Source organism: Gossypium arboreum, chromosome 3 (genome assembly GCF_025698485.1).
Source record: "Gossypium arboreum isolate Shixiya-1 chromosome 3, ASM2569848v2, whole genome shotgun sequence".
NCBI lineage: Eukaryota > Viridiplantae > Streptophyta > Magnoliopsida > Malvales > Malvaceae > Gossypium > Gossypium arboreum.
Window position 1 is genome coordinate 115,838,914 of NC_069072.1, and position 144,179 is coordinate 115,983,092.

Here is a 144,179-nt window from a genome sequence, read left to right on the forward strand (position 1 = left end):
ATCCACAACCGAGTTGTTGTAACCAGGCTCTGATACCACTAAATTTAACACCCGAAACTCGGCCTGGATGTTATGACAGGATCTGATGCGCCACATTGGTGCGTTCAAAACACTTAGTTTGGAAAAGCTGAGTTGGTGTTGTAAAAGATACTTTTAAAAGAAGGTTAAAGTGAATGGAAGCTGTGCACCAGGTAGGAAACCAGGAAAAAGAGGAGGTGAGTCCGTCGGACTGCTTAAGTACCAAGCTCTCTTCGGATCCAATCCTAGACATGCACACCGCCATTGCCACACTCTAACACCTCGTATAATTTTGAGAAAAACCGTTTGATTATGACCATCTTAAGAAAATGATTAAGGTTGCAAAACGTTTGCTTAAAGATATTTATTTTTCTTGGGAAAACATTTACTTTATGAAACTTTGCGCGTCATCGTGATCTTTTAAAACAAGTAGTTTTTATAAAATGAACCCTAGTGCTAGCCAGTTTAATAATCCCCAAAATAAAAGTAATTAAAAAGAGCGACCTTATTACAACCTTAAGCATAATAAAAATAAAATAATCCAAGTTGAAGGCTAAACTTATTTAAAATCGTCAATCAATCTTCATGGCCACTCTGAATCCTTGACTCCAAGTCCACCAATTCTAGGGCTCACCGCAAGGATGGAAGAGGAAGGGGTGAGTTTGGGAAAACTCAGGTATACAGAAACCCATCCAAAGCCCAATTCAGCTCGAGCCCATTGGGCCTAAGCCCTATTCAGATATAAGATTACAGAGGTCAAGCCCTTTTCGAATCTGATAGCAAGGCCTTAGCCCTTTTTACATAACAGTGTGGCCCATAGGCCCGATTCGAAGAGCATGAGTAACAACAAGAATAATGAATGCAAGCCCATCCGGGGAGACTACTCAACCCACCAACCGCTACACCGCCTGCACCAACCCTACACACCATGTGGGAATATCTCAACCCACCCAAATTTCTACACACCACAGGTTGCAAAGAACGCACTCAAATTTCAGTCGATTGAGGCAAAGCCTCCAAGACGTGGATGAACCACTTTCAGACTTCCTCCATTAATACCCCAATCCCATGCAACAGATATTAATAAATGCATATCATGCAAAATACGAGAGTAATCAATCAAGCGATTCACCAATTTAAAACCCTAGGGGTATATCGGTAATTTTGCTCTTTAGGGGTAATTACGTGATCTATGCTACTACACAAGCTAATTCAGTAATTTTATTGGTTTTATGCAATTTGACTCCACCATCTACCTAACAGAGCTAATTTGCCCATCTCTTACCCATGTTGGTCCGTAAGCCCATTGGGCCCGCTTTTGGCCCATCGAGCCCGTTTTACGAAATACGCTAAAACATCACGCTGAACGTGCTTACCACCTTGCGGTGCCAGATCTAACAATTACTCTATGACTTGAGAGTATTCACATACTTACATGACCATGAAATGCCGGAATTTGGCATTTAAACTTTCTTAAATTGAACTAAGAAAGGGTGTTCGGACACACTGCTTTCATGACGATCGCTATCGAGATCCCTTACGATGTCCTACAATTATTCATCACCATTTTAGCATACAAGTTATGCTTAACAAACTCAAAATCCACCCTACCTTATTCTACCAAAGAACCCTTATTGACCATAAGTTGCTTACCTTCACAGGGTCCAATAATACGATTCAAGCTTATCCAAGTCGATACTCCAAGCCTCGCTGCTCCTCCAAAGTTGTCTATATCACACAGTCCAAGTCAGTCACTTGCCCACAAGGGCAAAATAGTCATTTAACACCCTAGGGGCAAAATGGTAATTTTACCCCACAAGGGTATTTCAGTAATTTTACCCTACAGGGGTATTTTAGTAATTTTTCAAACCATGGGTATTTTGGTAATTTTACAAACTAGGGGTATTTTGGTAATTTTACAAATTGAGGGTATTTCTGTAATTTTGTAAATCGAGGGTAAAATAGTAATTACAGAAATCAAGAGAAAAATAGTAATTCTATAAATCGACGGTAAAACGATAATTTTGTAAATCGAGGGTAAAACAGTAATTCTGTAAATCAAGGGTAAAACGGTAATTTTATAAATCGAGGGTAAAACAGTAATTCTGTAAATCGAGGGTAAAACGGTAATTTTATAAATCGAGGGTATTTCAGTATTTTTACAAACTAAGGGTATTTCGGTAATTTTAGTAAACTAAAGTATTATAAACATGGATAACAATACTAATGGCTCTAAAGCCCATTCTCGGCCCAAATGGGCCCCACGCTCGTGTGGCCCTTTTAGCCCAAACCTAGCCACAGATATGCGATTCACCTAGCCTAATCCAATATTTACTACACAATCAAACAACTTATCCAATTGGGCCCATAGGCCCATTGGGCCCATATGGCCCCTTCATATCCATCGCACCAAGTAGCAATCCAACAACAAGAGTAGTGATAAATACACACCTGATAGGAGACTGGAGTTAATCCGCGCTCCAAGCACTTCTAGCCGATGCCCAACCCAAACGAGCTCGCCATAACGCGAAAGGGATCGACCAAGAAAAGTACCTTTGCTCTCCTCATAGTTCTCTCTATTTAAAGCCGACAGATCCACTCCTATGTTAGCTTACCGATGTGGGATCCTCCATCATCGAGTTTAAATTCAACACCAACTCTTGCCATCCCAACATAGCAAAATAATCAACCTTTGCATGCCAAGGATTCAACCAAAGTCCTCCTATATGCCAACTCACGCCATCACCACTAGGCCACCAACTCATTTGTGTCATAAATCCAACACATTAAACTTTAAAGCGCACCTACTTGCTTCTAGATTTATTGAAAAGAAAAACCAAAATATATTGCAAGAGCCAAGACTTGAACCTTGGACCCCTTGCTTCCTCTATGGCGTCACTTCCTTGTCCCTAAGTGGCGTCACCTTGCCACTACACCACACTCCTTTTTGTGTCACAATTTCTCCAACAATATTCTTAAGGCCTACCTACTACACCCGTGGTTTGATCTACCTTAAATTTTTACTAGAGTCCGTGTTTGAACCCAAGACTTCTCCAACACTTCTCAAGACACTTAACCACTAAAATAAGCCTTCATTAACAAAATTTACATGCACAACAAAATATTAAAAGCTGCCTTCAACCGCTCCCATGCTCAAGGCCCAAAACTTCTAGGCCCAAATTCAGGGTGTTACAGTGGTCCTTTAGATCAAGGTATGTCAATGATATTTTTGGAAGTTTACACAACCTTTGGGTGATGAGTCTAAATTCTATCTATCCCATGGTTGGATTTGGGGTTGTCGGAGAGTTAGGCATAACTAAGAAGCTTAAAAAAATCTTAGTTGATACCTTGATGCTATTAACATGTTAGTTATATGTATGTGTTAAATTGCTTGTTATGTTAGCATGAAAGTTGAAGTTGTTAAGTCATTTTGTTGGAGGTGCCGAATTTAAGACTAAGAAAAGAATGAGTATTCGGCTAACATAGTTGAAAGGGGATGTTGCCGATTTTTAGATTTAGATTGTGGGAGTGGCTATAATGGGCATTAAGATGTTGAACTTAAGAAATGTAGTCACATGTGGATTTATGTGATATTACAAATGGAGGTGAAGCTATGCTAGATTGGGAAAAAGTCGATCAAGTGTGCATGAAAAGAATTTAGGCGTTTAGATGATGTTATAGATGACATTGTACATGTATATATATATATATATATATTCGGCCATTAAAGTGAACATGTAGGTGATGTTGAATCAAATTTTTGGTGCACATTCGGTTATGTGTATAATCAACTAAATGGGTAATTAGTAAGAGTGGTTGCCGAATATATATAAACATACATATGCATGTGTAATTGAATTGTAAATGTTTAGCAAGATGATTAAACTAGTTGATTTATTGATCAAGCTCAAGGAGTTAAAGGAGGAGAATCAAGCAAGGGAAAGACGAAGGTCATCGAGTAGCCGACTTGGAACTATTTTACCCAACACAAGGTAAGTCATTAAGCATATATTTGGTATTGATTTAAATGATCATAATATATATGCAATTGTGTTTAATGAGTTGATGTGTAAATGGAAATGTATGTGTATGGAATGATGACATCGTTGAATGTATAAAGGTAGTAAAATGCGTAAAGTGTTTGGTCTCGGCACTAAGTGTGCGGGTATAAATGGACACGGTGACAAGATTGGCACTAGTGTGCGGGTTTAAAATTTGTACAAAGACTAAGCGTGCGAATTTGATTATATAGCACTAAGTGTGCGAAAGCAGATTATATAGCACTAAGTGTGCGGACTCACTATATGCTTTTGCATCACTATTGGCACCGAGTGTGCGACATTATCGAGTTGATCACGGACAGCGGATCGGGTAAGTACCTTGAGCTCATGGCGAATAGGCACTATGTTCATGCTCGGGTTGGGCTTGGTAAGCTTTAAAACTATGTGATGATGGAAATTGTATGATTGTGGTGAAAATGAGTTGAAGTATAAAATGCCTTAAATATCCTATTGATTAGTATATGAAATGTGAATGTATGAGATTGAACCGAAGGTCTAAGGAACTATGGTATAGTTCGGTATGGATGAAACTCATAGCCTCGTTTCATTGATTCACTTTGTGATGAATTTTGCTTATGGATAATTATGAAGTGCTTATGACTTACTGAGTTATAAACTCACTCGGTGTTTTCTTGTCACCCATTTTAGGTCTCTTGGACTCGTCTCCTTTTGTGTGCTCGGAACCGTCAACGAAGTCATCACACTGGCGAGCAATCTTTGGTATTGTCTTCTTAGTCGATCTAGGAGAACATTTGGCATGTATAGGCTATTTTGTTTTGTTGAATTTTGGGTTGTAAACTTTAAGCCATGTGAAAATGGCCTATGTGGTCGGTTGAGTGGGATGCTAAAACCTATAGCCACGAGTCTTAGAAACCTTAATTTTGATAAGGTGGCCATAATTTGTGTCATGTATGATGGATGATTAGTAAGGCCAAGGAAAGATTCATGAAATTGGCATAGTCTACTGCAGTAACTGTTGCAGACAGCAGCAGTGATGTGAGATCAAAAAATCACTAAAAATATTAGAAGTGGAATTAAATGCTAAAAAAATTACATAATCGAAGCTTGACGGGTCTATTTTCATATGGACGAAACGAAACGACCATATGATCTGTATTTTAAGAGATATTCAAGATTTCGTGAGACAGGGCCAGAACGGTTTCTGGATCCTATCTTTCGATTTTGAAAATTTACCATAAATTATCCAGAAACAATTAGAAGTCATTCCTTATATTTATAGATTCCCCTTTGAGTATAGTTTCATTATAAACAAACTTCATGAGCATTGAAGCTCTGTACGATAAGATATTCAGGTCGTAATGCGCAAAGGTCAGTGTAGTCTAACCCTGAAACAGGGGTGACTTTAACTAATAAAATGTACGAATTGGCCTGACAAACAATTCTAGAAATAATTCCACGGATGGATATATGAGTCTAAATTTGGGGAAAATTTACAGAACTGGTTTTAGAGTTCTGGAACACAAGATATGATTTTTAAGGTGACAGTGACGCAGTTTGCCAGCTTGTCTGGAAATGTTAAAAATAGTCTGTGTGACACATGAGAGTTGGTCTGAGAACCCCTCGTGTCCGACTCCGGCGATGGTATCGGGAACGGGGTGTTACAGATTCCAATGCTCGGCTTTAACCCCTTTAACAACTCCGATTTTATGTAACATCGAATGCTCTAAACTATCACATTACCTCACTGTCTTGAAACACATCACAATTCATACAACAGTACATTACTGAAAGTCAGGAAGTCTTTACTCAATGTAGACTAGTCTAGTTCAGACGCTTCGGTTACCAATATTCTCATCTATCCAAAGTTTGTCAACATGTAATAAAATTTTCAGCTTTCACAAGTCGAAAACCTTATCATTCGTAGTGACTTTAACTAATATCAAACTCTTTCTAATAAATATACACTTCTCGTTCAGACTATTTACTCTTTTATTCATACAAAATGAAATTCTATTATCAGACTTGGGAAAAATAATCCTGAAATAATTGTCACATGAAATCTTTCAAATAGATAATTCACCATACCGACTGAAACTCGCGCTTTTATCACTTATGCCTTTACTGATGTCAAATCCTTACACAGAACTTAGAAAAAAACCCCAATACTAAAATCACCACATTACCAAGATCAAATAAGAAGTATAGTCATATTTGACATGATTATCACGAGCTGAAGAATGCACTTCGAACACGAGTCATAATTGACAAATTATGGAACAAAGATAACAAGGAAATCGAATAAAGAAATCCAAGATAGAGAAATCCAGAATAAAGAAATCCAGAATAAAGAAACCCAAGATACAATACTATGCCGGAGAATCAAAAACCAAACTCATAGAGAAAATACAGAATACCCCGATAATTCATCAAAGAAAGAAAGTCCAGAAGAAAACATCATTTAATCCCACTGAAATCAAATATAACAAGATCAATATATCTTCCCATACATATATATCGATGAAGCATCAAGTAGAAGAAACAGAATCATAATATCATATGTATTCTCTCATCAATTCTTATCGAATTTAAATGAAATAGAATACCCGATGAAATAGAGCAATATAAATTATAAACCAGATCGGACTACCAATGCTTTCATCCAACACCGAGATTAAAAGACATTCCCATATAACAAGAATTTCTTCAAGATCAATAGCCATAGAAATATTTCTAAGAACGGGTAAACACATAGAACATCTCAAAAGAGATCGCTAAATTTGTCCAAATCATAATCGTCACACTCGAGATAGTTCACATTTCAAATATCATTTCCCCAACTAGTTCTGCGTTGCAAATTTCAATTAAACCATTCACTAAAGAATGCCGCTTCAAATAAATTTCAATTTACACTTTTCTCGACCTTGCACCGAGTAATTCGATTTACCAAAGAGAATTCCTTCTCTAATCGGGACAAGGCATAATTCCAATAATCTTTATATCAATCCGATACTTTCTTCGGCTCGACTTTACTTATCACTCATTTTAATCTTTGATCATACTTATAATTATTCTATCACTGAACTCTTTGGGTTGTCAACCGGAAACTTATTCAATACAAATCTCATGAAATTCCATTATAAGTACCACTTTGGTAAGGGGGAGGGGTTGTAGGACCTCTGACTCGACTTTCTTATACATACACATATGACACAACTCCCATCATCATAGCAACATCATCAAAATCATGCCATTCATTCATGTTGGCTTACACCAATTTTCCATTTGTCCCATTTAGACAATATACTTATGCATACATTCTATGTTTCCTAGATAGCTTTACCTATCCATTCATTTAATTAATTTAATTCATGCTCATGACATCATATAAGGCCAAACAAACATAGATATTTGCATCACAATCACAACTTTCATTTCGTGCATCATCGTGTACATATCATTACAATCATATAATTCAGTCCAACAATTTAACATATATAAGTTCATTTCATTATAATCCTTTATCTCATAAAAATTATATATCATTAACATTCATCAACATTCGACGTCCAAATCAAGACAATGACATTTTCATTCATATCATAATATTATGACTTTTATTCACACCTCTACTACTTTCTATTTATTCCTTTCATCTTATCAAGTAAGCCATATACACTACATCATATGAGCATTAAGCAAGTATGGATATTTATCACATATGTATCATAAACTTTTATTCATACTTTTCTAAACCAAGACTTATCATAATCATAATTTTACTCAAATACCTTCACATAACATTGAACATGGTCGGCGCAGCTCGGTTGGAGAGTACCCTGTCAAAATAAGACGCCATCTGTGTACTCATACAGCGTTGAAGACATCCCATCATCACGCATCGGTGGCATGTATAGCTAAACTTTTACACATGCTAGGTTAGCCCGATAACTGACTAAACCTGCTCTGATACTACTAAATGTAATGCCCCGTACCCAAGACTGTCACCAGAGTCGAACACGAGGTGTTAATAGACTTAATTCATTACTTAAACAGCTCAAACAATTTATTTTTAAAATTTTCAGTCAAGCTAACAATCTGCGTCATAGTCGGTTAAAAATTCATATCTCGAGTTACGAAACTTGAAATCCAATTCTGTAAATTTTCCCTGAAACTAGACTCATGTATCTATTTACTAATTGTTTTATAGAATTTTTGGTCAAGCAAATTAGTATAGTTAATTAGTTAATGTCTCCCCTATTTCAGAGTTTGACTGCTCTGACCACTGTGTATTATGAATCAGATATCTATCTGTACAGAGTTTCAATGACTATACCGTTTCTTTCTAATAAAACTAGACTAAATAAGGAATCTGTACATATAAATCATGACTTCTACTTAGCTTTGAAAATTTTATGGTGAATTTCCAAAGTCAGAACAGGGGATCCAGAAATTGTACTAGTCCTGTTTCACAAAAATTTAAACATCTCATAAAATATAACTCATATACCTGTTTTGTTCCATCCATATGAAAATAGGCTCTTAATTCTTCAATTCCATATATTATTCATCATCTAATTGTATCTCTACTATTTTTAGTGATTTTTTCAAACTCACGTCACTGCTGCTGTCTGAATCTATTTTATGGAAAATTTTACCTATTTCATGGTTTCCATGGATTAGCTAGCAATTTAGCATACATAACACCAAATATGATCATGATTAGCCATTCCAATGGCTAATCATTACCAAGCATTTCCATACCACTCAATAACCATATCATAAGACCATATACACAAAATGATTATAATGCTATACATGCCATACTCAAAATATACAAGCCATTATGCCAAGATGGTATACGGATAGTGTGAGCGTGCCTCTGACCGTTTCCGATTTCCGAGCTGGCTTGTCAACACTACAAGGAATGAAAAGGAGGGAGTAAGCATAAATGCTTAGTAAGTTCACATGCAAATAGCAAGTAACATAACCATATAAGCAAACATAAAACATCATTTGCATAATTATCACCAAGACATTCATATCACATTTTCATTTATCATCTTACCATATTGTTGTTATATCGAGTTTTCAACCCAAGGGTTAAGTACATACCTGTTCAAAGTATCCATTTAACAAAACTTACCAATACGTCCCTTTAATCTTGAATATTCCTCCATTTGAGTAGAACTTTACCCGTTGAACACATCGGAATATAATTCGGATACATGGAAAGTTTGCACATAAGTGCCACATATGTAGCCAAGTTACCATGTAACCCGCCCATAAGTGAACTCAGACTCAACTCAACGAGCTCGGGCGTTCGCATCCATAAGTGAACTCGGACTCAACTCAACGAGCTTGAATGCCTAGTCACATCTCTCGAACTCGGACTCAACTCAACGATTTCGGACATTCGCATCCATAAGTGAACTCGGACTCAACTCAACGAGTTCAGATGCTCAACCATCCTAGTGACATGTCACTTGTATCCTAATCTATTCCTAAGGTTCAAACGGGCTTTTTCCCTCGATCTCACATTTGTCGTCTTCCATGGAATATCGGAACCGATACTCGGTAGCAATTCATATTTATCAAGTAGTAAACATAATTTGCATAATACTCAACATTAACCACAAAGCATAATATTTCACGATAAAAAAATCATCATATCATATAATTAACATCAATAACCTAAAAATAACAATTATGCTACATTATTTACACATGAACTTACCTCATATGCGAAGATGGCTACTTTTACCATTTCGTCCACAACTTGGTATTTTCCCCATTTTAGCCCGAATTTTAGTTTTCCTTGCTCTATAATTTAAAATATAGTCTAATTAGGACTCACATTATTAAAATTGACCCAAAATCATATTTTGGAAAAATTACAATTTTGCCCTTAAACTTTTGCATATTTACACTTTTGCCCCAAAGCTCGTAAATTAAACTTCAGCCTATTTTCTTATGTTTTATGACATGCCGATCATTTTTCCCTTCTATGGCAACATCAAATTCTCACTCTAACATGTACTTATGACTATTAGGTATTTTTACCAACTAAGCCCTTTTGCTAGTTTTCGCTTAAAACCGAGTAGCACAAGTTGTCTAACATAATTTAAAACCTCATATTCTATCATAAAACATAAAAATACACAAATTTCACCTATGGATATTTTTCCAAATATAAACCCTAGGTTAAATTATTTCTAGCATAAGCTTAATCGAGCTACCGGGACTCTAAAAACGTAAAGAACTTGAAAAACGGGGCTAGAATGGACTTACAATCGAGCTTGGAAGCTTGAAAAACCCTAGCCATGGTATCGCCTTGCTATATTCGGCCATGGGGTTGAAGATGAACAAAATTGGCTTTTAATTTTGTATTTTAATTCATTTTACCCCTAAATAACCAAAATGCCCTTACTACTAAAGTTTCCAAAAATTCCATCCATGTCCAATTTTTGTCCATAGACTTAGAAATTGGAAAATTTTTTATTTAAGACCTCCTAATTAATATTTCAAAACAATTTCATACTAGAAACTTCTAGAATACAAGTTTTAATTCGATTTAGTCCCTAATTTCAATTTAAGCACTTTATGCATAAAATTTCTTTACGAAATTTTCACACAACCATGCAATCATATAATAGACCTCAAAATAATCATAAAATAATTATTTCTATCTCGGATTTTGTGGTCACAAAACCACTATTCCGACTAGGCCCAAAATCAGGATATTACAATTCTCCCCCCCTTTAGGGATTTTCGTCCCCAAAAATCTTACCAGAAAAGTGGTCTTCACTTTTAAACTCATATTCGGTGCCAAAGAACTTTCACTTAGACTATACCTCCAATACATCTCTTTAATTTCTCATATGATCTGAAAGCTTACAGTCTCAACTCTCAACTGTTCTTAAATTTTCAACCCTTCTCAGTTTCCCATGATATCATGACATAAAACTCGGATCTTAACTTGATTAATGGAGACTGGAATTCTAAGAAATCCAACAATCAAAGAGACATAAAATTCCATGAATCTGATGAGTAGGAATTCATTCAACACAAATATGATTTATAGATCTCGCAAAACATTTAACAATAGGATACATCACATTTTCCTCTTTCAGCTATGGAATTAATTCTGATATGGCCTCAAGAATAATCTTTCTCATTTCCATCCCAATGTCAACACTGACAAGGATAATTTTGATAGATTCCAATGCTCGGCTTTAACCCCTTTAACAACTCCGATTTTATGTAACATCGAATGCTATAAACTATCACATTACCTCACTGTCTTGAAACACATCACAATTCATACAACAGTACATTACTGAAAGTACGGAATTCTTTACTCAATGTAGACTAATCTTGTTCAGACGCTTCGGTTACCAATATTCTCATCTATCCAAACTTTGTCAACATGTAATAAACTTTTCAGCTTTCACAAGACGAAAACCTTATCATTCGTAATGACTTTAACTAATATCAAACTCTTTCTAATAAATATACACTTCTCGTTCAGACTATTTACTCTTTTATTCGTACAAAATGAAATTCTATTCTCAGACTTGGGAAAAATAATCCTGAAATAATTGTCACAAGAAATCTTTCAAATAGATAATTCACCATACCGACTGAAACTCGCGCTTTTATCACTTATGCCTTTACTGATGTCAAATCCTTACACAGAAATTAGAAAAAACTCCAATACTAAAATCACCACATTACCAAGATCAAATTAGAAGTATAGTCATATTTGACATGATTATCATGAGCTGAAGAATGCACTTCGAACACGAGTCATAATTGACAAATCATGGAACAAAGATAACAAGGAAACCGAATAAAGAAATCCAAGATAGAGAAATCCAGAATAAAGAAACCCAAGATACGATACTATGCCGGAGAATCAAAAACCAAACTCATAGAGAAAATACAGAATACCCCGATAATTCTTCAAAGAAAGAAAGTCCAGAAGAAAACATCATTTAATCCCACTGAAATCAAATATAACAAGATCAATATATCTTCCCATACATATATATCAGATGAAGCATCAAGTAGAAGAAACAGAATCATAATATCATATGTATTCTCTCATCAATTCTTATCAGACGACATGAAATAGGATACCCGATGAAATAGAGCAATATAAATTATAAACCGGTCGGACTACCAATGCTTTCATCCAACACCGTGATTAAAAGACATTCCCATATAACAAGAATTTCTTCAAAGATCAATAGCCATAGAAATATTTCGAGAACGGGTAAACACATAGAACATCTCAAAAGAGATCTAAATCTGTCCAAATATAATCGACACACTCGAGATAGTTCACATTTCAAATATTATTTCCCCAACTAGTTCTGCGTCACAAATTTCATATTAAACCATTCACTAAAGAATGCCGCTGAATAAATTTCAATTTACACTTTTCTCGACCTTGCACCGAGTAATTCGATTTACCAAAGAGAATTCCTTCTCTAATCTGGACAAGGCATAATTCTAATAATCTTTTATCAATCCGATACTTTCATCGGCTCGACTTTACTTATCAGCTCATTTTCAATCTCTGATCATACTTATAATTATTCTATCACTGAACTCTTTAGGTTGTCAACCGGAAACTTATTTAATACAAATCTCATGAAATTTCATTATAAGTACCACTTTGGTAAGGGGGAGGGGTTGTAGGGCCTTTGACTCGACTTTCTTATACATACACATATGACACAACTCCCATCATCATAGCAACATCATCAAAATCATGTCGTTTATTCATGTTGGCTTACACCAATTTTCCTATTGTCCCATTTAGACAATATACTTATGCATACATTCTATGTTTTCTAGATAGCTTTACCTATCCATTCATTTAATTAATTTAATTCATGCTCATGACATCATATAAGGCCAAACAAACATAGATATTTGCATCACAATCACAACTTTCATTTCGTGCATCATCGTGTACATATTATTACAATCATATAATTCAGTCCAACAATTTAACATAGATAAGTTCATTTCATTATAATCCTTTATCTCATAAAAATTATATATCATTAACATTCATCAACATTCGACGTCCAAATCAGGACAATGACATTTTCATTCATATCATAATATTATGACTTTTATTCATACCTCTACTACTTTCTATTTATTCCGTTCATCTTATCAAGTAAGCCATATACACTACATCATATGAGCATTAAGCAAGTATGGATATTTATCACATATGTATCATAAACTTTTATTCGTACTTTTCTAAACCGAGACTTATCATAATCATAATTTTACTCAAATACCTTCACATAACATTGAACATGGTCGGCGCAGCTCGGTTGGAGAGTACCCTATCTAAATAAGACGGTACTGTACTCATACGGGTCGGAAGACATCAAACTATCACAGATCAGTGGCATGTATAGCTAAACTTTTACACTTGCTAGGTTAGTCCGAGAACTGAGTAAACTTGCTCTGATACCACTAAATGTAACGCCCCATACCCGAGACCGTCGCCGGAGTCGAACACGAGGTGTTAATAGACTTAATTCATTAGTTAAACAGCTCAAACAATTTATTTTTAAAATTTTCAGTCAAGCTAACAATCTGCGTCATAGTGGGTTAAAAATTCATATATCGAGTTACAAAACTCAAAATCCAATTCCGTAAATTTTACCTGACACTAGACTCATATATCTATTTACTAATTTTTTTATAGAATTTTTGGTCAAGCAAATTAGTACAGTTTATTAGTTAAATTCTCAACTGTTTCAGGGTTTGACTACTCTGACCTCTGTGTATTTCGAATCAGATATCTCCCTGTACAGAGTTTCAATGACTATGCCGTTTCTTTCTAATAACACTAGACTAAATAAGGAATCTGTACATATAAGTCATGACTTCTAAGTATCTTTTAAATATTTATGGTGAATTTCCAAAGTCAGAATAGGGGATCTAGAAATCGCACTGGCCCTGTTTCACAAAAATTTAAACATCTCATAAAATATAACTCATATACCTGTTTTGTTCCATCCATATGAAAATAGACTCATAATTCTTCAATTCCATATATTATTAATCATCTAATTGTATCTCTACTATTTTTAGTGATTTTTTCAAACTCACGTCACTGCTGCTGTCTGAATCTATTTTATGGTATATTTTACCTATTTCATGGTTTCCATGGATTAGCTAACAATTTAGCATACATAACACCAAATATGATAATGATTAGCCATTCCAATGGCTAATCATTACCAAGCATTTCCATACCACTCAATAACCATATCATAAGACCATATACACAAAATGATTATAATGCTATACATGCCATACTCAAAATATACAAGCCATTATGCCAAGATGGTATACGGATAGTGTGAGCGTGCCTCCGACCTTTTCTGATTTCCGAGCTGGCTTGTCAACACTACAAGGAAAGAAAAGGAGGGAGTAAGCATAAATGCTTAGTAAGTTCATATGCAAATAGCAAGTAACATAACCATATAAGCAAACATGAAACATCATTTGCATAATCATCACCAAGACATTCATATCACATTTTCATTGATCATCTTACCATATTGTTGTTATATCCATTTTTCAACCCGAGGGTTAAGTACATACCTGTTCAAAGTATCCATTTAACAACACTTACCAATACATCCCTTTCATCTAGAGTATTCCTCCATTTGAGTAGAACTTTACCCGTTGAACACATCGGAACAGAATTCGGATACATGGAAAGTTTGCACATAAGTGCCACATATGTAGCCAAGTTACCATGTAACCCGCCCATAAGTGAACTCAGACTCAACTCAACGAGCTTGGGCGTTCGCATCCATAAGTGAACTCAGATTCAACTCAACGAGCTCGGATGCCTAGTTACATCTCTCGAACTCGGACTCAACACAACGAGTTCGGACATTCGCATCCATAAGTGAACTCGAACTCAACTCAACGAGTTCGGATGCTCAACCATCCTAGTGACATGTCACTTGTATCCTAATCTATTCCTAAGGTTCAAACGTGTTTTTTCCCTCGATCTCACATTTGTTGTCTTCCATGGAATATCGGAACCGATACTCGGTAGCAATTCATATTTATCAAGTAGTAAACATAATTTGCATATTACTCAACATTAACCACAAAGCATAATATTTCACGATAAAAAAATCAGCATATCATATAATTAACATCAATAACTTAAAAATATCAATTATGCTACATTATTTACACATGAACTTACCTCGTATGCGAAAATGGCTACTTTTACCATTTCGTCCACAACTTGGTATTTTCCCCATTTTAGCCTGAATTTTAGTTTTCCTTGCTTTATCATTTAAAATATAGTCAAATTAGGACTCACATTATTCAAATTAACCCAAAATCATATTTTGCAAAAATTATAATTTTGCCCTTAAACTTTTGCATATTTACACTTTTGCCCGAAAGCTCGTAAATTAAACTTCAGCCTACTTTTTATGTTTTATGACACGCTGATCAGTTTTCCCTTCTATGGCAACATCAAATTCTCACTCTAACATGTACTTATGACTATTAGGTATTTTTACCGATTAAGCCCTTTTGCTAGTTTTCGCTTAAAACCGAGTAGCACAAGTTGTCTAACATAATTTAAAACCTTATATTCTATCATAAAACATAAAAATACACAAATTTCACCTATGGGTATTTTTCCAAATATAAACCCTAGGTTAAATTATTGCTAGCATAAGCTTAATCGAGCTAGGGACTCCAAAACGTAAAGAACTTGAAAAGCGGGCTAGAATGGACTTACAATCGAGCTTGGAAGCTTGAAAACCCTAGCCATGGTTTCTCCTTGCTATATTCGGCCATGGGCTTGAAGATGAGCAAAATTGGCTTTTAATTTTGTATTTTAATTCATTTTACCCCTAAATGACCAAAATGCCCTTACTACTAAACTTTCCAAAAATTCCATCCATGTCCAATTTTTGTCCATAGACTTAGAAATTGGTAAAATTTCTATTTAAGACCTCCTAATTAATATTTCAAAACAATTTCATACTAGAAACTTCTAGAATGCAAGTTTTACAAATTATTCGATTTAGTCCCTAATTTCAATTTAAACACTTTATGCATAAAATTTCTTCACGAAATTTTCACACAATCATGCAATCATATCATAGACCTCAAAATAATCATAAAATAATTATTTCTATCTCGGATTTTGTGGTCACGAAACCACTATTCCGACTAGGCCCAAAATCAGGATATTACAACTCTCCTCCCCTTTAGGGATTTTCGTCCCCGAAAAGCTTACCAGAAAATTGGTCTTCACTTTTAATCTCATATTCAGTGCCAAAGAACTTTCACTTAGACTGTACCTCCAATACATCTCTTTAATTTCTCATTTGATCTGAAAGCTTACAGTCTCAACTCTCAACTGATCTTAAATTTTCAACCCTTCTCAGTTTCCCATGATATCATGACATAAAACTCAGATCTTAACTTGATTAATGGAGACCGGAATTCTAAGAAATCCAACAATCAAAGAGACCTAAAATTCCATGAATCTGATGAGTAGGAATTCATTCAATACAGATATGATTTATAGATCTCGCCAAACATTTAACAATAGGATACATCACATTTTCCTCTTTCAGCTATGGAATTAATTCTGATATGGCCTCAAGAATAATCTTTCTCATTTCCATCCCAATGTCAACACTGACAAGGATAATTTTGATAGATTCCAATGCTCGGCTTTAACCCCTTTAACAACTCCGATTTTATGTAACATCGAATGCTCTAAACTATCACATTACCTCACTGTCTTGAAACACATCACAATTCATACAACAGTACATTACTGAAAGTCAGGAAGTCTTTACTCAATGTAGACTAGTCTAGTTCAGACGCTTCGATTACTAATATTCTCATCTATCCAAACTTTGTCAACATGTAATAAACTTTTCAGCTTCCACAAGATGAAAACCTTATCATTCGTAGTGACTTTAAATAATATCAAACTCTTTCTAATAAATATACACTTCTCGTTCAGACTATTTACTCTTTTATTCATACAAAATGAAATTCTATTATCAGACTTGGGAAAAATAATCCTGAAATAATTGTCACATGAAATCTTTCAAATAGATAATTCACCATACCGACTAAAACTCGCGCTTTTATCACTTATGCCTTTACTGATGTCAAATCCTTCCACAGAAATTAGAAAAAACCCCAATACTAAAATCACCACATTACCATGATCAAATTAGAAGTATAGTCATATTTGACATGATTATCACGAGCTGAAGAACGCACTTCGAACACAAGTCATAATTGACAAATTATGGAACAAAGAAAACAAGGAAACCGAATAAAGAAATCCAAGATAGAGAAATTCGGAATAAAGAAATCCAGAATAAAGAAACCCAAGATATGATACTATGTCGGAGAATCGAAAACCAAACTCAAAGAGAAAATACAAAATACCCCGATAATTCTTCAAAGAAAGAAAGTCCAGAAGAAAACATCATTTAATCCCACTGAAATCAAATATAACAAGATCAATATATATTCCCATACATATATATCAGATGAAGCATCAAGTAGAAGAAACATAATCATAATATCATATGTATTCTCTCATCAATTCTTATCAGACGAAATGAAATAAAATACTCGATGAAATAGAGCAATAAAAATTATAAACCAGTCAGACTACCAATGCTTTCATCCAACACCAGGATTAAAAGACATTCCCATATAACAAGAATTTCTTCAGAAGAACAATAGCCATAGAAGTTTTTTCGAGAACGGTAAACACATAGAACATCTCAAAAGAGATCGCTAAATCATCCGGTCATAATGTCACACTCAAATAGTTCACATTTCAAATATCATTTCCCCAACTAGTTCTGTCGTCACAAATTTCATATTAAACCATTCACTAAAGAATGCCAGTTCTGAATAAATTTCAATTTACACTTTTCTCGACCTTGTACCTAAGTAATTCGATTTACCAAACAGAATTCCTTCTCTAACTGGGACAATGCATAATTCCAATAATCTTTATATCAATCTGATACTTTACTGGCTCTGACTTTACTTATCAGCTATTTTCAATCTCTGATCATACGTATAATTATTCTATCCCTGAACTCTTTGGGTTCTCAACCGGAAACTTATTCAATACAAATCTCATGAAATTCCATTACAAGTACCACTTTGGTAAGGGGGAGGGGTTGTAAGACCTCTGACTCGATTTTCTTATACATACACATATGACACAACTCCCATCATCATAGCAACATCATCAAAATTATGTCGTTTATTCATGTTGGCTTACACCAATTTTCCTATTGTCCCATTTAGACAATATACTTATGCATACATTCTATGTTTTCTAGATAGCTTTACTTATCCATTCATTTAATTAATTTAATTCATGCTCATGACATCATATAAGGCCATACAAACATAGATATTTGCATCACAATCACAACTTTCATTTCGTGCATCATCGTGTACATATCATTACAATCATATAATTCAGTCCAACCATTTAACATAGATAAGTTCATTTCATTATAATCCTTTATCTCATAAAAATTATATATCATTAACATTCATCAACATTCGACGTCCAAATCAAGACAATGACATTTTCATTCATATCATAATATTATGACTTTTATTCATACCTCGACTACTTTCTATTTATTCCATTCATCTTATCAAGTAAGCCATATACACTACATCATATGAGTATTAAGCAAGTATGGATATTTATCACATATGTATCATAAACTTTTATTCATACTTTTCTAAACCGAGACTTATCATAATCATAATTTTACTCAAATACCTTCACATAACATTGAACATGGTCGGTGCAGCTCGGTTGGAGAGTACCCTGTCTAAATAAGACGGTAGTGTACTCATACGCGTCGGAAGACATCACACTGTCACAGATCAGTGGCATGTATAGCTAAACTTTTACACATGCTAGGTTAGTCCGAGAACTAACTAAACCTACTCTGATACCACTAAATGTAACTCCCCGTACCCAAGACCGTCGCCGGAGTCGAACACGAGGTGTTAATAGACTTAATTCATTACTTAAACAGCTCAAACAATTTATTTTTAAAATTTTTAGTCAAGCTAACAATCTGCGTCATAGTCGCTTAAAAATTCATATCTCGAGTTACGAAACTCGAAATCCAATTCCGTAAATTTTCCCTGAGACTAGAATCATATATCTATTTACTAATTGTTTTATAGAATTTCTAGTCAAGCAAATTAGTACAGTTTATTAGTTAACGTCTCCCCTGTTTTAGAGTTTGACTGCTCTGACCTCTGTGTATTACGAATCAGATATCTCCCTGTACAGAGTTTCAATGACTATACCGTTTCTTTCTAATAAAACTAGACTAAATAAGGAATCTGTACATATAAATCATGACTTCTAATTAGCTTTGAAAAATTTATGGTGAATTTCCAAAGTCAGACCAGGGGATCCAGAAATCGCACTGGCCCTATTTCATAAAAATTTAAACATCTCATAAAATATAACTCATATACCTGTTTTGTTCCATCCATATGAAAATAGACTCATAATTCTTCAATTCCATATATTATTCATCATCTAATTGTATCTCTACTATTTTTAGTGATTTTTTCAAACTCACGTCACTGCTGTTGTCTGAATCTATTTTATGGTAAATTTTACCTATTTCATGGTTTCCATGGATTAACTAGCAATTTAGCATACATAACACCAAATATGATAATGATTAGCCATTCCAATGGCTAATCATTACCAAGCATTTCCATACCACTCAATAACCATATCATAAGACCATATACACAAAATGATTATAATGCTATACATGCCATACTCAAAATATACAAGCCATTATGCCAAGATGGTATACGGATAGTGTGAGCGTGCCTCCGACCGTTTTCGATTTCTGAGCTATGTGACAGCCCTAAATTGACCCTAGTCGGAAAGTGGTTTCGGGACTGCTAAACTGAGTCACCGAAGTATTTGAATGTGATATTTATTGTCTAGAATATGTGAATACGAATGTGTGAAAGTTTTAAGCTTCGATTTAGTCGATTGCATGTGAATTTAGTTAATAGGACTTATGTGAGAAAATTTAGAAAGGTGTTAGGCAAATGTAAGTGGCCTATTAATGCATGTTATAAAGGTGATGGGTTTGCATGTCAAATTACCCAAAATTTGACTAGTGGCCGGCCATGCTATGGGTAAAAAGGTATTATAAACCTTTTATGTTAGTGTTTTATGTTAGGAAAAATAAAATAAGGAGCATGGGCAATAAAATAATAATGGTTAGTAGGATGATGAAAAAAAAAAAAGGGTTCTCATTTGTTTCTTCTTGACCGAAAAATCAAAGGAAAGGGGGGGAGAAAAGGTTGAAGAGGTTCGGCCATACTTGTATCTAGGTAAGCTATGTTTGATGTTGTTCCATGAGATTCATGCATGTTTTTAGTTGTTAGCTTGAGTTCTACCTAGCCCATGGTTCAAATCTTTGCATTGTGATGGAGATGATATTCGGCCATGGGTGTTGTCTTCTTGGTTGGTGTTTGATGTTGTGGTGATGAGGCATGAAGATGAGTTAAGTTTCGGCTAAGGTGGATTTGTGTTGATGTCATTTGCATGCTAAATGTGAAGCTTTGTAATGATACATGTGATGGTGGATTGATGACTCTTGGATTTTCTTTTTAGCATTTTTGAGTTAGACATTAAGTTCTTTGTTTAAACCATGACCAAAATTGAAATGGTATGGTGTCTTGATGCATTCGGCCATGGTAGGAAGTAGAAGAGAAAAATGGTTGTTGCTCATGTTATTTGGATGAGAAATGGTAGTAAGGTGAAGTGCAAATGTTAGTATTTGATTACTAGTGTATATATGTGTATTAGCTGAGTTTTGAACTTGAAACAAAATGATATGTAGTCAATACAAGTAACCATATCTGTAGGAAGTATTAAGCATATAATTGGCCTCAACATAGACATGCATATTCGGCCACATGAGATAGATTGGTGTTGCATGTATTCGGTTATAGGCAAGCATAATGATGAATCTATCTTGACTTAGATAATCGGCTCAAGGAGAATTTGTTAAAGTGCTTAGTTAATTGATATTAGGTTAATGATGTGTGTATTCGGTCATAAAGGTGCACATGAGGAAATGTTAGATTAATTGTATTAAATTGCTCAATGTGATTATAAAATGCTATGACCATTTTGTATTTGAGCTAAAGGTGGCCATATGACCTATCAAACTCCTTGTCATATTCGGCCATAAGTTAGCATAATGAGACTTTAATAAGTTAAATTTGTTTGAATTAGCTCAAGAGCTTAGAGGACCAAAGTCGGATAAGGGAAAGGAAAAAGTGATCGAATAGCCGCCGAAATCGTTCGACAACATCCGAGGTAAGTTTTTGAGTAATGGAGCTTAGATTATGATTCGATTAGATCATGTTTTAAGTAAATCAAAATCATGCTCTTTGTATGTAGCTATTGAGCCGAAAATGATAATGCTTTATAAGTGACTTGTGTTTGAATTCTAGTTATGAAAATGAAATATAGATGTGTCATGATTTATTTATATGTGCATGGATATTCGGATGATAACCGGGCTAAGTCCCAAGGCATTTGTGCTAGTGACTAATTCGGGCTAAGCCCAAGGCATTTGTGCGAAGTTACTATATCCGGGCTAAGTACCGAAGGCAATTGTGCGAGTTACTATATCCGGGCTAAGTCCCGAAGGCATTTGTGCGAGTTACTATAACCGGGCTAAGTCCCAAAGGCATTTCAGCAAGTAGCTATATCCGGCTAAATTCCGAAGGTACTTGGTTTGGGAATGAGCGATCTTGCTGTAATAATTTCAATTAATACGCTCGTAAAATCCCAACGATGAGGTACGTTTTGTATATGCATTGGAGTAGTTGATTCCTTTTAAATATTATTCGCTCAGTCGATTAATGAGCTTCCAACCTTCGGTTAAGTTGATCCCTTATGTATGAATATAAGGGTTGGAAATGTGAAGTAGGACTGATTTTTGAGAATATGTGTATATGAAATTATCCGTTTAGTTATATGAATGCTATACTTCAGTTGTGCCTAATTTCATTGCTCAAAACTTACTAAGCATTAAATGCTTACTCCGTTCTTTGAATCTTTGTTTTATAGATTTTGGTTCGTCAGCTATCGGACTCGGGAGTGTCAAAGTCGAAGTCGCCCACACTATCAAAGCCCTTTTGGTACCCTTTTAGTTGAACTCTACTAATGGCATGTATAGGACTGCCCTTTTGTTATTAGTCAAGTACTTCGGTGTTGTATATATTTGGATAGCCATGCGAAAATGGCTTATATATATTTGAGCATAGTGATATAATCATTTTGTATGTATATGGTTATTGAGAGGTGTGGATATGCTTGGCAATGATTGGCCATTCGAATGGTTAATCATGATCATATTTTGTGCTATATATGCTAAAGGGCTAGTTGAATCATGGAAACTATGAAATAGGTAAAGTCTACCTTAAAGGCGAATCTTGACAGCAGATGACATAAATTTGAAAAATCACTAAAAGTAGTAGGAATGGAATTAAATAGTGAAAAAATTATGTAATCTAACCTTGATGAATCTACTTTCATATGGAAGAAACAAAATGATCATATGAGTCGTATTTTAAGAGATATTTAAGTTTTTGTGAAACAGGGCCAGAGCAATTTCTGGATCCCCTGATCTGAGTTTGGAAATTCACTATAAATTAAACAGAGATAATTAGAAGTCATTCCATATATTTATAGATTCTTTTTTGAGTCTAGTTTAGTTAGAAACAAACGGCATAAGTATTGAAGCCTTGTACAGGAAGATATCTAAGTCGTATTGCATGAAGGTCAGAGTAGTCGAACCCTGTAATAGGGGAGAATTTAACTAATAAACTGTACTAATTGACCTGATCAAAAATGCTAGAAAAAATATTGTAGATGGAAATATGAGTATAGTTTCAGGAAAAATTTACGGAACTGGTTTTTGAGTTTTGGAACTCGAGATATGATTTTTAAGGTGACAGTGGCGCAGTTAGCCAGCTTGTCTGAAAATTTTAAATGAACTGTGTTTTACAATGAAATAAGTCCGTAAATACCTCGTGTTCGACTCCGGCAATGGTCTCGGGTACGGGGTGTTACAAGCTGGCTTGTCAACACTACAAGGAATGAAAAGGAGGGAGTAAGCATAAAACATCATTTGCATAATCATCACCATGACATTCATATCACATTTTCATTTATCATCTTACCATATTGTTGTTATATCGAGTTTTCAACCCGAGGGTTAAGTACATACCTGTTCAAAGTATCCATTTCACAACACTTACCAATACGTCCCTTTCATCTTGAATATTCCTCCATTTGAGTAGAACTTTACCCGTTGAACACATCGGAATATAATTCGGATACATGAAAAGTTTGCACATAAGTGCCACATATGTAGCCAAGTTACCATGTAACCCGTCCATAAGTGAACTCGGACTCAACTCAACGAGCTCGGGCGTTTGCATCCATAAGTGAACTCGGACTCAACTCAACGAGCTCGGATGCCTAGTTACATCTCTTGAACTCGGACTCAACTCAACGAGTTCGGACATTCGCATCCATAAGTGAACTCGGACTCAACTCAACGAGTTCGGATGCTCAACCATCCTAGTGACATGTCGCTTGTATCCTAATCTATTCCTAAGGTTCAAACGGGCTTTTTCCCTCGATCTCACATTTGTCGTCTTCCATGGAATATCAGAACCGATACTCAGTAGCAATTCATATTTATCAAGTAGTAAACATAATTTGCATATTACTCAACATTAACCACAAAGCATAATATTTCACGATAAAAAAATCAGCATATGATATAATTAACATCAGCAACTTAAGAATAACAATTATGCTACATTATTTACACATGAACTTACCTTGTATGCGAAAATGGCTACTTTTACCATTTCGTCCACAACTTGGTATTTTCCCCATTTTAGCCCAAATTTTAGTTTTCCTTGCTCTATCATTTAAAATATAGTCTAATTAGGACTCACATTATTCAAATTGACCCAAAATCATATTTTGGAAAAATTACAATTTTGCCCCTAAACTTTTGCATATTTACACTTTTGCCCCAAAGCTCATAAATTAAACTTCAGCCTACTTTCTTATGTTTTATGACACGCTGATCATTTTTCCCTTCTATGGTAACATCAAATTCTCACTCTAACAGGTACTTATGACTATTAGGTATTTTTACCGATTAAGCCCTTTTGCTAGTTTTCGCTTAAAACCGAGTAGCACAAGTTGTCTAACATAATTTAAAACCTCATATTCTATCATAAAACATAAAAATACACAAATTTCACCTATGGGTATTTTTCCAAATATAACCCTAGGTTAAATTATTGCTAGCATAAGCTTAATCGAGCTACCGGGACTCCAAAAATGTAAAGAACTTGAAAAACGGGGCTAGAATGGACTTACAATCGAGCTTGGAAGCTTGAAAAACCCTATCCATGGTTTCTCCTTGCTATATTCGGCTATGGGGTTGAAGATGAGCAAAATTGGCTTTTAATTTTGTATTTTAATTCATTTTACCCCTAAATAACCAAAATGCCCTTACTACTAAACTTTCCAAAAATTCCATCCATGTCCAATTTTTGTCCATAGACTTAGAAATTGGTAAAATTTCTATTTAAGACCTCCTAATTAATATTTCAAAACAATTTCATACTAGAAACTTCTAGAATGCAAGTTTTACAAATTATTTGATTTAGTCCCTAATTTCAATTTAAGCACTTTATGTATAAAATTTCTTCAAGAAAGTTTCACACAATCATGCAATCATATCATAGACCTCAAAATAATCATAAAATAATTATTTCTATCTCAAATTTTGTGGTCACAAAACCACTATTCCGACTAGGCCCAAAATCAGGATATTACAAGAAAAGTATCAGATTGGCATAAGGATTATTGGAGTTATGCATTGTTCCAGTTAGAGAAGAAATTTATTTTGATAAATCGAATTACTCAGGTACAAGGTCAAGAAAAGTTCAAATAAAAATTTATTCAGAACTAGTCTTCTTTAGAGAAAAGTAATATGAAATTTGTGATGGCAGAAGTAGTTGGGGAAATGATATCTGAAATGTGTAATATCTGAGTGTGACAGTAATGGTTGGACAGATTTTAGCAGTTTCTTCTAAGATGTTCTATGTGTTTATCCGTTCCCAGAAATATTTCTGTGGTTATTGATCTTTTGAAGAAATTCTTGTTATATGGGGATGTTTTCTAATCCTGATGTTAAATGAAAGCATTGGTAGCCTGACTGGTTTATAATTTATATTGCTCTATTCCTTCGGGCATTCTATTATATTCTGCCTGATAAAAAAAAATTGATGAGAGAATATGTATGATACTATGATTCTGTTTCTTCTACTTGATGCTCCATTTGATATGTATATATATGGGAAGATACATTGTTCTTGTTGCATTTGATTCCAGTGAGACTAAATGATGTTTTCTACTGGATTTCTTTTCTTTGAGGAATTATCGGGATCTTCTATATTTTCCTATGAGTTTGGTTTTCAATTTTCCGGCATAGTATCGTATCTTGGGTTTCTTTATTCTGGATTTCTTAATTCTGGGTTTTTCTATCTTGGTTTCTTTATTCGGTTTTCTTGTTATCTTTATTCTGTAATTTGTCAACTATGACTCATGTTCAGAGTGCATTCTTCAGCTCGTGATAATCATGTCAAGTATGGCTATACTTCTGATTTGATTTGGGTGATGTGGTGATTTCAGTATTGGGATTTTTCTAATTTTCGTGTAAGGTTTGACAACAATAAAGGTATAAGTGATAAAAGTGTGAGTTTCAATCGGTATGGTGGATTACTTCTCTCAAGTAAGTCAATTATAGTTAATGTCTTCAATTGAGATATTTTGGTACTTGAGCTAATGCAATTGAAACGGTTTTGATTAACATAATGAATGAATAGTAAAGGATGGCATGATGAATTGTTTTGTAACTAGAAGAAAGGATTATTTTCGAGGTTATATCAGAATTATTTCCGTAGCGGAAAGAGGAAAATGTGATAGTGAGTAGCAAACTAAAAGAGTACAGTGAGGATCGACTTCTGATAATGAATTTCAGAATATATGAGAAATTAAAGAGATATATTGGAGGCACCGCCTGAGTGAAAGTTCTTCAACACTGTATATGAAATTGAGGAATCTAAGTGAAGACCCCTTTTCTGGTAAGATTTTCGGGGACGAAAATCCCTAAGGGGGGAGAATTATAATATCCCGAATTAGGGCCTAATCGCAATAATGGTTTCGTGACCACAAATCTGAGATATAAATAATTATTTTATGATTATTTTGAGGTCTAAGATATGATTGCATGATTGTGTGTAAATTTCGTGAAGAAATTCTATGCATAAAGTGCTTAATTTGAAGTTAGGGACCGAATTATGGCCTAATCAGAATAGTGGTTTTGTGACCACAAATACGAGATAGAAATAATTATTTTATGATTATTTTGAGGTCTATGATATGATTGCATGATTGTGTGAAAATTTCGTGAAGAAATTCTATGCATAAAGTGCTTAATTTGAAGTTAGGGACTAAATTGAATAAGTTGCAAAACTTGCATTCTAGAAGTTTCTAGTATGAAATTGCTTTGAAATATTAATTAGGAGATCTTAAATAGAAATTTTACCAATTTCAAAGTTTATGGACAAATATTGGACATGAATGGAATTTTTGGAAAGTTTAGTAGTAAGGGCATTTTGGTCATTTAGGGGTAAAATGAATTAAAATACAAAATTAAAAGCCAATTTTGCTCATCTTCTTCACCATGGACGTGTATACCAAGGGAGACTCCATGGCTAGGGTTTCCAATCTTCCAAGCTCGATTGTAAGTCCGTTCTAGCCTCGTTTTTAATGATTTTTACGTTTTTGGAGTCCCGGTAACTTGATTTAGCTTATGCTAACAATAATTCAACCTAGGGTTCATATTTGGAAAAATACCCATAGGTAAAATTTGTGTATTTTGGTGTTTTATGATAGAATATGAGGTTTTAAATTATGTTAGACAACTTGTGCTACTCGGTTTTAAGTGAAAACGAGCAAAAGGGTTTAATCGGTAAAAATACCTAATAGTCATAAGTACATGTTAGAGTGAGAATTTGATGTTGCCATAGAAGGGAAAAATGATCAGAATGTCATAAAACATAAGAAAATAGGATGAAGTTTAATTTCTGAACCTTGGGGCAAAAGTGCAAATATGCAAAAGTTTAGGGGTCAAAATGAAAATTTTTAAAAATATGATTTTTGGACCCGTATGAATAGTGTGACTAATTATTAGGCTAAATGTGATATTATAGATGAAGGAAATCGAGATTCGGGCTTAAATTGGGAAAATACAAGGTTATGGACTAAAATGGTAAATTGTTGTTTCTGGATCGAGGTAAGTTCGTATGATAATAATAATGCAATGTTATGTTTGAATTATATTTCTTACTATTATTGCATATATTTTATGATTTAATATATTGGAAAAGTTGATGGAATGGTGTTTATGATGTGGAAATATGACATGAAAGAATGTTACATGAAATGCAAGAAAATGAAGATACATGACAAGTGATATATGAAATATGTGATATATGTTATGTAAATTCTTAAAAGCTGATTTGATATTTGAGTTGTGTCTTATTATACTATGAATGGACAATTGGTACTATGGATAGTGAGATCAACACTTCGAGTATATTCGTACATAAATAATCTATCGATTCTTTTTATGTTATTATATTTTGATATCATATGAATTGTGGCTGCCTATCAAATGGTTATTTGATGTAAATTATGATTTTAAATTGATTACAGACAATTTAGTAAAATGCTGAAAAGTGAGGAATTTTCCGGTTGAGCCTTCGGAATAAAAATGATATGAATGATCTATTGTGAGGTCGCATGTGTAGTACTAAGTGCAGGCTACTATGCGTACCCAATAACTTCGATCACGTGTCTAGTACTAAGTGCAGCCTACTACGTGTATTAGATGGTGAGGTCACGTGTGTAGTACTAAGTGCAGGCTACTCGTGTACCGCATGTTGGTCGCATGTGTAGTACTAAGTGCAGGCTACTATGCGTGCAGATAGCTTCGGCTACAAGTGTGGAAATGGGAAAATGTGCGAGCAATTGTGTATCATTATTATTCGATGAGTTCAACGGAAATCGATTAAATGAAAATACATGTGAAAGTGATTATGTGATGAACAAGTGCCAATATATGTTTATTTGAATTTATGAGCAATATGCTCAATATTTGAGCGAACCTCGGTAAAATGGAATGGATTAAGTGGATTGTGTAAAAGTGAACTTTAATAGTAAAATAGTATTAGACAGCAGCAGTGCATGACTTTGAAAATTCACCAAAAATTGCGTAAGTTGAACTAAATTTAAAAAACAATTATGGAAATAAAGCTTAATGAGTCTATTTTCACATGAAAGAAACAGGGGAAGCAAAAGAATTCTATATTGTGTGATATTTGAATTCTTATGAAACAGGGTCTGAATGAATTCGAGATCCCCTGTTTTGACTTTAAAAATTCACCATAAATTGTACAAAAATTATTCAGAGTCATACCTTACATGCACGGATTCCTTATTGAATATAATTTTAAGGGAAACAAACAGCATGGTCGTTAGAATTTTGTACAGGGAGAAATTTGGTTCGTAGTACACAGGGGTCAGAGTAGTCATACCCTGAAATAGGGGAGACTTTAACTAATAAACTGTACTACATGGCCCGACCAAAAATTCTAGAAAAAAATTAGTAAGTATAAATATGAGTCTAGTTTCATAAAAAATTTACGAAATTTGATTTTGAGTTTTGTAACTTGAGATATGATTTTTCTAACACCGGGACTCCAGAAAACAGCCTGTCCTGAATATGTGTAATTGTACAATTATAGTGTTTTATCTTGAAAAGCATGGTAGTAATTGCTTATTATTTTCATATGAACTTACTAAGCGTAAAGCTTACCCATCCTTTCCATTTCTTTAGTATTGGCAGGTCGGCTCAGGGTTAGAGATCGTCGAAGGCAAAATCACACTAACAAACTATCATTTTTGGGAAAATTAATTCAAATATTAGAAATATCAAGTGAGTGGCATGTATAGGAAGTTGGTTTGTGATATGTATTTTCATTATGATTTTGACCATACGTATCAGTCTGCATTGAGTTATCGTATAAAATCATGAGATGTGGTCCTTATCAATTATGGTTTATAAGTTTAATTAATCGTGCCATGTCCTATGTTTTGATGTGATGATATAGTTAGCTTTGTTTGTTATGCATGTGTTCAAAAAGTTTTAAATTAAATGAAATTTTATGGCCCGATTTTCGTCTATGTGTATTGTTAAGTCTGGTAATGCCTCGTACTCTGTTCCATCCTTGGATATGGGTAAGGGGTGTTACACTATTTATGTATGATATTTAGTATGCGAATGGGGTGTACTATGGTTTGTTTTTGTGCTCATTAAATGGATCATAGTGATATGATAAAATGCGCATTAAATATATATATTAGCATGTATTCGAAATATGTGTTTGGATGTCTTAAGGTATGCACATGGAATTTGTCATGTATTAAGCTATGTTATAATTTGATTATTTGAATGCTATAAAGGAGATATACATATGATTCGTATAATTAAGTTTATTTTACCTTAAACATGAATAGTAACAAATGTCTCTCTCTTAAGCTGTGTATTGGTTCGTTAATGACTCATAACCCTAATCCGATAATGGAGACGGGTTAGGGGTGTTACATTTAATTGGTATCAAAGCTACGATTTAGTTGATTTTAGGACTAATATAGCATGTGTGAGTCTAGCTATACATGCCATATTATATACTACGATAGTGTGATGACTTCTGACATTTGAAAATGTGTTTTCGTATAGTAAATGGATCCCAATAGAGCCATAGCTGATGATGTCGAGAGTATAGCGCTTGCTCCCACGCAAGGGACAGCACCGATTCTCGACTGACTTCAAGTAACCAAGAGAGAGAGAGGCTAAACAAGCCTTTTACCAAATGATGAATGACTGGTTTGCTCAATATAGTCGGACAAATTTGGTTGCAAAACAACCTCCACCCCCAATTAATCCTCATCCGATACCTGTTATACCTCAAGTGATTGATCCGTTGAGATTACATAAGCCCCCTGTTGATAAAATCAGAAAACACGGGGTTGAAGAATACAAAGCTACTGATGATGATGATGCTGAGCGAGCTGAATTCTGGGTTGATAATACTATCCGTGTGTTTGATGAGTTATCTTGTACCCCGGATGAGCATTTAAAATGAGCCATATCTTTGCTACGAGACACTGCATATCACTGGTGGAATACACTAGTATCGATTGTTCTGAAAGAATGGGTGACCTGGGAGTTCTTTCAGACTGAGTTTTGTAAGAAATACATCAGCCAGAGATTTATCGACCAGAAGCAGAAGGAATTTCCAGAGTTAAAACCATGTTGCATGACTGTGACAGAATATGAACGAAAATTCGTGAGACTCAGTCGATATGCCCGAGAGTGTGTTTCGACCGAAGCTATAATGTGTAAAAGATTCGAAGATGGGTTGAATGAAGACATTAAACTACAAGTTGGCATACTTGAAATAAAAGAGTTTGTAGTACTGGTTGAGTGAGCATGCAAAACCGAAGAGCTCGAGAAAGAGAAAAAAAAAGCTGACACTGAAGCTAGAGATTCACGTAAAAAATCGTCGGGTAAAACATTTAAGTCGGCATTAAAGAAATTTTGAGATGATTTTAGCCATTCAAAGGCTACTGCGAGTTATTCTAGACGGGATCGAGATAGACCACTTGTGAGCTAGAGAGCTACCTCAGTAGCTAATGCTGGTAACATCCGATCGAACCAACCTGAGTGCAAACATTGTAGTAAATGACATCTCGGTAGTTGTAGATTGCATGATCGAGCCTGTTATAAATGTGGACCGATGGATCATTTCGTTCATGAATGCCATGAGTTAGCTGAACATGTAGCAGTCCAGTTTTGACCCTAGTTGGAATAGTGGTTTCGGGACCACATATCTAAGTTAGAAAAATATTTTAATATTATTTTCTATGCCTATTATAAGTGAATCTACATGTGTGAAAGTCTCGTGTGAAGATTTAACTGTTTGTGTGTTTAATTGGCAAAAAGGACCTAATCTTGAAAAAGATAAAAGTTGTGTGCCAGATATTAAAAGGGCTTAATTGACTTGGATTTATAATTGTGAGGTCCTTATGTAGCTATTTGAACGAAGTTATGATTAAATGACAATAGTAGACATTGGTGGATGGCATATTAATGTTTTGATGCAAGGGTAATTTGGGAAAATGTATATTTAAGTAATTAAAATAAAATAAAACATGAAACAAAATCATTATCATCCTTGTTCTTGTTTAAAATAAAAAGAAAATAAAAGAAAAAGAATCCTTAAGGGTTCAGCTAGGTTAAAGCTCTATTGAGATATAATTTTTTATCGATTTTTGATAATTTCAACATTTTTGTGATCGTTGCTTAGTGTACTATAAAGCCCATGTCTCAATTTTTGATTTTGTTGATGATTTTGAGTTATGCCATTGATGAAACTATGAGCTTTGTGATGTTAATTGATGAATTATGAAAGGTCTGTTTTGGGTTGACATATGTTGTCTTTGAATTTTTGAAGAAATTGAGTAAATTAGGCTAATTTGTAAAAATGTTATTTTAAGGGACTAAAATGTGAAATAAATGAAATGTGAGGGCTTATATGAACACTATGAATATTCGTCTAGGCATGTGTGCAAAGAAATTTTGTGTATTTTGTGATTTTGTGAAATAAGGACTAAAGTGTCGAAATGTGAAAAAGTGAGGGCTATTTTGCAAAATGCCCTAATTGTGTGTATATGGATTGTTTTGAATGATTTGGTGAACAAAAGGGTTAATTTTGAATACATTTAGATCAAGAAAAGAGGAATCGAATTTAGACCGAGGGAAGTCGAAGACTGTAGAATAAACGTTCAAGTCGACAACTTCGAGTATGAGGTAAGTTCGTACGTAGAACATGGTATTATAAGTACATATTTCTATTTTGATTATACATATATGTTTAAATAATTGAGCTGAATGTATATGATGATGAATCGAAAGCTTTAGCACTAAGTGTGTGATTTAAATAAATTTTGGCACTAAGTGTGCGATTTAAACAAGCTTCGGCTACTTGAGGCACTAAGTGTGCGATACTGACTTAGTCTTTGTTATTTGAGATGGCACTATGTGTGCGAAAATATTCTAGCTTCGGCTAACCTTATAGCACTATGTGTGCGGATGTTTAAAATACGAATAAGCTATGGAAAGTCTTATAACCTTCAACAAGAGGTAAGTAGGAAAGTGAATAAGTACGGGAAGATCCAGGTATGTATGATACCTAAGTGGTAGATGATATTATACATGAGAATTTCATTGAGTTGATATGATCTTATGGATTGATGATTTGAGTACGATCTTACTAAGCTTTTGAAAGCTTACTGTGTATGTGTGTTTGAATTGTTTTGTAGATATCGAAGCTACTGCAAGCTCGGGGATCATCTAGGATCATCAGTAAACTATCGAACTTCATTTTGGTATATTTTGAATATATATATATTTAAAGTATGGCATGTATAGGCTAGTAGTTGTGGAAGTATGTTTTGTGATGTATATATATTTAGCCATGTGAATTTGATAATTTGTGCTTGAACTCATAGTTGATAATGGTTTATGATATGTGATGTTAGTTTGAAATTGTAGTATGCTTAGTTGGATAAAGAAAATGGTAAGAGTGGTGAGTTTTTGGAATGATATTTTATGATGATTTGGTATAATCTTACATTATGTTCATTATAAATAGGTAATGTTTATAAGTATGTAAATGGTTGATAATATTATGGTATGAATGATATGTTTTTTAGCATGAAAAATTGGTTGATTTGATTGTACATATATGCTTGTTTCCATGCTTGTAGGTTGACCCAAAAAGGGGTGGCAATTTGGCTTAAACTAAGCCTGCATTGTACCACACGGCCATAACACACGGGCATGTCTGTTGGCCTTGGGCAAAAGACAGTATATAAGCTCTGTTTTGGCACGGTTGGGTTTCAAGGGTGTGTCTGGTGCTCGTGTGAAACACACGGCCTGGTTACATGAGCATGTGACCTCAACATAATGGAAAAATTTTCTAAGTATTGAAATTTGTGATTGTGTTCTGTTTAGTCCCAACCTCTTACTGATGTATGTTTATGGTCTCATTGACCTAAGAAAGGGACTTAATGTTTATGTTTGATCATAATATGATGGTGCTTGACTTTTGATTGTAAAGCGATTACGAAATGTTTCGATGTGTCCAGTAATGCCTCATAAACCTAATATGTTGTTGGATATGGGTTAGGGGTGTTACATTTAGTTGGTATCAGAGCTATGGTTTAGTCGGTTCTAGGACTACTATAGCATATGTAACTCTAGCTATACATGCCATATATCTGAAACTGCGATAGTGTGATGAATCCTGACATTGAAATGTGCTTTTGTATAGCAATGGATCCCAATAGAGCTGTAGTTGATGATGTTGAAAGCGATCCACCTACTCCCACGCAAGGTGTGGTGCAAGCTAATTCTCGACTGACTATGAGTAGCTGTGATGGTGAGGCTAAGCAAGCCTTCTATCAAATGATGAGTGATTGGTTCACCTAATACATTAGAACCAATCCGGCTGTACAGCAACCTCCACCCTCGGTTGATCCTCTTCAAACTTTTGCTATGCCCCGAGTAAATCTAGTACAGTTGAGTAGACCACCAGTTGACAAGACTAGAAAATATGGAGCTGAAGAATTCTAAGCTACAACAAGTGATGTAGAAAAAGCTGAGTTCTGGTTAGAGAACACAATAAGAGTGTTTGATGAGTTATCTTTGAGTCCAGAAGAATGTATAAAATATGACGTTTCACTGTTGAGAGACACGTCATATCATTGGTGGAAAACTTTGACATCTGTGGTTCCGAGTGAAAAAGTTACCTGAGATTTCTTCTAAGCTAAATTCCGGAAGAAATATATCAGTTAGAGATTTATTGATTAGAAACGCAAAGAGTTTCTCGATCTTAAACAAGGCCGTATGTCTGTTACATAATACGAGTGGGAATTTGTAAGGTTGAGTCAGTATGCCTGTGAATGTGTATCTTCGGAAGCAATAATGTGTAGGAGATTTGAAGAAGGTTTGATCGAAGATATTCGTTTGTTAATTGGGATTCTGGAAATCAAAGAATTCATGGTGTTTGTTGAACGAGCGTGTAAAGTGGAAGATCTTGGGAATGAGAAAAGAAAGGCTGATTTTAAAGCTAGAGAGGTACGAAAGAGATCGTCAAGTAAATCATTTCAAAATGGATCCAAGAAGTTTAAAGATGATAGCAGTCGTTCAAAGGCTAGTGTGGGATATTCAAACATAGATCGTGTTAGATCACAATCTAACTACAAATCTTCAGCTAGGTCTGTTGCTAGTGTTGACAATGCAAAGAATGAAAGGCCTGAATGTGATCAATGTGGAAGATGACATTTTGGTGAATGCTGGGGAAAAAGTAATAACTGAGCTTGTTATAGTTGTGGTTCGAGAAACCATTTTATTAAGGATTGCCCGGATTTAGCTAAAAAAGATAATGTTCAGAATTTGAGGCAGAGTGGTAATGTTTCTCGTGGTAGACCTCCCAGAAATTCGGGAAATGTAAGTGGTAGTCAGAGAGAAACGAAAGACACAGTTGTAAGATCTGAAGCTTGTGCACCTGCTAGAGCGTATGCTATTCGAGCTTGAGAGGAAGCTTCATCGCCAGATGTGATTACGGGTACATTTACTCTCTCTGATACGTTTGTGATTGCTTTGATAGATCCTGGATCAACACATTTATATATATGCATGAACTTAGTGAACAGTAAGACTTTTTCTGTAGAGTCTACTGAATTTGTGATTAGAGTTTCAAACCTCTAGGCAGATGTGTTCTAGTTGATAAAGTCTGCAACAATTGTCCATTAATGTTTTGAGACAATTGTTTTCCAACTGATCTTATGTTATTACCTTTTGATGAGTTTGATATAATTCTGGGTATGGATTGGTTAACCTGGCATGATGCTGTGGTGAATTGTAAACGGAAAACTATTGATTTGAGATGCAAGAATGATGAAATGGTCAAAATTGAATCTAGTGACTTGAATGGGTTGCCTGCTGTGATATATTCGATGAAAGCATTGAGTATTGTTAGAAAGGGGTGTGAAGCTTATTTTGCATATGTGATAGATTCAAATGTATCAGAAAAGAAAGTTGAATCTGTACCTATTGTTTGTGAGTTTCCTGATGTATTTCCTGAAGATCTTCTAGGATACCTCCCGTTAGAGAAGTAGAATTTGGCATTGAATTGATACTTGGTACTACTCCAAATTCGATAGCTCTATACAGAATGGCTCTGACCGAACTAAAAGAATTAAAGTCTTAGTTACAAGAGTTAACTGATCGAGGATTTGCTAGACCGAGTTTCTCATCTTGGGGTGCTCCTGTTCTATTCGTGAAAAAGAAAGATGGTACGATGAGAATGCGTATAGATTATCGACAGTTGAATAAGGTGACCATAAAAAATAAGTATCCCCTGCCCCGAATTGATGATTTGTTTGATTAGTTAAAAGGTGCTACTGTGTTTTCAAAGACAGATTTGAGATCATGTTACTATCAGTTGTGAGTAAAGGACTCTGACATTCCGAAAACTGCTTTCAAAACGAGGTACGGTCACTATGAATTTTTAGTTATGCCCTTCGAATTGACTAATGCACCTGCTATCTTTATGGATTTGATGAATAGGATATTCAGACCATTTTTAGATCAATTCGTTGTGATATTCATTGATGATATATTGATTTATTCATGTGATGAATCTGAGTATGCCAAGCATTTGATAATAGTGCTACAGACTCTGCGATATAAACAGTTGTATGCAAAGTTCAGTAAATGTGAGTTTTGGTTGAGAGAAGTTGGCTTCTTGGGTCATATTGTATCAGCATCAGTTATTCGAGTTGATCCGAGCAAAATTTTAGCTATTTTGGATTGGAAACCTCAGAAAAATATTTTTAAAGTCTGTAGTTTTCTAGAACTTGTTGGATACTATAGAAGGTTCGTAAAAGGTTTTTCGATGATTGCGACTCCGTTCACAAAATTGCTCCAGAAAGATGTAAAGTTTGAGTGGTCTGAAAAATGTCAAAACAACTTTGATCAGTTGAAAGCCTTATTGACTGAAGATTTGGTGTTGGTACAACCTGAATCAAGTAAAGAATTTGTGATTTATAGTGATGCTTCATTGATTGATTTGGGATGTGTTATAATGCAAGAAGGAAAAGTTGTTGCTTATTCTTCGAGACAGTTAAAACTGCCCGAAAAGAACTATCCGATTCATGATCTCAAGTTAGCTGCTATTGTGTTTGCTTTGAAGATTTGGCGTCACTATCTGTTTGGTGAGAAATGTCATGTGTTTTCTGATCATTAGAGTCTGAAGTATTTAACGACACAAAAAGACTTAAATCTGTGACAGAGAAGATGGTTAGAACTGTTAAAAGACTATGAACTTGTGATTGATTATCACCTGGGAAAGGCAAATGTTGTTACTGATGCTTTGAGTTGAAAATTGTTGTCTGCGTTGTGTGCGAGGAAAGCTCACTTAGTTTTGTCTGATGATGGTTCAGTTTTAGCTAAATTAAAAGCAAGACCCTTGTTCTCACAGCAGATTATCGAAGCTCAGAAGGTTGATAATGAGATTTTGGCTAAACAAACTTAGTGTGATGTAGAGACTGATTCAGAATTCAGAGTTGATAAAGATAATTGTTTAAGATTCTGAGATCGAATTTGTGTTCTGAGAAATCCATAGTTAATTCAAATGATTCTGAGTGAAGCCCACAGTAGTCGGTTATCTGTGTATCCGGGCAGTATGAAAATGTATAATGACTTGAAAAAATATTATTGGTGATCTAGAATGAAAAGAGATATCTCTGATTTTGTTTCTAAATGTTTAATCTGTCAGCAAGTTAAAGTTGAACATCAGGTGCCATCTGGGTTACTACAACTGATTATGATTCTGGAGTGGTAATAGGATCGAGTGACTACGGACTTTGTGTCGGGTTTGCCCTTGTCACCAAGAAAGAAAGACACAATTTGGGTTGTAGTTGATCGTTTGAGGAAATCAGCTCATTTTATTCTGATTCGATCTGATTATACGCTTGATAAATTAGCTGAGTTATACATTTCTGAAATAGTGAGATTGCATGGTGTTCTATTGTCTATAGTGTCAGACAGAGATCCGAGATTCAGGTCACGATTTTGGAAGAAGTTACAAGATACTTTAGGTACTAAATTGCATTTTAGCATTGCTTATCATCCGCAAACAGATGGTCAATCTAAACGGATTATTCAAATACTTGAGGATATGTTTAGATGTTGCATTCTTGATTTTGAAGGCACATGGGAACAATACTTACCTTTGATTGAATTTGCTTATAATAACAGTTTTCAGTCGAGCATCAAAATGGCACTATACGAAGCTTTATATGGTCGTAAATGCTGTACATCTTTGTATTGGACAGAACTCGACGAAAATAAAATTTATGGGGTTGATTTGATAAAAGAACCGAACAGAAAGTGAAAGTGATCCGAGATAGTTTGAAAGCAGCTTTTGATCGTCAGAAATCATATGCAGATTTGAAAAGAAAAGACGTTGAGTTTGAGATCGGTTACAAAGTGTTTCTGAAAGTGTCTCCGTGGAAGAAAATGATTCGGTTTGGTAGAAAAAGCAAGTTGAGTCTGAGGTTCATCGGGCCATATGAAATCATCGAGCGAGTTGGGCCGGTTGCTTCTAGATTGAGGCTACCATCTGAGTTAGAAAAGATACATAATGTGTTTCATGTCTCGATGCTTCGACGGTATAGATCTGATCCTTCGCATGTAATTCCTTCGTCTGAGATTGAAATTCAATCTGATATGACTTACGAAGAAAAGCTAATTTGAATCTTAGCTCGAGAGGTTAAAGAGTTACGTAATAAGAAGATTCTGTTAGTTAAAGTGATGTGGCATCGGCACGGTATTGAAGAGGCCACGTGGGAGCCTGAAGATGTTATGAGACAACAGTATCCAGATCTGTTTAATGGTAAGATTTTCGGGGAAGAAAATCCGTAAGGGGGGAGAATTGTAACAGTCTGGTTTTGACCCTAGTCAGAATTGTGGTTTCGGGACCACATATCTGAGTTAGAAAAATATTTTAATATTATTTTCTGTGCCTATTATAAGTGAATTTACATGTGTGAAAGTCTCGTGTGAAGATTTAACTGTTTGTGTGTTTAATTGGCAAAAAAGACCTAATCTCGAAAAAGGTCAAAGCTGTGCGCTAGATGTTAAAAGCGCTTAATTAACTTGGCTTTATAATTGTGAGGTCCTTAGGTAGTTATTTGACCAAAGTTATTATTAAATGACAATAGTGAACATTAGTGGATGGCATATTAATGTTTTGATGCAAGGGTAATTTGGGAAAATGTATATTTAAGTAATTAAAATAAAATAAAACCTTAAAAAAGCCATTATCATCCTTGTTCTTACCGAATATACAAAGAAATTAAAAGAAAAAGAAGCCTTAAGGGTTCGGCTAGGTTAAAGCTCTATTGAGGTATAACTTTTGATCGGTTTTTTTATAATTTATACATTTTTGTGATCGTTGCTTAGGGTACTATAAAGCTTATGTCTCAATTTTTGATTTTTTTGATGATTTTTAGTTATGCCATTGATTAAACTATGAGCTTTGTGATGTTAGTTGATGAATTATGAAAGGTATGTTTTGGGTTGACATATGTTGTCTTTGAATTTTTCATGAAATTGAGTAAATTGGGCTAATTTGTAAAAATGTTATTTTAAGGGACTAAAATGTGAAATAAATGAAATGTGAGGGCTTATATGAACACTATGATTATTCGGCCAGGCATGTGTGCAAAGAAATTTTGTGTATTTTGTGATTTTGTGAAATAAGGACTAAAGTGTCGAAATGTGAAAAAGTGAGGGCTATTTTGCAAAATTCCCTAATTGTGTGTATATGGATTGTTTTGAATGATTTGGTAAATAAAAGGGTTAATTTTGAATACATTTAGATCAAGAAAAGAGGAATTCAGATTTAGACCGAGGGAAGTCGAAGATTGTAGAATAAACGTTCAAGTCGACAACTTGAGTACGAGGTAAGTTAAATCGTAGAACATGGTATTATAAGTACATATTTCTTTTTGATTATACATAGATGTTTAAATAATTGAGCTGAATGTATATGATGATGAATCGAAAGCTTTTGCACTAAGTGTGCGATTTAAATTAATTTCGGCACTAAGTGTGCGATTTAAACCAGCTTTGGCTACTTGAGGCACTAAGTGTGCGATACCGACTTAGTCTCGCTTATTTGAGATGGCACTAAGTGTGTGAAAATATTCTAGCTTCGGCTAACCTTATAGCACTATGTGTGCAAATGTTTAAAATACGAATAAGCTATGGAAAGTCTTATAACCTTCAACAAGAGGTAAGTAGGAAAGTGAATATGTACGGGAAGATCCAGGTATGTATGATACCTAAGTGGTAGATGATATTATGCATGTGAATTTCATTGAGTTAATATGATCTTATGGATTGACATTGTGCAAATACTCATATGTTTCATATAATGTTGATGATTTGAGTACGAGCTTACTAAGCTTTTGAAAGCTTACTGTGTGAGTGCGCTTGAATTGTTTTGTAGATATCGAAGCTACTGCAAGCTCGGGGATTATCTAGGATCATCAGTACACTATCGAACTTTATTTTGGTATATTTTGAATATATATATTTTTGAAGTATGGCATGTATAGTAGTTGTGGAAGTATGTTTTGTGATGTATATATATTTAGCCATGTGAATTGGCTAACTTGTGTTTGAACTCATAGTTGATAATGGTTTATGATATGTGATGTTAATTTGAAATTGTAGTATACTTAGTTGGATAAAGAAAATGGTAAGTGAGGTGAGTTTTTGGAATGATATTATATGATGATTTGATATAACCTTACATTATGTTCATTATAAATAGGTAATGTTTATAAGTATGTAAATGGTTGATAATATTATGGTATGAATGATATGTGTTTTAGCTTGAAAAATTGGTTGATTAGATTGTACATATATGCTTGTTTCCATGCTTGTAGGTTGACCCAAAAAGGGGTGGCAATTTGGCTTAAACCAAGCCTGCATTGTACCACATGGCCATTGCACACGGGCGTGTCTATTGGCCTTTGGGAAAAGACAGTATATAAGCTCTGTTTTGGCACGATTGGGTTTCAAGGGTGTGTCTGGTGCCTGTGTGAAACACACGGCCTGGTTACACGTGCGTGTGACCTCAATAGAATGGAAAAATTTTCTAAGTATTGAAATTTGTGAATGTGTTCAGTGTAGTCCCAACCTCTTACTAATGTATGTTTATGGTCTCACTGACCTAAGAAAGGGACTTAATGTTTATTTTTGATCATAATATGACGGCGTTTGAATTTTGATTGTAAAGCGACTACGAAATGTTCTGATGTGTCCAGAATGCCTCAAAACCCTAATCTGGTGTTGGATATGGGTTAGGGGTGTTACAGAACAAAACACAGTACAGAATGCAAGACCGAGTAACATGTTAGCTCGAGGAAGATCGCCCAGAAATACGGGTAATGTGAGTAGTAGTCAAAGAGGAACTAAAGATATAGCAATTCGATCTAGGCTCGCGTACCTGCCACAGCTTATGCCATTCGCGCAGGCGAGGAGGCTTCATCCCCGGATGTTATTACTGGTACATTCATTCTCTATGATACTACTGTAATTACATTGATTTATCCTGGTTCGACTCATTCTTATGTGTGTGAGACCTTAGTATTCAGTAAGACTTTGCTTGTTGAGTCTACTGAGTTTGTGATTAGAGTCTCGAATCCCTTGGGTCAGTGTGTTCTAGTTGACAAAGTGTGTAAGAATTGTCCTTTGATGATTCGAGATTCGTGTTTTCCGGCCGATCTGATGTTGTTTCCATTTGACGAGTTCAATATAATTTTGGCTATGGACTGGTTCACTTTGCACGATGCTGTCATAAATTGCAAAAGAAAGACTATTGATTTACGGTGCCAAAATGATGAGATTATTCGGATTGAATCTAATTATCTGAATGGTTTACCAGTAGTGATATCTTAAATTTTATCTCAGAAGTATTTGAGAAAAGGTTGTGAAGCTTACTTTGCATATGTGCTTGGTAGTAAAGTGACCAAAAGAAAGATTGAATCAGTACCAGTTGTGTGCGAGCATCCAGATGTGTTTCCTAAAGAATTGTCGAGTTTGCCACCTATTCGAGAAGTGGATTTTGGTATTGAGTTAGTGCCAGAGACGACTCTGATATCGATAGCTTCGTACATAATGGCACTTACTGAATTAAAATAATTGAAAGCTCAGTTACAAGAGTTGACAGATAGAGGTTTCCCGCGACCGAGTTCCTCTCTCTAGGGTGCACCAGTTTTATTTGTGAAAAGGAAAGGCAGAACTATAGACAGCTAAATAAGTTGACTATAAAGAATAAATATCCGTTGCCATGGATTGATGACCTATTCGATCAGTTGAAAGGGGCTACAGTGTTTTCAAAGATAGATTTGAGATCAGGCTACTATCAGTTGTGAGTTAAAGAGTCCGATGTACCAAAGACTGCTTTTCGAACGAGGTACAGACACTATGAGTTTTTGGTTATGCCTTTTGGACTCACCAATGCACCTATTGTTTTTATGGATTTGATTAATCAGATCTTCAGACAGTATCTGAACCGATTTGTGGTTGTATTCATAGATGACATTTTGATCTATTCCCATGATGAAACCGAGCATGCCGAACATCTAAGACTTGTGTTATAGACTTTGTGAGATAAACAGTTGTATGCAAAGTTCAACAAATGTGAGTTCTGGTTATGTGAAGTCAGTTTTCTGGGACATGTTGTATCAGCATTGGGTATTCGTATTGATCCGAGTAAGATTTTGGCTTTACTTGATTGGCAACCTCCGAGAAAAGTTTCTAGAGTCTGAAGTTTTCTAGGACTTACTGGTTACTATAGACAATTCGTGAAAGGTTTCTCTATGATTGCAACCCCAATGACAAAGCTATTATAGAAAGATGTTAAGTTCGAGTGGTCAGAAAAGTGCCAGAAAAGTTTTGATCAGTTGAAAGCCCTTTTGACTGAAGCTCCAGTGCTAGTTCAGCCAGAATCGGGTAAAGAATTTGTTATCTATAGTGATGCATCTTTAAATGGTTTGGGTTGTGTTTTGATGCAGGAAGGCAAAGTCATAGCTTATGCCTCGAGACAGTTAAAGCCGCATGAAAAGAACTACCCGACAAACGACCTAGAATTGGCAGCTATTGTATTTGCATTGAAAATATGGCGTCGCTATCTGTTCAGTGAAAAATGTCACGTTTATTCTGATCAAAAAAGCCTAAAATATTTGATGACTCAGAAAGATCTGAATTTGAGACAGCGTCGATGGTTAGAGCTGTTAAAAGATTACGAGCTTGTAATTGATTACCATCCAGGAAAGGCTAATGTTGTTGCTAATGCTCTAAGCTGAAAATCACTATTTGCTCTGCGTGCAATGAATGCTCATATGGCTTTGTCTGATGATGGTTCGATTATCGAGGAGTTAAAAGTAAGACCATTATATATTCAACAGATTTTTTATGCTCAGAAAGTTGATAATAAATTGTTAGCAAAGCGGAATCAATGTGATTTGAATGTTGATTCAGAGTTTTGAGTTGATGATGAAGGTTGTCTGAGGTTCAGAAACTGAATATGTGTTCTAAGAAATCCAAAGTTGATTTAGATGATTTTGAATGAAGCTCATAGCAGTCGATTATCTGTTCACCCAGGTAGTACGAAAATGTATAATGATCTGAAACAGCTTTAATGGTGGCATGATATAAAACGAGATATTTCTGACTTTGTTTCGAAATGTTTAGTCTGTCAGCAAGTAAAAGTCGAGCATCAGGTGCCTTCTGGATTGCTTCAGCCGATCATGATACCTGAGTGGAAATGGGACAGAGTTACGATGGATTTTGTATCTAGTTTTCCGTTGACACCGAGCAAGAAAGATGTAATTTGGGTCATTTTGGATAGATTAACTAAATCGGCTCATTTTGTTGCAGTTCGCACAGATTACTCACTTGATAAGCTAGCTGAATTGTATGTTTCCCAGATTGTGAGATTGCAAAGAGTACCTATTTCTATTGTTTTGGATAGAGATCCGAGGTTTACATCGCAATTTTAGAACAAACTGCAAGATGCATTAGGCACAAGATTACATCTCAGCACAGCTTTCCATCAGCAAACAGATGGTCAATCCGAACAAATCATTCAGATACTTGAGGATATGTTAAGATGTTGCATTCTTGAGTTTGAAGGTACGTAGGAATGATACTTACCACTGATTGAATTTACGTACAATAATAGCTTTCAATTGTGTATCAAAATGGCACCTTACGAGGCTTTGTACGGTCGTAAATGTCGTACACCATTGTATTGGACCAAGCTTAGTGAAAATAAGTTACACGGGATCGATTTGATTAGAGAGATTGAACAGAAAGTGAAAGTAATTCGTGAAAGTCTGAAAATAGCGTCAGATAGTCAAAAATCATATGCTGACTTTAAACGAAAAGATATAGAGTTTCAGGCCGGGGACAAAGTGTTTTTAAAAGTCTCACCATGGAAGAAAATTCTCAGATTTGGTCGTAAAGGCAAATTGAGTCCGAGATTTATTAAACCATATGAGATTATAGAGCGTATCGGGCTGATTGCTTATAGACTGTTATTGCCACCTGAGTTAGAAAAGATTCATAATGTATTCCATATTTTGATGCTTCGTAGATATCGATCTGATCCCTCACATGTGATTAATCCGACAGAGATTGAGATTAAGTCTGATATGACATATGAGGAAGAACCGAATCGTATTCTAGCTTGTGAAGTTAAAGAATTGTGAAATAAGAAAATTTCGTTAATGAAAGTACTGTGGCATAGACACGGAGTTGAAGAGCCAACGTGGGAGCCAAAGGGTGCAATGAAAGAACATTATCCAAGCCTATTCACCGGTAAGATTTTCAAGGACGAAAATCCCTAAGGGGGAGAGTTGTAACAGCCCAATTTAGACCCTATTCGAAATGGTGGTTTCGAGACCACGAGTCAGAGTCAAAAAATATTTTAAAAATATTTTTTTATTATGTGTGAATTTATATCTGTGAAATTTTCGTGTTCTAATTTTGTCGTTTGAGTGTCGATTTAATAAAAAGGGCTTAATCGCGTAAAATGAAAACTTGATGGCTAAATGTGAAAGGGTCGAATTGTTGTTGTCTTTCTAAATTAGGGTATTTAAATTGCAATTAGAGCATAATTATAAGTGATGGAGGATTCTGTACAACCATTATAAAGATTTCATATTAATTTATAAAGGTTAAAAATGTAAAATGATTATTAAGTTAATATAATATAAAACATAAAATTAAAACCATGTGCTCATATTCTTTTTGCATGATCGAATATAAAAGAAAAGAAAAAATAAATAAGGTTTCCATAGGTTCAGCCATTGTTGGAGCTTGAATAAGGTATGTAACTAGCTCGATGTTGATAATTTTTACGTTTTTGATATCGTTACAGTGTAATTTACAAAGCCCGTGCTTGAATTTCTGATTTTGCTGAATATTTTGAGTTATGCCATTGGTGAATAATTGAGCTTTGTTATGTTAGTTGATGACTTATAAAAGATATGTTTTTGATTAATATGTTTTGTATTGGATTTTTTTATGACTTTGAATAATTAGGACTAAATTGCAAAAATAATAAATTGAAGGACTAAAATGCGAAACAAATGAAATGTATGGACTTGTATGAACATAAGGAACATTTGGCCTAAGCATAGTGTATTCAAATTTTGGATGTTTTGTGTTTTGTGCAATTTGGACTAATTTGTAAAAAGTGTTAAATGTCAGAAGGTAAAATGGTAATTTGCCCATTTATGTGTTTTTGGACTAAATTGAATGAAATTATGTTTGAATGAGTTTAATTTGAATATGTTTAGATTAAGAACCAAAGAAATCGAATTTGGATCGGGGGAAAACCAAAGTTTTTGATTAGTCGTCCCCTTCCGATTACTATTGTCCGAGATAAGTTTATAAACAAATAGATGTTATTTATTTGATTAAATACGAACTATATATGCTGAAATGAATAATGTGATATTATATAAGTGGAATTTGAATATGTATAAGCTTGAAATCTATGTATATGAGTTCGATTCGATCGAGTTACGACATTCGAAAGCCCCGAACGAACCTTAAAAATAGCTAGGATACATATGTCATGACATAGGGTTTCCAATATGTATTGTCGTGTAAGACCACATCTGGGACGTTCGCATCGATATGTGATTACGTGTAAGACCATGTCTGGGACATTGATATCGTATTTGATTCGTGTAAGACCCTGTTTGGGACAGTGGCATCTATATGTGATTGCATGTAAGACCACGTTTGGGATGTTGGCATTGTACTATATGCGTGATTATCCGAGTATCCTATTCAGTTCCAAATGGTTCAACGGGCAATAATAAGTTAAGACCGAATGACAAATCAAGTTAAAAGGTTCAGATATGTATTCATACTAAGTTATGAAATTATGATAAGTTAGATGTTTGAATTGATGATATAAATGTTACTTGTTAATGTGAACTACATGTATGCTTATACTAAACAATAAAGCTTACTTCATATTATTTTTCTATGTTTTATAGTGTATCAAGGCTAGCTCGAATCTGGGAGTCGTCGGGAACATCATCGCACTATCAAACATCTAAGTTGGTACTTTTGGAATTATACATTTATGGTATATGGCATGTATAGGCTAGATGTGGTATTTTGGTTGTGATTATTTCCATGAGATTTGGCTTGTAAATGATGTTAATATTGATGTGTGTTTGGCTATTAGAAATGGCTTGTAATTGTATATGTTTTGGTTTGTATAAATATAGCCATGAGTGATGGCTTATTTTGGTTTGTTTTGGCATGGTTGTAACCATATTATTTTGATATTGTTTTGGCATGTATTTGGCTAAGTAAATGGTAGTAATTTGAGAATTGGAATAGATGAAATTATAATGGTAAGAATTGTGCATTTGGTTGATGATTTTGGTTATCTAATTGTATAATGAAATGGTACCATTTTGCCTTCTGTAGGTACATTGATGTTGCGGTGGCAAATTGGCCTTGCGAATGGCCTATTTTTGTCCACATGGGTAGAGACACAGGTGTGTGTCTCAGTCGTGTTCGACACACGGTCATGTTACACGGCAGTATGTCCCATGGTGTTGAAATTGAATTGAAGTCAGTACTCTCCACACGGTCTCACACATGGGCGTGTGACTGGCCGTGTGGTGCGAGTCAGTATACCCCTTAATTGGTACATGGCCTAGCACACCGGAGTGTGACTTGGCCGTGTTGCATAAGTCAGTATACCTTACAGGTTTGGCATGGCCTAGCACACGGGCGTGTGTGGCCACTTCGAAGGGCACACGGGCTATACACACGAGCGTGTGGTTGGCTATGTGATCCAAGTCAGTATGTATGTCCTGTTTCCACATGGCCAAAGACACGGGCGTGTCTAGAGTCGTGTGAGACACACGGCCTGTTCACACGGGCATGTGAACCCTGTATGGTTGAAATTTTTCTAAGTTTCCAAACATTTTTGTATGTTATCGATTTAGTCCCAAACCACTTCTAAAGCATGTTTAAGGCCTCGTAGGCTCTTATAAGGGACAATGGGATTGTGTTGAATGATTTATGAGAATGAATGCTTTATGTTTGATAAATGTATGCTATATTTTGTGAATTGATCAGTAATACCTTATAACCCTACTCCGACGACGGATACGAGTTAGGGGTGTTACATAATGGACCTTTTCGACATGGTATATTGTGGTTGGAATGCCACTTCATACTCATCCTCCATTCCTGGGTAATCTTGTGCATCCCTTTCATCTTCGGAGTCCTCTCTCTCATCATCTTCTTCTCTACTATGATGGGTCGGTGCTGAGCCAAACATGTCAGGTGGATAATTTGGACCTCTCAACCCATTCAATCTTGAAAATTCCTGAAGTACTGACCCCATTTCTTGCATCCATTGGATCATCCCATTGAACTTCTCCTTAGTACTTCCACTCCCTCCTCCCTCCTCCCTTCGCCTTTGACTGTTCCTTCTCTTTCCATCTCTAGTTCCATTCGGTTATTTGTTTTCTTTAGAGCTCAATATATTGAATATATAACGAATCATTAATGAAACTATTTGTGGGCTTCGTGAATTGCTCATTTTCATTCATCCAAACTCCCATCTTTCAACACAATGCTATTACTAGGTGAGGAAAGGAGATTCTAGCTTTTTGTCCACTCACGCGATGTTCCATCTCATGGACGATCCTCCTTCCTACACATATCTATTTCCGCTGCAAAATATTGTACAAATGAATAGATCAAAAAATATTAACATTAGAAAGATTCAATGTAGGTGCAATTCTAGTACCTATGAATAGCATCCACATTTTTTCTACTGGGAACATTATAGCCTGATTAAAATTTATTTGTAACCCTGTGTCTGGCCTATAATTCAAGGTACCCCTACCCTAACTTAAATATTTTATAACACTACCCATATCTATATTTCCAAATTTATCTAAGTTTTCACTTGAATTAACATTAGGTAAGCTAGATATACATGAACATACTACTTTTGGATTCATCCTTTTCATGAACATAGATATACTTTTATTGAACATTTCCATTTCAATCCTTTCCATAGATTTATGTTATAGTTCGTTTGAACACTTACTATTCCTTTCCTTTTCATGCCCGTTGAACCAATCAGAATAGCATCAAATACATGGGAAAGCTCACGCGAAGTGTGCTAAACATATAACCGTAACCTTTCCTTTTCCTTTACATCGCTGCTCACCTGAGCTATGAAATGGGCCTACTCACACAAGCTGTGGGTCAGAATGTAGGCTATACGATGCTCCTCACACAAGCTGTAGAGTATTTGCAACAAATGCAGGACCTCGGCCATCAGTAGGACACTCAAGATTAGCGCTCGAAACATGGAAACCCTAATGACATGTTGTAACACCCCTAACCCGTATCAGTTGTCAAAATAGGGTTATAAAACATTATCATAAAAATTGTAAGTTAAAAGATTCAATTCCAAACATTTCATAAATCATAGAATAATTTATCCAAACACATGCATATAGTCCCTTATTCAAGCCGTCGAGACTTTAAAAACACTTTAGAAATAATTCAGGACTAAGTCGAGAACATTTAGAACTTTATATAAAAAATAGAAAATTTCACACTGTTGAGGTCACACGGCCGTGTGACTTACACGATTGAGACACACACCCATGTCTCAGGCCATGTAACATTCAAAATAGGGACACAAGGTTATGTCTCAGTCCGTGTTTGTGCCTATGCAACTCTTTGACTTGGGTCACGCGGCCAAGCCACATGCTCGTGTGCCAGGTCGTGTCCTAGGCCATGTAACTACCTAACTTGCAACCCTTTGAAACCTACAGGGACACACAGCCATGTCGCATGGCCATGTGTCACACACGACTGAGACATACGCTCGTGTCTTTGGCTGTATGGACAAGAAATATGCCAATATCAAGCCATGTCCTTCGCCCTAATCAAGCACACACCTACAAGTCATTTGCACATACAATCAAGCCCTAAAACATGCATAATAAGGTCAATTTAATAGTTCATTTATCCATACAGCCAAAATGCCTAAAAGGAACCTCAATCACAACAACCAAGCATACTTAAACATATACATAATTTAGCCATTCATCACTCATACATTTCTAGCCTATTTCTATACCAAACTTACCACAATGACCACATGCCAATTCACATTCAAACTTACCAAATCAATCATTCAAAACATACATTCACTTGACCATTTCAACACCAACCATAAAGGCATCAAAATGCCAAACGTTCATCAACCATAATACTACATTTACAAGCCAAACATGACAATTGTCTTATCAAACACAATTTATGTAACAACCTAGTTTTAGCTAAATAGAAATAGTGGTTTCGAAACCACAAATCTGAGGTCAAAAAATTATTTTAATATTATTTTTTGTGTTTACAACGTGCTATTTGATATGTGTTAAAATTTCGTGAATTAATTTTATCATTTAATTAGTCAATTTGTGAAAAAAGACTAAATCATGTAAAATGCAAAATTTTCATGCTATTAGTTAAAGGCGTCAGTTGGCCCTGGCTTTTAAATATGATGGCCTTAAATGGTGATTATTCCATTATATTAGTAAGTGGACAATTTTGGGCATATATTAAGTGATTTTAAACGGTTATTAATAAGTTTAATTATTGCATTTTGTAAATAAAGTTAAAATAAGTAAAAATAAAGCACAAATTTCATCCATTATCATCTATATGCACCGAAATTATAGGAACAAGAAGGACAAATAGTGTTCTTCATTCGGCTATGGATAATTCAAGCCATTAGGTATGTTTTGAGCTCAATTTTTAATGATTTTTACGTTTTTGAAATCGTTGCTTTGTAATCTAGCTAGTCCATACCTTAGATTTTGAAATTGTTCAATATTTTGAGAGTTTCCATTGTTGAATCTATGTGTTCTCTAAAGTTTAATGTTGAAATATGAAAGTTTGATGATAGTTTTACATGTTTTGTAAAGTGATTTTTTACAAAAGTGTCAAATAGGGATTAAATTGTGAAATATGTAAATTAAAGGGTTGAAATGTGAAATAAATGAAAGTTTTAGGCTGCTAGGGACCTATATGTAATTCGTCCAAGCTTGGGTAATAAAATTATGTGAATTTTGTATAATTGTGAAATAAGGACTAAATTTTTAAAACCGTGAAAGTTTAGGGGCTAAAGTGCAAATATGCCTAAATGCATGTTTTGGACTAAATTGAAAAAATATGCCATTGAATAAGTTAATTTTGAATTCATATAGATCAAGAAAGAAAGAATTCGAATTTAGATCGGGAGAAAAGTAAGATTATCGAGTAGTCAACCCGATACGTCAATTCCGAACATGAGGTGAGTTCGTATAATTGAACTTAAATGTGTATCTATTTGTTTGATGGATGAAATTGAGATAGTAATTATTCTATTGGATAACTGTTGAGATAGTAAATGAAATATACGAATTGAATAAGGCAAGTTGCCGAATAAGACCATGGCTGGGCTATGGCAAATCGAATAAAAATACCATAACGGGTTATGGCATGTGAACGAAAGACCAAGGCAGGGCCTTGGCAATGTACGTGTAAGACCATAGTTGGACTATTGCATCGAAAAATCGATGAATTTGTATCGTAAGCACTTATGAAATGGAGTGGTTTGATAAGAGTATTGATGAGATACAGGTATTTACAGAAAACTATTCAAGTATCGAGATAAATGAGGTTGAGAACTCATGAATGAGGATATGAATAAATTTTATGTTAGTTCATGAATTGATGCTTTAGATGTTGATGATATTATCTATTTTGGATTGCTATATGAATGTTGTGATTATTTCATGTTCACATACGAACTTACTAAGCTTTATAGCTTACTCTATTTAATTTTCGATGTTTTATAGTTCTACAAAGCTAGCTTGGATCCGAGAATCGTTAGAGACTTCATCACACTGTCGATAATCTATTTTGGTACTTTTGAAGTTATGTATATATGGTATATGGCATGTATAGGCTTGAATCATTTTGGTATATTTGATGGATATGTATTTTGGCCATTTGAGTTGGTATAAGATGTTGAACTTGATGATGCCTATGAATGTGCCAATAGTTCTACTTTTAATGTTTGGTAATAGACCTATAATGAGTGAATGGGATTGAAATGGTTACGTATATTTGAATTCGTTTAGTTTGATGAATTATATTTATGAATTATGCTTAGTAAATCAGGATAAATTGATTGGTATTTGAATAGGTAAATAGTATGGATTTCAGTTGAAATGGATATGGTATGATTATGTATTGGTTGATGACTTTTGGCTGCATAATTGTGTCTTAGAATGATACCATATGAGCTTGTTTAAGTATGTGCAAAAAGGGTGGCAAATTGGCTTTGGAAATGGCCTATTTTTGTCCACATGGGCAGAGACACGGTGTGTGTCTCAATTGATTGCGACACATAGTTATGCTACACGGCCATGTGTCCCCTAGTTTTGAAATTGAATTGAAGTCAGTATGCTCCACACGGTCCCATATACGGGTGTGTGACTGGCCATGTGGTATAAGTCAGTATACCCCCTAAATGAAACACAGCCTAGCATACAGGCGTGTGTGGCCATTTTGTAGGGCACACGGGCTAGACACATGGGCGTGTAATTGGCCGTGTGACCCAAGTCAGTATACTCTTTAGTTTTCAAACTGCCTGGCACATGGGCGTGTCCTCGGCCGTGTAATGTAAGTCAGTATGTATGCCCTGTTTTCACACGGCCTAAGACACGGGCATGTCTACTAGCTGTGTGAGGCACATGGCCTGTTCACACGGGCATGTGACCCTTGTATGATTGAAAATTTTCTAAGTTTTTAAAATTTTTGTATATTATCGGTTTAGTCCTGAACGACTTCTAAAGCATGATTAAGGCCCTGTAGGCCCTTATAAGGAGAATGTGATTATTTTGAATGATATATGAGAATGAATGCTTGAGGTTAATAAATGTAAGCTAAATGTTGTATATTGATTTGTAATGCCTTGTAACCCTACTCTGGCAATGGATACGGGTTAGGGGTGTTACAATTCACCTATACATGCCACTATAACCATGACCAAAACATCAAAATCTACCGATATAGTCGTTGGATAGTGTGTTAGGTCTTCGACGACCTTCCAAACCGATCGAGCTTCCGATAATCTATAAAACATAGAAAAGAACAACAACGTAAACACCCCTAACCCGTATCTGATGCCGAAATAGGGTTACGAGGCATTGCTAGATAATACACTTTATTCGCGTACATTTATACATTTATAAACAAAATCCATACAAATCATGCATAATGTTCCTTTTTGTAACAGTTCAGTTTAGACCCTAGTCGAAATAGTGGTTTTGGGACCACATATTTGAGTCAGAAAAATATTTAAATATTATTTTCTGTGTTTATGATATGTGAATGAGCATGTGTGAAAGTCTTGTATGAAAATTTGAATGTTTGTGTGCTTAATTTAGAAAAAGGACCTACTCACGTAAAAATGTAAAAGTTTCCTGCTATATGTTAAAAGTGCCTAATTGATTTGGCTTTATTTATGAGAGGTCCTTATGTGGTAATTATGCCATTTACATGGTTAATGGACATATATGGCCTTATTACAAATGATTTTCATATGTATTAATAAAGGGAAAATTTGATATTTGATTAATAATATAATTTAAATAAAACAAAGCATAAAATAAACTTATTTTCTCATGTTCATCAACCGAAAATCACACACAAAAGAAAAGAAAAGGATAGCTAGGGATTGGCCATTGAATTTCTTGATTAAGGTATGGATCTTGTTCGATTTTTTATTATTTCTACTTTTTTGTAATCGTTGCTTCATATATTATCGAACCCATGCCTCAATTTTTATTTTGTTGATAATTTTGAAATATGCCATGGATGAATTCATGAGCTTTGTGATGTTATATGTTGAAATATGAAAACTTGATGTTGAGTTTACATGTTCTGTCTTGGGATTTTTGATGAATTTGAGTAATTTAGCTAAATTGTAAAAATTTTAGTTTGAGGGACTAAAATGTGAAATAAATGAAATGTATGGACTTGTATGAGACTATGAAAATTCGGCTAAGCTTGTGTACAAGCAAATTTTGTGTATTTTGTGATTTTGTGAATTAGGGACTAAAGTGTCAAAATGTAAAAATATGAGGGCTAGTTTGCAAAATACGCTAATTATGTGTATTTGGATTGTTTTGAATGAATATGTGATTGAATAAGTTAAATTTAAATTGATTTAGATTGAGAACTAAAGAATACAAAATTAGATCGGGGAAAGTCAAAAGTTGTCGAGTAACCGATTCCATTTATCTGAATCTCTACAAGGTAAGTCGATATACAAATAAACGTGTTTGATTTGAATTATTATTGTTCATATGATATTTAATTGTGATGAAAGAATATTCTAACTATATATATATGCCATCCGAGAAAGTATCGGCAAAGTTCTGAAGTCTGAAAAGCCCCGTATTAACCTTAGGAATAGATAGGATACATATGTCATGACATAGGATTCCGATAAGTGTTATCGTGTAAGACCACATCTGGGACATTGGCATCGACTTCTGTTTTATGTGTAAGATGATGTCTGGGACATCAGCATCGTATCTGATTTCGTGTAAGACCCTATCTGAGACAGTGGCATCGATGTTTGATTACATGTAAGACCACGTCTGGGACGTTGGCATTGTATATGCTTTTTGAGCTTTCTGCATATCCTTATGTTTCTGAATGCTTCAAACGGGCATTTCGAGAAATGAATGAATTTGTGAAATGCATATTCAATTTAGGTACGTTTGAATTGTACATTATGTTGAGAATGAAAGGTAAGTACATGTATCTTTGAGAACATATGAATTATAAGTGAAATGATAAACCGTAATTTATACATATTTTTACCCCATGTTAAATGTATTTTATGGATGATTTCCCATTATAATTGGTGAATTCGATGCTCCTAATGCTTTAATTTTATGTTTTATACTTAGGAGAGAATATGAGAGCGAAAAGAACGAGAAACGAGCCAAAAACGGAGAAAATGGGCCAAAGTACGAAATCAACACGGCCTGGACTTCCTCACACGGGCAGCCCACATGGCCGTGTCAAGTTGGCAGAATCAAAGCACGACTCACATGGGTAGAACACACCCTCGTGCCATTCTAACAAGCTTGAACACGGCCTGAAATAATCGCACATGGGAGTGTCACATAGGCGTGTCCCTGTCGAGCCCAAGTTGAGTCCAATTCGGAAAAGGCCACTTTTGAGGGATCTTAGGCATCCTAAAGCCTATAAATACACCCTAGAGGAGGAAAGAAAATGGGGCACAGAATAGGGAGTAAGGAATTACTCCAAGGAAGCCGATTGATCTATCTCAGAAGCCGGATTCACCATCAAGACTGAAGATCTCTCCTCAATTTCCCTTCAGGAGTTTTGGGTTTTCTTTATGTTTTGTATTCGTTATTCTTCTGAAATGTTTTCCTTTTTAGTTATGAACTAAATCCCCTAAATACCTAAAGGGAATGAGACCTAAGACGAATCTTCTTATTATTTTCTGAATTATATGATAAATATTTAACTTGTTCTTAATTATGTGTTCTTAATTCTTATTTTGATATCCCAGGATACTGATTCAAGATAAGCTCTTATTCAGAGGAGGAATAGACCCTGTCTAAGAGTACATTTGTCATAATTAAGCGAAGTTGTTTGCGCGCCTGGACATAGGGTGACAATATTTTGCCGGATTAGGGTGAAACCTAATAAGGGGATCCAATAGATTGAGCTAATCCAACCCTAGGGTGTTAATTAGAGAAAAGTCTCAATTATTCAATCTAGGGATTAGATGTTATTAGTCTTGAATAGGGATAATAACATAACTTAGAGATCTCTACGGAACAAGTTAAATGAATAAATCATCCGATTCAGAGCCAGAATAATAGGTACAGTCTAGGTGGATTTTTCCTTAGGTATTGTCTTAATTCAATTTATTTTCCCAAAAGCAATTCCCCAATTCCATTCTCTGTGAATTCTTAGTTTAGATAATTAGTTAGTTAAAACAAAAACCTCTTTATTCTTAAGCTAGATAATAAAAAGACAGTCATTACTAATACTTTTAGTTCCCTTGGGTTCGACAATCCAGTCTTGCTAAAACTATACTACTGTTCGATAGGTACACTTGCCTACATTGCGATAATAGTTAGTTTCAAGAATGATTAATTATAAATATTTAAAACCTATCATGAAATCACGTGATCAAGTTTTTGGTGCTGTTGCTAGGGAACTAAGATATTAGGAACACTCAATTTTTATTACTTTAGCCATTTATTTTTCTTGCAATTTAATGTTATTTTATTACTTATATTTTCCTTCTCTTGGCAGGTTTTTATAGTTTATGACTAGAAGAAACCCGTTAGGACCAATACTTTTTGACAAAGTAATCGATTGAACAGTTCGCAGAAACCAAAGAGAAATAAGGCGAAGCTTAAGATACACAGTGAACGAGCAAGAGAATGATACTCAAACCCCAACCGCAGAGATGGCTGAAAGCCAAGACAATCAGCTACCTCCTGCAATTACGGTTAATCAAAATCCTGCTCCACACACTATGTATGATTATGCTAAACCTTCTTTAACAGAAACTAAATTGAGCATAGTTAGACTTGCTGTAGCTCCAAATACTTTTGAACTAAAACCTAACACTATTCAAATGATACAGCAAATTGTTCAGTTTGATGGTTTCCAGGATGAGGATCCCAACGCTTATTTAGCAAACTTCTTAGAACTATGCGATACATTTAAAATTAATGGTGTTTCTGATGATGCCATTCGTCTTCGGTTATTCCATTTCTCATTAAGGAACAAAGCTAAACAATGGTTGAACTCGTTACCATGAGGGTCAATAACTACTTGGGAATAAATGACCGAAAAATTTTTACTAATATAATTTTTGCCGGACAAAACGGTCAAATTATGTAATGATATCTCTTCGTTTGTGCAGATGGACTTAGAAACTCTTTACGATGCATGGGAGAGATACAAGGACTTACTGAAAAGGTGCCCTCACCATGGGTTACCGCTTTGGCTTCAGGTTCAAACATTCCATAATGGCCTGAATCCTTCGACTCGGCAAATGGTTGACGTAGCTGCTGGCGGAACCATCAATAATAAAACACCTGAAGATGCTTATGAGTTTATAGAGGAGATGTCACTGAATAACTATCAGTGGCAAGTCATGAGGACAAAGCCAACAAAAACAGCCGGTGTTTATAACATCGATTCGGTCACCATGGTCTCTAATCAGGTAGAACTCTTGAATAAGAAAATTGATGGTTTTCTTAGTTCTTCATAGGTTCACCCAGTAATGGAGTGCGAAGTAAGTGGAGGTGGAGCAAGCCATTCGAAATACCAACCTTATGGCCACAACATGGATAACGAGCAATTAAATTACATGGGTAATAATCCTCGACCTCAAAACAATCCAAATAGTAACACTTATAATGCAGGTTGGAGGAACCACCCAAATTTCTCATGGGGAGGCCAAGGAAATCAGCGACCACCTCCGGGCTACCAACAGCCACCCTATCAACAAGAAAAGAAACTGAACCTTGAAGAGATGCTCACAAAGTTTATCTCGGTATCAGAAACCCATTTTCAGAACACCGACACAGCACTTAAAAATCAACAAGCGTCGTTCCAAGGGCTCGAAACTTAGATAGGCCAGCTATCCAAACTGATTTCAGAAAGACCACTAGGAAGTTTACCTAGTAACGCCAAATCCAAAGAGCATATGAAAGGAGTTATACTAAGGAGTGGGAAAATGTTAGCTGAATCTGAAAAGAAGCTAACACAAGAAGCCGTGGTAAGCGGAAGGGGGGAAGAAAAACCCAAAAATAGTGACAAACTAGTGTCGAAGGAATATAAACCTCCAGTTCCATACCCAGTAAAAATGAAAAAAGACCGCATTGATGCACAATTCAGTAAGTTTCTTAAACTTTTTAAGTAATTACATATCAACTTACCTTTTATTGAAGCCATCTCATAGATGTCCACATACGCAAAATTTTTGAAGGAGCTTCTAACAAATAAAAGGAAATTTGAGGACTTATCTATAGTAGAACTCAACGAGGAGTGCTCAACTATACTCTAAAACAAGCTGCCAACCAAACTGAAAGATCTAGGAAGTTTTACTATCCCTTGCTTAATTGGTAGTCTGAATGTTGAGAAAGCACTAGCTAATTTAGGCACTAGCATTAATTTGATGCCATATAAAATGTTCAAATAACTTGGTCTTGGGGAACCTAAACCTACTAGGATGAGTATTCAATTAGCTGATAGATCTGTTAAATATCCTAGGGGCATTATAGAAGACATACTTGTGAAAGTAGATAAATTCATATTTCCCGTTGACTTTGTTGTGCTTGACATGGATGAAGATGTGGAAGTGCCCTTAATTTTAGGGCACCCATTTTTAGCAACTGCTAGGGCTGTAATCGATGTGGTTGACGGTAAATTGGTGCTTAGAGTAGGTCACGAGGAGATTATCTTTAAAATTTATGATGTTATGAAGTTTTCTAGGGAATAGGATGACTCTTGTTATTTTATTGACTCTATTGATCATACTACTCAAGACTTTTTTCAGGAAATTGTACAAAAGGACATGACGAAAGTGTATCTAGCTCAAGAAGAAAAGACAGATGATGAACCTAATGAGCATTCTTCAAGACGAGTAAAATACGAGGGCATTAAGATAAACAATGAACTTAAGCAAAAAACCCTCTATTGAAAAGCCTTCTAAACTGGAACTTAAACAATTATCAAACCACTTGGAATACGCATTCCTTGGAAATAATTCTACATTGCCAGTTATCATTGCTTCTAACTTGCAACCCAAGGAGAAAGAGGAACTAATCCAAGTATTAAAAGAACATAAAAAGGCCATAGCTTGGAAAATTTCTGACATTAAAGGAATCAACCCTTCTTTTTGTACCCACAAAATTTTGATGGAAGATGAATACAACCCGTGTGTGCAAGCTCAAAGACGACTGGACCCCAACATGAAGGAAGTTGTAAAAGCCGAGGTAATTAAACTTCTAGATGTTGGAATTATATATCCTATTTCTGACAGTTCTTGGGTAAGTCCAGTGCAGGTTGTCCCTAAGAAAGGAGACATGACGGTTGTGACCAACGAGAAGAATGAATTAATCCCAATAAGGATAGTCACGAGATGGGGAGTTTCAATTGACTACATGAAACTGAATGATGCCACAAGCAAAGATCACTTCCCCTTGCCATTCATTGACCAAATGTTGGAAACATTATCTGGGCACATGTACTACTACTTTCTAGACGAACTCTCTGGTTACTTCCAAATCCCAATAGCTCCTGAAGATCAAGAAAAGACCACATTCACATGCCCATATGGTACGTCCGCTTATCGTAAAATGCCTTTTGGATTATGTAATGGTCGTGTCACTTTTCAACGTTGTATGATGGCCATCTTCGATGAACTCGTGGAAGATATCATGGAAGTATTTATGGATGATTTCTCGGTATTCGGTAACTCTTTCCATCTCTGCCTTAAAAATTTAAAGCAATTTTTAATAAGATGTGAGGAAACGAACCTTGTGCTTAACTGGGAGAAATGTCACTTCATGGTTCAAGAAGGTATTGTATTAGCGCATAAAATTTGTAGTAAAGGGATTGAAGTGGAAAAATCTAAAATAGAAACAATCAAAAAATTACCCCCTCCTAGCTCGGTTAAGGCTATTAGAAGTTTTTTAGGACATGTTGGTTTTTTTAGAAGATTTATTAAAGATTTTTCTAAAATAGCTAAGCCTTTGCCTAATTTGCTAGAAAAAGATATACCTTTTAATTTCAATTAGGAGTGCTTAGAAGCATTTAATACTTTAAAGGATAAATTAATTAATGCTCCAATTATAATTGTACCTGATTGGAATTTACCATTTGAATTAATGTGTGATGCGAGTGACTTTGCAGTAGGTGCAGTACTGGGATAGCGGAGAGACAGGCATTTTCAACCTATCTATTATGCTAGCAAAACTCTGACAGCCGCACAAGAGAATTATACTACTATGGAAAAAGAGTTGCTAGATGTGGTTCTTGCATTTGATAAATTTCGATCATATCTCATATTGTCTAAAGTTGTTGTGTACACTGACCATTCCGCCCTTTGCTACCTTTTAACTAAAACTGATGCAAATCCTTGACTCATCCGATGGATTCTCCTACTGCAGGAATTCGACTTGGAAATTCAGGATAGGAAAGGAGCTAAAAATCTCGCGGCTGATCACCTATCCAAGCTTGAGAACTCCAATACCAAGGAAATAGATGAAGTTGAAATAAATGATTCGTTTCCTGAAGAATAATTTTTTGCTATATCTGACTCTGAGGTACCTTGGTTTGCGAATATCGCGAACTTTTTAGCCGCTAACATTATCCCAAAAGGGTTAACACACCAGCAAAAGAATCGATTCTTTAATGATGTGAAAAAATACTTTTGGGACGACCCCTTTCTTTTTCGTAAATGTGCAGATCAAGTCATTAGAAGATGCGTTACAAGATCCAAAACATCCAAAATTCTAGAACATTGCCACCTAGGGCCAACTGGAGGACACTATAGTGGAACTAAGACCGCCCATAAAATACTTGAATCAGGTTTTTACTGGCCCTCATTATTTAAAGACGCTAACTGGTACGTTACTTGATGTGACAAATGCCAACGGATAGGTATCCAAACGTGATGAAATGCCTCAAAACTATATGCTTTCATGTGAAATATTTGACATTTAGGGTATCGATTTCATGGGCCCATTCCCTAGTTCATATGGAAATAAATGCATCTTAGTAGCAGTTGATTATATGTCCAAATGGGTGGAAGCCCAAGCTCTACCTACTAATGATGCTAGAGTGGTAGTACATTTCCTTAAGAGACTCTTTTCGAGATTCGAAACACCTAGAGCAATTATCAGTGACAGGGGTACTCATTTTTGTAATACCCAATTTGAAAAAACTTTAAAAAAAATACAGAGTTCATCATAGAACAGCCACCCCATACCATCCTCAAACTAATGGACAAGTTGAAGTGGCAAACTGAGAAATCAAACGGATCCTTGAAAAAACAGTAGACTCAAACAGAAAAGATTGGGCAATGAAAGTAGATGATGTTTTATGGGCTTACAGAACTACTTTTAAGACCCCCATAGGAACATCACCTTACAGACTTGTTTATGGAAAAAGTTGTCATTTGCCATTCGAACTAGAGCATAAAGCCTTTTGGGCTATTAAATTTCTAAACCTTGATCTCGAACTTGTAGGAAAATATGGGTTGATGCAGCTGAACGAGCTTGATGAGTGGCGAGCCAATGCATACAAAAAATCACGCTTATATAAGGAAGCAACAAAGCGGCGCCATGACACTCATCTAAAGCAACGAAAACAATTTGAAGTCAGAGATCTTGTCCTCCTATACAACTCAAGAATCAAATTGTTTCCCGGGAAACTTAAATCGTGATGGTCAGAACCTTTTGTAATTCAATCTGTTCTTCCATATGGCACAATAGAGGTAAGTCACCTATCACACGGTACTTTCAAAATAAATGGACATCGTCTCAAACTTTATAACGGGGAGAATTTTAAAGACGATAAAGAGGAGCTACGACTCCACAAACTACCCTGAATAAATCAACAAGGTAACAGTCGAGCTTAGACTATAAACAAGCACCTCTCGGGAGGCAACCCGAGTACTAACGGTTTTAAATTATTTAAATTTCAATTTTCAAACATCTAGGTCACTAACAGAGTCTTTGAAGCACAGGTTCCCGACTCCACACGACCGATCACACGGCCGTGCTTATAGTCGTGTGACCACCATGGACGGAAACACGACCGTGCGAGACGGCCGTGCGTGAATAGGGCAAAAGTTATCTTTCCCAACACAGGATGAGATATATTAACATAGGAGTGCGATCGGGCTGTGGGAAAATCTGCCAAATTAACACGGGCGTGCGACACGCTCGTGTTTAGAACCCGTGGATGACATGATCAAAATAACACGAGCGTGCGCAGAGGTACACAACCGTGGGAGAAGTGAACCGCACCAGACACGACTGTGCGACATGATCATGTAGCCACACGGCCTAGACACACGGGCGCGCCAGAAGGCCAAGTGACGACATCTCAGTTTGCGATGAACACGGACGGGACACGATCCATACGGGCATGTGCACCGGTCGTGCCACTTGAAAAATTCGATTATTTATCTTATTTTTCTTTTATTAAGTTTTTAAGATTCATTTGTTTTTTTTAAAACACGCCTTATCTTTATCACTACTATCAGATTATTCCCTTAACTCTCCTTTTATCATTCATAATCATGCTTGCCCTCCAGCTTTATTTCCAATACTCCATCTCGCCAATTCAAGAATATCATCCATTCTTAATTCAGGAAGTTTCACTTCTCTCCCTATCTTATTTTTATATTCTAATATCTATCTTTGTACATTGAGGGCAATGTACATCTTAAGTGTGGGGGTTATTTATTTCATTATCAAAAAAATCCCTAAATAACTACCTTGTGCTCTTGAAAACTTTTCATATCATATGTAGGATAAATTTTGATTGATTTATGATCTTTATTGATATATCTTGAATTAAAACATAGGCATTTATGCATTGATTGTTTAAACTATAAGACATTAGAGAATCAAGCATGATAAGTTGATTTTTAAGAATTTAAAATTTAAGGTTGTTTCCCCAAGTCTAAGTATTACTTTGAATTGGAATTCACGAGTTTAAACATCAAAAAGCCATAATTTTTGTGAGATTTTTGAGCCTTTTGAGCATCTATTAATTCTTTCATTCTCACTTTTATTATTGCTTTGAGTGCGTCAGCATTGAATTGTTATTCTAGAACTTGCTTGATTATGCATGTCGAGACCACACCATTTGATTTGATATGTCAAAATGATTAAGGCACTTAGGATTAACCCTCTCATGCCATGAAAAGCCTACCTCCATGATTAACCCTTAGTAAACCCCCTTGAGCCTAACAAGCCATTTCTTGTATTACCCTTAATATTAACCCTTAACCCATTATTGTTGAAATCCCCTAAATTAATCCCAATTTTTGTCGAGATTTGAGTTGAATAAATTGCTTAGCTATGTCTTGTTTGTAATAAGTTAGTCTATGTTATTTAACTTGTTCGAAAAAAAAAAAGAAAAAAAAAACTATGTATAAACATTAGTAATTCCATATTCTGAAAAGAAGCTTTGTTGTACGCAAATGATATTAACTATTTTTCTAGTTAGGAAATTTTTCAATTCGATCTCGATTCTAACCATTTCTTTCAGCTGGTGACCACACCCCCTAACCAAGCCTCGTTACAACCTTCTAAAGACCTTTTGATTGATGTTTCATCTCAATTTATAGTGGTGGAGATTTGATTTTCATGCAAGCCTATGGTAATGACTTTTCATTATTAACTATTGAAGTGCTTCATTTATTGTCCTTAAACACCTTGAGTAATTTGGGTGAATCTGTAGTGAGGATGTGAAACTCTGTGATATTTTGAATCAAAGGTAATTTCTTAGATGAGGGGAGACACCTATGTTTGTATGATTAAATACTCAACTTAGAATGTTTGAAACTTTTATGTTCTTTTAGTTGAATTCTCAATGTATGATTACCTATGGATTATTTTGAGATATTATCGATAGAAATTATAAATTGAGAAGAATTTATTCTGATTATGAGTTGAGAATTTTGCTTGACGACAAGCAAATGCTTAAGTGTGGGGGTAATTGATAAACCGTAATTTACACATATTTTTACCCCATGTTAAACTCATTTTATGGATGATTTCCTGTTAGAATTGGTGAATTTGATTCTCCTAATGCTTTAATTTCATGTTTTATACTTAGGAGAGCATAGGAGAGCAAAAGGAACGAGAAACAGGCCAAAAATGGGAAAAATGGGCCAACATACGAAATCAACACGGCCTGGACTTCCTCACACGGGCAGCCCACACGGCCGTGTCAATTTTGTAGAATCGAAGCATGACTCACATGGGTAGAACACACGCCCGTGCCATTCTAACAGGCTCGAACACAACCTGGAATAATCGCACACGGGCGTGTCCCTATCGAGCCCAGGTTGAGTCCAATTTGGAAAAGGCCACTTTTGAGGGCTCTTAGGCATCCTAAAGCCTATAAATACACCCTAGAGGAGGAAAGAAAAGGGGGCACAGAATAGGGAGTAAGGAATTACTCCAATGAAGCCGATTGATCCATATCAGAAGCCGGATTCACCATCAAGATTGAAGATCTCTCCTCAATTTCCCTTTAGGAGTTTTGGGTTTTCTTTATGTTTTGTATTCGTTATTCTTCTGAGATGTTTTCCTTTTTAGTTATGAACAAAATCCCCTAAATACCTAAAGGGAATGAGACCTAAGACGAATCTTCTTATTATTTTTCTGAATTGTATTATAAATATATAACTTCTTCTTAATCATGTGTTCTTAATTCTTGTTTTGATATCCCAGGATACTGATTCAAGATAAGCTCCTATTCAGAGGAGGAATAGACCCTGTCTAAGAGTACATTTGTCATAATTAAGCGGAGTTGTTTGCGCGCTTGGACATAGGGTGACAAGATTTTGCCTGATTAGGGTGAAACCTAATAAGGGGATCCAATAGATCGAGTTAATGCAACCCTAGGGTGTTAATTAGAGAAAAGTCTCAATTATTCAATTAGGGATTAGACGTTATTAGTCTTGAATAGGGATAATAACATAACTTAGGGATATCTACGAAACAAGTTAAATGAATAAATCGTCTGATTCGGAGCCAGAATAACAAGTACAGTCTAGGTGATTTTTCCTTAAGTATTGTTTTAATTCAATCAATTTTCCCAAAAGCAATTCCCCAATTCCATTCTCTGTGAATTCTTAGTTTAGATAATTAGTTAGTTAAAACAAAAACCTCTTTATTCTTAAGCTAGATAATAAAAAGAAAGTCATTACTAATACTTTTAGTTCCCTTGGGTTCGACAATCTGGTCTTGCTAAAACTATACTACTGCTCGATAGGTACACTTGCCTACATCACGATAATAGTTAGTTTCAAGAACAATTAATTATAAATATTTAAAACCTATCACGAAATCACACAATCATGAAACATGTGATATATGTTAGTATCTTGGTCATAAAGTACATGTATTCTTGATGTTTATATGCTTATGTTGATAAGTTTATTTGTATATGGCTTACTAAGCTTTTGAAAGCTTACTTTGTGTATGTTTGCACTATTTTATAGATATCGAAGGTACTGTGAGCTCGGGGATCGTCGAGGATCGTGATCACACTATCGAATCTTATTTTGGTACCTTTGGAAAATGTATATATTAAAGTATGGCATGTATAGGCTAAAAGTTGTGGGATTATGTTTTGTGATGTATATATTTAGCCATATGATATGGCTAGTTTGTGTTTGAACTTATAGTTTGACAATGGTATATGATATGTGATGATAATGTACAATTGTGGTATGTTTTGGTTGGCCACAAGAAATGGTAATTGTTAAGAAGTTTGTCAAGTTTGAGTATAAGATTGAATAATGTATTGATCATATGTTTAAGCATGATGTTAGTTTAAGTTTTGGTATGAATTGAGTGATGAATTAAGAATAGAAATGATTGTTAATGTTATAGCATGAATTATGTATGGGTTGGTATGGATTTTGGCTGAAATGGTTGTGCAAATATGCTTGTTTCTTTGCTTGTAGGTTGACCCAAGTTGGGGTGGCAAATTGGTTGTTCAAATGGACTATTTTTTGTCCATACGGGAAGAGACACGGGCTTGTGCCTTAGTCGTATGCGACACACGGTCATGTTACATGGCCATGTGTCCCCTAGAGTACCCTACAAATTTAAGCTAGTATACCATCCAATTTTGACACGGCCTAGACACATGGGCGTGTGGTCGGCCGTGTGGCCAAGTCAGTAGCCTCCCTAATTTTCACACGGCCTGGTACACTGGTGTATCTTGTGGCCATGTGGACAAGTCAGTATGTACGCCCTGTTTCACCACAGTTTAGACACACGGCCGTGTCTAATGTCGTGTGAGGCACACAGCCTGTTCACACGGGCGTGTGACTTTTTAAAAGTTGAAAAATTTTCTAAGCTCTAAAACATTCATATGTTATCGATTTGATCCTGAATGTATGGTTTAGACTTTGTATGCTCGGTTTAAGTTCATATTGAATGTAAATGATTTGTATTTATTGAAATGAGATGATATTTGATATTTGATTTTTCTGATCTGTGATACGAGTCCGGTAATGCCTCTTAACTAATTCTGGCGGTGGTTCTGGGTTAGGGGTGTTACACTTATAAGGCTTAACGAGACCTTAAATCATGCTTAGAAGTGGTTTGGGTCTAAACCGATAACATTTGCAAAATTTAGAAAACTTAGAAAATTTTATTTGATTTCAAGGTCACACGCCCATGTGAACAGGCTATGTGCCTCATATGGCCACCAGACAAGCCCGTGGCGTAGGCCGTGTGAAAATAGTGCATACATGTTGACTTGTACCACACGGCTAGAGACATGCCCGTGTGCCATGGCCATGGGAAAACTAGAGAGGTTACTGACTTGGGTCACACGGCCGGCTACATGCCCATGTGCCAGCCCGTATGTATCACACAGCCAGTAGACACGCCTGTGTGTCTAGGCCATGCCAAAACTGTAGGGTATACTGCCTTAATTTGAAAGGGTACCCCAGGGGACACACAGCCATGAAAAATGACCATGTGTCGCACATGGCTGAGACACAAGCCTGTGTTGCTGCCCGTGTGGACAAAAATAGGTCATCTGTAAAGTCAATTTGTCACCTTTCCACAAGCATAGATCAACCAAAAATAACACCATTTCAATACATCTTTAGGAAACCAAAAACATGCCAAATCAATCACATATAAAGCTAACTATCATCAACCAATTCAGCTACTAAATTCCATATACAAATGTAACACCCCGAACCCGAGACCATCGCCGATGTTTCGAGAATGCCAACGAACATCCTTATATCATCATCCAGCCCATCCTCGAAGCGTTTACACATAATAGCTTCAGACGAAATGCATTCTCGCGCGTACCGGCTAAGCCTCACAAATTTTCGTTCGTAGTCGGTAACTGACATAGAACCTTGCTTAAGATCAAGAAATTCCCTTCGCTTTTGGTCGATGAATCTCTGATTGATATACTTTTTTCGGAACTCGGTTTGAAAGAATTCCCAAGTCACTTGCTCTCTAGGCACCACAGAAGTCAGAGTACTCCACCAATAGTAGGCGGAATCGCGTAGCAAGGAGATGGTACACTTTAGGCACTCATCGGGTGTACAAGATAGCTCATCGAGCACCCGGATAGTGTTGTCCAACCAAAATTCAGCTCGCTCGGCATCATCATCATCCGTAGCTTTGAATTCAGTGGCCCCATGTTTTCGAATCCTATCGACTGGGGGCTTACTTGACCTTATTTGGTCAGTTACCGGAGGTATTGAAGGTCTTGAGGGTTGCATTTGTCGGGAATGGAGGTTGTGGAACAGCCGTGTTAGTTCGAATGTATTGGTTAAACCATTCATTCATCACACTATAAAAGGCTTGCCTAGCCTCATCATTCGGATTGCTGGCCATAGGTTGAGAGTCCGCCGGCGCTGTCCCTTGCGCGGGAGCAGGCGCCACACTCTCCACATCATCAGCTATCGCTCGGTTGGGATCGGGATCCATTACTATAAACAACACAAAGTCAAATTGTCAGAAATCACCACACTATCGATTCATCATTTAATGGCATGTATAGCTAGACCCCAAACACATCACGGTAGTCCTAGAATCGACTAAATCATGGCTCTGATACCAATAAAATTGTAACACCCCGAACCCGAGACCATCGCCGGTGTCGGACACGAGAGGTTAACAAGCCAAATCCAAATATTTCGCCCACCAATTGACATTTCCAGTCAGGCTGGAAAACTGCGTCACTGTCGCCTTAAAAATCATATCTCGAGTTTCAAAACTCGGAAACTGGTTTCGTAAATTTTCCCTGAATTTAGACTCATATATCCATCCATGGATTTATTTCTAGAATTTTTGGTCAGGCCAATTGGTACAGTTTATTAGTTAAAGTCACCCATGTTACAGGGATCGACTGCTCTGACCTCTGCTCGTTAAAACCTGAATATCTCTCTGTACAGGGCTTTAATACTGGTTCCGTTTGTTTCTAATGAAACTAGACTCAAAATGGAATCTGTAAATATAAGGAATGACTCCTAATTCTTTCTGAATAATTTATAGTAAATTTTTAAAGTTGCGACAGGGGACCCAGAAACCGTTCTGCCCCTGTCTCACGAAAGCTTTAATATCTCTTAACATGTGACTCCTATGACCGTTTCGTTTCTTCCATATGAAAGTAGACTCATCAAGGTTCATTTACATAGCTTATTCACTATTCAATACCATTCCTACAAATTTTGGTGATTTTTCATATTCACGTCACTGCAGCTGGCAGCATCTGTTTTTAAGGTAGGTCTTACCTATTTTGTAGTCTCCATGAACCAACTAGTCTTGCCATACATAGGTTCACATATGATCATTTTAACCATACCAATGGCTGATCATGTGACCAACACTCCCATTTCCAATCCATAATCACATCATGACACCATATATATATATACAAACCGTAAATAGTCTAAGTTCGTACTTCACTTTTACTAGCCATTTTCGCATGGCCGTACACATATACATCACAACACAATTGAACCGACAAGGGGTAGTCCTATACATGCCATTTCAAAGTTCAACCAAAAATTATACCAAAATGGAGGCTTTGATAGTGTAGATGACTTCGACTTTAATGATCCCGAATCCGATTGCTATCGAGCAAAATCTATAAAACAGAGAGCCAAAGCAACGGGGTAAGCATTTTTATGCTTAGTAAGTCTCAAGGAATAAAATCAGCTTTAATTAAAGCAATACATTCACATGGCCAAATGCATCATTTCATTAATACCCATTCACATAATCATTCTTACTTCACACTTCATCATTATATACTTTCACAAGGTATCAACCAATTCAATAGCTGAAATTCGTTAGTCGATCGAGCGAATGTTGCTCAAACATGTCGACTTTCCAATGCACGTATAAACATACCTTATTCTTTGGGCTTTTCGAGCGTACCGATTGAATTCATTACAGCAACCAACACTCACCTCCAGCCCAAGCTTCTTCGGAATACGACCGGATATAACCACGTGCACGAATGCCTTCGGGTCTTAGCCCGGATAGAACGACTCACACGAATGCCTTCGGGTCTTAGCCCGGATGTAGCCACTAGCACAATTGCCTTCGGGTCTTAACCCGGATATAATTTCCAGCATAAATGTCTTGGGACTTAGCCGGATATCATTCAATTGCTCATGCACACATACATCAATAATCATTAGACATTCATGTTTCATTTTCGTTACTAAGGCTCAAACACAAAGGTAATCACTAGCATAATCGCCTTCGGGACTTAGCCCGGGTATCATTCAAATACTCATACACCATAAATCGATAATCATTACACATCCATATTTCATTTCACATAATTCAAGTAGGGTCACTTCTTGAGGACTTACCTCGGATGTTGTCGAACGGCTTTTACGGCTATTCGATCACTTTTTCCTTCCCCTTGTCCAATTGTGGCCCTCTAAGCTCTTGAGCTAATTCAAACAAATTTAATTTATTAATACCTCATTATGCTAGCTTATGGCCGAATATGACAAGGAGTTTAAATAGTCATATGGCCACCTTTTAGCTTGAATACACAATGGTCATGCACATTTTATACTACATCAAGCAATTCAATACAATTCATTCAAGCATCAAGGAAAAGCTAAGGCCATCAATCGGCTACCTAAGGCCGAACATACATGTCCAATTTGAGGCCAATTATACACTTAACACCACACAAAAACAGCATGCATTTTACTAGTTAATGCTTTGCATATTGTAGCTCAAAACTTATAATATAGCATCAAGCACTCATATGTGTACTAGGCCGAATGTACTTGCAATTTCACAAACATTTTTCAACATCTTCTTCTTTAAACAAACATATTCATCACTTACTTCATAACCAAAACATCATGTGCAAACATATATATACATATATGTGCATGGCCGAATTTCAAGGTGTCCATAGCCATCCAAAACACAAATTTTAACTACCATGCAAGAAGCATGAACCATGCTCATAAATGCATCATGGCCGAATACATCACAATCATGCCCCTTTCAACTTCAATCATGGTTAAACAAAAAAGAAAACTCAAAGTCTTACTCAAGATGGCTACAAAGAAATTTCAAGAGTAGACAATCCATCTTTGCATGCATCATCATCAAGCTTCACACTTAGCATGCAATGGCTTTATCACCATATTCACTTGGGCCGAATTTCATTCCCATGACATAACAAAGATTTGAACCATGGCTAACATGAACATCAAGTTGGCAACTAAAACATGCATGAATCTCATGACACAACCTCATACATACCTTAATCTTGGTGCAAGTTTAGCCAAATCTCCTTCTAGATCTCTTCTAAACAAATAAAATGAAGCAAAATCTCTTCTTCCCCTTAGTTTTGGCTCAAAGAAAGGATGAACAAATTTTTTCTTTCTTCCTTTACAACTCACGGCAATGGGGGAGATACCACACTCACACACACATTTTTTTTTCATTCTTTTCTTACCCATGCTTATTTGTTTATTATTTCTCCCTAATGCCCAACAAAACATGTTTCATGACATGTTTAGCCCATATTTCTTGGTCATGGCCAGCCACCACCTATAAAAAAGGGAATTTGACATGCAAGTCCATTGTTTTGCATGCATGCTTTAATTAGTCATCACACATTTCCCTATCGTACTTTCAAAGTTCACTACTAAGTCCTTTCTAGTGAAATTCACCTTTATAACACTAAATCAATCATCAAAAAATGTCATACATGAGCATACACATATTATAGGCATCAAAATAAATTTTAAATTATTTTTATGCCTCGGTTTTGTGGTCCCGAAACCACATTCCGACTAGGGTCAATTTTGGGCTGTCACAACAAATATATCAAATCCATATACCAAAGTTCATCACAACTTGCATAAATTTCAAATCCAATAACTCATCATCTTATTATCTATTTTATGTCACAAAACAACATTTAGCTATATTAACAAGTAGAAAAAACATGTCCAAAACAAGCCAATATCTAAGGCATAATATACATATCATATATCACTTTTTACGCACATCACTTAGGCCAACTTAAATGACCAAATACATACCAACATTTCAACCAAAAGGAAGCCAACACTCATGGATAAAATCATAAATCAAAACATACCAAAATGACACTATCCTATACATGCCATATACCATATATACAAAGCTTCAAAAGTACCAACAAAATGATCGATAGTGTGATGATGTTTCCCGACGATCCCCGAGTCCTAGTTATCTTTGATTATCTATAAAACATGGAAAGAACACACAAAGTAAGCTTTAAAAGCTTAATAAGCCATATACAAATAAAGCTATCATATGAATCATAACATTTCCATCAATAGGCCAAGTACGAGTAAACACATATAGATACATAAACCTTTCTCAATAAGTGCATATGCATTTTCTCATGTAAACTCATCAATTACTTCACTTACCAATAATCTCATGAATCTCGTACGTACCTGAGTCATTTAACTCATTAAAAAATTCTTTCTTGACTTGTCTTTTCCCGTTGAACCACTCGAAATCATTAAGGATACTCGAAAATCACATAAGCTCATACAATGCTATATCCCATATATGGTCTTTCTAACACCTCTTACCCACGTCTGTTGCCCAAATAGGGTACGAGGCATTACCGGACTCAAAAGCATGCATGCAAAAATTTCCAGGTCATAAAATTTCATTCAAATTTAAAACTTTTCAATTTGTATCTTAAAGTCCCTTATATGGGCCTGTGAGGCCCAAAACATACATTGGAGGTGGTTAGGGACTAAACCGAGAACTTTTGAAACTTTTGAGACACTAAGAAAATTTTCATATTTTGGAGAGTCACACGTCCGTATGGGTAGGCCGTGTGGTCACACATGCCCGTGTGACTTAGGACACGCACGTGTCCTCCACCCGTGTAACTCTCTGTTTATGACGTCATCACCTATTTAGGGTCACACGGCCTTGTCACACGCCCGTGTGCTAAGCCTTGTGGCCATCGGTGTGGATGATAGTTAGGTTATCTACCAAACTTTTTTCCATCCAAAAACACTTGCACACCCATACTAAGTTTTTGAACACACAACATGGCATTTTTAGGCATACCAATAACCACACCATGGCATTGACACACTATTTATAAATCACATTCAACATGCACAACCACACACACTTAACTAATTATAACATGTAACTTACTAAACCATTCATATTTAGTATTTTCCACACATAATTATCACACATTCACTCATCCAACCCGAAGAAACACGCACATCCATGTAATGCTTCATCATAGGCTTATAACATATCAAATATTAGCCATACTAAATGGCCTTATACAACAATGACCTTCAATTGGCATAGGCCAATATTCTAGGCCAACTCATAATATCATGTACACAATAACCAAATTCTTATACATGTCATACACTTAAAATTCTAGAAAATCATTGATACCTATCAATAGCTTGTTAGTGTGATAGAATCTCTGACGACCTCCAACTCGAGTTAGCATCTGTAACACTATAGGAAAAAGGAAAGGAAGAGAGAGTAAGAATATAGCTTAGTAAGTAGGTATGTAAATAATAAACAATTTCTTAACATTCTTTTAACAATCCTCATAATGTGTTCTCAAGATAATGCAATCATAATTGCACAAAGTTCCACTATTCACTCATGTTCATATCAAGCTATCTACGCGAGTTATAGTCACTAAATTATTTATATCTTCAGCTACGAAACTCCAAATTAAGTTCTGCTAATTTTCCCTAAAACTAGACTTACATATCTCCTTACCATAAAATTTCCAGAATTTTTGGTTTAGCCAATAAGTACAGTTTATTCTTTAAATTCGTCCTTGTTATGCTGTCCGATAGTTTCGACCCTGTTTCATTAAAAATTAATTATCTCCCCGTATGAGACTCGGATGATGTTCTCGTTTGATTCTCTTGAAAATAAATTCATTCAGAATTTAAAAATATAAATTATAACATGTAATTATTTTTATACTATTTTTAATGATTTTCCAAATTCAGAACAGGGGATTCTGAATCCATTCTGACCCTATCCCACAAAAATTCAAACATCTCATAATATGAAATTCTTTTTCTTACGTTGTTTCTTCTATGTGAAACTAAACTCAATAAGATTTAATTTCATATATTATTCAACCTCTAATTCAAGTTCCACAATTTTTGGTAATTTTTCAAATTTATACAATTGCTCTTGTCTGGAACTATTTTACCGCTAACTTTACTCTTTCATGATTTCTTTGTATCAACATCCATTTAATCATACATAACACAAAAGCATATTTTTAACTAGTCATTCCAATAGTTAGTCATTATTAAATATTTACATGTCATTCATTGGCCAATTTAACCTATACATCAACAAAAAAACTTAAACTTATCATGTCTCAATTTAATTTGGCCTAAAAGCCTCACACATGATCATCGATCTAATTTACCACCTATTTATACATCATAAGTATAGACTTATAATCACAAGGTCATCACAAGATCATTTTCATAGGTAGGACTTACTCATTTACATTCTTACCAAATGTCCCATATACATCGAATTCATTACTCATGAATTTTGCGTACATACTTGTACCCTTTCAACATGATCATACCTTGTCATTTCTTTGACAAAATCTTTGGATTTACCCGTTGAACCTCTTGGGATACCAAGGATACTTGAGAAAACTCGTACATGATGTATCGTACCAATGCCATGTCCCAGACATGGTCTTACACAAAAATCTCATATTGATGGCAATAGCCCAGCTATGGTCTTACACGATGCCTCATGCCGATGCCATGTCCCAGACATGGTCTTACACTGGCTCACATAACGATGCCGATACCATGTCCCAGACATGGTCTTACACTGGCTCACATAACAATGTCGATGCCATGTCCCAGACATAGTCTTACACTGGCTCACATAATAATGTCGATGCGATGTCCTAGACATGGTCTTACACTGACTCACGTAACAATGTCGATGGCATGTCCCAGACAAGGTCTTACACTGGCTCACATAACAATGCAGATGCCATATCCCAGATATGGTCTTACACAGTTACACATATTGCCATGGTCCAACCATGGTCTTTACTGTCAATTCATAACATGTCGTAATTCGATCATGCTCAACCCTGCATTTCTCTTAATTTGATCTTTCAATACGATTTCGTATTATTATACTATTCATGATCCAACAATAACATACGAAATAATATATGATATCGATTAAGCATTTAAACATATCAAATTTAATGCTTATTAACATACGAACTTACCTCGGTATGAAATGACGAAATAAGTCAATTACTCGATTATCTTACTTTTCCCCTGAACTAATTTCGAATTTCATATTCCTTGATCTATAACAACACATTTAATCTATTTATTCATCATGCTAATCAAATTAGTCCAATTTCACATTTTTGGTAAAATTACATTTTACTCCTATTCTTTATCATATTTACACTTTTGCCCCTAGGCTCGTAAAATGAAATGTGTGCAATTTCTTTACTACCCATGCATAGCCGAACCTTTTTTAGGCTTAGGGCAGCCCACATTTTCCATTATTTCACACATTTACCACCTATTTTACAACTTTTACAAAATGACCCATTTTAGGTGTTTTCATGAAAATCATTTAACAAAAGTTGTTTACTTAACAACCAATATTCAATTTCTTCCATAAAAATGCAGCAAAACTCTATCATTTCAACCATTTTGCAAAATAGTCCCCTCATTAGCTAGATTAATCTACAAGGGTTCCAAAAATTAATAAATCATCAAAAATGACCATCAAAATCACTTACTTGTGAGGGTTAGAAGTTGCTGAAATTTTCAAGCTTCCATGGCCATTTCCTTAGGTAAGAATCGGTGGAGAAGAAAGAGAAGTAAAAAGATTATAGCTTTTCTTTTTATTTTACTATTATTCTACCTATTAAGTCACCTAAAGCCACCAACTCTGACTATTTTAATTTTTTGTCTCCATGTATATCCACCACTCATTATTAGTGGTCTATTTACTCAATAAGGATCTACACATCTAATTTCTTTAGCTACATAACACTTTTGACTAGTACAACATAATTTTCACTCATTATGCGATTTAATCCCTTTTTCGAAATTAAGCATGCAACTCTTAAAATTAATTCAGCAAACTTTTCAAATATCTATAAAATCATGCTATAGCACATAAAATAATATCAAAAATAATTTCTCTAAACTCATATTTGTGGTTTCGAAACCACCATCCCGACTAGGCCCAAAATCGGGATGTTACAGTCTTACATGTTATCACATATCGATGCCACTGTCCCAGACAGGGTCTTACACAAATCAATATACAATGCCAATGTCCCAGACATGGTCTTATACGTAATCACAATAAAATGCCAATGTCCCAGACATGGTCTTACATGTAATCACAACTCGATAACCTAATGTCATGACATTCGTATCCTATGATATTCGTAAGGTTCGTACGGAACTTTCAAATGCCGTAACTTCGCCGATTCTTACTCGTATTTTCTTGTTCAACATTCATAGTAATTCAATCATAATAAAATATGTATAATTCATTGTAAAGAAATTTATCTGCATATGAACTTACTTCGTAGTCGGAAATAACGGACGGGGTCAACTATTTGATAACTTTCGTTTTCCCCCGATCTAAATTCGATTTCTTTCGTTCTTAATCTATATACATTCAAAATTAACTCTTTTATTCATCAACACATTCAATTTCATCCATAAACACATATTTGAGAATTTTTGCACTTTTTCCCTTAAAGTTACACATTTATTCAATTTAGTCCTTATTTCATAAATACACAAATTTCACAAAATTTGACAAAACCCATGCTTGGCTGAATTCTCTATAGGTCCCTAGCAGCCCATATTTTTCATTTATTACACAATTTAACCTCTCAATTTACATTTTTCTCAAATTAATCCCTAATTGACATTTTTGTCAAAAATCACTTTACAAAACATGTATATCAAACTCCAAGCTTCCATAATTCATCATCGAACATCATAAAACTCATGGATTCATCAATGGAATTTTTCAAAATCACTAACAAACTCAAAAGTTAAGGTACGGGCTAGCTAGTACTCAAAGCAACAATCACAAAAACGTAAAAAATTATCAAAAACGAAATAAAAATGGACTTCAATTGTGCATCAACTTGGTCGAACCATAGCAAGCTTATTAATGGCTTCTTCCTTCTTTAACAATCAGCTAGGTATGAAGTTTGAGAGAAAATGGCTTTTATTTTATTTTAATTTTCATTAATACATAGTTTACCATTTTACCCTTAATGAAACCATTATAAAATCACTTAATATATGCCCATTTGTGTCAAATTCCACTATCAATGGTCTAATATCAACATAAGGACCTTTCATTTAATAAACCATAGCAATTAGACACCTTTATCAAATAGAATGAAACTTTTGCATTTTACGCGATTTAGTCCTTTTCTCAAATTAACCACTTAAACAATAAAATTAGCACACGAAACTTTCACACATATCTAATTTCATGCCATAAACACGAAAAATAATATTAAAATAATTTTACGAACTCAGATTTGTGTTCCCAAAACCATTGTTCCAATTTAAGCTAAAACCAGGCTGTTACAACTCTCCCCCTTAGGGATTTTCATCCCCAAAAATCTTACCAGTGAATAGGTTAAGGTATTGATTTCTCATAGCATCCTCGGGTTCCCACAAAGCTTCTTCGACCCCGTGTCAATGCGACAAGACTTTCACTAATGCTATTCTTTTATTTCTCAACTCTTTGATCTCACGAGCTAAAATTCGAATCGATTCTTCACTATACTATAAATCTGATTGAATCTCAACTTCAGTCGGGGAAATAACATGCGAAGGATCATATCTGTACCTTTGTAGCATCAATACATGAAATACATTATGAATCTTTTCTAGCTCAGACGGCAATGCTAGCCAATAAGCCACTGATCTGACTAGCTCGATAATCTCGTATGGCCCGATGAATCGCAGACTCCATTTGCCTTTACGACCAAATCAAAGTATTTTCTTCCACGAAGATACTTTTAAAAACACTTTATCTCCGATCTGAAACCCAATATCATTTCTTTTTAAATCTGCATATGATTTTTGACGATCTGAAGCTACTTTCAGACTATCACGAATTACTTTTACTTTCTCTTTAGTCTCTCTGATCAAATCAACCTTGTGAATCTTATTCTCGCTTTGCTCAGCCCAGTATAAAGGCGTTCAACATTTCTGACTGTATAAAGCTTCGTATGGTGCCATCTTTATTCTCGATTGGAAGCTATTTTTATACGTGAATTCAATCAACGACAAATATTTTTCCCACGTACCTTCGAACTTAAGAATGCAACATCTCAACATATCTTGGAGTATCTGTATAACCCGTTCGGTTTAACCATCCATCTACGGATGAAATGCAGTATTGAAATGTAGTTTTTCCCAGTGCATCTTGCAGTTTCCTCCAGAACCTCGATGTGAATCTTGGATCTCTATCCGAAATAATAGAAACAGGTACTCCGTGTAATCTCACAATGTTGGAGATATAGAACTCAGTTAACTTTTCAAGCGAGTAGTCTGTTCTTATCGAAATGAAATACACTGACTTTGTCAACCTGTCAACAACAACCCAGATTGCATCTTTCTTACTCGGAGATAGGGGTAAACCCGAAACAAAATCCATAGTCACTCTATTCCATTTCCACTCAGGAATCATAATTGGCTGTAACAAACCAGACAACACTTGATGCTCAGCTTAACTTGCTGACAAATCAAACATTTAGAAACAAACTCTGAAATGTCACGTTTCATACCATGCCACCAGTAAAGCTATTTCAAATCGTTATACATTTTTGTGCTTCTCAGATGAACAGATAGACGACTACTATGTGCTTCATTCAAAATCATTTGAATTAAATCTAAATTTCTAGGAACACGTATTTGAGCTCTAAATCTTAAACAATCATCAACATCAACTTGAAATTTTGAATCAGGGAAAAAATTACATTGAGCTCGTTTTGCTAACATTTTCATTATCAACTTTCTGAGCTTCACAAATCTGCTATAAAAACAACGATCTCTCTTTCAACTCAACTACAATTAAGCCATCACCAAATAGAGCCAACTAAGTATTCATTGCACGTAGAGTAAATAAAGATTTTTGGCTTAAAGCATCAGGAACAACATTTGCTTTTCCCGGATGATAATCAATTACTAACTCGTAATCTTTTAGCAATTCTAGCCATCTCTGTTGTCGCAAATTCAAATCTTTCTGGGTCCTCAAATATTTCAAACTCTTGTGATCTGAATAAACATGGCATTTCTCACCAAATAGATAATGGCGCCAAATTTTCAATGCAAACACAATGGCTGCTAACTCTTAATTGTGCATCAGGTAATTCTTTTCATCAATTTTAATTGTCTCGAGGCATAAGGTATGACCTGACTTCCTGCATCAAAATGCAGCCCAGACCATTCAATGATGCATCACTATAGATCACAAATTCTTTACCCGATTCTGGCTGTACTAACACTGGAGCTTCAGTCAAAAGAACTTTCAGCTGATTAAAACTTTTCTAACATTTTTTTGGACCATTCGAACTTTACGACTTTCTGAAGCAATCTCGTCAACAGAGTCGCAAGCATCGAAAACCTTTACAAACTGTCGGTAATAGCCAGCTAGTCCCAGAAAACTACGGATTTTAGATACATTTCTCAGAGGCTTCCAATTCATTATTGCAGAAATCTTTTTCGGATCGACCTGGATACCTAATGTTGACACAATATGCCCCAGAAAGCCAACCTCACGTAACCAAAATTCACATTTACTAAACTTTTCATATAACTACTTATCACGTAGAGTCTGCAAAACAATACTCAAATGCTCGGCATGCTTAGGTTCATCTTGTGAATATATCAATATGTCGTCAATAAATACAACAACAAATCAATCTAAGTACGGTCTCAAAATTTGGTTCATTAAGTCCATAAATACAGCAGGTGCATTCGTTAGTCCAAAAGGCATAATCGAAAATTCATAGTGACCATACCTCGTTCTAAATGCAGTCTTTGGCACCTCAGAATCTATAACTCTTAATTGGTAATAGTCCGATCTCAAATCTATCTTTGAAAACACTGTAGCCTCTTTTAATTGATCAAACAAATCGTCAATTCACGGTAGAAGATATTTTTTCTTGATCATCACTTTATTAAGCTGTCGATAGTCTATACACAATCTCATCGTCCCATCTTTCTTTTTCACAAACAACACAGGAGCACCCCAGGGCAAGAAACTCAATCGTGCAAATCCTTTATCAGTTAATTCTTTCAACTGAGTTTTTAATTCTTTTAACTCTGTCGGGGCCATTTTGTACAGAGCTATCGATATCGGCGTTGTTCCTGACACTAGCTCAATGCCAAATTCAACTTCTTGGATCAGTGGTAAACCGGGTAACTCTTCAGGAAACACATCTAGATTCTCTCACACAACTGGCACTGATTCAATCTTTTTTTCAGTCACTTTCATATCAAGGACATAAGCAAAATAAGCTTCGCAACCCTTTCTCACATATTTCTGGGCTAACATCAATGAAATCACTGCTGGCAAGCCATTAGATCATCTGACTCAATTCGAATAATCTCATTATTCTGACATCTCAAATCTATCATCTTTCTTTTTCAATTCACAACAGCATCATGCAACATTAGCCAATCCATACCAAGGATTATATCAAACTCGTCAAATGGCAACAACATCAAATCGGCCAGAAAGCAATTATCCCGAATCATCAATGGACAGTTCTTGCATACTTTATCAACCAAAACACACTTGCCTAAGGGGTTTGATACTCTAATTACAAGGTTAGTAGACTCTACAGGAAAAGTCTTACTGGATACTAAATTCACACATATATACGAATGAGTTGATCCTGGATCTATCAATGCAAAAACTTTATTATCATAGAGAGTAAAAGTACCGGTAATGACATCTGGAGATGACACTTCTTCGCGAGCACGAATATCATATGCTCGTGCAGGTGCTCTTGCTTCTAACCTCACGTGGAGTCTTTAGTCACTTTTTAGCTACCACTCATATTTTCCGTGTTTCTGGGTGGTCTACCTCTAGCTGAAGTATTACTCGGCCTCATGTTTTGTACTGTATCTTGCTCAGCCAACTCAGGACAATTACGAATGAAATGATCCAAGATCCACATTTATAATAGGCCCGATCATTCAATCTATAGCCATCGAAATGCCTTTACCATAATGTTTACATTCAGGTCGATTAGGTCTCGCACTCACAACACTAGCTATTGAAGTAGCTTAAGCTTTGAAGCTTGATTGTTGTCTTACTCAATCTCTGTTTGAATGTCCCACAGATGCAGTAGAACGATTAAACGAGTCTCGAAATTTCTTCGATCTAGACTGATAAGACTTACTAGTTTATCTTTTTCTCGAATCTCTTACTTCAAAATCAACTTTTCTCTTTTCTTTGCTGATATCTTCAGCTTTACAAGCCCTTTCAACTAAAACAACAAATTCTTTGATTTTTAGAATCTTGACTAGAAGTTTTATATCCTCATCCAATCTATTTATGAAACGTTTGCACATGATTTCTTCAATGGAAACATATTCCCGAGCATACTTGCTTAACCTTACAAATTGTCTTTTGTACTCAGTAACAATCATTCGGCCCTGTTTCAGTTTTAACAACTCTTTATGTTTCTGATCAAGAAACCTCTAACTTATATATTTCCTTTGGAATTTAGATTGAAAGAACCTCCAGGTGACCCGTTCCCTCAAAACTACAGATATCGACGTTTTCCACCAATGATATGCATTATCTCTTAACAAAGATACAACACATTTGATATATTCATCTGGAGTACAGGATAATTCATCAAATACTCTAAGCGTGTTCTCGAGCCAGAACTTAGCTCGCTCATCATCATCATCATACTCTTTAGCCTCGTGTTTTCAAATTATATCAACAGGTGGCTTACTCAATCGGATTGGATCTATCACTTGTGGCACAACTGGGACTTGTTGAGGAACAAGTAGGGGTAGAGCTTGTTGAGCATCCGGATTCGTTCAAATGAATTCTGTGAACCACTTATTCATTATTTGAAAGAAGGCTTGTTTTGCCTCTCCCTCATGACTACTAGTCATGGGTCTAGAGTCAGATTGTGCTGCCCTTTGAGCAGTGGCAGGCGTGTTACTCTCTACATCGTCAGCTATGGCTATTTCAAGATCCATTTGCTATATAAAAACAAATTCTAATTGTCAGGAATCATCACACTATCGTATTTTATATATATGGCATGGATAGCTAGACTTTCACTAGCTACGTTACTTTTAGAATCAACTAAAACATAGCTCTGATACCAATAAATATAACACCCCTAACTCTTATCTGATGCTAAAATAGGGTGATGAGGCATTACAGGATAATTCACGTACATTTATACATTCATAAACAAAATCCATACAAATCATGCATAATGTCCCTTATAAGGCTCTACGAGACCTTAAATCATGCTTAGAAGTGGTTCGAGACTAGACCGATAACATTTGCAAAATTTGGGAAACTTAGAAAATTTTCTTTGATTTCAAGGTCACACGCCTGTGTGAACAGGCCGTATGCCTCACACAGTCGCCAGACACACCCGTGACGCAGGCCGTGTGGAAACAGGCATACATACTGACTTGTACCACACGGCCGGAGACACACTCGTGTGCCATGGCTGTGGACAAACTAAAGAGGTTACTGACTTGGGTCACATGGCCAGCCACACTCCCATGTGTCGTGTGTCTAACAAGGCCGGCCACATACCCATGTTTTTAGGCTGTGTCAAAACTGTAGGGTATACTGCCTTAATTCAAAAGGCTACCCCAGGGGACACACGGCCATGTAACATGACCGTGTGTCGCACACGGCTAAGACACATGCCCGTGTTGCTGCCCGCATGGACAAAAATAGGCAATTTTTAAAGCCAATTTGCCACTCTTTCCACAAGCACACATCAACCAAAATACCTACCATTTCAATACATCTTTAGGCAACCAAAAACATGCCAAATCAATCACATATCAAGTTAACTACCATCAACCAATTCAGCTACTAAATTCCATATACAAATATATCAAATCCGTATAACTAAATTCATCACGACTTGCATAAATTTCAAATGCAATAACTCATCTCTTATTTTCTATTTTATGTCATAAAACACCATTTAGCTATATTAACAACTAGAACAAACATATCTAAAACATGACAATATCTAGGGCATAATAGACATCTCATATATCACTTTTTAGGCACATCACTTAGGCCAATTTAAATGACCAAATACATACCAACAATTCAACCAAAAGTAAGCCAATTCTCATGGCTAAAATCATAACTCAAAACATACCAAAATGGCACTATCCTATACATGCCATACACCATATATACAAAGCTTCAGAAGTACCAACAAAATGATTGATAATGTGATGATGTTTCCCGACGATCCCCGAGTCTGAGTTATCTTTGATTATCTATAAAACATGGAAAGAACACACAAAGTAAGCTTTAAAAGCTAAGTAAGCCATATACAAATAAAGCTATCATATGAATCACAACATTTCTATCAATAGGCCAAATACAAGTAAATACATATAGATACATAAACCTTTCTCAATAAGTACATATGCATTTTCTCATGTAAACTCATCAATTACTTCACTTACCAATACTCTTATGAATATTATATGTACCTGAGTCATTTAACTCATTAACAAATTTTTTCTCGACTTGTCTTTACTAATTGAACCACTTGGAATCACTAAGGATACTCGGAAATCACATAAGCTCGTACAATGCCATATCTCAGATATGGTCTTATATGTTATCACATACCGATGCCACTGTCCCAAATAGGGGTTTACATGAATCAATATATGATGCAAATGTCCCAGATAGGGTCTTACACGTAATCACAATACAATGCCAATGTCCCAGACATGGTCTTACATGTAATCACAACTCGATATCCTAATGTCATGACATTCATATGCTAAGCTATTCCTAAGGTTAGTACGGAACTTTCAGATGTAGTAACTTTGTCGATTCTTACTCATATTTGCTCGTTCAACATTCATAGTAATTCAATCATAATAAAACATATATAATTCATTGTAAAACATTTATTTGCATATGAACTTACTTCGTAGTCGAAAATAACGTACGGGGTTGACTATTCGATAACTTTCGTTTTCCCCCGATCTAAATCTGATTTCTTTGGTTCTTGATCTATATACATTCAAAATTAATCTTTTATTCATTATCACATTCAATTTCATCCATAAATTCACTTTTTCCCCTAAAGTTACACATTTATTCAATTTAGTCCCTATTTCATAAATACACAAATTTCACAAAATTTGACAAAACCCATGCTTGACCGAATTCTCTATAGGTCCCTAACAGCCTATATTTTTCATTTATTTCATAATTTAACCCCTCAATTTACATTTTTCTCAGATTAATCCCTAATTGATCTTTTTGTCAAAAATTGCTTTACAAAACATGTATATCAAACACAAAGCTTGCATAATTCATCATTGGACATCATAAAACCCATGGATTCATCAATTGAATTTTTTAAAATCACTAAAAAACTCAAAAATTAAGGTACGGCCTAGCTAGTACTCAAAACAACGATCACAAAAACATAAAATCATCAAAAACGGAACAAAAATGGACCTTTAATTTTGCATCAACTTGACCGAACCCTAGCAAGCTTATTAATGGCTTATTCCTTCTTTAACAATTGGTAGGTGATGAAATTTGAGAGAAAATGGCTTTTATTTTATTTTAATTATCATTAATACATAATTTACCATTTTACCCTTAATGAAACCATTATAAAATCACTTAATATATGTCCATTTGTGTAAAATTCCACTATCAATGGTCTAATATCAACATAACGACCTTTCATTTAATAAACCATAGGAATTAGACACCTTTATCAAATAGAATACAATTTTTGTATTTTACGCGATTTAGTCCTTTTCTCAAATTAACCACTTAAATAGTAAAATTAGCATATGAAACTTTCACACATATCTTATTTCATGTCATAAACACCAAAAATAATATTAAAATAAATTTAAAACTTCGATTTTGTGGTCCCAAAACCACTGTTCTGATTTAAGCTAAAATCGGGCTGTTACACCATTTCTATGCATAATCTTAAACATAAACATGAATCAATCCAACATAGGTTGGCACAAGCCTAAGCATCATCAATAACAAAATTTAGTGATTAAACACTTAACTTAGCAATTTCATTACATGGTAAGGTATAGAACATGAGCATAACATTACTTAAATCATACTTTTCATAATCATAAGTGTTCATACTTTGATCATCAACAATTTCATACCTTTACATGAGTTCTTAATTTAGCTTTTGGTACACTTACCATTCTCTCCCTTTTCAACCCATTGAACCACTTAGAATAATATCAGATACGCGAGAAGCTTACACAAAGTGTGCTATACACATGGTCGAAACTATTTCTTTCCTTTCCTTTACATAGATGCTCACTTGAGCCATAAATGGGTTTGCTCACACAAGCTGACGGTTGAAATGTAGCTACACGATGCCGTTCACACAAGCTAATGAGTATCCACAACAAATGCAGGAATTCAGCCATCGGTAGGACATTCAGGACCAGCACCTGAATCAGGATAACCCTAATGACATGACATTTGTATCCTATATATTCTTAAGGTTCAAACGGGGCTCTATAGTCGTTGAAACATCGTTGGATTTCTATCGTGACATGATATGATGAATAACATAATAGCATTTAAATCAAATATATTAAAATGCTATTTAAACATACGAAATTACCTCAATCACAAAAGCGACGAAATAGGATCGACTAATCTGATACTTTATCTTTCCTTGGATCTAGATCCGTACAAGGCTTAACTCGACCTAAATAAGCAAATTTGATCCATTCAATATTTATTCTATTCAATTTAGTCCAAAATACATACTTTTTCAAATTTACACTTTAACCCCTAATATTATAACTTCATTACAATTTAGTCTTTAAGCCTGTAAATTGAAATTCATGCAATTTCATCCACATACTAAGCTAGCCGAATTCACTATAAACCCATAACAACTCATAAAAATTATTATTTCACAATTTCACTGTGAATTTTACACATTTTACAAATAAATCCCTAATTGACATATTCAACAAAAATCACTTTATTATTTGTCGAAACCATTTTTAAAACCGAGTTTTGGAAAATAGGAATTGACTTTAAGAAAAACGAAAACAGGAGTCGCCACCAATCTTTTTAGGTGTGATTGGATCACGTTATAAAATGTTTTGTTTTAAAACATTAATTTTGGTCTACGATAGTCGAGAAAATAGATTCGGGAGTCGGTTACGTACGAGAAAGGGTTAGCACCCTCGTAACGCCCAAAAATTGGTACCTAATTGATTATCAAGTGTCTTTAATGTTGAAAATTTGAAAGTTTTAATATGCAAACCTCTTTTAATTAGAATGTCACAATTTTGAAAATTAAGGCTCACTTATTTCAAACGAGTCAAAACATCACATCCTGTAAGTTAGGACGCAACATTTTAAAACCTTCGAAACAAAGCTCGTCTTTCGAAAATTTCTATCTCGAAACAACAAAGCGCCATATCCAGTAAGTTAGGACACTATGTTTTGAAATCTCGAAATAATTGTTTAAGTTTTGACAACTCAATATCACTTAGAAGGTTGCTTGACTATTCGAATTCAACGAGAAAAGTCGCAACCCAGTAAGTTAGGGCACTACCTTTCTCGAAGTTTCCAAACATCAAGCATTGCCTTTTAATTTTTTTAAAAAAAACCTTGGAATATTATTTTTAAATGACGTTTTAGGATGACATATTAATGCATCATGAAGCATAGATGTACAAAATATTCTAACATTTCCATACAAACATAAATAATATCATTTTGACAAAACTAAATAACATGAACATACGTTTAATGAAAAAATCATACTAGGGTAAATATAAGATAATAAACAAATAAAAACATGAGTAAACTAAAAGAAAAACATAATACATGCAAAAATTATACAACAATATATATCATAAAATAGCACATAAAAGAAATAATTAAACATAGCATATAAAAAAAATAAAACTATGCACAAATAAGATAAATGACATACACAAAAAAATGAATAAATAGAACATTTACAAATTATAAAAATATAATGCAATAGTTCAAAATACATGAAATGATAATATAATATATATATGCATAGAAAATATATATTTGAAAATAAACTATATAAAAGGTTAAATATTATAATATATAAAATACATAATCAAATGTATAAAAGATAGGAATAAATATACATATTTGAAAAATGAAGAAATTAAAATAAAAAAGGTTGAAAAACTAAGATAGACGAAGAATAAAATAAGAACAAACCACAGAGAGTAAGAACGCAAGAGGGAGAGAAATTTGAGTGAATGCTTTCAAGAATTCTTATTACTTCCCAAAACTCAAGTGATTTACAATGAAGGGAGAGGCCTCTATTTATAGTTGAGCCTCCCCAAATCCAACGGTACAGATCAATTACATCAACGGTTAAGATTAAAGGATATCTACAAATTAAATCTCCAAGATTACAAGATCATATCTTCAAGATTGCATACCATATCTAAGATTGCATATCATATCTAAGATTGTATCATATCTAAAATTGCATATCATATCTAAAATTGCATATCATATCTAAGATTGCATATCCTTAAAGATTATATTTCCGTATGACTCAAGCTTATAGATGGGCCTTAAATCTTTTCAAGTATTGGGCCATTCCGATTGGGCCAAATTATATGTTTGTAATTTGTACAGGACTTGGACATTGTTTTATTTTTATTTTTTGGGGGTTTATTATTTGAAATATTGAAATGGGCCGGGCAAAAATGGGCTATTACAGCTGCCCCTCTTTGCTTATTGTCGTGTAACGAGAATAGAGCAAAGACAATAAAAGGACCCATTTTTCCCGGTCTCATCAGCTTTAGACTTCATGGTCCTCAATCCGCCCCTTGCAAACTCAGGATTGTCATGTTGATATCTTCGATCTGCTCTCCGTTGAACACAGAGACGCCAAATCTGCTTCTTCGATTTGTTTTTTGGCAATACAGAGATGCCAAATCATCTTAGATCTGCTTCAGCGTAAACACGTGAAAGCCAAATCTGCTATGTCTTCGATTTGCTTCTTGTAAACACAAGGATGCCAAATCATCTTGGATCTGCTTCAATAAAATCATCTGAAGGTTAGATCTGCTATGTATCTGCTCTCCATCGAAATGGAGATGCCAGATCTGTTATCTTCGATTTGTTCCCTATAAACACAGGGATGCCAAATCTGCTATCTTCAACTTGTTCCCTATAAACACAGGGATGCCATGTTGAAATCTTCGATCTGCTTTCCTATAAGCATAGGAATGTCAGATCTACTGTAACACCCTGAACTCATGGCCGTTACCGGAAATCGAACACGAGGTGTTACCGGCTTACTTCATTTATTTCCCCCTATTTTTTTTGTTCCAGGCAAGCTGGCTATTGTATCGTGTCGCTTTAAAAATCATATTTTGAGTTCTGAAACTCGAAATCCAATTCCGTAACTTTTCCCCGATACTAGACTCTATATCTATATGGGGGAATTTTTGTAGAATTTTTTTGTTGGGACAATTAGTAAAGTTTATTTGTTAAAGTCTCCCCTGTTTCAAGGTTCGACTACACTGACCTCTGTACCTTACGATTTAAATAACTCCCTGTACAGGGCTTCAATGCCTATGCCGTTTGTCTCTAATGAAACTAGACTCGATAATGAATTTTTACATATAAGGCACGACCTCTAATTATCTCGATAAAATTTATGGTGAATTTTCTAAATCAAACCAGGGGATCCAGAAATCGCTCTAGCCCTGTTTCACTAGAATTTAATTAACTCCTAACATACAGCTCATATGGTCGTTTCATTTCTTCCATATGAAAATAGACTCATCAAGCTTCGATTTCATAATTTATTCATTATTTAATTCCATTTCTACTATTTTTAGTGATTTTTCAATCTCACATCACTACTGCTGTCAACATCAGTTACTAAAACAAACTATGCCTATTTCATGATTTTTCCTTGATCTAACTAATAATTCATCATACATGTCACAATTTATGACCATGACTAGCCATGCCAAAGGCTAATCATCACCGAGCATCTCCCCACTACACTATTACCAAATCATGAATTTAACACGAAAATAATCAGCCATGACATATGGCATAATAATCAGTAGGCCTCAACCAATACTCAACCAAAACCGAATTACCAAGACTTGTGTCCAAACATCATAGAACCAATTCCAACCGAACATTTATGCCATTTTCGCATGGCTAAAAGTTTACATACCAAATTTTCAACAAAACATAATAGCCTATACATGCGAAATGTTCTCCTAGACCAACTAAGAAGAAAATACCAAAAGTTGCTAGCCGGTGTGATGACTTCGATGACGGTCCCGAATACGCAAAAAGTCGAGTCCAAGAAACCTAAAATAGGTGACAAGCAAACACCGAATGAGTATATAACTCAAGAAGTCATAAGCATTACACTACCATCCATTAATAAAATTTTCACAAGAGGAAACAACGAAATGAGGCTAAGTACTCCATCCATACCGAACTATGCCATAGTTTCTTAGACCTTACGATTCAATCTCATTCCAAGTCCTACATTGACATTTTATACGCTATTCAATAGAATAATTGAGGCATTTCCATACATCATTTTATTTTCGTTACAATCATATAACTAAGCAAACTTTCACCTATTCCACGATGAACCTTATGTACGTGACTTCAATTATAATCATCACATAGGTTCAAAACTTACCACGCTCAACTCCAAATGTAAACATAGCACCTATTAGCCATGAACTCAAGGTACTTACCCTTTCCGCTGTCCAAAATCGACTCGGTAAGGTCGCACCCTTAATATAAATAATTGATAGAAAATATATATATAGTGGGTTCGCACACATAGTGCTTAATAATCAACCACGCACACTTAGTGCCATGTACTTTAAACTCGCACACTTAGTGCCATGCATTTCAAGCCCGCACACTTAGTGCCATTCTCACAACCGTGAACACTTATTGCCCGCACACTTAGTGCCGAAAACCAGCCACTCTATACTTTTCACTTCCTTTTTACATTCGACAATTTCATCTCTACATACATATACATTTGTATACATTTCATCTCATTAACCACAATTGCATAGGTATTACGATCATTTAAATCAATACCAACTATATGCTTAATGACTTACCTTGTGTTGGGTAAAATAATTCCAAGTCGGCTACTCGATGACCTTCGATTTCCCCTTGTTGGATGCCTCTCCTTTAGGATCTTGAGCTTAAACAAATAAATTAACTCATTCAACCGCTTTGCTACATATATTGGTATTCACATTTTAATAATTTTATGACATACGGAACGGCATGGTAAAATTTTTATCTTGCTACCTTATGTTCTTAGCTATTCGGCTAATAACCTTATGCAATTACCATACTTTCAATAATCCAATCACACATGCATATGTATACTTGGACATTCGGAAATCACCTTTGCTAGTTTTTCCCATTCTTTTTGTCGGTTATATATACATAGTCCTAAGGTAATATCACGAATGGGCTTACATATATATGTATATATAGCCGAATATGCAAAGCTTAAACTCAACATCACATAAGCTCCTAAGTGATGGCGAATATGTATATCTATATATATATATATATATATATATATATATATATATCAACTATACTATTACTTTTAATTCATCTAATCACAAAATTTCATCTCATGAACACTTGACCCATTTCTCACAAAATGAAACAACAACTAAAATGAACATCCCATTTTTACCCCATATGGCCGATTGCTTCATTTGTTACCCAACTAACAATTCAACAATTTCAACCTCATTACAACCTCTACCTATCCAATATAACATGAACACAATCCTCCACCCCTAAATTAGATTCGCAATCACTTAACCCATTTTAACCTCAACTTTCAAGTTAAAAGCAATTAACCACTCACCATATCCTACATTACTATCCATTTTAATGACATTAACACATCTACTAAGAGTTTCAAGCTTCTTGGCCGAATTTCAACCTCAAAATCCTAAGTCTAATCTATTGGATGAGTAGAATTTGAACTAACCATCTCAAACATGCATAGATTTTCAAGAATCATTCAATACATACCTCATTCTAGCCATCTTCCAAGCCAAAATCAAATAACCAAATCTCCCTTCCTTCTCCTCACTCACGGCAATAGCCAAAGAAAAAAAAGATGAACACTCCCTCTTCCCTCCTTATTTTATACATCTTTTCCTTTTTAATTCCTTTCTTTAATTTATTTTAATTTACTTACCAATATTAAATAATAAACAACATAAACTTGGAGGAATGGAACCATGCTTGGCCGGCCACTTAACATGAATTGGGCACTTTGACATGCAAACCCAAACTTTCCTATTTTAATACTATTTGGTCCTTACTTATTTACCTATCATAATTTTCTAAGTCTCTCAACTAGATCCTTTCAAGCAAAATTCACATTCCTAAGATAAAATTAAAACATCAAATTTTATACAAGTACTATCACACATATAAGATATGAAATTAAAATTTTAACTAAATTTTATGACTCGTTTTGTGGTCCCGAAACCACATTCTGACTAGGGTCAAATTAGGGCTGTCACAACTCTCCCCCACATAAGGAATTTTCGTCCCCGAAAATCTTACCGGTGAAAAATTTAGGATATCGATCCTTCATAGAGTCCTCAAGTTCCCAAGTGGCTTCTTCGATTCCGTGTTTATGCCACAACACCTTCATTAATGGGATTTTCTTATTTCGCAACTCTTTTACTTCACGCATCAAAATGCGAACTGGCTCTTCTTCATAACTCAAGTTAGGTTGAATCTCGATCTTAGATGGAGTGATTACGTGCGACGATTTCGGACCTATATCGTCAAGCATCGAGACATGGAAAACGTTGAATCTTTTCAAGCTCGGGGTAAAATTAACCGGTATCGATGGCCCAACTCGTTCGGATACTTCATATGGACCGATGAACCTCGGACTCAATTTTCCCTTACGGCCAAATCTAAGCACCTTCTTCCGGGTGAAATTTTGAGAAATACCTTGTCCCCAACCCGATATTCAATGTCTTTTCTCTTTAAATCCGCATCGACTTTTGACGATCCGGCGACTTTCAAACTTTCACGAATTACTCGAACTTTCGCTCGGCATCCTTAATCAAATCAACCGAAGATTTTACTTTCACTAAGTTCGGTCAAAATAATGGGGTACGGCATTTACGACCGTATAAAGCCTCGTAAGGTGCCATCTTAATGCTTGATTGAAAACTATTGTTATAAGCGAATTCAATCAAAGGCAAATATCTTTCCATGAACCACAAAACTCTAAGACGCAACATCTCAACATATCCTCGAGTATCCGAATTATTCGCTCAGATTGGCCATCGATCTGGGATGAAATGCGGTGCTAAAATGCATCTTAGTACCCAACGCTTCTTGTAACTTCTTCCAAAATCACGATGTAAATCTTGGGTCTCTATCCGACACGATAGAAATAGGTACCCCATGCAATCGAACAATTTGGGAGATGTATAATTCTGCCAATTTATCGAGCGAAAAATCCGTATGGACAGGGATAAAATGAGTAGACTTGGTCAATCTATCAACAATAACCCAGACCGAGTCTTTCTTACTCTGAGTCAAAGGTAACCCAGATACAAAGTCCATTGTCACTCGATCCCATTTCCATTCAGGTATCATGATTGGCTGAAGTAATCCCGACGGCACTTGATGTTCCGCTTTTACTTGTTGACATATCAAACACCTTGAAACAAATTCAGAAATGTCTCGTTTCATACCCGGCCACCAAAATTGACGTTTGGATCGTTGTACATTTTAGTACTACCGGTGGATGACATTCGACTCTGTGAGCCTCATTCAAAATTATCGAAATAAGTTCAATTTCTTGGAACACATAATCGACTCTTGAACGTCAAGCAATCATTGTTGTCAATCCGAAACTCGATTCCTCATTCGAGGCACATTCATTTCGTTTAGCGACTAATTCACGTCGACTTTCGGGATTCAAGTATTTGATAAATCAATAATGGTTTGGCCTTTAATTCAACTACTAGCACCTCATCGGGCGAAACGGATAGGTGAGCGTCCATCGCTCTCAAAGTAAACAGTACTTTACGACTCAAAGCATCGGCCACCATGTTAGCCTTCCCCGGGTAATAATCAATGACAAGTTCATAATCTTTCAACAACTCAAGCCAACGTCTTTGTCGCAGATTTAGATCTCTTTGAGTCATCAAATATTTAAGACTCTTGTGGTCCGAATAAATATGACACCTCTCTCCAAACAAGTAATGTCGCCATATTTTCAAGGCGAACACTATGGCTGCTAATTCAAGGTCATGGGTCGGATAGTTTCTCTCATGTGGCTTTAATTGTCTCGACGCGTAAGCCACTACTCGACCTTCTTGCATCAACACACAACCTAGCCCAAGCAAGGATGCATCATCAGAAATAACAAACTCCTTGGGACTCACTGTATACTAGCACTGGGGCCTCGGTTAAACAGGTTTTTAGTCGATCGAAACTTTCCTGACAGTGTTCTGACCATTCGAACTCAACATCTTTTTGAAGTAGTTTTGTCAACGGTGCAGCTATCATCGAAAAGCCCTTTACAAAACGTCGGTAGTATCCGGCAAGTCCCAAAAAGCTCCTAACTTCAGTAATATTCCTTGGAGGTTTCCAATCGAGTATGGCCGAAATTTTGTTATGATCCACCCTGACACCCGATACGGACACCACGTGCCCCAAAAAGCTAACCTCTCTCAACCAAAATTCACATTTACTGAATTTTGCGTATAACTGCTTGTCTCGTAAAATTTGTAATACTAATCTCAAATGCTCGGCATGTTCAGCTTCACCTTATGAATAAACTAAAATATCATCAATAAACACAACCACAAACCGATCCAAGTATGGTCTGAATACTCGATTCATTAAATCCATAAATACCGCAGGGGCATTAGTGAGCCCAAATGGCACCACTAAGAATTCGTAGTGACCGTACCTCGTTCTAAAAGCGGTTTTGGGTATGTCCAGTCTCGGACCCTCAACGATAATAACCGGATCTCAAATCTATCTTTGAAAACACCGAGGCTCCTTCAATTGATCAAACAAATCATCAATACGTGGCAACGGATATTTATTCTTTATTATCACTTTATTCAACGGCGATAGTCGATGCACAATCTCATGGTTCCATCCTTCTTTTCACAAACGATCTTGAGTGCGCCCATGGTGAAAAACTCGGTTGAGCGAAACCTCTATCCGTCAATTCTTGCAATTGAACTTTCAATTCCTTTAATTCCGTTAATGCCATACGATACGGGGCTATTGAGATTGGCGTGGTACCAGGTACAATTTCGATGCCGAATTCCACCTCTCGAACCGGTGGCAACCCCGGTAACTCTTCGGGAAAAACATCTGAATACTCACAGACCACTGGTACTGATTCAAGTTTCCTTTCCGTCTCTTTGCTATCAAATACATACGCAAGGTATGTTTCACACCCCTTTTTCACATATCTCTGAGCGGTCATTGAAGATATTATCGCTGGCACCCGCTTTAAATCAGTAGACTCAACTTGGACTACTTCATTATTTGTACTCCTCAAATCAATGGTTTTCCTTTTACAGTTCACCACTGCATCATGTACGGTCAACCAATCCATACCGAATAACATCAAATTTGTCAAGCGGTAAAAGCATCAAATCGGTAGGAAAAGCAGATTCTCGGATTATTAGAGGCATCTCTTACACACTTTATCAACAAGTACGTATTGACCCAAAGGGTTTGACACTCGAATTACGAACTCGAGAGACTCGACGGATAGAGTCTTCTTGGATGCTAAGGTTTCACATACGTATCAATGAGTAGAGCGGGGTCAATCAATGCAATCACACTAGTATCAAAGAGAGTAAAAGTACCGGTGATAACATCGGGGAAGGATGCCTCCTCTCGTGTGCGAATGGCATATGCTCTATCGAGAGTACGGGTCTCGGTTCGAACAGTAGTATCGAGGCCCCTCTCGACTACCACCCTACCTCCTGAAATTCTCGGTGGTCTACCTCTAGTGTCATTCCACTAGGTCTTGCACCTTGCATCCTATTCTTTTCATCAAGCTCGTGCAATCTCTAATGAAGTGGTCCTTGAACCGCATCAAGAACAAGCCTGTTAGTAGACTTACCCCAACATTCACCTATGTGTCGCCTTCCACATTGGGGGCATTCGGGTTTCTCTTGGCGATTATTGCCCACACTAGCTACCAAGTAGCTCGGAGTCCGTCGATGGTCGTGCTCTAATGGAAGTTCCCGCATCATCCTCGATTTATTAGTGTCCTCCACGAACTTCTTTACAGTAGAGAACGGAGCTTTACCCATCGATCTTTTACGATAGTCTCTAGCTTCAAATTCAGCCTTCTTCTTCTCCTTTCCAAGTTCTTCCGCCTTGCGAGCTCGTTCAACTAGTGTTACGAATTCTTTTATCTCCAAAATACCCACTAGTAGCTTTAAATCTTCATTCAATCCTTCTTCAAATCTCTTGCACATAGCAACCTCATCACCACACTCCTGGGCATACTGATCGAGTCATACGAACTCATGTTCAGTATTCAGATCTGTCATACTGGCCTTGCTTGAGCTCCAAGAATTCCTTACGCTTTTGATCGATGAACCGTTGACTAATATATTTCTTTCGAAATTCCGCTTGGAAGAAATCCCAAGTAACTCGTTCGTTTGGGACTATGGAAATCAAGGTCCTCCACCAATAGTAGGCTGAGTCTCGCAACAAAGATATAGCACACTTTAGACATTCATCGGGTGTGCATGACAGTTCATCGAACACCCGAATGGTGTTGTCAAGCGAACTTCGGCCCTTTCGGCATCATCGGTAACTATGGCCTTGAACTCCTCGGCTCGCTTCCTAATCAAGTCCACGGTGGTTTACTCACCTCACGGGATCGATGAATCGATGGCATTACGGGCTCTTGGGGTGGATTATTCAAATTGGGAATGGTTGGACAGCCGGAATGGTTCGGGCATATTACGCGACCCACTCACTTATCATAGTGAAGAAGGCTTGTTTTGCCCCCTCATCCTAATTATTTGCAGATGACTGAGGTTCAACAGGCGGTGTCCCTTGCGCAGGAGCAGCCGCTACACTTTCAACGTCATCCGCTAAGGGTCTCTCTACCCCGGGTTCCATTTGCTAATCAAAACAAAAATTTTAACCGTCAGAAGTCATCACATTATTAAGCATTAACATTAAGGCATGTATAGCTAGACTCATACACACTATGGTAGGCCTAGAACCGACCAAACCATAGCTCTGATACCAATAAAAATGTAACACCCTGAACTCATGGCCGTTACCGGAAATCGAACACGAGGTGTTACCGGCTTACTTCATTTATTTCCCCCTATTTTTTTGTTCTAGGCAAGCTGGCTACTGTATCGTGGTCGCTTTAAAAATTATATTTTGAGTTCTGAAACTCGAAATCCAATTCTATAAATTTTCCCCGAAACTAGACTCTATATCAATATGGGGGAATTTTTTTAGAATTTTTTTGTTGGGCCAATTAGTACAGTTTATTTGTTAAAGTCTCCCCTATTTCAAGGTTTGACTACACTGACCTCTGTACATTACGATTTAAATATCTCCTTGTACAGGGCTTCAATGCCTATCCCGTTTGTCTCTAATGAAACTAGACTCGATAATAAATTTTTACATATAAGTCACGACCTCTAATTATCTTGATAAAATTTACGGTGAATTTTCTAAATCAAAACAGGGGATCCAGAAATTGCTCTAGCCCTATTTCACAACAATTTAATCAACTCCTAACATACAGCTCATATGGTCGTTTCGTTTCTTCCATATGAAAATAGACTCATCAAGCTTCGATTTCATAATTTATTCATTATTTAATTCCATTTCTACTATTTTTAGTGATTTTTCAATCTCACATCACTACTGCTGTCAACATCAGTTACTAAAACAAACTATGCCTATTTCATGATTTTTCCTTGATCTAACTAATAATTCATCATACATGTCACAATTTATGACCATGACTAGCCATGCCAAAGGCTAATAATCACCGAGCATCTTCCCACTACACTATTACCAAATCATGAATTTAACACCGAAAATAATCAGCCATGACATATGGCATAATAATCGAGTAGGCCTCAACCAATACTCAACCAAAACCGAATTACCAAGACTTGTGTCCAAACATCATAGAACCAATTCCAACCGAACATTTATGCCATTTTCGCATGGCTAAAAGTTTACATACCAAATTTTCAACAAAACATAATAGCCTATACATGCCGAAATGTTCTCCTAGACCAACTAAGAAGAAAATACCAAAAGTTGCTAGCCGGTGTGATGACTTCGATGACGGTCCCGAATACGCAAAAAGTCGAGTCCAAGAAACCTAAAATAGGTGACAAGCAAACACCGAATGAGTATATAACTCATGAAGTCATAAGCATTACACTACCATCCATTAATAAAATTTTCACAAGAGGAAACAACGAAATGAGGCTAAGTACTCCATCCATACCGAACTATGCCATAGTTTCTTAGACCTTACGATTCAATCTCATTCCAAGTCCTACATTGACATTTTATACGCTATTCAATAGAATAATTGAGGCATTTCCATACATCATTTTATTTTCATTACAATCATATAACTAAGCGAACTTTCACCTATTCCACGATGAACCTTATGTACGTGACTTCAATTATAATCATCACATAGGTTCAAAACTTACCACGCTCAACTCCAAATATAAACATAGCACCTATTAGCCATGAACTCAAGGTACTTACCCTTTCCGCTGTCCTAAATCGACTCGGTAAGGTCGCACCCTTAATATAAATAATTGATAGAAAATATATATATAGTGGGTTCACACATAGTGCTTAATAATCAACCACGCACACTTAGTGCCATGTACTTTAAACTCGCACACTTAGTGCCATGCATTTCAAGCCCGCACACTTAGTGCCAATCTCACAACCGTGAACACTTATTGCCCGCACACTTAGTGCCGAAAACCAGCCACTCTATACGCTTCACTTCCTTTTTACATTCGACAATTTCATCTCTACATACATATACATTTGTATACATTTCATCTCATTAACCATAATTGCATAGGTATTACGATCATTTAAATCAATACCAACTATATGCTTAATGACTTACCTTGTGTTGGGTAAAATAATTCCAAGTCGGCTACTCGATGACCTTCGATTTCCCCTTGTTGGACGCCTCTCCTTTAGGATCTTGAGCTTAAACAAATAAATTAACTCATTCAACCGCTTTGCTACATATATTGGTATTCACATTTTAATGATTTTATGACATACGGAACGGCATGGTAAAATTTTTATCTTGCTACCTTATGTTCTTAGCTATTCGGCTAATAACCTTATGCAATTACCATACTTTCAATAATCCAATCACACATGCATATGTATACTTAGACATTCGGCAATCACCTTTGCTAGTTTTTCCCATTTTTTTGTCGGTTATATATACATAGTCCTAAGGTAATATCACGAATGGGCTTACATATATATGTATATATAGCCGAATATGCAAAGCTTAAACTCAACATCACATAAGCTCCTAAGTGATGGCCGAATATGTATATCTATATATATATATATATATATCAACTATACTATTACTTTTAATTCATCTAATCACAAAATTTCATCTCATGAACACTTGACCCATTTCTCACAAAAATGAAACAACAACTAAAATGAACATCCCATTTTTACCCCATATGGCCGATTGCTTCATTTGTTACCCAACTAACAATTCAACAATTTCAACCTCATTACAACCTCTACCTATCCAATATAACATGAACACAATCCTCCACCCTAAATTAGATTCGCAATCACTTAACCCATTTTAACCTCAACTTTCGGGTTAAAAGCAATTAACCACTCACCATATCCTACATTACTATCCATTTTAATGACATTAACACATCTACTAAGAGTTTCAAGCTTCTTGGCCGAATTTCAACCTCAAAATCCTAAGTCTAATCTATTGGATGAGTAGAATTTGAACTAACCATCTCAAACATGCATAGATTTTCAAGAATCATTCAATACATACCTTACTCTAGCCATCTTCCAAGCCAAAATCAAATAACCAAATCTCCCTTCCTTCTCCTCACTCACGGCAATAGCCAAAGAAAAGAAAGATGAACACTCCCTCTTCCCTCCTTATTTTATTCATCTTTTCCTTTTTAATTCCTTTCTTTAATTTATTTTAATTTACTTACCAATATTAAATAATAAACAACATAAACTTGGAGGAATGGAACCATGCTTGGCCGGCCACTTAACATGAATTGGGCACTTTGACATGCAAACCCAAACTTTCCTATTCTAATACTATTTGGTCCTTACTTATTTACCTATCATAATTTTCTAAGTCTCTCAACTAGATCCTTTCAAGCAAAATTCACATTCCTAAGATAAAATTAAAACATCAAATTTTTATACAAGTACTATCACACATATAAGATATGAAATTAAAATTTTAACTAAATTTTATGACTCGTTTTGTGGTCCCGAAACCACATTCCGACTAGGGTCAAATTAGGGCTGTCACATCTACTATCTTCGATTTGTTCCCTATAAACACAGGGATGCCAAATCTGCTATCTTCAACTTGTTCCCTATAAACACAGGGATGCATGCTGAAATCTTCGATCTGCTTCACTGTAATCAGAGGAATGTCAGATCTGCTATCTTCGATTTGTTCCCTATAAACACAGGGATGCCAAATATGCTATCTTCAACTTGTTCCCTATAAACAAAGGGATGCCATGTTGAAATCTTTGATCTGCTTCGCTGTAATCACAGGTGTGTTAGATCTACTATCTTCGATTTATTCCCTATAAACACAGGGATGCCAAATCTGCTATCTTCAACTTGCTCCCTATAAACACAGGGATGCCATGCTGAAATCTTCGATCTGCTTCGCTATAAGCACAGGAATGTAGATCTGCAGGAGTGTCATATCTGCTATCTTCAATCTGTTCCCTATAAGCATGGGGATGCCAATTCTGCTATCTTCAACTTGTTCCCTATAACCATAGGGATGCCATGCTGAAATCTTCGATCTGCATTGTTGTAAGCACATGAGTGTCAGATCAGCTATCTTCAACTTGTTCCCTATAAACACAGGGATGCCATGCTGAAATCTTCGATCTACTTCGCTGTAAGCACAGGAGTGTTAGATCTGCTATCTTCGATCTGTTCCTTATAAACACAGGGATGCCAAATCTGCTATCTTCAACTTGTTCCCTATAAACACAGGGATGCCATGCTGAAATCTTCGATCTGCTTCGCTGTAAGCACAGGAGTGCCAGATCTGCTATCTTCAACCTGTTCCCTATAAACACAGGGATGCCAAATCTGCTATCTTCAACTTGTTTCCAATAAACACAGGGATGCCATGCTAAAATCTTCGATCTGCTTTGCTGTAAGCACAGGAGTGTCAGATCTGCTATCTTCGATCTGTTCCCTATAAACACAGGGATGCCAAATCTGCTATCTTCAACTTGTTCCCAATAAACACAGGGAAGCCATGCTGAAATCTTCGATCTGCTTCGCTGTAAGCACAAGAGTGTCAGATCTGCTATCTTCGATCTGTTCCCTATAAACACAGGGATGCCAAATATGCTATCTTCAACTTGTTCCCTATAAACACAGGGATGCCATGCTGAAATCTTCGATCTGCTTCGCTGTAAGCACAGGAGTGTCAGATCTGCTATCTTCGATCTGTTCCCTATAAACGCAAGGATGCCAAATCTTGTTTCTTTGATCTATATTGTCCCATAAAATACATAACCTGTAGAATGCGTATGAGTTCATGTCTAATAACTAGGATGCTATGATCAAAGTGAGTCAAATTCTCCTAATTAGACATGTTTAATGCAAAATGTTATGAAAATGATTCCTATTTCGGACGTCATCACTCATTCCTTTACCACAGTTTAACCTTACTTCTCTCGAAGTCTCATTCCAACTTAATTTATGGGTTTGTACCATTCTTCAAATGCTATGACCCACTAAAAATGTCTGTAAGATGATCCTCTCCTAGGATCAAATCCTTTGATTTGTTCAATCATCATTTAGACTGAAGAAGAAATTTCAGTTTCCTCGAGTACATCCGACCCTCACATATGGGAATTCCTTAAACAATTGTCTTGTTTCAGTTTCTTGTATTATCTTGAAATTTCCAGAGTAATATGTAAAACTTCATTTGTATAGATATTTAGTTCATCAATCATTATTTCTATGCAACACTCTTTATGAATAATGGAGGACGAATAAATAGATCCAGAAGATAATGAATTTGTCAAAAATACAATGGAAATTAATCTGATAGCTTATCTTTGAGAATAAAGAGAATCTAAAGATAGCAAACAGGACAAAAGTTTAGATGCCCTAGATACCGCCGCTTGAGCGTCTATACACCAACTCCATGAAGACCTTTTTTAGTTTAACCTGTGTTTAGAAGACCCAAAGTACTTTCTTGATGCCCCGATATGTAACATACTTCTCTTCTCGTCGAATCCGGTATAACAAGGTCACTGCACACCTTTCAAAATTTGAGCTGCCCTTTCGGGTTTTCAACTCAAAACCCCTTTGGTCTCAAGGTGCCCTTTGCAGGTTTTCACCTTGGCCTCTCCATTTTTTATTTTTTTCTTTTTATTTTCTTTTTTCTTTTTTTTTTGAAATAGAAGCCCCAAAGTGCCCTTTGCGGTTTTCACCTTGGCTTCCCTTCTCCTTCAGACAAAGTACTCCTTGATTGAGTCCGAATTCACTGGATAAGATAAATTCTTCCTATCCATTTCTTGTCAAAATCAGTGCACCTCTAGAGAAAGCCCTCTTCGCAACATATGGCCCTTCCTAATTCAGCATCCTTTTGCATGGGAAGGATCTCTTTCAGCACAAGGTTTCCTTTATGAAATTCTTTTGGACGAACCTTCTTTGTCATAAGTCTGTGTCATCCATTCTTGGTACATTTGCTTAGGATGAATACTTTCAAGTTAAGTTTACTAGAGGTATTCAATCAAAGCTTTGAGGAAAAATCTTGATTCATAAACCCATGAGAAAGGGATTGCCCCAGCAGCAGTCCTGGCTGTTGTTTGTCAAACCCTACAAAAAAATGGTTCAATGCTTCTCAGCAGACAAGAAGGAAGTTGCTGACTTTATCCTTCAACCTGGATAGCTGAGGTACAGAGATTACTCCCGGAGCATACATCCCTCCATGACTCGATGATGTTTTTGAAGCATCCCTAATCTTCATAAGTTGCCCCCAACTGTGAAGCTGCCAAATGAGCGTAGCAACTAGGAGCCACAACAAATATGGCTATAGTGATACATATAGGATAGAGAATGAACAAACTCTTGCAGATCACCAGCCGAAAACCCAGCCTAGTCTAAGAGAACATGATGGTGGGTCTGCCTCGTGATTCTAATGATTGTTCTTTGGATGGCATACTTTGTTGTCAATGACAGTACCATGTAACACATTGCCAGGAGATCCCTGCTGAAAAAACTTGGTATGATGGTTTTTCGTACAACAATAACCACAATCTTTAGGGTTCCACTTCTCGTCAAGGAACTTGCAAGCCTCAACAACTTGATCAAAACTTGATTGAATTGAAACTCGCTAACCCTATCCCTAAAAATAATGATTTGATCAGGTTTCCTCTTCCCTGAACTTGTATAGAAGTCTAAGAGAGCTTCCTTCATGATACCGTCATCCACTTTGTCAAAAACTGGTTTTGATGAAAGAATCTATCATTTTAAGCTTTAGAGACTTTGTACGGCCTGATGCCCTATAGCTGGAAATCAATGGCCATCGCCTGGAGCTAACCATTGACAGCATATCAGACTGCTCAAGAAAGCCAAACAATGCACCCATTCCAAGGATGATGGTTGGAACCTTTGAAACAACTGGAATTGAAGGTGTTTGCCCCAGCGTAAGCATAGAGAGTAGGTGGTAGTTTCTTATGCCAATTTTTACCAGTCTCGGTCATCTTTTGTAATTTGTTTTTTCTTCTTTTTCTTTTCTTTTGGCAAACTTTGTTGTACTGTGGTATGGCGCATTATCTTTGAAAAGACTGCAAACTTTTGGCATTAAGCAGTTATATAATCTTTTTTTTTTTGAAATGGATGACTTTTGACTTTGTAATATTGGCATATGAAGCTATCTTCCTCTCTTAATGGAGTAGTTGACATCTACAAAGATGAGTCATTGTCAGCTTGAAACTTTTGACGAGCTCAGGCCCATAACATACATGCCCCATAAGTCTTGACTTCTTTAAATTTGGCATTCATTGTACAATTGATGCGATCCCTTTCCATGGTGGACTAACAATGCCCCAAAACCTCATGTTTATCCTGGCAATTGCAAATCCTCCTGCATGCGTCTTTGGACCACATTTTTGAATTCCCAAAATAGTCTCAACAAGGTCTTGTTTTATCTCTTCAGCTAATTCCAATTTCACAATCTTTCCTTCCTCTAAGGCTATATTTCCTACCACCACTTCATGAGGTAAAAACCATTTTCAACAAATTCAGAAACAAGTCACAATTTCTGTCACCTTCAAAGTACTGAGATTCCTCTAAACACATATCGCACTCAAAAGGAACTTTGAATCTGTAGTATCGTTGCCCGTGTCGTTGATATCTAGGGATCTATAATAGGCACACAAAAGAATATACAAGGAATAAATGAATTCAAGAATGACTATTTACATAAAATGAAAATTTATAAAGAATGTCAAAGGTCAAAAGAATCAGAATGAAAGAATATTTACTCAGATAAATAATAAAAGTATGTTTTATTGAAAATAAAAATGTCTGAACATGAGCCCACTTCTCAAAAGAAATCTCATTACTCCTAGGCTTTAGAGCAACAAGAGTGTTCTGAATATTACTCCGTAAAATTCCTAAAGATTATAGAAAGTTCTTCTACAGTCCAATTGTTTAAAGAACTTCCCGGTTCATAAGGGCGAATGCCCTCAAGGTTTCTTTGTTCAGTCCCTTCCTCATGTATGACATTGATGGGATGATTTTCATTTCCAAACACCACTTTCTCCGGGTAAGCTATCCCTCCTGACACAAAAGTCGGGGATATGTAAGGGAACGTCGTTAATTCCCATTCAACTTCTTTTTCACTCAGCCGTGACCCTCTTCTCTCTCTTTCTTTTCTTTCTCTTTTTAATAACTTTAACTAATTAGGGTCTTTTTATAATTTTGAATGCAAATGATGCAATGAAATGCTATAAGATGCAAATGAATGCAAAAGGTATCGATCTCGATTCAATCTTATTTAGAAAACTTTATTTAGAAAAAGAATATCTTTACATATAAATGGATTACAAATACGCTTTCGCCCTAATGCCTAAAGTTTTAACAACAAAACAAACTCTTGGCCACATTTAGATTGTAGCTCATATTGGTGCTCAATATGTCAGCCTGTGCCGCCAATGTCTGTAAATAATCAGCTGCCTCCTGAGTTTGAGCTATGACCTCACCTGTGGGGTATTCCGTACAGCTAAGGGTACCTCTTCCAATACCTGTGAAGTTGTTCTGATTATTTTGAGATAGATTAGCGAACAGTTAGGTATCCCGTTTTACAGTGTGCTACCTTAAAATAATATCCTATATCCTCAATGTTTCTTGAGAGCTTTCAAATTTCTACCCATGCAGAGCATCCTACATCGGTCTGTAACGCTCCGTACTCGAGACCGTTGCCGGAGTCCAACACGAGGTGTTAACGGACTTAATTCATTTTAAAATTTCCAGACAAGCTGGCTAACTGCATCACAGTCGCTTTAAAACTCATATCTCGAGTTCCAAAACTCAAAATCCAGTTCCATAAATTTCTCCTAAAACTAGACTCACACATCTATCTACTAATTTTTTTTTTAGAATTTTTGGTCGAGTCAATTAGTACAGTTTATTAGTTAAAGCCTCCCCTGTTTCAAGGTTCGACTACTCTGACCTCTGTGTATTACGAATCAGATATCTCCCTGTACAGAGCTTCAATGACTATGCCATTTGAATCTAATAAAACTAGACTCAATACTTAATCTGTACATATAAATCATGACTTATACTTATCTTTGTAAAATTTATGGTGAATTTCCAAAGTCATAATAGGGGATCCAGAAATCGCTCTGCCCTGTTTCACAAAAATTTAAACATCTCATAAAATATAGCTCATATACCTGTTTTTCTTCATCCATATGAAAATAGACTCATCAAGATTTGATTCCATAACTTATTCATTATTTAATTCCATTTCTACTATTTTTAGTGATTTTTCAAATTCATATCACTACTGCTGTCTGAATCTATTTTGTGGTAAATTTTACCTATTTTATGGTTTCCATGGATTAGCTAGCAATTTGACATACATAGCACCAAATATGATCATGATTAGCCATTCCAATGGCTAATCATTACCAGCATTCCATACCACTCAATAACCATATCATAAGACCATATATATAAAATGATTATAATACTATACTCAAAATATACAAGCCATTTTGCATGGCTATACGAATATACATTACCAAAAGATACTTAATTAACAACAAAGGTCAGTCTATACATGCCATTATCAAAGTTCAACTAAAAGAGTACCAAAAGGGGCTTAGATAGTGTGGATGACTTCGACTTTGACACTTCCGAGTCCGATAGCTGACGAACAAAATCTATAATACAGAGAATTTAAGCAACAGAGTAAGCGTTTCGATGCTTAGTAAGCTTATAAGTAAGGAAATCATTTGAAACAAAAACACAAAAGAAATAGCATTCATAAGGATAAATAAATGCCTATGCACAAGATCACATATTCATTTTAATTTACACTTCTATCAATATGTTTACACATTCGAAATCAAACTTAACTAAACTTCATTTGAATCAATTTCATGTAACTCGAGTGAGCTATAGACTTCATATAACCCTAAGGAATGGCCGGGAGAGCATTATTCGATTACATAATCACAACTTATACTATACAAAATTTTTCCAATGTATATACGATCCACACCTGATCATATTAGGGATTATGAGCACATTAATCAGAATTATTACGACAGAATCGCACCTTTCCAAACATAAATACTTTCGGAATTTGGCTCGGATGTAACAACCAGCACGAATGCCTTCGGGACTTAACCCGGTTATAATAACCCGCACGAATGCCTTCGGGACTTAACCCGGTTATAATAACCCGCACGAATGCTATGCACATATATATATCATAACCCATTAGCATTACTAGAAAACAAGTTCAACATGCTTATCAACCCTTACTCTTACGGCTCAATAGCTACATACACGTAATACGATTTCATTTCGTTATTCCACATGAATTCTTTAACCATTCAGCTCCAAGTCATATAAAATAAAAATCATTTGTTTCACTATGTAATTTATATAGGACCATAAGATCACAACTTATCTACTATGCTTTTATATGATACCTATAAAATCATAAACTAAGTTTCGTTACTCAAAGACTTACCTCGGTATATTGGAACGGTTGTGGATTGATTACTCTATTACTTTCTCTTTTCCCCGATCCAACTTTGATCCCCCTTGCCCTTGAGCTTAATGAATACAAGTAGAAGTATTCAATATTTTTACCAATAATGTTTACTTGTTAATTACATTCGGCAATCACATATCAAACTCATTTTATTATAATTTATAATTTCCACAATTTATTTTAAACTTACAAATTTCATAAATAATACAATTTTATACACCATGGCTACTTTTGCGAATGTTCATATAATTTAAATAACAATTCATCATTCAACTTTCAAACCAAAATGCCATTATATGACCACATATACATACATCTATATACTTAAGCTCAATAATTATAATATAACATCAAGTACTCATTTTACTCATGTGGCGATTATACTTGGTCATACATACACATAATCAAAATAAATTCCAAAATTTTCACATCATTTATGTACTAAGCGAATACATTTGCCAAGTTCACATACATTCTTCAACAATTCCTTCTTTAAACAAACACATATTCGCTAAAACAATGAAAATTTTAGCAGCTTTTAATTTAACGCCAAATCAATTATAACACATTTAAGCATTCTTTTCATATTATCAACTCCAACCACATACATTATTCAAGTATAACATTTTCATATTCGGCAATAGTATCAAACATAATAGCCGATTCTTCTCACTTTGTATCTATGCATCTATTTGATCATTAGTTTAGTTCAAACACCCATACACCAAGATTCATCCAATTTAACATGAAACAAAAACCTTAATCCTCAATAACTACTATGGCCGAAAGTTCTAGTCATCCCAAAATCAAAATTTCTAACATGGGTTACCTAAAGAACTTGGTAACTAGTTCAAATTTATCTAAAATTTCAAGAATTCACATGAATTTCTCACCTTATTTATGGCTTAGAATCACCGAATGGTTGCTCCCTTTTTCCCCCTTAGAATCGGCCAAGAAGAAACAAGAATAAAGACTTTGTTTCTTTCACCCATTTCCTTCCTTTAACTATTATTATTCTATATTTTAAAGCCATTTAATAATAGAAAATGCTAAAATAAAATTCATATATTTTATACTAACTTACAACATGGCCGGCCACTAATAACAAAATGGTTAATTTGACATGCAAAACCCTTCCTTTTAATACTTTCATTATATACCATCTTAAAAATTTGCCTACCACTTTTCATTTTTCTCACACAAGTCCTATTTAATAATTTCATATATAATTGACAAAATTAAAGTATGAAATTTTCACATATGTATGTTCATGCACAATAAACATAGAAAATAACAGTTAATTACTTTTATGACTTGGTTTTGTGGTCCCGAAACCACTTTCCGACTAGGGTCACATTAGGGCTGTCACAACTCTCCCCCACATAAGAAATTTTCATCCCCGAAAATCTTACCAGTGAACAAGTTAGGATATCGTTCTTTCATAGAGTTCTTGGGTTCCCAAGTAGCTTCTTCCATCCCGTGCTTGTGCCATAACACTTTTACTAAAGGAACCTTTTTGTTTCGTAATTCTTTCACTTCACGAGCTAGGATACGAATCGGTTCTTCTTCATAACTTATATCGGATTGAATTTCAACCTCTGATAGATTAATTATGTGCGAAGGATCAGATCTGTAACGTCGAAGCATCGAAACATGAAAAACGTTGTGAATCTTTTCAAGTTCAGGGGGTAAAATCAATCTATATGCAACTGGACCAACTCATTCGGATATTTCATACGGCCCAATGAACCTCGGACTCAATTTTCCCTTACGGCCAAATCTGAGTATCTTTTTCCAAGGTGAAACTTTAAGAAACACTTTATCTCCCACCTGATACTCAATGTCTTTTCGTTTCAAATCTGCGTACGACTTCTGACAATCTGAAGCTGTCTTCAGACTTTCACGAATTATTTTTACTTTCTGCTTAGCATCTTTAATCAAATCAACTCCGAAAATTTTACTTTCACCGAGCTCGGTCCAAAACAACGGTGTACGGCATTTACGACCGTACAAAGCCTCGTAAGGTGCCATCTTAATGCTTGATTGAAAACTATTGTTGTAAGCGAATTCAATCAAAGGTAAATACCGTTCCCACGAACCACTAAACTCAAGGATGCAACATCTCAACATATCCTCAAGTATCTGAATTATTCGTTCGGATTGACCATCAGTTTGGGGATGAAAAGCGGTGCTAAAATGCAACTTGGTACCCAAAGCTTCTTGCAATTTCTTCCAAAATCGCGAGGTGAATCTCGGATCTCTATCCGACACAATAGAAATAGGTACCCCGTGTAATCTTACAATCTGATAAACAAACAATTCAGCTAGTTTATCCAGTGAATAATCCGTACGTACGGGAATAAAATGAGTCGACTTAGTCAGTCTATCAACAACAACCCAAATCGCATCTTTCTTACTTGCCGACAATGGCAACCCAGATACAAAATCCATCGTGACTCGATCCCATTTTCATTCAGGTATCATGATTGGCTGAAGTAAACCTGTAGGCACTTGATGTTCTGCTTTCACTTGTTGACATATTAAACACTTCGAAACAAAATCGAAAATGTCTCGTTTCATACCATGCCACCAAAACTCACGTCTCAGATCGTTGTACATTTTCGTACTCCCCGGGTGAATTGACATTAGGCTACAATGAGCTTTGTTCAGAATCATCGAAATAAGTTCTGAATTTCTTGGAACACACAAACAACTTCTGAACCTCAAACAATCGTCATCATCAATTTGAAACTCGATTCCATATTGAAACACATTCACCCGTTTTGCAACCAATTCATCATCGACTTTACGAGCTTCACGAATTTGATGAATCAACAATGGTTTGGCCTTTGATTACGCTACTAACACATTATCGGATAGAAACGCACAAGTGTACATTCATCGCTCAGTAAAGCAAGCGGTGATTTACGACTTAAAGCATCCGCAACCACATTAGCCTTTCCTGGGTGATAGTCAATGACAAGCTCATAATCTTTTAACAACTCAAGCCAACGTCTTTGTCGCAGATTCAAATCTCTTTGAGTCATCAAATATTTGAGACTTTTGTGATCCGAAAATACATGGCACTTCTCCCCAAATAAGTAATGTCGCCATATTTTCAAAGCGAATACGATGGCAGCTAATTCGAGATCATGGGTTGGATAATTTTTCTCATGTGGCTTCAATTGCCTCGACGCATAAGCTACAACTCGACCTTCTTGCATCAATACACAACCCAACCCAACCCAAGTAAGGATGCATCACTGTAAATAACAAACTCTTTGCCTAATTCGGGCTGCACTAGTACTGGAGCTACAGTCAAATAAGTTTTTAGTTGATCAAAACTTTTTTGACATTTTTCTGTCCATTCAAACTTAACATCTTTCTGAAGTAGTTTCGTCATTGGTGTGGCTATCATCGAGAAACCTTTTACAAACCGTTTGTAGTAACCGGCAAGTCCTAAAAAGCTCCGAACCTCAGTAATATTTCTCGGAGGCTTCCAGTTAAGTATGGCTGAAATTTTGCTCGGATCAACTCGAATACCCGTCAGATACCACATGACCCAAAAGCTAACTTCTCTCAACCGAACTCACATTTCTTGAACTTAGCATATAAGCGCTTATCCCGTAAAATCTGCAACGCTAATCTCAGGTGCTCAGCATGTTCGGTTTCATCTCTCGAATAGACCAAAATGTCATCAATAAACACAACTACAAACCGATCCAAATACTATCTGAAGATCCGATTCATCAAATCCATAAATACCGCAGGGGCATTAGTGAGTCCAAACGGCATCACTAAGAACTCGTAGTGACCGTATCTCGTTCTAAAAGCAGTTTTGGGTATATCTGAATTTCGAACTCGCAACTGATAATAACCCGATCTCAAATCTATCTTTGAAAACACTGAGGCCCCCTTTAGTTGATCAAACAAATCATCAATACGCGGTAACGGATATTTATTCTTTATTGTCACTTTATTCAGCTGACGATAGTCGATGCACAACCTTATGGTTCCGTCCTTCTTTTCACGAACAATCTTGGTGCACCCAAGGTGAAAAACTTCGGTCGAGCAAAACCTCTATCCGTCAACTCTTGCAAGCGAGTTTTCAATTCTTTCAATTCGTTGGTGCCATACGATCACGGAGCCATCAAAATCGGTGTAGTCCGGTACAAGTTCGATGCCAAACTCTACCTCCCGAGCAATGTGGTAACCCGGTAATTCTTCGGAAAAACATCCGGATATTCACAAACCACCGGTACCGATTCAAGTTTCTTTTACGATTCTTTATTATCAAATGCGTATGCAAGATACGCTTCACATCCCTTTCCCACATATTTTGAGCTAACATCGAGGATATTATTGTTGGCAATCCATTCAAAACAGAGACTCAACTCGGATTATCTCATTATTTGCACACCTCAAATCAATAGTCTTACTTTTGCAATTCACAACGCATCATGTACGGTCAACCAATCCAAACCGAGAATAACATCAAATTCATCAAGCGGTAAAAGCATCAAGTCGGCCAGAAAATAGAAGCCTCAGATTATTAAGGGGTATTTCTTACACACCTTGTCGACAAGCACATAACGACCCAAGGGATTCGACACTCTAATAACGAACTCGATGAGACTCAACGGTAAAGTCTTCTTTGGATGCTAAAGTCTCACATACATAAGAATGAGTAGATCCGGGGTCAATCAAAGCAATCACATCGAGTATCAAAGAGAGTGAAAGTACAGGTAATAACATCAGGCGAAGAAGCATCCTCGCGTGCACGTATAGTATAAGCTCTAGCAGGAGCACGAGCCTCAGATCTGATGGTAACATCTTTAGACCCTCTCCGATCGCTGCTAGCGTTCCCCGTATTCCTAGGGGGCCTACCTCGTCTTTGTAGTAGCACCCAGGTTCCCACTCGATTTACATTCTGCTCGAGCATACCTCGGACAATCTTTGATAAAGTGGTCAGCTGATTCGCACTTATAACAGGAGCGGTCATGGAATCTACAACTCCCCGAATGCCATTTACCGCAATACTGGCACTCTGTCCTATCCCGACGATCATTTCCAACACTGGCAACCGAAGTGACTCGCGTACTCACAGGGGGTCGATCACGATCTCGTCTGGAAAAGTCCGAAGTGTCTTTAGATCGGCCTGGATCATTTCTAAATTTCTTCGATGATTGTTGAAAGGGCTTTCCCGAAGATCTCTTACGAAACTCTCTTGCTTCCATTTCAGCTTTTCTTTTCTCCTTACTGAGCTCTTCGGCTTTGCAAGCTCGCTCGACAAGTACTACAAATTCTCTAATTTCAAGAATGCCAACATACAGTTTTATATCTTCGTTCAACCCGTCCTCGAAGCGTTTACACATGATAGCCTCGAACGAAACACATCCCCAAGCGTATCTACTAAGTCTGACAAACTTTCGCTCATAATCAGTAACTGACATAGAACCCTACTTAAGCTCAAGAAATTCTTTCCGTTTCTGATCGATGAATCTTTGACTGATATATTTCTTGCGGAACTCGGTTTGAAAGAATTTCCAAGTAACCCGTTCTCTCAGCACGATGGAAACCAAAGTATTCCACCAATAATAGGCAAAATCACGTAGCAAAGATATAGCACACTTCAGGCATTCATCGGGTGTGCAAGATAGTGTTGTCCAACCAAAATTCAGCTTGCTCCGCATCATCGCTGTCTGTAGCTTTAAATTCAGTAGCCCCGTGTTTCCAAATTCTGTCTACCAGGGGCTTATTTAACCTCATCTGATCAATCACCGGAGGTATCGCGGGTGCAGGGGGTGTATTAACCGGGGGTGGGGGTTGTGGAACAGCCGTATTAGTTCGAATATACTGATTGAACGAATCATTCATCACGCTATAAAAAGCCTGCCTAGCTTCATCATTCTGATTACTAGTAATAGGTTGAGAGTCCACCGGCGCCGTCCCATGTGCGAGAGCAGGTGCTACACTCTCAACATCATCAACTACCGCTCAGTTGGGATCGGGAACCATTACTATAAATAAACACATTTTTAACTGTCAGAAATCACCACACTATCAAATAAACGCATAATGGCATGTATAGCTAGATCCAAACGTATTACGGTAGTCCTAGAATCGACTAAACCGTGGCTCTGATACCAATAAAATGTAACGCCCCGTACCCGAGACCGTTGCCGGAGTCCAACACGAGGTGTTAACGGACTTAATTCATTTTAAAATTTCCAGACAAGCTGGCTAACTGCATCACAGTCGCTTTAAAACTCATATCTCGAGTTCCAAAACTCGAAATCCAGTTCCGTAAATTTCTCCTAAAACTAGACTCACACATCTATCTATTAATTTTTTTTCAGAATTTTTGGTCGGGCCAATTAGTACATTTTATTAGTTAAAGCCTCCCCTATTTCAAGGTTCGACTACTCTGACCTCTGTGTATTACGAATCAGATATCTCCCTGTACAGAGCTTCAATGACTATGTCGTTTGTCTCTAATAAAACTAGACTCAATACTTAATCTGTACATATAAATCATGACTTATAATTATCTTTGTAAAATTTATGGTGAATTTCCAAAGTCATAACAGGGGATCCAGAAATCGCTCTGGCCCTGTTTCACAAAAATTTAAACATCTCATAAAATATAGCTCATATACCTGTTTTTCTTCTTCCATATGAAAATAGACTCATCAAGATTCGATTCCATAACTTATTCATTATTTAATTCCATTTCTACTATTTTTAGTGATTTTTCAAATTCACATCACTACTGCTGTCTGAATCTATTTTGTGGTAAATTTTACCTATTTCATGGTTTCCATGGATTAGCTAGCAATTTGACATACATAGCACCAAATATGATCATGATTAGCCATTCCAATGGCTAATCATTACCAAGCATTTCCATACCACTCAATAACCATATCATAAGACCATATATATAAAATGATTATAATACTATACTCAAAATATACAAGCCATTTTTGCATGGCTATACGAATATACATTACCAAAAGATACTTAATTAACAACAAAGGTCAGTCCTATACATGCCATTATCAAAGTTCAACTAAAAGAGTACCAAAAAGGGGCTTAGATAGTGTGGATGACTTGACTTTGACACTTCCGAGTCCGATGGTGACGAACAAAATCTATAATCTGAGAATTTAAGCAACGAGTAAGCGTTTGATGCTTAGTAAGCTTATAAGTAAGGAAATCATTTGAAACAAAAACACAAAAGAAATAGCATTCATAAGGATAAATAAATGTCTATGCACAAGATCACATATTCATTTTAATTTACACTTCTATCAATATGTTTACACATTCAAGTCAAACTTAACTAAATTTCATTTGAATCAATTTCATGTAACTCGAGTGAGCTATAGACTTCATATAACCCTAAGGAATGGCGGAGAGCATTATTCGATTACATAATCACAACTTATACTGTACAAAATTTTTCCAATGTATATCGATCCATACCGGTCATATTAGGGATTATGAGCACATTAATCGGAATTATTATGATGAATCGCACCTTTCCAAACATAAATACTTTCGAATTTGGCTCGGATGTAACAAACAGCACGAATGCCTTCGGGACTTAACCGGTTATAATAACCCGCACGAATGCCTTGAGACTTAACCGGTTATAATAACCCGCACGAATGCCTTCGGGACTTAACCCGTTATAATAACCCTTACGAATGCTATGCACATATATATATCATAACCCATTAGCATTACTAGAAAACAAGTTCAACATGCTTATCAACCCTTACTCTTACGGCTCAATAGCTACATACACGTAATACGATTTCATTTTGTTATTCCACATGAATTCTTTAACCATTCAGCTCCAAGTCATATAAAATAAAAATCATTTGTTTCACTATGTAATTTATATAGAACCATAAGATCACAACTTATCTGCTATGCTTTTATATGATACCTATAAAATCATAAACTAAGTTTCGTTACTCAAAGACTTACCTCGGTATATTGGAACGGTTGTGGATTGATTACTCTACCCTCCGGGTAAACTTTGATCCAACATACGATTTTTCGAGTTTGTTCAATACACATCATCTATGGATGTTGAGGATGCCGGTTCGAGTGAGGAGAATATGGACCATATCGAACAACCCCAACACTAATGAAGGGCACCTCAACATTACAGCCCCCGGACAACTTTGGGTTCCCAGCATTTTTTATTCTTGTAAATTTAATTATTGGTTGTTGTATATTTTAGGTAACAACATTTACAATATATTATTGTAAATAATTTTGGTCAACTTGTTTAAATTTCTTACTTTTTTGAAAATAATATTTTTGATTCAAATATTACATCTAATACTTTTTCATACCAAGTCGTGAACAAGATACATCGAATCACTAGCCCAAATTGTACATTTAAGAGTCATGAATAATATACACCGAGGAACCGATTCAAATATTACATTTAATGAATATTGGTTGTTGTATATTTTATTTCAAGTAATTTAAAAATTATTGTGATAGTGAGGACATGTCTTGATATTATTTTAATAAGTTAAGAACTAAAAATATAGAATTGGGAATAATAAAAAAATAAAAAAAGAATTAAACACATGAATAATAAAATAAACCCACAAAAATTTGAAAGAAAAAAATGAAAAAAAAAATGAAATTTTGGAACCTCTTACACTCACACCACCTATTTTGGAGATCAACTCTGTAGGACCTAGTCAGGATCCTCGATCAACAAATGATGTACTTTGTCACCCAAAAATGTTCCATGTCCTGGAAATATAGTTCTAAATTCATTGAGTTTACTCTCCAAGCGTTCACCTTTATGGCCTTCCTAACCTCCTCAGCATACGCATATTTTGTCTCCATCTGCTTCACTTGTCTCAAGCCCATTCTCGACATCCATGTTTCCAGCCTATAAAACATGGCTGAGAAAATAATTGAAACTGGCAAATAACGTTTATGCTTTAAGGCGGAGTTAATTGCCTCTACGAGGTTAGTGATCGTATGACTATATTGAGACCCGTCATTGAAACTTTGAGCCCATTGCCACAACTCCATGCTACCTACCTACTGTTGAAATGGACGATTTGTTTCCCTTACCATGTTAGCCTCAAGCCTCGCAAGCTTATGCCTAAAAAGGTATTGTTCTAGCTTGTACCTTGCTTATGTATTTTGATATTACATGTTACCATTCCTTTTAGTTTTTAAAAGTCATTAACAATATTTAAAAAATAAATTGAAATCAATATTAACCCATGTTCACGACTTGTTTCCGTAAGTCAGCATTCTTATAGTCCTTGTGAAAGTTAACGGCGATGTGGCGAATACAATAAATAGATCTCCACGAAACTCCGAAACACCTAATTGTGATAAATAGTCCCTTTGATCTGTTGGAGATAATGCAAATGTTGTTTTTCCTAACAACATGCCTCCGTAAGTTCATCAAGAAAAAAAAAACCATGATTCCACATTTTTGAAGTCGATGATGGCAAAGGTGATGAGTTAGAGGTTGTGGTTACAATTTTTTGCAACCATAATCAAGAGCATCTGTGTATGTTTATCATATAGTCAGGTGCTATCAACCTATACTAATGGCTTGCAATGGGAGAAGGCTCGAATGCATGGTTCAAACGTCCAGAACGAGTGGTGGAAAATTCTTCTCCCTAGTTGTAGTTCATCGTTTGGGCCCTTGCAAGGTAACATTTGCAAATCAACCACTGTACCTGGTACGTACTTCTCTACCACAGCTAACCACCTCTAAAGTTTGTTGCATCACGCGTCCCAATCTCTGTACTGTAAGAGTATGCCTAAAAATCAATCATGAGATGGTTGTAATAGCATACTTGATTTACTATGTTTATTAATATAAGGTGTTTCCATTATTATTTCAGTTTCTTTTCTGTGTGTATAAATAAACTGTTTTATAATAATATCCTGAGAATAATATGATTGTTCTTAAAAGATCCTTAGTCAAGTATTATTGTTGTTAAGACTAACATGTAGTTGATTGATGATAAAGAGTTGTCATTGATATGGAGTGTCAAAATCAATGCATGAATATGTGTGTTAGAATACAAAATATTGGACTGACCCGCTATAAGTATGTTTCTTAGATTATTATGTAATTGTCACAACATTACTCATAGTGATTAATATGTATATGATCCTCAGACTTGAGATCATCATTATCCCAACATCGTGAGTTGTATATTTTGATACAGTCAAATGTACACCGTAATTGGTTATTCTATAAAGGCTGATGTTGAATATACCACAATCTATGTAGAGGGATATGGTTGATCAATATAGAATAAGTCCTTCCTACATAATGGGAGTAATATTTTAGGCCACTTGATTGAGTGAGACTAGAAATGCATGGCCATGCTCAAATAAGTAGATATGAGATGTCACACTTTTTTGTATATCATAGTCTACTCAAGATATCAAGAAACATGAAATGGATTATGCAAGTGTGACTATTCCATGACTTGTGTTCATTCCAGAGATAAAGGACTTAAAGATTAATGCATGAAAGGTAAATCACAAAAGTTTATGTCGAATCATGACTTCTTGTAACTTAGGTATCAATGATGCATTGCTAGATGCCACTCATTGTATGTAACATTAGAATCATTCTAGTATTACTGCTAACGTTACAAGAGCCTACAGGGTCACACCATATGGTTGAGATGATCGGAATAAAACATAGTTGGTATTGTGTGTGGTTGTCACATGAATTAAATTAATTATAGAATTAATTTAATTGGGCAATCAAATATCGAACATATTACATGTACAAGGATGTTGTACACATAATGAGAACATAATTCTATTAATATATGAATTTAGTTCGTATATAAATTTAAATAAATATAGTTTGTCAAATTTTTGTTATAATTAATGTAATTATAATTTTTGATTAAAACATTATTATATTTATTTCTTTTAAAATTTTGTGAATTAAGATTCGATATAAATATACCAATTTAGAAGGGGAGTTATACAAGGATTAAAAACTACCCCGAAAACCTAGTTTTGTGGTCTAGCAGCCGTCAAGCAAAGAAAACTCTCAAAAAAATAGTTTTGGGGACTTCTTCCGTTCATTGTCAACTGGGTGGATTATGTAAAGGTCGGGATCTGAAAAGTTGCGACTTGGTTCAATAGTAGTTCTAAATTCTCGCACCCCGCACCCGCCCCCGCACCCCTAATTCAACCCACTTCCTCCGACCACCTCAAATCCCCATCATCTTCCAGTATGTTTTGTAATAAATAAAACTTAATAGGCCATAAAAGATGGAAAAGTTATTTTATAATTCACTTAGCAAAACGTTGAATGATGTATGCTATTTTTGACATGCACGGTGTTTGAAATGCATAGTTATAGCCCGATGACCCATTTGATAAAAGGTTGTAATTTTATAAAATACAGCCTGTATGTCGTGCCTTACTATTATTCTCTTGAATTTCTCTTCTCATCTTACTCCTTCGTATGTAAAACGATTTTCTACATATTGTAATTTGAAAAAGTTGTTGTGGGTTAGACCAGAAAGAAGATGGGCCAATTAGTATGGATTGATAGCTTGTGAGACAGCTTACACCTTTAGGTTTCCTTTTGGTTCTCCCATTGGCTTGGGTTGAACCACCATAGTTTATGGGCTATAAATATTGCATTTATGTATTGCTTTATTTATTCATGTATAAGATGCTATGGATGTCTAAAGAATGCAAATTAGGTAATAATAAACCTCATTAATTGATGAGATCAATTAAAAGATTAAATGGGCTGAAGTAGACCATAATTGGTGAGAAGCAACATCTTTAATAAAATCCCTCTATTAAAATATTAAGTCATCACGGCCTTCCAATTTTTGCCCTCGTTGAGGCCTCGATCAATACTATGTAGGTTATGCCAAAGCAGAGTACTAGTATTTATCTTGGTTAAACGCGAAGAATAAACAAGTGATATTTGCCGGTTAAAAATTAGTTAATGACTTAACTAGTTACTCTAATAAGATTACAAACCTAGAGGCAAGTAATTTGGATAAATCATAAGATGATTAGAACAAGAGTTGTTCACCAAATTGTAGGAGTTACATATGATGTAATTAGCAAATGTTTGCTTACCTAAATAACCATAATCTTGAGAGTAAAGCTAAATCTGACTTAAGAAGAGGTGAAATATGGATCCTTAACCCACTAGAAATACTTTTAAGAAAGTTTTTCCAAAATTAATATATGAGGGTTATTAATTTTGAAATAAAATAGTGGGAACATGCTTAATAAAGTCCTTTTAATAATTGATATAAACATGGTAAATTTATTCACATGCATGTTTTATTGTTATAGATATATTATGGCTTCAAACAATACACTCTCATTGCGATCGGTCCTTGAGAAAGACAAATTGAATGGTTTGAACTTTCTTGACTGGTTCTGTAACTTAAGGATTATCCTTAAACAAGAATGGAAATTATATTTCATTGAACAACCACCTCCTAATAAACCATCTGATAATGCCTCAATAGCTAATAGAGATGCTCACAAGAAGCATCTCGATGACATGGTAGACGTTGGATGTCTTATGCTTGCCACTATGAATCCTGAGCTTCAGAAGCAACATGAGGACATGGTTGCTTATGATATGATCGAGCACCTGAAAGAACTTTATTAGGGTCAAGCACGGCAAGAGAGGTTCGATATCTCTAAGGCCCTATTCCAATGTAAGCTGGCTGAATGAAGCCCAGTAGGACCTCATGTCCTTAAGATGATTGGCTATATTGAAAGCCATCTAAGCTTGGGTTTCCATTGAACTAAGAGTTGGCCACTGATGTTATTCTGTAATCGTTTTCGGATAGTTACAACCAGTTTGTCCTCAATTTCAATATGAATGAAATTGACAAGACTCTGCCACAGTTGCTCAGTATGTTACGAACTGCTGAAGGCAACATGAAAAAGGTTGGACCCAAGCCCATACTAATGGTCCGTAACAACAAGGGCAAGGAAAAGGCCAAAGTTCAGACAAAGCCCAAGGGGAAGGGTAGGCCCAAGCCTGGAAAAGGCTGCACTGAAACCTAAAGGTAGGGTATCTAAGGAAGGAAACTGCTTTCGTTGGGGTGTGATTGGACATTAGAAGCAAAACTACCCTATCTATCTTGAGGAAATCAAGAAGGCCAAAACAAGCGGAACGTCTGCTTCAGGTATTTATGTTATTGATATTAATTTATCAACTACTACTTCCTGGGTATTAGATACTGGTTGTAGTTCTCATATTTGTACTTCTGTACAGGGACTACAAAGGAGTAGGACTTTGGCTAGAGGAGATGTAGACCTACGAGTTGGAAATGAAGCAAGGGTTGCTGCATTAGCTGTGGGAACATACATTTTATCTTTGCCTAGTGGATTTGATTTATGTTTAGAGGATTGTTATTTTGTGCTCAGTTTGACTAAAAACATTATTTCAATTTCTTGTTTAGACAAAATTGGTTTTGAGATAATTATTAAGAATAATTGTTGTTCCTTTTATCTCAATAATGTTTTCTATGGTTCAGCACAATTGATAAATGGCCTCTATATTTTAGATCAAATAAATCCCGTTTACAACATAAATACTAAAAGATTTAAAATAAATGACTCAAATCAAACTTATCTTTGGCATTGTCGTTTGGGCCACATAAGTGAGAAACTTATATCCAAACTCCATAAAGATGGTCTCTTGGATTCATTTGTTTTTGAATAATTTGAAGTATGTGAATCTTGCTTATTAGGAAAAATGACTAAATCCCCTTTTACTGATAAAAGTGAATGAGCTAGTGATTTATTGGGCTTAATACATTCTGATGTATGTGGACCAATAAATACATTAAGCCAGATAACGCCCCACACCGAGACCGTCACGAGTCGAGTATGAGGTGTTACTAAGCTTAGTTTAACATTTTTAGAACTTTGAATTATTTGTTTCTACATTCACAGCTTTTAAGCTACTTGCGTCACAGTCACAAGAAAAATCATATCTCGAGTTACGAAACTCAAAATTAAGATCCGTAAATTTTCCCTGAATCTAAACTCATAAAAATATCTAATAATTTTTTTCTAGAATTTTTGGTTGGGCCAATTAGTACAGTTTATTAGTTAAAGTTACCACTGTTTCAAGACTCAACTGGTCTGACCTCTGTTTACTATGAACCATATTTTTCTCTGTAAAAAATTCATATGACTATGAGGTTTGTTTATTCTAAAACTAGACTCAATAAGGATTCTGAGGATATAAAATACACCACCTAATTATATCTTTACAATTTATGGTGAATTTCTAAAGTAGGAACAGGGGATTCGGAAACTGCTATGACTCTGTTTCACTAAAATTAAAATATCTTATAACATATACTTCCTTTACTTGTTTCATTTGTTTCATGTGAAACTAGACATAATAAGCTTCAATTTGATATGTATTTCACCACCAAATTCAATTTCTATGATTTTTAGTAAATTTTCAAACTCGCGTTAGTATTGCTGCAGATTCTGTTTATGGTAAATTTCATCCTTTTATGAGTTTTTATGCACTAAGTATCTTAATAGTTTTCCTTAACATCAAACATAATCTAAACTAACCATTTTCATAATTTATCATTATCAAGCATTTCCTCAACCATTTCACAACCATACCATAAGATCATTTACACAAAATGGGTATATTGCTATACATGCCATACTTAAATTTACAAGCCATTTACCAAAAATCTTCGGATAGTGTGGTGAGCCTTGACCTATCCCGACTCTGAGCTGGCTTGTCCAAAACTACAATGAGTAAGAAGGAGGAGTAAGCATAAATGCTTAGTAAGTTCATATGCAAATAATAAGTAACATAACAAGCAGTTATACCAGTCAACATTAGCATACATCACTAAAACACATATCACATTTTAATCATTCTTCATCATCTTATTACCTTATCGTGGTTGTATCAATACTCAACCCGAGGGTTAAATACATACCTGTCCAAAATATCCATTTCATATCACTTACCAATACGTCTCTTTACATCTCGAAATTTTCCTCCATTTGAGTAGAACTTTACCCGTTGAACACATCGAATATAATTCGGATACATGGATAACTTGCACATAAGTGCCATATATGCAATCAAGCAATCATGTAACCCGCCCATAGCGAACTTGGACTCAACTCAACGAGCTCGGGCGTTCGCATCCATAAGTGAACTCGGACTCAACTCAACGAGTTCGGATGCCTAGTTACATCTCACGAACTCGGACTCAACTCAACGAGTTCGGACATTCGCATCCATAAGTGAACTCGGACTCAACTCAACGAGTTCGAATGCTCAACCATCCTAGTGACATGTCACTTGTATCCTAATCTATTCCTAAGGTTCAAACGGGCTTTTTCCTCGAACACTTATCCTTGCCGTCTTCCGTAGAATGCGAAATCAATACTCGGTAACAATTATATTTAACAAGTAGTTCACATAATTTACATATTATTTGAAATTAACCACAAAGCATACATTTCATAATAAAATTCAGCATAACACATAATTAATATCAATAACTTAAAAATAACAATTATGCTACATTATTTACACATGAACTTACCTTGGTACCAAAATACAAAGATTTTGCAATTTAGTCCACAATCTTTTCTTTTCCTCGATTGAGGTCGATTCCACGTCTTTCTTGATCTAAAATAACACATTTAGCTTATTTAATACTCACATTATCAAATTAATCCTTAACTCAAATTTTGGAAAAATTACAATTTTACCCTAAACTTTTGCATATTTACATTTTTGCCCCTAGGCTCGGGATTAAACTTTATTCCTTATTCTTATGTTTTACAACATGCTGATCACTTTTCTCTTCTATGGCAACATCAAATTCTCACTCTAACATGTACTTGTGACTATTAGGTATTTTTACCGATTAAGCCCTTTTACTCGTTTTTGCTTAAAATCGAGTAGTACAAGTTGTCTAACATAATTTAAAACTTCATATTCTATCATAAAACATCAAAATACACAAATTTCACCTATGGGTATTTTTCCAAATATAAACCCTAGGTTAAATTATTGCTAACATAAGCTTTATCGAGTTAGGGATCTCAAAACGTAAAATCATTAAAAGCGGGCTTGGAATCACTTACTATGGAGCTTGGAAGCTTGAAACAAACCCTAGCTATGGAGAACCCTTGAAATTTCGGCCTAATGAAGAAGATGGACAAAATTGGCTTTTAATTTTGTTTTTAATTCATTTTAATAACTAAATGACCAAAATACCCTTACTACTAAACTTTCCAAAAATTCCTTCCATGTCCTAATTTTGTCCATGAACTTAAAATTGGTAAAATTGCTATTTAAGACCTCCTCATTAATATTCCAAAACAATTTCATACTAAAACTTCTAGAATGCAAGTTTTGCAACTTATTCGATTTAGTCCCTACTTTCAATTTAAGCACTTTAGGCATAGAATTTCATCACGAAATTTTCACACAATCATGCAATCATATCATAAACATCAAAATCATTGTAAAATAATTATTTCTATCTCGGATTTGTGGTCACGAAACCACTATTCCGATTAAGCCCTAATTTAGGATATTACAACTCTCCCCTTTTAAAGATTTTCGTCCTCGAAAATCTTACCGATAAATGTGTGTGGGTATTGGTTTCTCATAGTTTCTTCAGTTTCCCATGTAGTCTCTTCTACCCCATGCTTTTGCCACAACACTTTCACAAGTGCAACACTTTTATTTCTTAGTTGTTTGACTTCTCGAGCTAAAATCTTAATCGGTTCTTCTTCATAAGTCATATCGGTCGCAGTTCAATTTCGTCGGTGAAATTATATGTGAAGGATCTGAACGATACCGACATAACACGATCGTGAAACACATCATGAATCTTTTCTAATTCGGTGGTAAAGCTAGCCGATATGCTACCGGTCCAACTTTTCAATTATTTCATACGGTCCAATAAAAGCGCGACTTAACTTGCCCTTTCATCCAAATCTAAGGACTTTCTTCCATGGAGACACTTTCAAAAATACCTTATCACCAACTTGAAACTCAATGTCCTTTCGCTTTAGGTCTCGCATAAGATTTACATCTATCTGAGCGACTTTCAAACAATCTCGAATTATCTTCACTTTTCTTCGTTTCTTTTATTAAATCAACTCCATAAATCGATTTTCCTTGAGTTCAGTCCAATACAAAGGCGTTCGACACTTGCGACCATACAATGCTTCATAAGGTGCCATTTTCAAGCTCGTCGATAGCTATTGTTGTAAGCAAATTCTACCAACGGCAAATATCTTTCCCAACTTCCTTGAAATTCCAATACACAACATCCGAGCATGTCTTCAAGAATCAATTACTCTCTCGATTGTCCATCGGTTTGTGGATGAAAGCGATCTTGAAATTTAACCGTTACCTAACGCGTCTTGCAACTTTTGCCAAAACCGCGAGGTAAACCTTGGATCTCTATCTCAAATAATCGATAATGGTATTCCGTGTAATCTAACAATTTCTTTAATATACTGATTCAGCCAACTTGTTAAGAGAATAATTAAATGCGTCGGGATAAAATGAGCCGACTTAGTTAATCATCAACTATTACCCGGATGGCATCTTTCTTTCCGGAGTCAATGGCAATCTGAAACAAAATCCATAGTAATCCGATCCTATTTCCATTCAGAACCATAATAGGTGGAGTAATCTCAAGGTACTTGGTGTTCACTTTCACCGTTGACAAATTAAGCATTTGGACACAAACTCGATATATCTCTTTTCATTCCATTCCACCAATACATTTTCTTCAAGTCATTATACATTTTCGTACTACCCGGATGAATCGAAATAACCACTATGTGCTTCCTGTAGGATCTTTTGAATCAATTCCTCATTCTTCGTACACAAATCCGATCTTTAAACATTAAGCACCTATCGAACCAATTCGAAATCGATCCCGTGTCGACTTCACCTTTGCTTTCTTTTGGCTAGCAAATCTTGATCATTTTTACGAGTTTGAAATCTCTTGTAAAACATTGGTTTTGCTCTTAACTCTGCTAGAATCGAACCATCATTTGACACTTTCAACCGAGTGTTCATAACTCTCAAAGCAAACAACAACTTTACGCTCAAAGCATCGGCAACCACATTCGCTTTTCCGGATGATAATCAATAACAAGCTCGTAATCTTTCAACAACTCCAACCATCTTCGTTGTCTCAAATTCAAGTCTTTTGTGACATCAAGTACTTAAGACTTTTGTGGTCGGTATATACCCGACATTTTCACCATACAAATAATGTCGCCAAATTTTCAAAGCAAACACCACCACGCCCAATTCCAAATCGTGAGTAGGATAATTCCTCTCATGAGGTTTTAAGCGCCTCGAAGCATATGCCACCACTTTTCCTTCTTGCATGAGCACACACCCCAAACCATTTAGAGAAGCATCACTATACACCACAAATTCTTTACCGATTCGGCTGTACTAACACTTGGTGCCTCTGTTAATAACTTTTCAATTCTTCAAAACTCTGTTGACATTCTTCCGTCCATTCAAATTTAACATCCTTTCGGAGTAATCTAGTTATAGGAGCAGCAATTATAGAAAATCCATTTACAAACCGCCGATAATACCCATTTAGCCCCAAGAAACTTCTAACCTCGATTCACGTTTTTCGATGGTTTCCAATCAATAATGGCTGAAATTTTACTAGGATCAACCCAGTATACCATCACCGAAACAATATGACCCAAAAATCCAACTTCCGGAGCCAAAATTCACTTTTACTAAACTTAGCATACAGTTGCTTATCTCTCAAAGTTTGCAAAACTATCCTCAAATGCTCAAGATGTTCTGTCTCATCTTTTGAATAAATTAAAATATCATCTATAAACACCACAACAAATTTGTCCAAGTATGGCGAAATATGCGATTCATTAAATCCATAAACACAAGCAGGAGCATTTGTCAATCCGAATGGCATAACTAAAATTCATAATGACCATACCTTGTTCTAAAAGCGGTTTTAGGTACATCGACTCCTTTACCCGATTGGTAATACCGGATCTCAAGTCAATCTTTGAAAACCATGTCGCTCCTTTTAGTGATCAAACAAATCATCAATTCTCGAACGGATACTTGTTTTTGATTGTCACATTGTTTAACCGCCGATAATCAACACATAATCTCATAGAACCATCCTTCTTTTCACAAATAACACGGAGCACCCCAAGGTGAAAAACTTCGGTCTCACAAAGCCTTTATCACCAACTCTTGCAATCGCGACTTTAATTCTTTCAACTCTGTTGGTGCCATTCTATATGGAGCAATCGAGATCGGAGTGTTCGGTATCAAATCAATACCAAATTCTACTTCCATTTGGAGGCAAACCGGCAATTCTTCCGGAAATACGTCCAAAATTCACACACTGGCAAGACCGATTCAACTTTCTTTTCAACTTCTTTTGTATTAATTACATACGCCAAATAAGCTTCATAACCCTTTCTCGAGATATCTTTGAGCCGACATTGAAGAAATCACACTAGGCAATGCCTCTCATTTATCTGATTCAACCCGAGAGTTTCACCATTTCCACACTTTAATTCTATAACCTTTTCTTTGCAATTTACTATAGCATCATGCAATGTCAACCAATCCATACCCAAAATAACATCAAATTCATCAAACGGCAACAACATTAAGTCGGCGAAAGTAATGATCCCGAATCATTAAAGGACATTTCTTACATACTTTATCAACAATACACATTTGCCTAACGGATTCGACACTCTAATCATAAATTCGTATTCTCAACGGTATATTCATACTAGACACCAATTTCATGCACACATATGAATGAGTAGAACCGGATCAATCAAAGCAATAACATTAACATTATAGAGAGAAAATGTACCGGTAATCACATCGGTGAGGAAGCATCTTCACGCTTTAATAGCATAAGTTCTAGCGGAGCCCTTCCTTGAGTCTAACGGTGCATCCTCGGCTACATTCTTCTTCGCTTGTTTCACTTCCAACTTTTCTCGGATACCTTCCCTCGAGTCTGCACCACTAGCTTTTACATTCGAAATTTTTCTTTCTCGGCTCTCTGGGCGGTCTCTAATAAAATGATCCGGAGAACCACATCGAAAACATTCATTTGCTCTGCGGACCAAAATGATTTCTACCACACCGGGCACTCGGGTTTAACAAATCTCGTATTTCCCACACTAGCCCATGATAGTCCGAGATTTAGGACCCACATTTCGCTTCTTAAAATTTCCATATGATTGCCCAAATGAAACTTGGGAACGAGGATTCATATTTCTTGACTTTCCGGTTTCTTTGTGAGGGTGCATTACTCATTGGTCTTTTCTTCCAATTTCGTGTTTGATTCTACCTTTTCTTTTCCTTCATAATTCTTCACCTTGCAAGCTCGATCGACAAGTACCACCATTTCTTTTAGTTCAAGGATCCCAACAAATACCTTAATGTCTTCGTTAAGCCCGTCTTCAAATCGTCGGCACATCTTGGCTTCAGAGGAACATATTCCACAGCATACTTACTTAATCGAACAAACTCTCTTTCATATTCGAGATCATCATATTACCTTGCTTCACTCAAGAAACTCTTTACATTTCGATCAATAAATCTTTCACTAATATATTTCTTCCAAACTCTTCTTGAAAGAATTCCCAGGTTACCCTCTCTTTCGGTACCACCGAAATCAAAGTCTTCGACCAATTATAGGCTGAATCTCTCAACAAAGATGTAGCACATTTCAAACATTCTTCAAGTGTACAAGATAATTCATCAAATACCCGGATAGAATTTTCAAGCCAGAACTCTGCTTTCTCTGCATCATCATCAATATTTGCTCTAAATTCTTCAGCCCCTTGTTTACGAATTCTATCAACTGGGGTTCTGTGAAATTTTATCATATCCACTCCTTGAGGTATTGGAGGCATAGGTTGAGGAATTGGGGGAGGTGGGGGAGGTCGTACATTTGGGTTCGTACGAACGAACTCAGTGTACCATGCACTCATCATTTGGAGAAAGGCTTCCGATCCCTTTCCCTCCTCCCCGACCAACAATGAGGGGTGGGTTTTCAGTCGGCATTGCTCTATCAGCCGAGTGGCGCATTACTCAGACTTCATCTCGCCACAAATGGATCGGGATCCATTTACTATATAAAAAAAATTTCATTTAAAAAGGTCAGAAGTCGTCACACTATCACAATTCATACATATGGCATGTATAGCAAAATCCGTACATACAACACGTAGTCCGAGAACCGACTAAACCTGCTCTGATACCACTAAATGTAACGCCCCCACACCCGAGACCGTCGCCGGAGTCGAGTATGAGGTGTTACTAAGCTTAGTTTAACATTTTTAGAACTTTGAATTATTTGTTTCTACATTCACAGCTTTTAAGCTACTTGCGTCACAGTCACAAGAAAAATCATATCTCGAGTTACGAAACTCGAAATTAAGATCCGTAAATTTTCCCTGAATCTAGACTCATAAAACTATCTACTAATTTTTTTCTAGAATTTTTGGTTGGGCCAATTATTACATTTTATTAGTTAAAGTTACCCCTGTTTCAAGACTCGACTGGTCTGACCTCTGTTTACTACGAACCACATTTATCTCTGTAAAAAATTCATATGACTATGAGGTTTGTTTATACTAAAACTAGACTCAATAAGGATTCTGAGGATATAAAATACACCACCTAATTATATCTTTACAATTTATGGTGAATTTCTAAAGTAGGAACAGGGGATTCAGAAACTGCTATGACTCTGTTTCACTAAAATTAAAATATCTTCTAACATATACTTCCTTTACTTGTTTCATTTGTTTCATGTGAAACTAGACATAATAAGCTTCAATTTGATATGTATTTCACCACCAAATTCAATTTCTATGATTTTTAGTAAATTTTCAAACTCGCGTTAGTATTGCTGCAGTATTCATTTATGGTAAATTTCATCCTTTTATGAGTTTTATGCACTAAGTATCTTAATAGTTTTCCTTAACATCAAACATAATCTAAACTAACCATTTTCATAATTTATCATTATCAAGCATTTCCTCAACCATTTCACAACCATACCATAAGATCATTTACACAAAATGGGTATATTGCTATACATGCCATACTTAAATTTACAAGCCATTTACCAAAAATCTTACGGATAGTGTGGTGAGCCTTCGCCTATCCCGACTCTGAGTGGCTTGTCCAAAACTACAATGAGTAAGAAGGAGGAGTAAGCATAAATGCTTAGTAAGTTCATATGCAAATAATAAGTAACATAACAAGCAGTTATACCGGTCAACATTAGCATACATCACTAAAACACATATCACATTTTTAATCATTCTTCATCATCTTATTACCTTATCGTGGTTGTATCAATACTCAACCCGAGGGTTAAATACATACCTGTCCAAAATATCCATTTCATATCACTTACCAATACGTCTCTTTACATCTCGAAATTTTCCTCCATTTGAGTAGAACTTTACCCGTTGAACACATCGAATATAATTCGGATACATGGATAACTTGCACATAAGTGCCATATATGCAATCAAGCAATCATGTAACCCGCCCATAAGCGAACTTGGACTCAACTCAACGAGCTCGGGCGTTCGCATCCATAAGTGAACTCGGACTCAACTCAACGAGTTCGGATGCCTAGTTACATCTCACGAACTCGGACTCAACTCAACGAGTTCGGACATTCGCATCCATAAGTGAACTCGGACTCAACTCAACGAGTTCAATGCTCAACCATCCTAGTGACATGTCACTTGTATCCTAATCTATTCCTAAGGTTCAAACGGGCTTTTCCTCGAACACTTATCCTTGCCGTCTTCCGTAGAATGCGAAATCAATACTCGGTAACAATTATATTTAACAAGTAGTTCACATAATTTACATATTATTTGAAATTAACCACAAAGCATACATTTCATAATAAAATTCAGCATAACACATAATTAATATCAATAACTTAAAAATAACAATTATGCTACATTATTTACACATGAACTTACCTTGGTACCAAAATACAAAGATTTTGCAATTTAGTCCACAATCTTTTCTTTTCCTCGATTGAGGTCGATTCCACGTCTTTCTTGATCTAAAATAACACATTTAGCTTATTTAATACTCACATTATCAAATTAATCCTTAACTCAAATTTTGGAAAAATTACAATTTTACCCTAAACTTTTGCATATTTACATTTTTGCCCCTAGGCTCTGGATTAAACTTTATTCCTTATTCTTATGTTTTACAACATGCTGATCACTTTTCTCTTCTATGGAAACATCAAATTCTCACTCTAACATGTACTTGTGACTATTAGGTATTTTTCCGATTAAGCCCTTTACTCGTTTTTGCTTAAAATCGAGTAGTACAAGTTGTCTAACATAATTTAAAACTTCATATTCTATCATAAAACATCAAAATACACAAATTTCACCTATGGGTATTTTTCCAAATATAAACCCTAGGTTAAATTATTGCTAACATAAGCTTTATCGAGTTACCGGGATCTCAAAACGTAAAATCATTAAAAGCAGGGCTTGGAATCACTTACTATGGAGCTTGGAAGCTTGAAACAAACCCTAGCTATGGAGAACCCTTGAAATTTCGGCCTAATGAAGAAGATGGACAAAATTGGCTTTTAATTTTGTTTTTAATTCATTTTAATAACTAAATGACCAAAATACCCTTACTACTAAACTTTCCAAAAATTCCTTCCATGTCCTAATTTTGTCCATGAACTTAAAATTGGTAAAATTGCTATTTAAGACCTCCTCATTAATATTCCAAAACAATTTCATACTAAAAACTTCTAGAATGCAAGTTTTGCAACTTATTCGATTTAGTCCCTACTTTCAATTTAAGCACTTTAGGCATAGAATTTCATCACGAAATTTTCACACAATCATGCAATCATATCATAAACATCAAAATCATTGTAAAATAATTATTTCTATCTCGGATTTGTGGTCACGAAACCACTATTCCGATTAAGCCCTAAATTAGGATATTACACCAGAGGTGGTTTTCACTACTTCATTACTTTCACTGATGATTTCAGTAGATATGGGTATGTTTATCTCATGCGCCATAAGTTAGAGGCCCTTGAAAAGTTCAAGAAATTCAAAAATGAAGTAAAAAATCAACTAGGCAAAACTATCAAGACACTTCGATCTGATCGAGGTGGAGAGTATTTGAGCCTAGAGTTTGATAATCTTTTGAAGAAATGTGGGATTGTCGCACAACTTACTCCTCCTGGTAATCCTCAATGGAATGGAGTTTCTGAGGTAAGAAATCAAACTCTGCTAGACATGGTTCGACCCATGATGAGTCATGCTGATCTATCGACTTTTTTGGGGGGACATGCACTTGAGACAGTTGCTTTCACACTAAACTGTGTTCTATCTAAACCGGTTCAAAAGACGCCATATGATATGTAGACTGGAAAACGTCCCAATATGTCTTTTATGAAAATTTGGGGTTGCGAAGCTTATGTTAAACGTCAGACGTCCACTAAGCTTGAACCCAAATTCGAAAAGTGTATTTTTGTGGGGTATCCAAAAGAAACCAAAGGATATTATTTCTTTAATCCCATTGAGAACAAAATGTTTGTTGCTCGGACTGGTGTCTTCCTAGAGAAAGAATTTATTTCTAGAAAAGGAAGTGGGAGAAAGATTGAACTTGAAGAAATTCGAAAGTCACAAGATACCACTGAACCAGAAGTAGACAGCAAATTCCACAAAAAAATTGAGGAACAAGTAACTGCTGTAGAAACACAACTACCGCGCAGATCTTTAAAAGAACGTCATGCACCTGAGAGATATGGATTTCTCATTACAACGCATGGTGACATTCTTCTTTTAGATCAAGCTAAGCCTGGGACTTATCAAGAAGCAGTGACGAGCCCAGACTCTGAGAAATGGCTTGAGGCCATGAGATCTTAGATGGATTCCATGTACAAAAACCAAGTATGGACTTTGATTGACCCACCTGAAGGGGTTAAACCTATAGGGTGCAAGTGGGTTTTCAAAAAGAAAACCGACATGGATGGTTATGTACAAACATACCAGGGGCGATTAGTCGCTAAAGGTTTTCGTCAAATTTATGGTGTTGACTATGATGAAACCTTTTCTCCTGTAGCTATGTTTAAATCCATCAAGATCTTGCTTGCCATAGCTACATTTCATGATTATGAAATCTGGCAGATGGACGTCAAAATAGCTTTCCTTAACGGGAAACTTGAAGAAGATGTGTACATGACACAACCTGAAGGTTTTGTCAATCCAAAGGATGCTAGAAAGATATGTAAGCTACAAAGATCAATTTATGGATTAAAGCAAGTATCTCGAAGTTGGAATCTTCGTTTTAACGATGTAATCAAAGAGTTTGGTTTTATCAAAAATGAAGATGAGCCACGTGTTTACAAGAAAGTTAGTGGGAGCACTATCACATTATTGGTACTGTATGTGGATGACATACTTATCATGGAAAATGACATACCTACCTTGCAGTCTATTAAGACTTGGTTAGGAAGTTGCTTTTCTATGAAGGACTTGGGCGAAGCCACTTATATCTTAGGAGTCAAGATCTATAGAGATAGATCAAGATGACTACTAGGTCTAAGCCAAAGTACATACATAGATAAAGTTCTGAAAAGGTTCAATATGGAAGAATCTAAGAGAGGATTCCTACCTATGAGACATGGTATTTCACTCTCGAAGGAAATGTGTCCTTCAACTCCACAAAAGAGAGAATGCATGAGTAAAATTTCATACACTTCTGCTATTGGATCTATCATGTATGCCATGTTATGTACCCGTTCAGATGTTTCCTATGCCTTAAGTATGATGAGCAGGTACTAAGTAGATCCCGGTGAAGGTCACTGGACCACAGTCAAGGATATCCTTAAGTACTTAAGAACAACTAAAGATATGTTCCTAATATATGGAGGTGAGGAAGAGTTAAGTGTAAAAGGTTACACTAATGCTAGCTGCCAAACTAACAATGACGATTTTCGATCGCAATCAAGTTTTGTGTTTTGCCTTAATGGTGGTGCTGTGAGTTGGAAGAGTTCAAAGCAAAGTAAAGTAGCCAATTCTACAACAGAGGCCGAGTATATTGCAGCCAGTGAGGCAGCAATAGAAGCGGTTTGGATCAAAAAGTTCATTACTGAACTAGGGGTTGTGCCTAGCATATCAGATGCTATAAAACTCCGATGTGATAACAATGGAGCCATTGCACAAGCAAAAGAACCCAGATCTTACCAGCGATCCAAACATATACTTAGGCGCTACCATATTATTCGAGAGATTATCGATCGAGGGGATGTAGAGATATGCAGAGTATCTACAGATGATAACATTGTTGATCCCCTGACCAAGCCTCTGACACAGCAGAAGCGTGATCGTCACACTAAGTCGCTTGGTATTAGATATATAAGTGATTGGTCTTAGTGCAAGTGGGAGATTGTAAGAGTATGCCCAAAGATCAATCATGAGATGGTTGTAATAGCGTACTTGATTTACCATGTTTATTAATATAAGGCGTTTCCATTATTATTTCAGCTTCTTTTCTATGTGTATAAATAAACTGTTTTATAATAATGTCCTGAGAATAATATGATTGTTCTTAAAAGATCATTAGTCAAGTATTATTTTTGACTAGGACAACAATAATGCATTAAGACTAACATGTAGTTGATTGATGATAAAGAGTTGTCATTGATATGGAATGTCAAAATCAATGCATGAATATGTGTGTTAGAAAACAACTTATTGGACTGACCCGCTATGAGTATGTTTCTTGGATTATTATGTAATTGTCACAACATTACTCATAGTGATTAATATGTATATGATCCTCAGACTTGATATCATCATTATCCCAACATCGTGAGCTGTATATTCTGATACAATCAAATGTACACCATAACTGGTTGTTCTATAAAGGCTGATGTTGGATATACCATAATCTATGTAGAGGGATATGGTTGATCAATATAGAATAAGTCCCTCCTACATAATGGGAGTAATATTTTAGGCCACTTGATTGAGTGAGACTAGAAATACATGGCCATGCTCAAATAAGTTGATATGAGATGTCATACTTATTTGTATATCAGTCTACTCAAGATATCAAGAAACATGAGATGGACTAAGCAAGTGTGACTATTCCATGACTTGTGTTCATTCTAGAGATAAAAGACTTAAGGATTAATGCATGAAAGGTAAATCACAAAAGGTTATGTCGAATCATGAATTCTTGTAACTTAGGTAGCAATGATGCATTGCTAGATTCCACTCATTGTATGTAACATTAGAATCGTTCTAGTATTACTGCTAACGTTACAAGAGCCTGCAGGATCACACCATATGGTTGAGATGATCAGAATAAAACATAGTTGGTATTGTGTGTGGTTGTCGCATGAATTAAATTAATTATAGAATTAATTTAATTGGGCAATCAAATATCGAACATATTATATGTACAAGGATGTTGTGCACATAATTAGCAATTAATTCTATTAATATATGAATTTGGTTCAGTATATAAATTTAAATAAATATAGTTTACCGAAATTTTTGTTATAATTATCGTAATTATAATTTTCGGTTAAAAATTATTATATTTATTTATTTTAAAATTTTGTGAATTAAGATTCGATATAAATATACCAATTTAAAAGGGGAGTTATACAAGGATTAAAAACTACCTCGAAAACCTAGTTTTGTGGTCTAACAGCAATCAAGCAAAGAAATCTCTCAAAAAAATAGTTTTAGGGACTTCTTTCGTTCATTGTCAATTGGGTGGATTACGTAGAGGTCGACATCTGAAAAGTTACGACTTGGTTCGATAGTGGTTTTGAATTCTCGTTGCCGAGGTGTCGCTGTCTACTCAAATTAAAGTTTTGGTAATTTCGAAACCATCATTATAATTTCATTTTTCTCGATTCATTCCTCACACATGGATCCATGGTTTGGATTGCCAGAATTTTATTTTTCTGCTGCGCCTTGAGGGCACTGGCACTCTAGCATGTACAACTACTCCATAACCAACTGTTTCGCTAATCATGTTTTCTTATACAACACCTTGTATTGAAACCGGGTTTGGATGTCGACAATCAGGATCGATACAAGAACTATGGGCATGTCCTTAACTAGCAGCATAATGCAATTGCAGATTGTTTTCGCATTCAATTTGCGATGTTCTTGCATCATATGTGTAGCAATGCATGTATGGGGCCCTTCAAATTTCTGAATTGTCCACAATTGTGTCCTCTATATAAATGTTGCTCGAATCCGCTAATTTCACCCTTCTCCAGACCTTCAACATCCCCAACATGTAATTTCGGTGTAGACTTTACACTTTGTAGTCTACTGACATCTTCATGCTATATCGTTTTATGTAAAATACGCAATTCTCCTTATTCGTGGATTGTTGCCCTATGAACAACTCTTCCAATTCGGAATCTATCGCCAACCAGTGAGTAGGTATTATGTGTGGGTACTTAGGGAACTCGGATGCAAGCGTCACATTAGAATCTACACTCAACATATAGGCCCTTGTGTCATTTCGTATAACCAAGCCATGACTCGGGTTCCCGACTGAAAGGGGGTGTACATTTTCAGCCTCCTCTGTGCCTTTATCATTGATATTTTCTGGGACCTCATCCAAGTCAAGGTCACTAAAATCTTCATCATCGTGATGAAAATGATCGTCATTATTGGGCCCTTCTTCACCATCTTCATCGATGCCCATCGATTCCAGATATATCTCTAGACGGGGACTCGAAATAGGATTGCTATACGTAGCCCTACCACAGTGAGAATCCTTGGCTCGTGTCAATGTCCCTCCGTAACATGACCATTCTGTCCATCCAATATTAAGATCAAAGTCAAATACGAGTTATTGACTTATTGGAGTGACATTTTCAACAGGCTCTACATCGGCTAACTTCGCAAACAAATCAACCAGTTCGGTGTTGACATTCTCAGTCAAGCAATAAATTGCGATCATAATATCCAAGTCATCGCCATCTAAAACTTCTATCTCCTCATATTTTCACTGATTTTAGGAAACTAAAAATTTGTAGAATAGTCTAGACATCGTCCTCCAACAACTGTGAGCTATTTTGACACTAATCTTTTTTTTTTCATTTCTTCGAGCTTTAAATTCATATTAAATCTTACATCAACTTTTTGACGAGCTTTAAATATAACACCAACTATTTTTTGTAAAATTACTCCCTTGAATTTAACGTATTCTAAGAATTGGTTATTCATCTTCGATACAATCTCTCTTCTCCTACTAAACACAAATCTTTCCTTTTTTTCTCTCTCTCTTTAATAGATTGAAAAAATTCAACAAAAACCAAAATTGACACAGATTTTATCGAATTGGTGGGGGTATGTATATTGTGTTTGGAACTGTAATAACCCGTTTTCAGTGGTACTAGAAATGGCGGTTTTGGAACCCCATTTTTCTATGATCGAGTTTGTAAATATTATTTATTAATATTTATAAGTCTCTGATAGTGTTATATTGATTTTTGGCCCGGTAATTTATTGAACAGTTAGTAATTAAAGTACAATGATTAAATTGTAAAAATCGTAAAAGTTAATCGCTATTGACTTTTATTAATAAAATGGTTTAAATAGTAATTGTTCAGGGTTTAAATGGCAATTAAGCCATTTTAATTGGTGGTGGATGATCTTGTGTTTATAACTGATTAAATTATATGTTAAATTTTAATTAAATTATGTTAATATGATAAGATAATAAAACAAATAAAAACAAAGAAGCTATCATTCTTTATATTTCCTTCCACTATCCAAAAACAATAAAATAAGAGGAGAATGGCCATTGTTGAATGCTTCACTTTCGGCCATTACATGTAAGTCCAAATCGAGCTCTTTTTTCGTAAATTTTATATTTTTAAGATTGTTGTAACTCGATTTAGCTAACCTGGGTACTATTTTGTAAAACTGTTAAAGTTTTGAAATGTTACCATTGATTATTCTTGAAGCTTTTGGTGTTAATATGTTAGTTTACAAGCTTAGAAATGAAAAAATGGACTAATTTGTAAAGTTCTAACTTTGAGTGTAAGGACTAAAATGAATAAATTATAAAATTATCATGAGAATTTGGTATAATTTGATAGTAGAGGGATATAGAAGGACTTATTTGAAATTAGATTGAAAATTGAGGCTTAAATGTGAAAGTTATGATTGTTCTGGTTTTAGGGACTAAATTGATAAAATGAAAAATTTTAAGGAATTTTGTAAAATAAAATTGAATGGTCATATGCATAAAATAAATTGTTATAAGGTAATTGCAATGGATAAATTGAAATGAATTAACTTATAGATCAAGATTTGGACCAACCAATATATAATCAAGGAAAAGGAAAAATTTTGGATTAGTTCTCAACACTTCACTAATTGTTATTTTTTCTAGTAAGTTCATATGGTATAGTTGTATATGTAAATGTAATGCAAGTGTTTGAGCTATGAATTTATATACTTTGTATGCATTTTGAATTATATGAAAAATAATACAAAAAGGTGAGAAATGGACTAATTGTAAATAAATGAAGTAATGTGTTAAATGTGCCCAGATGAACTTATGATAGAATAAAATACAATTGGCATGTCAATAGAGCTGTTCACTTGTTATACAAGATATTTTATGAGATGATATCGATGTATGGAGAATTCACTGTTTAAACTGGAATCCAACATTTGTTGCGGATTACCGAGAGTTGTCCCTACGGAGCTAACTATTATTGATTGTCTTTACAGAGACCTTCATGTGTTTTGGAGGGATGTAATGTCTTATGACATATGATGTCTACGGGCTTCTCACTTCAATGCTCAAGTGTGTATTGGAGATATTGCTCAGTCGAGCAATTAGGTGTGTTTTGGTAGTTACCAGCGTATCTGTATCTATTTATTACTGTCCATTGAGCTAATCGACTAATGAAAAAAGGAAACAACTGAATGATGATATATATTGTTTTGGAAATGTTTATATGGTATATGAATGATGTAAATGAAATGTAATTAACAAGTTTTATAAAATGGCATTGAATAAGATAGATCCATACAGATTGAAATGTTTATCGCTCGGTTATTTAACGTACTCACCTTATTATTATGAAATGTGTTAACAAGAAATTATATTCATGTACCTAACTTGATATGTAATTATGAATTGAGGTGAGTTTACTATTTTAGTCCTTTTGAACTTACTAAACATAAGAAATGCTTACTATTTTGTGTTTTCTTTACTTGTAATTGTATTTTGCAAAATAAGAAGATCAGATCACTTTGACGCTCACACCATCAAGACTTCAATTCAGTAGTTTTTTAGTCGTTCTGGACCCTGTTATATGGCATGTACATAAAGATGTTTTGCATATATGTTTACTCTAAATATTTATGAGTTTGAATAATGATATGCTTAATTTTGGATGATTACATGTTGTGTATATAAATATGCATGATGGCTATGTGTTAGCTATGTTTGAGGTATATGTTTGACATGCTGATGATGGAATGCTTGAGTATTAGATAAAAGTTATTGATATTAAATGTTTGGGTAAATAATGATTATTTTAGGTTGATATGGTTGTCAAGTACCTAATTGAGGCTTAATGGTTGATTAATTTTGTGAATGGGCAATTGTATGTTTGGTTATTAAGTGAATTTTTCAAGTATTGAATTGAGCATAGTTAAGTTGGTATGGATTGTGTTGGTAATGTATATGTTGAATGCTAATTAAGAACATGATGAAATTATGAATCGAAAAATGGATGGTTGTAATATATTAGTATGGTTTGAATTTATCTTTATCTGGATTGTTCTATGTTTAAGGAATCAATTATGTTTAGTCTTGTTTTTTAGCATGAAAAAGTACCAAAACATGAGACTTTAACATTCTGGTAAAAAGTATCGATATTATTAAATAAAGTATCGGTACCTTACCAAATGAACAGTATTTTAAATCAACAGAATATCAATTTGGTATCGATACTCATATAAGTATCGATACTTGTTTTCCCAAAGAGCGATACTTATAAAGTTATCAATAAAATTGGCTCGTTTTCAAATTTTGAAATTGGCATAATGTCAAAACTGTATCGATACTTAAGTATCAATACTTGTGTATTTAACTTGATTTTTGAAACATCGAAATTAAAGATGGTATTGGTACTTGAATTTAGTATCGATACCCTACTCAAACTTCAAAAAGGTTACAGTTTTGTTTTTATTCATGCTTGGGTCAATTTTGGAGCTTTTGTTAAGCTTGATTAAGTTTCGATTTTACTTGTATAATGTGTCGTGCATGCACTAATGTCAAGATTGAAGATTAGAATGAATTGTTGTTGAGATTTGATTGTGAAATGCTTCGGTAACAGTAGTAGCATCTCATAACTCGGATCTGGCAACCGGGTTGGGTAAGGGGTGTTACAGGAACTGATGACGCCTGACAGCGTAGCGACACCCAAAACATTTCAAATTTTTTTGACATTAGTACCACCAAACAACCCGGTGACAAACAGCTTGGTGACACCAAAAGAAAAATTAATTTTTTAATTAGCTAATACTAGTGTCACCGAACAACATGACGGCATCAAAAAATACTTCTTTACCTGCCAACACCAACAAAGATTCCTGATAATTTCTTTTTTTAATTTGACAAGATAATATTTTTTTTATTTCTCTGATACCGCCTGAGACAATGACACCTATTAAAAAATATTTTTTTCTTTTTTCTCCGTGAATACCCATATTTTTTATGAGTATTTTACAAAATACATATTGATACCATTTATCCCACTGGCAACATCCAAAACAATTATTTTAAAAAAAAATACAATGATTAAGTCATCGAGAGGCAGTGTCACCATTAAATATGAGGACATACTAAAAAAAAATCATCCTTGTATATAATTTTTTATTTAAATTATTTTCATAAATAATTATTTCATTTTAGATATATTCGAAAAATACCCATACCGCAATATGTAATCATTAAATAATGTCATTATCTTTTGTGGCTCCATGCTTTTATCTTTTATCAAGACTGGTTCTACTTAATTTACTAAGCTTTATGTGTACCGCACATTTCCTTCAGGTCTGAAAATTTTATCCTACCAGTCTTTTCAAATGATTAATAATTCTTACCTAAAAAAAAGTAATTAGTAATTGCTTACATCAATTTGCTTTTCATAAGAAGATTAACGACAAAAATTATTCTTATAAATTAGGCTTAAATATTAGGCGGCCCACTTTTCATATTGGCCCTTGAAATTTCTTTTAGTCAAATTGCTCCATGACTTGGTATCCATTACATATATTCATTAACATAATTTGTTCATGTAATCAACCACAGACGTGACACGTGGATAAAGAGCAACGAAATATGTTTTTTTAATTATTCTAATAAATTTTAAAAATACACTTTTAAAAATAGGCATATTCTAAAATTCAATATAAATAAAATTTCAAAAATAATAAAAATAAAAAATTGAAAATTTTTAAATATATTTTAGAAATTCAAACAATTAAAAATAAAAACACAATTTAAATTTTATAAAATTTAAAAAAACTGAAAATATAAAATCCAAAAAAGTAGTTTAACTTTCAAAAATTGAAAAAAAGAAAAAATAATAATTGAAGAAATTGATAAGTCAATTTTGATACTTCTATATTTTCAACTTTTAATTTTCTAAAATTTGAACATTTTTACTTTTTATTTTTCTAATTTTTATATATATTTTTGAAATTCTAACTAATTTTAAATTTTAAATTTTGAGTTTTTAAAATATATATTTCTTATTTTTTATGCCAACCTCATGAACGAATTTAAGAAAGAAAAATTTCGGGACCAACTTGGGCGAAATTAGAATCTATATTTTAAGCCTTGTATGAAAGCTGAAAAGGGAAATGAAAGAAGTAATTATGAGTGTTTAGTTGGTGGAATAATTAATTCAGAAATCCTTGCAAGTAAAAATTAGAGGCACCTGCTTAAGAGAAAAAGTGCATATTGTGAACGGCCAATTAATGCACTTCTTTATTGAGATTCAAAGAAGAAAAACGCGTTACGAGGAAACTAGTGAAGTCTCTACTGGCCTGGGCAATTTCTTAAATTCTCCTGCCAACAATCAGTCGAATTCTGAGTTAAAATGTCGAGTGGAGTTCGCTTTGACCGCAATGCCAAGGATAAAATAAGGAGATTCTATCTTATATGATTTTTTTTATCAAACTAATCTCAAAAAAATAATTAATTACTTAAATTTTTTATTTTTTATAAAATACTAAAATAACTTAAAGTCTACAATAAAGTTGGTGGAGCCAGAGTATTTGGCGCCACTAACATATCACGTTAGTAATCTAGATAAAAAAATTAATTTTTTAGTAGAACCATATAAAATGACGTCACTTATATAAATACTAAAAAAATACTATAATTTTTAAAAAAATGAGGAGCTTTAAGCAATTTTACCTTTTTTATGGTGGAGCCAAATAATTTGGCGCCACCAAATTCCAACACCCTAGCCTATCCTATTGAGCCATTTAGAGTGGCTCCACCAATTTATTACAAGTGCAGTTTTTTAAAATATATTTTTTTAATGTAAAAATTTAAATTTTGGTATTTTATTTTGGTGGAGCCATAAAAATGGCTCTACCTCTTGGTTCTCTAGCATATATAGAATGGTAAATTTGTTGTGTTTAGTAGGAGAGTTAAAAATTCTGTTGGAGATGAATAATAAGGTGTTTTTTGTGAACGTTCTTTTTTATGGTGAAATTGTAGAAGGTGATATTGGTTGTGTATTTCAAGGTCGGTAAAAAGTAGTTTTGCGATTCAAAAAAATTGTGAAGCTGGCAGAAATGAAAAAGAAAATCAATGCAAAAATAGCTACCCATTGTGGAATGGTGATGTCCAAATTATTTTATAAGTTTCCACTCTCTTTGTGATATGCAAGTGTTACATGATGACTTGGGCACTGTGATGGAAATATAGTGGTTGATTGGTAGTGAGAACCCATAACCAGTTGAGTTATTTGCAGAGTTAGTAAATGTAACGCCCCAATTTTTGGGAATTCTGTGAATGTTGGCATAGGTTTAATTATGTTAGTGGGCCTCTAGAAGGCCCAAGCTTAAGATAGAACCTGGCAATTTTAGTTAATTTTTTTGTTCCATAAGAAAAAGGAGGTGAAATTATGAAATAGGACCTATATGAAAATGTTTGAAAATGCTATAGGCTAAATTGAAGTGGCCAAATAAATAGGAGTGCAAAATAGGAAGATTTGCATGACAAACCTCCCATTTTACATGAAGTGGCCAGCCATCATGTTGTTGTAGACAAAATGTACACTTGATATCCATAATTTATGGTACAAATTGATACAAATTGATAATGGGTTAGGTAAATGTTCCATGATAATGGGTTAGGTAAATGTTTCATGATAATAGGCTAGGTAAATGTTCCATGATAATAGGTTAGGTAAATGTTCCATGATGGGAATTTCATGTCTTTTGTATTAAAGAATTAAATGGATGAAATATGAAATTTTATTAAAAAAAAAGGGTGAAAAGAACAAAGTTTTGTCCATATTTGATCATCATAGCCTAAAGTTAGAGAAGAGAAAGGAGAGGAGAAAGCTCTTGAATGTTCGGTCACTTGGAGAAGAGAATTGAAGGTAAGTTCATGGTAGTTTGCTTTTATTTTGAGGTTCATGAGTTCTTCTTGATTCTACCTTAACTCTTGAAGCATATTTTGGTTTTTAGTTGTGTTGTGAGCATTTAGTCATGAATTAAAATGAAGGAAATGGTTGTTGTTTCATGTTCTTTTGATGAAAAAATGGAAGATAGGTGAAGTTGAGCCAAACAAATGAGCATGCATGTGCCTTAGATGTTAAAGGGAAAAATCGGCTAACATGTTGTGCTTTAAAATGATGAAATGGAGATTATACTTAAGTAAAATCATAGATATGTGATGATTGATTGGTGATATACATGTTTAAATAACATGCATGCAAGTTATGTGTGAAAGAGTGATTTGGTAATAAATCTGCTTGGGACAGCAGCAGTAATGTGACTTTGGAAAATCACCATAAATTGTGAGAGATGAGTTAGAAGGTGAATAAATTATGTAATTAAATCTTAATGAGTCTAGTTTCAAATCAAATAAACGAGAACATATTTTGAATTTTGTACGATGAGAAATTTGATTCGTAATGAAGAGTGGTCAGATTAGTCAAACAGTGAAACATGGGAAACTTTAAGAAAAATCTGGTATTTATTGGCCAAACAAAAAATTCTGAAAATTTTATGGATAGAAGATATATGAGTCTATTTTCAAGAAAAATTAACGGCACTTGATTTGGAGTTTCGTAGCTCTAGTTATAAATGATTTAGTGACTGTTGTTCAGGAAGACAGCTTGCAGTGAAATTATGATTATGTGGTAAACATTGACAAAAATTTGTTAATGAGTTGCTTATTGATTTCTTATAAGCTTACTATGATCTGTAGGTGTGGTTGGTCGAATATTGTAAGGGGTTAATACGTAGTTTGTTTTTGAATAGTTAGATTAACGTGTTAGTAATCCAATTGTAGGCGGTTCGTGTGTGGATCTCGTCAGCATATCGTCGCAAACAGGTGTGTAACTAACACCCTCTTTCTTAGTCTGGATCGGCAAAAGTCGAAAAGCGAAATGCCGAAAACCGGTATTTTGTAGATTTGCGAAAAGCGAATGCTCGTGAGGTAAATCGATTAATGTTTTTGGTAAGCTGTAAAATTTGGACTGCAAAGTGCATGATTTCTGTGCCCTCGATATTTTTGGGCTTAATGGGCCAAAATTGGAATGATGGGCCAACGGGACCAATTCGGTAAGAACCCTCGGTACGTGATTCTGTAGTATGTGAAAGGTAAGAATATACATGAAAAACCCTAAAATAGATAAATTACTGAAATACCTTTAAAAGTGAAAAATTTATAGTTTTACCCCTAGTAGATATATTACCGAAATACCCCTAAGGTTAAATTGACCTAAATGCATGTTTGACTGTTGTTATTTACTGCATGCCATGTTGTTATTATCTGATGCATGGGATTGGAATATTGACGGAGGAAGTACTTGAAAGTGGCTTGTCCACGTCTTGGAGGCTTTGCCTCAATTCTTTAATAGAAAGCAAGAATCTTGCAATTGTGGAGTGTTAAATTGGGTGGGTTGAGCTATTCCCCACATGGAGTGTATGGTGGTACGAGTGGAGTATAGTGGTTGGTGGGTTGAGTAGTCTCCCCAAATGGGCTTGCATATGTTATTGATGTTGCATGTATTTTGAAATGGGCCTATGGGCCATATTGTTATCTGAATAAGAGGCTAAGGCCCAGTTTATTGTAATCTGAAAAGGGCTCTGGCCCAGTACCACTGTTACCTAAATGGGCTTAGGCCCAATGGGCTGGAGCTGACTTGAGCTTTGAATGGGTTTTCCTTACACACTGAGTTTCCCCAAACTCACCCCTTTTATTTTCATCCACGCAGAAATCCCCAACCATAGTGGGCTTGGAGTCAAAGGAATTTGAGTGGCCACATTGCTCGAAAGTTTGATTTTCTTCCGTGAACTGGACATCCTTTTATTTACATTTGAAGTTTTGGGTTTTAAATGTAATAATGCCGCTTAATTATTTTTGATGGTTTTAATATGTATTACTAAGATAGGTATTACTTATTTTAACTGTTGAAATTGGATAGCTTTAGGGCGCGTTTTCAAAAACAACAATTGATTTCAAAATAACACGACAACAAGCAAAGCTTCCGCAATGAAAGTATTTTCCAAAATTAATCACTTTTCCTAAAAATGACTTAATCAAATCGGTTTCCTAGAAATATCCATGACGTTAAGGTGTGGCAATAGCGGTATGCATGTCTAGGATTGGATCCGAAGGGAGCTTGGTACTTAAGCAGTCTGATGGGCTCACCACCTCTTTTCCGGTTTCCTACCTGGTGCACAGCTTCCATTCACTTTAACCTATAATAAAATTATCTTTTAAAACACTAAGTAGGTTTTTCTGGATCAACAATATAAAATGTTTTGAACGCTTCGATGTGGCATGTCGGATCCGGCCATAACGTCTGGGCCGGGTTTGGGGTATTACAGTAAACTTAGAGCTTGTTGAGAATATTAGTCCAATAAGTCAACATCACGAATTTAACTTTGATCTTAATGTTGGATGACAGACTAGTTAGAATGCAGAGTGACATCGCAGATACTCGAAAATCCAAATTATGGTGGGAGATTGTATAACAACCCTACCTCCAGTCCCTATCTACAAATACATCCGGAGATGATAATAAGCATAGAGGCAGACGTCGAAGAAAGGACCAATAATGGTGAAAATTCTTATCAGGATGTTGAAGATTTTAGTGACCCCGATGTTGATGAGGTTCCAGGCGATATTGATGATGAAGTCCAGGAGGAGGTTAAAGATATTCACGGCCCTTCATTCAATATTATTTTACGAAATGAACCTGAGGGCGACATGTTGAACGTAAATCTAGATGTAACGCATGCATCCGAGTTCCCTAAGTACGCCGATATAGTACTTGTTCATAGATTGGAACTTTTTTATATCCCACAAATGGAACCA

General features: G+C 35.5%; 1 non-coding gene across 1 annotated transcript; it reads right to left on the minus strand.

Annotated features, from left to right (window-relative positions):
* Positions 1–56,075: 56,075 nt before the first annotated feature.
* On the minus strand, positions 56,076–56,182 carry LOC128291217 (small nucleolar RNA R71). The gene has a single exon (XR_008280993.1). It is a non-coding gene; the product is annotated as a small nucleolar RNA R71 (small nucleolar RNA).
* Positions 56,183–144,179: the final 87,997 nt, after the last annotated feature.